Source organism: Gilbertella persicaria (assembly GCF_025201335.1).
Source record: "Gilbertella persicaria strain CBS 190.32 chromosome Unknown B0P05scaffold_71, whole genome shotgun sequence".
NCBI classification, from domain to species: domain Eukaryota; kingdom Fungi; phylum Mucoromycota; class Mucoromycetes; order Mucorales; family Choanephoraceae; genus Gilbertella; species Gilbertella persicaria.
The window spans coordinates 1-106,488 of record NW_026252032.1 but is presented as its reverse complement, the minus strand read 5'-3'; the positions used below and the strand labels follow the sequence as shown (position 1 = coordinate 106,488).

Below are 106,488 nucleotides of genomic sequence, written 5' to 3'. Positions count from 1 at the left end.
TCAAAAACACCTGAGTGTTATACTCCCTAGTCTTGAACTTCGAACCAAAGTGCTTTTTAAATGCTTCTCTTGCTTCAGTCCAGGATCCGCAGCGCTTCAAGTTAGTCTGGGCCCAGGCATCCGCTCCATACGGAAGACACAATGGAATGTATCTTTTCCACACGGCTTCAATATCCTGTGAGGAAGAGTATACCACATTCTCAAAGGTACGTAGAAAGTGCTCATCCGACTCAAAAGCCTCTTCGTTAGGAAAGGGTCTATGTGAGTTGGCTAGTAACTGATATTTGGGCAAATCCCGGCGACTCAAAGAAAGGCCACTCGAAACAGCTCCAACGCTAGCACTAGAGGAAACATTTTGCTTTTGGAAGCCGGTGGGCTCTGCAGCTCCATCAATCTTCAACACCATAGACTTATATTCGTCTAAGCTGCGGATGCTCGATTTAATGCGCTCCACTTCTTGGAGTGCTCTATCGGCTGCGGCACTATCATTTAGGCTCCTAGCAGTGCCAAAAGCTCTCAACGTAGATGCCATTTCGTTTCGCAGCATAGCGAGGTTTTCTTCTACCATTCTGTAGTCTTGGCCAGGACTTGCAGCCGAGCTAACAGTTGATGCTTCACTAAGTATTTGATCAATCGACTCATCCATCTGGGCATCAGTCAATGTTCCAGCAGAAGGTCCAATAGTCAAAGAGGAGACATCAAGGTTGGTAATGTTTTCAAAATTACCAGAGTTACCAGAGTTACCAGAGTTACCAGAGTTGTTCATCTTGTAGGATTTACCAAGCAATTAACGGAAAAAAATGTTGTGAGATGAAGAGAGAGTAGATATTCAATAAGAGAAAAGGTAAGAACACAGAGAAAGTCCGTTAGAACTTGTATAGGTTTTTATTTCTCCAAGAAAAATGTTGTCCTTCAATTGCTATAAAATGTCAAGGTATTTATACTTTTTCTTCTCGGTCAAAATATTGTTTTGGGTTAGCTTCTTGACTACGGATTGATTTGTTAGATCAGGAGTAATTAAGAGAAATGCCTGAACTTGAATAAACTATTACATATTTGTCAAATGCCAATGCTAATGTATTTGTCAGCTCTAACTGTCACTTTATGAGGGCCATTGATAATAACAGAGTCACTAGGTTCATAATATCTGACTATGAGGATGATGTAGTACTTCTAGTAGAATGAGTGAATGTCAGTGACTATAGATCCATTGCAATTGCCATAGATGTGATCTGGTCTTTTGCCATGATCATCATTTATTGATCTACGCATACGAATTCATATATGTTCACAACAGCGTGCTCTCAAGCAAATTGGCTCTGTTGTAGCTTATGCTACTGAGTTTCGTCGCCTCTCTCTTCTGGTCGATTGGAATAACGCCGCCTTGGTATCTCAGTTCAAGCTAAATCTCAAACATATTGTCAAGGATGAACTGGCTCGTCGTGATCCTATTGATACTTTGGACAACCTCATCAAAGCTAGCATCGATATCGATAACCGATTGTCAGACCACTATGGCGAATTAGTTGTTTGACTTTACTAATATTGTTCGCAAATCAAACAAGAAAAAGTAACTTTTTTGCCAATGTTGTTCGAAATGTCAACAACTTTTATTTTATTTTTCTAAAAAGCAAGTCATCATTCAAAATCATTGATTTTTTTGTTTGTGGGGAACAGACTTGTTCGTTTTGTCAACAATAAAAGTTATGAGGCGACAAGTACTGCGACAATAATAGTAGCTTTATGAGCAAAAAAATTCTTTATTTGTTTTTTACAAGTACAATAATACTAATAATGTTTCTTATAAAAAACAAAAAAAAGGGGTTTGCACAATGCAATATGTTGATGCACTCCTAAGAGTTTGACATGAGACTCATCTAGAAAGGGTATATTGAGTTATGTAGAATATTTAGTAATTGTTTGGGGGTTTTCTAACAAAAATAACATTTTGGTTTTTCTTGCAATTGTCTTTCTTACAATATGAACCAAACGACTATTTACAAAATCACTCAAATGCAACAACAAATTTCCCAACTCGAACAAAAAATCGAATCACAGACTCAAATACTTAAGGGATTGATGCATTTATTAGCACCCTCTTTTGCCCAAAGTGATAGTAATGAGATCAACAGTGAAGTTCTTGAAGCAGCTCAACAAGGTAAAAAAAAACAAGCTATTTCTCTAAGATATGTATTAACTTTTATTTCTTCCTGAAAAATGCAGCAAGAGAAGGCGGTGTTGCCAACTCTCTTAATCTAAACTTGATGGGCTTCCAAGACATTCCTAGAGTACTTGAGGAAGCAACAAAAGCATTTGGCTCTCATGGATAACATAGATATGTTACGCCACGGTTGCGTTTGCTTGCCCTGATCAACTTATTCAAGAAAGAAGAAAATATCACTGATCTTTTAATTGATGATAAAGCGAATGAGAATGACTACGGGATCCTCAGAACAATCGCAAAAAATACCCACAATGAAATGGAGTTAGAGCTGCTGAAAGCTTTGAAGAAGAATGACAAAGCAGCTGTGTTGCCTTTATGGTTGTGATGATCTGACATTAAATAAGTCTTCATTTACATACTAAAATACATCATAATCAATTTACATCAGAAATAGACATAAAAGAACCTCTTGTACTGAATAAGACAATGGATCTTTTAATAGATCAAGACTTATAACCGAAATCCATAATTTACATTATTTAATTAATTTAAAGTAGTCTATGATAATAAAGACTCAGTCATTTGCATGAACTCTACTACTACTTACTCCGACATCTCTTCATGTATAAATATGCTAGAATAATTTATAATCAAAAAGAACAACAATAAAATTGTATAGAACAGTCTCAAAGTATCTACCTTTGTCTCTATATCATCTTATTATATAACTCTATTATCAAAACATCACAATGGTCTGAAGTGTCTTCTGCTCTAATCGCAAAATACACATTCAAGCTTGAAGGCAATGCAGCTACTCATGGCTTTCCTCTTCAAAGACGTCAGCATTCCTGGGCAGCCGGTCTATTGCTCTTCGAAACACACAAGCACAGAAGTAATAGAGCAAGAAATAAGGCTTCTGTTGTTGAAAGAGAGAATAACTCTAGGATCAGGTATAATAAACGCAAAACATGCATTCAATGAAACTTTAAGATGCCTAACAAGAATCAAAACTATACAGTGAAAACCAAGTTAGCGATGAATCTCTTCAAAGTGAAAAGCCTTTTTTAGAGTACGCAAACCTATATTGTGGTGATGAATTTGAGGATTCTGAAGATGACATTTTTTCGGAATGGAAAACAACTGTCGTCCTTGTTCTCCTTCTCTACCTCTTTCCTCTTCTCAACGTAAGAAAAGGGGCAAACGCAATGAAGACAAAAGCCAACCAGCTAAGTCTAATCGTACAAGAAGAAGCAACAAAAAATAGTCATGACCTTAAATAATAAAACAATTTTTTTTCCATCACCTTCTCTTGAAACGTTTGTATTATAGATAAAGTCCACAGCTCCTGAATTCAACCTACATTCAGAAGCTTAAACTCTCTGAAACCTTATGATTGCATAACATCGACTCATGGGCTTACTCATCTTAAGAATTAGACAGTACTTCCAGCGCTTTTTTAACAATCTGCGCTTCTCTTTGATTGGTATGGAAGAACGCATTTTCCGCAGTAAAGTTTTTTTTCTCTAACATAGCCATAGACAAAAATTGATATACTACTGGGTCTTTATATAGATAGAAAACAAAAGTCGAAACCAGAGTTAGAGCGCAAGTAAACATATAAGAGCTACTTGTTTCTTTTTGTTCCAAGTTTTGGCATGAAATGTCACATCGCCTGGTCCCGGTACTGGTTGTTGTGAACATATATGAATTCATATGTGTTGTGATGTAAGAGAGAAGATAAAAACAAAGAAGTCGATTAGAACTTGTATAAGTTTATTATTCCCAAAAAATATATATTTCTGTTTTCTAGCTCTTCATTCTCTAGGTATTTATACATGAAGAGATCATTGACTACTTTAAGTTAATTAAATAATATAAATTATGGACTTCGGTTATAAGTCTTGATCTATTAAAAGATACATTGTCTTATTCAGTACAAGAGGTTCTTTTATGTCTATTTCTGATGTAAACTGATTATGATATATTTTAGTATGTAATTGAAGACTTATTTAATGTCAGATCATCATATGCATATAGATTCTATATGTTCACAACAATATGCATAGATCAATAAATGATGATCATGGCAAAAAACCAGATCACATCTATGGCAATTGCAATGGATCTATAGTCACTGACATTCACTCATTCTACTAGAAGTACTACATCATCCTCATAGACAGAGATTATGAACCTAGTGACTCTGTTATTATTAATGGCCCTCATAAAGTGACAGTTAGAGCTGACAAATACATTGGCATTGGCATTTGACGAATATGTAATAGTTTATTCAAGTTCAGGTTAGATCATGCACTATTGGCTGAGCTGACAACTTCCTCTAAAGGCATTTCTCTTAATTGCTCCTGATCTAACAAATCAATCCGTAGTCAAGAAGCTAACCCCAAAACAATATTTTGACCGAGAAGAAAAAGTATAAGTACCTCGACATTTTATAGCAATTGAAAGATAACATTTTCTTGGAGAAATAAAAACCTATATAAGTTCTAACGGACTTTCTCTGTGTTCTTACCTTTTCTCTTATTGAATATCTACTCTCTCTTCATCTCACAACGTCTGTTAGTCTCGCCTGTTGTGATGCAAGAGAGAAGATAAAGACAAAGAAGTCGATTAGAACTTGTATAAGTTTATTATTCCCAAAAAATATATATTTCTGTTTTCTAGCTCTTCATTCTCTAGGTATTTATACATGAAGAGATGTCGGAGTAATAGTAGGGTTCATGCAAATGACTGAGTCTTTATTATCATAGACTACTTTAAATTAATTAAATAATATAAATTATGGACTTCGGTTATAAGTCTTGATCTATTAAAAGATACATTGTCTTATTCAGTACAAGAGGTTCTTTTATGTCTATTTCTGATGTAAACTGATTATGATATATTTTAGTATGTAATTGAAGACTTGTTTAATGTCAGATCATCACATGTGGATCTAAGGACCAACAAGAATACTAGCAAGCAAAACAATAAGCCATCTCTCATTTTATACAAGTCATGTATTTTCTCAACAGTGTTAATTCCCATTATTTTCTTATACTCTTTCTTATGCAAGCAAATCAAGGCCTTTATTATCTTTACTTCCTTTTTTACCCTTTATCTGTCTGTACCTATATATGTTCTTATCGTTGTATCTTAGTACATTATATTTTTACTATCTAATTCCGTTGAATTGTATAAAAGCTGAATTAGCAAAACCTAATAAAATCATCAAACTTTTCTGAAAAGATATTTTTGAAGAAGATACCTGAGGATCTGGTGTTATTACATTCGAAGTAGGTTCTTTACAGTCTTTCCTTGGTGCTCGTGTGTAATAAGTGATTAATCGGTTATCTTACTTCTAGAATATCTGCCTCGATTCTACTATAAACTATCATATTATTACTGTCAATTTGTTTACAAGTTGATAATAATTTTATCTAACGAGAAAAAAATAGAGTCACGTGATCCTTTGGGATCAAACCGCACCGTTCCGGCTAAAAACTCTCAGCTCGGGACTGTTACTGATGAGATATTTAGTAGAGGACTTTTCTTTCTTTTCAGTAACAACTGTAGTGAACCACATACATTAACTCGATAATAAGAGAAAAAAATACTCCCTTGGATTCAATGCGCTTACGCACAGATCACCAATAGACTTTTGATAAAACTTATTGAGAACAATCAATAAGGGTATTTATTACTAAGTAAAGACATAAACCTAATCATGTTAATTCTGCTTGGAGAAACTATCAATCCCAATTAACAATAAAAATTTCTAATAGATATCATTAACAAAAGAGATATTAATATCTTCGCTGATTTAAGACGATTCACATATAAATGCTCATAGTCTCTAATAATGAAGAGGCAACTTTCTCAAGTCAATAAGAGATTAAAGTCCTTTTTAATTGACTCACCCATCGCCCTACAATATTGCTTTATTTTTTGTTTTTGTTTTCTGTGAAACAGATCACTACAATACCAAGATTTTGAAGCACAAACAGCAAACAGATGCAACCATTGAATACGCATTGTAGACTGTATTGCAGAGTATCTCTCTCAATAAGACACTATCTGTGTCTTTGTTGTTGTGATGATCCACATAGAAATGAATACTTTGCATATTGATGATACAAAAATACTTGTGCGAGACTATTTATTTTCTTGATACTTGTATTTCACCTTTACCAATAAACTCTTTATACAAGTACACAAAACCTATCTGCACAAAAACAAAAAATTAAAACATCTTCATACGTATCTCGCCATCAATTCAATCATATTAAAACTTGTTGTGCCTATAATGCATTATTTACTGCTAGCAATATGAATGTGTATTTGACATTGCAAACCACTTGATTGAAAACCCTAATAATTCAATTGATGCTTTGTTTATAGGATGTTTTAATGCAGAAAGAAACTTTTGAATAGAAGTATGTGTTGATTGAAAGTTAATTGTCGCATCAAATACAAACCATTTACAAGTCTAAAATGGGAAACATATATATAATACACTAGATCATTTCACGTTTTACTATTTTTCAAGAGTTCTAAGGCTGTATGACTGCACTACCGCTAGAAAAAAGGGGCATAATGCACTAAGTTACATGTAAGACAAACAACATTTATAGAAGCATATTGTCAAATCATATTGCAAAAATAAATGTGGAAGTTTCTCTTCCGTAACATTATACAATCCATATCGTCTACTCATATTTTACATAGAAATACTGATACATATCACGCATATGAATGGTTTAAATAGTTTATTTCATTTATGGAGATAAATAGATACATAAATAGTTATAGAAAGCATCATCCTATAGACGTGATTAGAGGATTACATCCCGAAAAAGTACAACCACAAACCAAAAATAGATCCAATCCAAATCACACTAATGCCAAGCTTATCCTAGAAGCAAGCGGGTGCTATAATTGCTGAATGGCAAGGTCTATTTGGATTCTAAGCACTTGTGATGAATGAAGAACAGATAAAACTATAAAGAGATAGGGTATTAGCCATTGTGCTCTGATTTATTATTTGCATACCTCAAGAACAAGCCTCTATAGATAACACTATCCAAAATAAATAGCCTTGAGGTCCAAAAGAAAGAAATGTTAGTAGGATTATCACAGAAAGTATAAAGCTTACTTGTCTCATCACTCTTGAACTTGCTCTTATACAACAATATCTCAAGTAGTCGAAATCATTCACTGGTAGCAAAGTGAGACGAGTATGCCTAATTTTATACATGGTTGGTACCTTTTACAAAAGAAAAAGGCAATATAGGTCAGCAGTTTCTTGAATTTGCACACAAGTATTCAAAGGAAGAGCTCTATAAAATACATTTAACAAACAGTAACTAGTGACGAAATTACTTTTAAGTATGAGTGATCAGTAATGAGATACGTCTTGAATGGGTTGAGTGTCAAAAAGAAAAGGTAACAAAAGATATCTAAGACTTTTATTTTTATTTTCTTTTCGCTTCAGTCAATGAAGCCCTCTCTAACTCTGTTGTACTAAACAAAAAAAGAAAAAGCACATGCGAGACATTACAATTTGATTTGCTTTTTGTCCATTTATTTATTTAGTTTATTGTTTCTTCTTCTTGCCATGTTCTTTGACTTCATATCCTTCTAGAATCCACTTTATTGCGCAAATAAATGACAAAATACTCTACATAAGCCTGTCTTTTTTTAGGGAGTAAATGCATTTGTATTGCTCTTTTTTGCTTATTGCTTTCATCTGAATACCAGCTATCATAAAGACTCCTCCCAGATATGTAAAAGATGACACAACTTAGCGTTTACAGACTCCAACGTAGGCGTTCAAACACCAAGCAGCACAAAAAATTACTTGGTACTTTACGCCTATATTGGAGCAATGCATCAAGTGTGCATCGAGATTGAAATCTACTTGGCGTCCTATGCACCATACTTGGAGCATTGCTCCAACTTTATTAGTGTCTATGCACCAGCATTGGAACCATGCTCCAAAAATTTAGCGGTAGTGGTACGTTGAAGTTACTCATAGGCTACACCTTTCAGGAATTGTAAATCTAATTCATACCGATATGTCAAAGATAGTCCTATCGTCCTTACCCGACCATTTGAGAACCAAACTTGACTATATCATCAAAACTTCTGAACTGGATCCTGATACTTTGGAGTATAACGAACGAATTCTTGACTTTCGCTCAGATGTTAATGGTATTCTCGAATATGTTATGGTAACCAAGGTGGCACTGATCCGTGACCGCAAACAAAACACATAGCAATGTACCAGCCCAGCAATTATCAAACAAATGGTGAACAACCTACGACTTTGGTCGGAAAAACGTAATGAAATCGAAGCAACATTCTACTGACGGTTCGCATCAATTCTAGATACCTTGCTGACAGATACTGGTGTGATCCTTGCTGACGGTGAAATAAGTTTGCAGTCATTGAAAATCGCTATCGCAAGGAATAAGGCAGTATTCCACACCAGCGATATGTTCAAAGCTTATAAACGTCCAATAAAACTTTGATCTGTAACTTGGCAGCTGGGATGAAGCTTAAAAAAATCAATCCTTATATTAAGGCACGAAGCGACTTCATATTTATAATGAAGTATTCAAACATGCGTTTTACTTGCTCGTTTTGAGTTTTTCTTTTTGACTCTTGCTTTCTTTTTAATATCGTTATTAAATTGAGTATTAGTAAATGCTTTGATTAATGTATGGCGGACATTGCTGCTTTTGGTTTGCACATAATTCAACTACTCTATTTCGTTGATTTTGTCTTATATTCATTAGCTGAACGGAACATAAACCTAACTGTTTCGATAGAACCCCCACTCAAAGATACTCGTCTTATTTGCTTGAGGTTTTATGCATTATAAATTTTCCAAAAAGATTTTTTTTTATCGATACGACACAGGAAGACATTTCGTATTTTATTTCAACTTTTCTGACTTTTTTTTTTTTTTGTTGAAACGGTAGTTACGTTTGCTAAAAAAGGATACAATACTTCATAAAGACATATATAATATTTAAATAGAGGTAATGCAACTTCCAAAGAATCGACGAATGATTTCACGACCATAAGGAATGTAACTAGCACTTGAAGAACATGATTAAATCAATTTTCAGGCCAATTTACACTTACGAATACCACACTAGAGCACAAAACTGCACAATAACTAACACGATAGTCAAAACAAAGTTTTTTAACTGTATGAACAAGTTAGAACAAATAAATTGCCTATGCTATGTAAACAAACCGTGGTAGCCAAGACCAATGTCAATACCAACAAGCCAATGTATATCACAGTTGCCCAAAAACGAACTTGAATATATTTAGACAAAAGCAAGACCCTTTTTTTTTCACTTACCAGGTGCAAACATAGTTTTGATCTGTTTTGGGATACCAATAATAAATGTCAAACTAGATTTTCTCGTTATCCTGTATAACACGTATACTTATACTTTACCTAAATAAAGAGATAATATTGCCACAGCTATAGATAATGGCGAATGCAGTAATATTGCCTACGAGCAATAATAAAGTACTCTATATGCATAAAATAAGCACAAATGCATTATTCTTCCGATTGACTTACCAAAACAGATAGAATTGCTCCGGCTACAAAGCTGAAGACAATCAGTGAATCCACACTATGCCATATTTCATTTACCATCCACCAAATGCAAATAAGCGTTGGGATTTTTCTAGACCACAAAACTTCCAAGCACCTATCGGAAAAAAAAAGGGTTATTATGAATCACTCAGACTGCTTATTATAGCTACCATTATCCATGGTGCCTTGGTCCTCAAAGTCAGAAGAAAAGAAACCAAACTTCATAATTTCAATAAAGAAAGAAGAAAAAAGAAAGAGGAAAAAAAAAAGAGAAACTTGTCACATGAACATCGGAAGAACCCTATACAGAAAACTCGGGTAAACAAATCTAAAGGAATACCAAAAACACTTTTCTGTTATAGAAAACAGCAAATTAAAAATAAAAAAAAAGACGCAAGTGTCGTTTCTTGCATGCAATTCTTTAGTTTGATTGTTTCTCAAGTAGAACTGGTTTACACGTAACACAACAGTGGTGCACTCTATTTTTGGCATAGACGTATTGCACAATGAACGAAACGAATGTCGCATTTATTCATGGGGATAAGCCTTAAGTGCATTTAGAAAAAAAGGACATCCTTTCTTTCTTCTTTTTATTCATTTCTTTCACAACACTATGTATGTTATCCTAAGTGCTTCTGCCTCAATTCGTATGCTCAAAAAAAGAAAAGAGCACTAGATAACTTCACTTGTCAACAATACAATTCGAAAAAAAGTAATTTTTGCTTTTTGAAGAAATACACACGCACTAGGGGCGATATTTTTTTTTTTTTTGTATAAGCAGTCTTATTTCAATTGATGCTCTTCTCTTCAATATTTAATGCTTAATAAAAAGAGCCTTATTCAAAAATGCAGAGAACAGTTTTTAGCTCAAAATGAATAAAAGTATAATAGCCAAAGCAAACAAGCTAGATTCCCTTAGATTTAGTACACAATGCGTCCATATGTTTCTTTATGATCAAAATGTGCATAAGATCAGAAAGATAGTATCCTACAAATGGTCCATTGTGCCTGTCTTAAATTATTCCAAGTCCGATTGCCTTTTTCATTAATGACGGTGAAGCCATTGTATTGACCTTTTACATAGACTATGCAAAATTGCCGTTGTGGTAGTTCACCTTCTTGTCATGAAGTGAAAAAACCAGGTCCTAATAGGGGCAAATGGTACTGGAAAGTACGTGTTTCTTTTCATGTTCAACATTAACTCCATTGAATCTAGTGTCCTACAGGTACATGCCGTTATTTTAAATGGGACGATTCTGCACTACCTTTTATTCAACATCCTAGAGAGGCTTATGAAGCAGCAGCACCTCTAAGTAACATTATACGCCGCCCCCTCTCTCTTCCATTTGGTTATCTCAGAAACAAATCTCAAGGTCTTAGTCGTACCACGGTCAAGATAGTCTTTAATCTTGTTTCTCCAACACGTATTGGTATCAGGGTACAAAAGAACATGACAATTGAACCGATTATTGCCAGTATCAAAGATATTGTTTGGGACGAGCAGTTGGATCAATGGACTATTCCAGCCACGCTTTCAAATTATAAGGAAGCCATGCAAGCATTACCTACCGGCTTTCCAAATATCTTACTGGAAATTGACGGTATTCCAGACACAATCCTACAGAGCTTGTTTAGTCCAGAGCAACCGATAGATGATCCTAACGAGATGACTGAGGTTGAATCACGCTATCTGGATTTTGTTGAGTCACCCATGCATCGTCAAATCAACCAGTTTCAAAGAGATGCTGTTCGAAAAGGAATTGAACGACATGGACGTATTTTGTATGGTAATGAAAATGGATTAGGTACCAGTAAACAAACCCTAGCGCTTGCTTCTGTGTATCAGGATGAATGGCCTGTTCTTTTGACATGTCCTAGTGTATTATGTGATACTTGGAAGGAACATGTCCAGGAATTTTTTGGTTTGGATGATGGACAAGTGTGTGTATTGGATTATGTATCGAGCGGATTGTTCAAGACGAAAAGTGCTGTTCATAGCAACAAGAGACGAAAAGTGGTTAGAGTCAAATCAGAGCCTGTATTAGAGACAATATCATCATTCAGATCAACACCATCGCCCTCTAAACCCAATGCCAGATTTCGAAAATCTTACAAGCAGAAAATGAAGGAAAGGATAGAAAATGACTACTTTAGTGATAGTGATAGTGAAGCAGAAGAACCTGAGGAAATGGGCGTTGAATATGAACCAAGAAAAAACGTCAAATTCTATATTGCCAGCCATAAGAAAATATCCAACAACAAGTCCAAGATTTATGAACAGCATTTCAAGGTCATGATTTGTGATGGAAGCAATTATTTGAAATTCAAGGATGTAAGCAAATGCAGTCCATAGACATAGATGCTGATATACAGACACTATAGCAAGACCAATGTAAAAATATCTGTAGATTATTAGCAATGTGCAAAAGAGCCATCTTACTTTCAGATACAGCTATGTATTCCTTGCCAGTCGATCTGTATCCTCAAATTACTGCTGTTGACAAAAAATGGTTTCCTGAAATGGATACATATATTCAGCGTTATTGTAATCCTAAAAGCACTGTTTTTGGCTGGACTTGGAATGGTAGTTATTTCAATAGACTAGTGTATTTGATTAACATGGTATGATAGGAAGATCAAATATGGAAGAGCTTCATCACCTTCTAGCTTCACACATTTGGCATTGTCCTAAACTCGTTGAAATAAAGCCAGAACTTAATGATGTTGTCCGTCAAAAGGTCACTATGACACTTGACAAGAAAGCAAGAAATGAGTTCTTGGTTCACTTTGCAGAATTTGGAACTGGAGAACATGAACTCACAAAGTTTATCAGAGAAAATGACTTGGTAAGTGCCATAGTAAGTTTCATGCGCTCCTTAGCTATTTAGATCAAAAAGACGAACCAAGCAAAAAAGAACCTGATTAAGCAATATGTTGAATACGTATTTGATACTTATAAAAGGCCAAAAATAACCATTGCTTACTATGATAATGACACTGCAAAAGAAATAGAAGAGATCCTCAGAAAAAGAAAGGTGAGCTGCGGTGTAGTTGTATTGAAACTTATTGAAATAGATGAAATACATGCATATCAATGATCTACAAGATCCTTCAAATAAAGCCACAGATTATGATCAGAGCAACGCTGTACAAGTCTTATTGTTGAATCTAAACTTGACAGAATTAGACATTTACTTTGAGTCTGTGGATCTACGTAAGTTTCGGTTAGTCTTTCTGCCTGTATCTCATACGATCATAGTCATTGTTGTCGATCTTCCCACCACGCTTCAAAAATTGGAAGAAATAGAATCTTATTTTAAGGTAAATTGTTTATATATGAAGTACCTTTTTTTTTGGCTTACTCTCTATCTATATTTAGCTTCGTGATAGAGCTACATCACTTATTATTCGATACTTGTATTCACCAGACACAATGGGTAAAAAAAAAGAGCTTGTCGTTATAAATATTGACTTTATGATAGACAAATATCTTTGGCCATTATTACAATTACCAGAGGTCTAGATTCAACAACGCATGCATGTATAAACAAAGCAGTACAATATTAATAAAGTATGTTTACCGAACCATCTTGACGATCATGTCGTTGATCTAAAATAAACACTCCTTGTCAATACAGTGGTAACACATAACTGTTGTTGCTATTGGTTCTTGAATGATTTTCAACTCAAGGACCTGCAAGAATTAATTTTAGCCATATTCAGTTTATTGTTGCACACACATCCTTGAGGGAAAAAAAAGTGGGATGAAAAAATCGAACCATGTTTAGATTTGGAAATAAATACTACCATTTATTTCATCGTCACAAAAAAGCCAGAATCTACTTTTGTTGAAAAAAAGAGATCATAGCATTCAATGGTGATCATATACATATATATATATATATGTATTTATAACGATTTTCAGCGTTTATTTCCCTCTATTAACCTGTTTGTCTAGGGCTATTCTCCCCCTCTCTTTACAAGTCCTATGCTAACGAAGAATGTAGAGATATTTTTTTCAATACAATTCTTGGAGTGATACATTGAACAAATGTGCAGGAGAAGTCAATATCTGCAACATAAGCACAGTATGGTTACATAATGATTTTATTTGTCATGTCTTACATGCAGCCAAAAAGAGACCAGTTTTATGGTACAGCCTTATTGTGCAACCATTGTACAATGTACTTCATTTTCCAGGAACTCGTCGGCATCATTTTTTTATATATAGGACTTATTTATACATACAGAACTACCTCAGATAATAAACGTGGGATGCTCTAGAAAGAAGAAAAAAAGAAGAATAATTTAATTGTCAGGTACAGAAAAAAAAGACTTAAACAACTTGGGATTCTGGGTATGGATCTTCAACAGCCAAAGTAACCAAATGATTGCCCATAGAAACAAGGCTATGTAATAAGTCTTGCTTGCTCTCTAATCCGGAGGTTTCTTTGCGTCGAGGATAATCACATTCAAGCCCAACTATTAAAGATGATCAATGGTATGTATATACGTGTGTATTATTATTATTATTATTTACCTGCGCCATCATAACACAAAAGTCCAGGAGAACAATCACGCACTATCCATTTATCGAAATTGCATGTCAACCATTGAGAAGATTTTCCAGAGTCAACACACTTTTGTTCACTAGGAACACTACAACTTTTGCCATGAAGACTTTGAACTACAGGAGTAGGCAACAAGGATGCTCTTGTCTTGGAAAATACTTGCATGTCACTACTCTTGGATTCAGATATAGATCTGCTTTGATAAACACCACTGCTTGGAAGGATAGGAGAAGTAGGAGCAATGAGAGAAAAAGAAGCTTCGTCTTGAGAAAGAGATGAGGAAACAAGAGGACCAGACCAATGGACCATATCTTCTTCTTCTTCTTCAGCTATAGCAGCATCATTATCTGCTTCATCTTCTGTATCGACAGTTGTAGGACATGTAGTATTATGAATCTTATGGATAGTGTCTAAAAGTTCACCATTATCTTGATGGATATCCCAGACCATAACACCTGCCAAATTTTCACATACAGCATGCTCCACTTTCAGAATGAGTGATTGAGGGTCATCATAGGAAATATAATGCTTTGTGGAAGGATTGAATAACCAAGGTGTTTGGGTTGTGTTGTCCCATTGTCTATGCCAACCTTCCCCAGGTGTAACTAAGTCATCTTTCAACAAGCCCTGTTTACGAAAATTAGTCCATTTCCAGATACCTATTTTTAGTCCCCCAAAAAAATAATAAGTAAATCATGCTAATCTTTATCGACTTACCTGAATAACTAGCAGGCTCACTTTCACAATAAGGATCAGCCCAGATACCATCATCAGCATCACCTTGAGGAGCGCCAATTTCAGAGGCTTGGAATTGATTGGTAGGTGCCTGAGTCATGTCTACTTGAGCTTTGATAGAACGGCCATAGAATGCAAGACCGGCTGTAATTTTGTTGCTTGGTACGCCAGCTGCTTTCCAATCTCTGATACTATTCACATAAGAAAACCCTTCTTGTGCCCGGAGAGGCGCATTGGGACCAGTAGTAGAACCCCAAGCACCATTCATATCTATAGAATAACACCAGGTCAGAAAACAAAAAAAAAAACCTATCATGTTGAGAAAACCTTACCATAAGTCATCAAATTAACATGATCAAAATAAGGCACAAATGGACTGAGGTCTGTCATAGGAGTTCCCCACTTTAGAAAAGGTTGAACATAGACAGCCATAGAAATTTCTTTGTGTTCATCAGGAAACTTGGTATCCAAAGCCTGTCTTAATTCTTGCAACAAAAGCAAGTAGTTATCCGTATCGTTTTCAGAGAATTCGTTACAGCCAGCAGCCTGTCTTGCAGGGTATTCCCAGTCTAGATCAACACCGTCTGTGTTGAATTTTTTAATGAAATCCAGATTCCAATCAATAAATTTCTTGCGAGATTCTGGTGTAGCCACCATGGGACTGAATCGCTTGGATCCTGTCCAACCACCAATGGAAAGCAAGACTTTTGTCTGATTTCCATGAGCCATGTTCACCAAATTGGGAAGTGAAGATTCAACAACCTCATTATCAGGAAAAGAAGGTAGGTTATCTTGATTGTTTAAAATAGCAAATGCTAAGCATACTAACTTAGCCATATAGAACAAAAAAGAAACTCATACTTGCCATAATTAATATGTGTGTATTTATTGAAGGAAATACGCTCAACGGGATAATCACTGTACAGCCAATTGGGAAAGTATCTACACAGCAAAGAATTAAAAAAAAAAAAGAAGGTTATTATCCTACCCAATCACCATCCTTGTGGAACCTTCGCACAGAGCAATACCAGATACAAATGCTGCAGCAATAGACGACAATTTCATGATAGGAATAAAGAGGACAAGGAATTCATGAACATTGTCTTGTATTTTATACACTTGGGATATTGGTATGTCAGTATTATTTTAAACTTTGTTTTCATACTTTATACAAAAACCGCAGATCTACAATGAAAGTGTCAATTGATATAAAGTCAGACTAGACTTTTATGGAAAATCAAAATCACACTGTCTTTCTTTTTTTTTTTTATACAAAAAAATAAAATAAAAGAATACGTGGCGTTGATAGTCGTTCAATGTGGTCAAGTGACGATTATCAAAAAAAGTTTAATCTGTTGTTGGTTGGTTCAGTGGTCGGTTATTCAATTTCTTTGATATTTTGTAATTTGAAAGAATAAAGGGCCAGGCCTTTTTTTTGGATTTTTCTTTTTTTTTTTTTCTTGTTAGAAACATACGCATACATTGATATTCCCCTTGTCTCTTTTTCTTTCACCCCTTGTTTTATAAAGACATTTCTTTTTCTCTTTTCTCTTACCTTTTTTTCTTTCTTTTTTTTTAAAAAAAAATCATGAATGTACATCGTAAAAAGAAACCAGTTGAATTTCATTTTGTGGACATGAATGATCCTGAAAGGTACAAAAAACTCAAAGTTGCTCGTGCTTGTGATTTTTGCCGCCGTCGTAAATCAAAGTAAATAAAATATAGTAAATATAATAAAAACTGCCTTGATAAGGAATGGTCGATTTTTGATTTACATGTATTCACTAATATTTGTATGTTTTAATTTTAGATGTGATATCGGTATTCCTGGTTCCGGCACTTGCTCAAATTGCCAAAAGCATCAAATAGTATGCATTTTCTCTCCTGTGTCAACTGGTCGAATAAATGAAATGTCTACTGCAGCTACCGCCAACAATGCTATTATTCCTCAACAAGGCCGACTATTGCATGGATTCCCTTTATTGTTAATTCAAGATGCACAAGTAGGATATGAAAGAGAACCTTTCTATCAAAAACAACAAGTCTCTGTTGGCATGTCTATCCATGAACCTTCATTGTCTTTTGAATCACAATTGTTCAAGATCTATTTTGATTTTATACATCCTGCTTTGCCTCTCTTGTTAAAGCAGTCTATTATGAATATTCACTCTCAAGATAGATTGTTATTATCAAAGGGACTCAGATATGCTATCATGGCAATTGCTTGTCATTTTATGCCTCCTTCTAGTGCAACTTCTATGTCATCTACACTTGGATCTTTTCATGCATTTGACGATTTGCATATGAATACAGCCATTTATTTCTATGAGACAGCTAAAAAAGAAGTCGAACACGCACAAAACACACTACCACCAAGATTAGATACTGTACAGACACTGCTTTTATTGTACAAACATAAAGAGATGATGAATCAATCACACCTTGGTATACATTACCTTGAAGTCGCACAAGACATGCTTGGTAGACTACAAGCTATCATCCCTCAACAACAAGAAATGATTACTCGTGCACGATGGATACTTTTTAGTTGTATAGGCCTCGGCAATCTTTCTGATCAGCATCTCAGCCGCCTATACAACCAATTTCAGCTACCTGACGAACTTCCTCATCCATTGGCTGAAGAAACAGCAGAAAAAGATGCATCGGCCATTTCTGCGGCTCATCAACGTGTAAATCAATTTGCTCAGATTGCAAACCTCAGCCTTCTTTATTCTCATACAGTACACTGCTTAGCAACTGGCTCAACATCCCAGCTCATATGTCTCAAGCAATTCAGAGAGATCAGGCAACATTGGCATGACTCTCTGCATCCCATTACACAAAATCGACTGGTATCTCTGTGTACTTTTGATCAAGAAGAAATTGATATCTTGATTTTATACAGTGCTATACTTTATGATATGCTTTACCTGTTGTTGATTCAATATTATCATTTACCCGAAACCGAATGGGACATTGTTGAAACGGCATATCGATTACAACGAATGATACATACGTGGGTCACACAAACATCATTTAAAAGTGCCATTCAGAGTAGACGCATGGCCTCATTTGGTCTCATGCTTTGTCTAGACATTCATTTGTCAAGAGAAGAAGAACTGATTGATTTTGAAATAGTTGAACAGATCCGACAGATTATTGCACATACACAAGTTGATCCTAGAATCGATCAAGAGCTTATTGAACTGTACATTCAACTCATAGACAAAAAGAGCATGATTATGAGCAGCAACAGTAGTCATAGTAATCATAATCCTAGTAGTAGTAGTGACATGATACAGCAACAACCTATGGATTATTTCAGTCTGATTCCTCAACATGTCATGCATTCTGCAGCATCATCACCTCTAGATCACCCACCGTCATCTACACCTGGCTTATGGGACATGCTTTCAACAACAACCAATGGTGGGCTTAGTACACCAATCAGAGAAGAAGATAACTTGATGCTTGGACAGACAACAGAATGGATTATTGAACAACAAAGACAACAGAATCAACAATTTCAACTGTATCATTCACAACAACAACTTCAACCATTTAGTCACACAGTTGCCAACACAGCTCTCTTTGCACCAAACACGATTACAGAACATACCATTGCTATCACACCATACCATCCTGCTGTTACTACCACAACTGCTCCCTCTACCTCTGTCGCTGCTACTATTCCAGAAGACTGTCTTGATGACTTTTATATAGGCAGTTGGAGCTCGAACAGTAATACAGTCGAGCACTTTAATCAAATGAAGATTTAATTCATATACATTTATACATACATTTATACGCATCATTCTTTTTTATTTTATTTTATTTGCATAAACCATATTATTTTCAACGTTCTTGTCTATTTTCGTCAATAATACCAGCCATTTTTAACAACTCTTTATCTAAATTACCATCTGATTGACGCATATTTAAGCTTGCTCTTCTTTCTGCTTCTTGTTTTTCAAACTTCCATTCTCTTGCTTGTCTTTCTCTGTCTTTTTCACTTCCCAAGCCAAACACTTCAATGTCTTCAGTATCAAATTGAAAGGAGAATTGCAAGTGTTCTTTAGACTTGGTAGCACTTATTAGACTAGGCTGAGAAGGGTATGCTTCATGCTGATACCCACCTTGTTGCAAAGAGTTCCTGAGATAAACAATAAAACCTTGTGGTTGTAATTTTATCGATGTAGCACCGAACCCAATACCAAATTCATGATGATAATAGATATAATGGTCATTTTGGGCTTGGCCAGTGCGTCGATTTAGAACAGAACGATAGATGTCAAATGAAGGATGGAGCTCAAACAAGAAACATTGGTCGTTACCCCAGAAATGTTTAGAGTGTTTCCATGCTTGTGCAATATAAGCGCCTAACATCAATTCTTGACCAGAGGCATTGGCCTTGATGACCAAAAGAGTAGGGCCTGGGTATTTGAACACATGGCTTTCAAATCGATTCATAGAGAAACCGTCTTTATTAGCAGAATAAAGACGCGTCCATTGTTTAGTGACCAAGATGGGTTCTGGAAGTGACCACGATAATAAGGTCGTATGGAGAGGGGAAAGAATGTCGGTGGTATCAGGTTCAGGTGTAGCATCTTCTGGCAGCACTCTTTCTCTTTTTAACAATGACGTGTTTGTGTCATAATAAGCAAACGACCGAATGATGAATGATTGTAATGGTTTAAATAGATGGGGTGAAAATCTATCTTTCCAATAGCAGAATTGTTGATAAGAAATACAAGGCAACTCGTCTGTTGTGGCTGTTGTCTGAATGTTGGATACTATTTTATTTGCTGTTTCACGTATTAAAACTAAATCGATCTCGTCTTGTTTATCTACTTGTCCAAGCCATAATAAAAGTACAAATAATTCCACTAAATCTCTGCATAAAATTTTATCTGATGCATTATTTTCAGTATCACCCTCATTGCTGTTCTTTGTATCAAAGTCTACATCGAAATCAACACCGAGTTCTGCTAATGAAAGCCCTTTTGATCCTGTACTCTTCATTGTGTCTTGATTGATGTCTTCATTAGAAGGTTTATTCACTTGTTTTTCTTCTTCTTCTTGAGGAGAGGGTAATATAGATAAAGATCGAAAAAACATGCTTTCCGATATAGGGTCTCCATCTTTGTCTAATCTGCCAATAAGCACAACAAAAGCAGCAATAAATGCATCAAAAGAAAGAGGTACAGGTCCAGATGCTGTGCATGCAGGATACGATCCTAAATAGGAGAATGCTTTAAACAAAAGTACGCCTGCAGGTTCAATATCACTTGGTAAATGAAGATGCTCCTATGTTTGAAGCATGAGCAATTTAACCATCATTATGTATACTTACCAAGAATTGTTTTGCTTCGATACACTCGAAACTATCTTTAAAAGTCGACTTTAGATCTCGAAAGACATATTGAATAGAAACGAGTTCTACTCGAGACAGGTGCTTTCTGGGTTTAAAGCGAGTTGTGATAGTGCTGGTAGAAGCTGAAGGTGGAAGATTTGTTTCTGGTTTTGTGCTTGTTTGACCCATATCTTTGAAAGAAAAAGAAAAGTATGTTCGGAAAGTATTCGTGCCATAAAAAAAATCGAATCGTACGGACTTGGAAAATGATTTCTAGCAAAAAGCAGAATCAAAAATCCATGCAAAATGCATAAAGTATATTAGGCTGACTTTCTGTTCAAGCTATCCTCAAACGTAGACAAAGAATTTCTTTAGGAGCCTCTCAATTTGTTCAAAATGACATTATTACGAACCCCTGTTATTCTAGAAGTGAGTGTCTCCTCTTCTTAAAAAGTCTTCCTCTTTTGACCTTGTTCTTGTCAACAGCACAGAACTCAATGTTGTTATCTGGCTCTATGTCTCTTCTTGATATTGAATAGCTTGAATTTCATCTAATAGATACAAGGGCTTTAGCAGCCAATGAGCCAGTTGTCAATCTGCCAACCATTATCTTCAACAGTCAAACACGATTTTCAATTTTTATTTGATTTTTCGATTTAGGAACGTAACCAACAAAGGTACAACCCTCTCTTTTAAATCATTTGATATGTTGTTTAAATGATGCTGAATGATTGCAAATGTCATCAATTCTTCCAATTACTAATGATTAAGAGAACCTTGTTGATTTGGGCCAATCTAAGTTTTCCTAGTTTAAAGAGATGATCAACCTTGGGGAAAAAGCATTCGATACTAAAGTGCATTCACCTTTCCCCCCATATACGTCATATTAATCAGATAAGTCCCTCTGTATCTTGCTGAGTAATTTAACATTCAAAGAATTCGTTTTAACAAATGAGTATAATCTTCTATAAGAGAGTTAGCTCATTATCTTCAAAGTAAAGAAAACGTATTTTAAGTCCGGCTGAAGCTAAGATGGGCATTTATCCTATGCAACACACGTTTTCGTTGCTTGACGGCTTGAATGTCACACAAACATGCTTTAAAGAGGATCGCTCAGTTCAATAAAGTTGTTTTTCATGCATTTTGACTCTGTTTTTTGCTTCATTTAAATTTACTCGAGTACACGAATACTTTCCGAATACATTGTACCTATAAAACAAAAAAAAAATCAATGTTTGACGTAAAGTATTTAGTATAGCTTAATTAAGGTATTCATATGCTATTTCTAGTTTTCAAAAAGGAAAGCATGAATTCATTTTAAAGCAGTAATTAACACAGCTTAGAATTTTTTTTTTTTTTAAAAAAAAAAACAATATGCACACTATGTATTATCCGCTAGCAATTGTCCGAACAAGTATGCGAAATGGCCTTATTAAAAGAATTATACACCTAGCTAATGTAAGCATATAATAATTACCTAATAAAGAACCAACTAGGTCATGGTCAAGATCTGCATCAATTATTACATTCCATAGTGCGGTGTTTTCCCTCCATTATTTTAACAAGAAAAAAGTTTAAAAGCTGATTTATATCCGAAAAGAACTCATCAACAGCCAACCATCGAAACTTGTTGTACATATTTCACCTTGGACTCCTTTTTCTTCACTTTTTTCTTTTTTTTTGTTCTTCTTCTTTATTCTTTTTATGACAATAATCAATTCTACTATGGCATCACCTTCACCACAAAGGAGATTGTTAGCCAAATTCCCTCATAATAAACACATCAACTCTCCTATCATGTCTCCTGGTAATCGTCGTCGAAAAGATGTCGGGGATTACTGGTTAGGTAAAACATTAGGCAGAGGTTCTTCAGGTACACGCACACATACACACATACACACACATACACACACACATATATATATATAGACTTGTATACGAATACAGAAAATAGACATATACTCATCATACACCTTGTAGGTCGTGTAAAAGTTGGTATTCATAAAGTCACAGGTGAAAAAGTGGCCATCAAAATCATATCCAAATCCCATCTAGCAGCGAACGCCTCTGTAGAAAAGGCTGTCAAAAGAGAAATAGCTGTCATGAAACTCATTAGCCATCCTAATATCATGAGTTTGCTCGATGTTGTTGACTTATCTGATTCACCTAACCTGTAGAGTATATAACTAGCTTCGCTTTCGTGATCAAACATTAACATATTTTAGGTATTTGGTATTGGAATATGTGCAGGGCGGAGAATTATTCGAATACCTTGTCTCTCAGGGCAGGCTCTCTGAAGCAGAAGCAAGAAAGTACTTTCAGCAAATTATCATAGGTTTAGACTATTGCCATCGTCACTTGATCTGGTAAGAAGCTACTTTTTGGATACACTTTGCCTAAACATAACCTAGTCATCGAGATTTAAAGCCAGAAAACTTATTGTTGGATCGAGAAAAGAACATTAAGATTGCAGATTTCGGTATGGCTTCGTTACAACCAACAGGCTCATTGTTAGAGACGAGTTGCGGGTAAATAGATAAAAAGCAGAGAGAAAATACACAAATGATGACATCTATCAACTTTTACTTATAAGGATATTTTAGATCGCCACATTATGCAAGCCCAGAGATTGTAAATGTAAGTGTTTTATATGGGCAATATGGATTTGTTTATGGTTTTGACTAGGGCATTCCGTATGATGGCTCAGCTTCAGACATTTGGTCTTGTGGTATTATTTTATATGCATTGTTAAGCGGATATTTGCCATTTGATGATGATAACATACGGCAACTATTAAACAAGGTCAAGGTTGGAAAATACAAGATACCAGACCACATCTCAGACGAAGCAAGAGACTTGATTACTAAGATTTTAGTGATCAACCCCTCCAAAAGACTCACTGTAAATCAACCTTTCTTTTTAGTACTTGTGATTTTTGTATTCACTTGTTATTTTAGATGAAACAAGTACAATCACATCCTTGGTTTATCATTGATCCACCACCCAATTTGACAACATTGCCTGATCCACCAACAGCAAAAGAAATTGGCAGACCAGTGGCCAGTGTTTCAGAAATTGATGATCGTATCTTGGAGACACTCAAAGTGTTATGGACTGATTTATCTACTGAACAAGTCGTTCATGCTCTATTAAATTCTGAGTAGGTTTGTAACACGTTTAACTAGTAATTGACTGTCTTTTTAAACGGTACCTTTTAGATACAACATGCAAAAAGTTACTTATGTCTTATTACAACGGCATGCCAATTCATACTGGCAAGAAGAAAGAGACGATGATATTCGTTCTGGTAAAGAAGGCGGAATGATGCATAAAGACTTATATATTCACTATACATTGATTTAGTTTCTTCACCTGCTAAACGACGTCGTCCAGCAACTATATGTGCAGTCTCACAAGGAAAAGAACCATTCCCAGGTCTAAATGAGATGATGGCCAAATTAGCAGAACGTGAAAAAATCTCCAATGCTCCTCAAATCGTGCCTGGAATTCAACCTCAACGTTTAACTTCGCCTTCTTCGAGTGATGCTACTTTAAAGCCAACTATTTCTTCATCAGAATACGATGATTCCCCTCCTCCCCCAGTACCGCCAAAGCCCATTATCATTCGTGCAGATCAAGTACAACCTCAAAATCAATGGCAATTTACGCCTGTTCAACAACGTCGACAGAGTTTATGGTAAATTGGTCTGATAGAGAACGATGGCTTTAACTTTTGTTTTTAGGCATACACCATTGACAAGCAGACCAAACGCAAACCGATTTTCGTCGAATAGACAAGAACAAGCTTATAGTAATTCGCCTGTATCTCCTTTCAACCCATACTACAATGTACTGTCTCAACCACCTCCACAACCACAACAGCATATGAGTGTTAACCATATGTTATCTCCTCGAACACCTGCTAGTAGTGTACTTCATCAGCAAAACCATCATCATTCTTATAAGCAGCAGCAGCATCAATATCTTCCTCAACAAGACTCTAAATTGAATCGATTTATGAACATGTGGCAGCGCAACCATAGAGTCGACCCCACTCCACCACCTTCTCAGCATACATTTCGATTGTCGATGCCTCCATCTCCTCAGCAAAAATCTTTTTGTTTTGATAGGAAAGCACTTGAATCAAGCTCATCTGTTTGGAAAGATCCTTCTGTTCAGACCCCTTTATTATATCATGAACAGTCTTCTACACCTAAGCAAAAGAGATCTTCATTTGTTATGCGTTCACCACAACATCAAGCTCCCTCTCGGGTTCCACATCAAGAGCCCCCAATGGAAAGTCCTAAATTGACATCATGGCTGCCTGGTTTATTTCATTTTAAACAGCCTAAAGTATGTTCATTAGAATGTGAGGCAAGAGACGAACGAGAAGCTATTGGAAAGCTGTCGCAAGTGTTACAAGAAGTAAGTTGTCGTTAGACAAGAACAATTCCTCACTCATACGATGTTAGTATATGGAAGGATATGTTACTGAAAGACAGGATCCAGATGGTAGAATCAGAAGAAAAGGAGAAATGAAGCTACCACATCGTAAATGCCTTTTTTCTATATATTTCTTACTTAAACTTTCTATAGAACTGAAACCAGTATTACTAAAATTTAAGCTTGAGATTTACCAACTTCAAACAAACCAAAAAAGGCGAGTTTATCGCATTAACTTTATTCAACAACAAGGTAAGTTTGAAGCAACCGCATTTCATGGGCTCATTCGACAACAGGTGATGCCATGGCACTTGCAGCAGCTGTTAAACTAGTAGATAAAACACTCCAAACATATGAGCATGAGGCCGAATTGGTCGCTACAGCTAATGGTTGGAACATTCGCAACAACAACATTATCATGTGAAAGTAGATACAAAGTAAATAAAATATACCACATTCTCGTTGAATTACTATAGAAGGCTATAGATCTTTTATGATTTAGCTTTCTAACAGCCATACTGCTTTGTCTCTAAAATTAAAATTAAGCAATTATCGTGCGCATTCTTCAATTACTCGGGTATTATTGTTCTATTTTCTGGAAAGATTGATTATCATTCTCCAGCTTAATACAAGAATGGAATTAGGGAGGTGATTTCTTTGACATGATGCTATTTAAAGGACCTTTATGAAGTTTCTGATTTTAGAAATTCAAGAGTGATTGAAATAGTGATTCAAGGCTGTAAAATGCACTTAACACGTCAGATTTCGAATAGAGAAGCACTTCTTTCACATTAAAAGCAAGACTATTTTTGCTTGAGCATCTTGATCTCAAAAAGTCTGTACCTGTAAGCACTTGTCAAAAAAAAAAAAAAAAAAAAAAAAGAAAAAGAAAAAGAAAAAGAAAAATACTACTAGGAGTGTTTAATCTAAAAAACACTTTTCAAAAAGCATTTTTTAATAAATTAGTATTAAAGCCACAAAATGTCATTTATTTCATACTACAGAAGACATCGGATCTTTTGAAATAGAATTATCTTCTCTGTTAATACAAAGAATTGTATATCAAGATAACAGAAGTATAAATTATGTTTATACATTTTTATATGCACCAAATATCTAAAGGCAATGTTTGCTAACATATGATATATTTGGAGTTGATTTGGACCAAAAAAGGCCACTTGTAAAATTTGGCTAAAATGACCATTCGACCAAAGAGTATTAGTTATGAAGATTGCTCGTTTGACAACATCTGATTTTCTTTTGAACGCTACAGGACGAAAAATGGAGCTATTGACAAGGTTAAATACTCAAAATGCGCGTCAGAAGCTCTAATTTTTGGTGAACGTGTTTGATGAGATATGAGCACAAAACCCTGTAGACATTTTTGCTTATTTACTCAATATTTTGGCAGCAAATTTTTTGTGTTCTCTGTACCAATAGACTCAGAAAGCAAAAATCTACAACTTAACTACACCAAAGCCCAATAACCGCGTCTTTATACAGTTCTCAGCAAAAGCCCAATTTTTATTGTAGCGGGAAGAAATAGAGTCGCCTTCCATTTCAATCTCCGCAGCATAGCTATCTGGTATTACTTTGTTCATTTGCCCTACATTTACATTATAAGATGGATACGTTTCTACTTTTCTATGTTCTTTGACACGCTAGGTAGCATATGATATGTTCTATGAATTCTTATCTAGCAAATGCTATATACTATTTAGAGTAAAAACGCTCAAAACACAGCTTAAGTATGCCAATCTTCGATGAACCATTGCTCGACAACCAGACTACTAAAATGGCCCCTTTTTTCATTTAAAACATGTTTCTTTGAATTAAGAAATCGAACGGTACCATTGGTTTGGAAGTTTTGTGAAATTTATGTTTTTGACTCATGGGGGATCCACGGGGATCCTTGAAGATGAAAAACAAGACTCGATCAAGAATTTTTCGCATGACCCAATGTAGATCTGATTCAGCCAATGTGAGGCTAGATCAGGTCTAGATACTTCTGATGAAAAGAAAACGAGTTTACTAAGAATTGGTTTGAACATTGCCTTCAAATCTGAATTCAGAGGTCATTGCACACTATGAATGGTAGTAAGTAGGTGATTTGCAATATAATGGCACTTGACACTTTTGAGCCCTAAAAAAGCAGGTTTGGATATGGTAAAGAAAACGTCAGATTACCAAATGCATGCGAGTTACATGCAAATGATTTATTCGTGTCAAGAAAGAACATTGTAGGATAAACTGGAAAGAGTCGATATACTTTGGAACTTGTTAAAACACTCAAATTATACTCCCCAAAATCAGTATACATACGTAAAAATGGTCACTTTTTTTTTCGAATGGACGGAGTGTTCCCCCATTCTTAAACACAAAACGCAAATCATTTCCCCTTAAAATAAAGATGATCATTGCACAAAACTTTAGCGGCTTAATAAAAAGCTCCCAAGAGACAATATAAATAAAAACCCTATTTTTCATTTCATTCTGTTTCTTTTTAACAAGCAGCACAATGATACCAAAAAATAAACAAAACGAGAAACAACTTTCTCACTCCTATTCGGCCAATCAATTTTATACGCCCAATCCATCCCCCTTATCCACACCTTCAGAAAGTGGAGCGTCGCTTGTTCAGACTTCATTAATCCAGCCTACACCTTCTGTTTCTTGCAGAAGCGCTATCTCAGTACAGTCATTTCATACAGCATTAGGAGACCAAGAAGACGATAATGACCAACAATTTATGACAGATAATCGACTAGAGACCATAGTTGAAAGAAAACCGTTGGAAACAGCCCCTCATTATTCGCCAACAAACAAGGGCGAAGAATTGATAAGCACAAGAACAAACCAAATCATCAAAAGAATCAGCACAAATGATTTCAGTATGTCCTATCATCCTGGAGTAACAGTGCCAATGACAGCCAGTACTAGCAACCATAGTTTCATGGGGCATCCATTGTCATTTGTTCAGAGTTTTCCTACCAGCATACCTAATAACTTTTACTACTATGGATCGCTTGATAGCGGCTTATTATCCAAATCACCCGCAGGATCGTATTTTCAAGACAACTATAGTGAGGATTATGAAGTAGTCTTGGATGATGGTTCACGGCAAAAACGATCAGTTTCTTTATCCACATTGCCTTTGCTGTCTCCACTTGAATTTGGAAAAAAGAAATACAAAGGAAACTATAACCATTTCTATTATGATCAAGCAACAGCCGATGACCCAAATGAACAACTATCTAGAGAACAAAGTAGAGCACAAGCAGAGGAGTAAGTGAAGTTATTGGTTAGTTTTGTGTATTCACATTGAGTTTATAGGTTCTATCAGTATCTATTAGCGGAAGAAGAAAGGCGAGCATTGTTGGCGTCTACTTCATCATCAGATCCAAACTTGATAATACAAGATCTTCAGCCTGCAGAATCCAGTGAAGATGAGCTCTACCATCGCCACATGCAAAACAAAAAGAAAAAGCCAAGCAATTGTTGTAATATGAGGACCATTATTCAATGGTTTTTACGTCATGTATTTACCTTGTCATACACACAAAAGATGGTATTGAAATGCAGCTTTGCTTATTTGCTTGGCTCACTGTTCACATTTGTACCATTCTTGCACAACTTGCTTGGAACTGCTAAGTTATCCAGTCATGTCATTGCTACTGTTACTGTATTCTTTCTTCCATCTAAAACTGTAGGCGGTATGGTTGAAGCTGCTGGCTGTGGACTCCTCTATACTTTATGTGCCATTTTTGTATCAGTATTAAGCATGTTGGTAGCCATCTATCTGAGATCTGAAGACTATTATGTTACTTCCTGCTGTGTCACTCTGGGTTTTTGGTTAGCTGGTAGCACATTTGTGCTTTCATTCATCAAGGCACATTATAATAAACCCACGATCGGGACAGGTACACAAACACAAAAAAAAAGAGGAGAAAGTTTCATAAATGCTTATATCATTTTTTCTTAATAGGTTGTGGTTTAGGCTTTATGATCATATTTCCTGTGCTTGTTAGAGAAGGTTCTGTCGTACCATCTGAATTTGACCCTACGTATATTGAAGAAATGTTTGCTATTGTTACTATTGGCACAGCTATCTCTGTTTTTGTCTGCTGGTTTATATGGCCAATGACAGCAACTAAGAAATTAAAGTAAGTAGAATTCTCTCTCGCGCGCGCACTATAGATTAACCTTTGTTACACCAATATTTAGATCGGATATCAATGATACTTTAATGGCCGTTCGTATTTTGTTAAAACTCTTGACTAAAACGTTTTTGCTTGATACAGACTTGCCAGAATTCACCGCCAATGAGAACCTACAGAATGCTATTAATTCACATCGCACAAGCTTTACTTCTTTACAATCATCCTTGGAGGACGCTAAAAAGGAATTCTATAACTTGCATATCTGGAAACATGCTAAAAAATACGACACAATTGTTGCAAGTCTGCAAAGATTAGCTCAACATATAGGGGGTCTACGTAGTAGTTGTGGCTTACAATTTGAAGTGATGAAGACAGGAGAAAAGAGTAAAAGGAGCACATATGGCACAGTGTCCCAACAAGAAAGACCCAGCAAACATGACTCTTTCAGAAAGAAGAAAGTCTATCATATAAAAGCAACAAATCAACGAAAAAAGATGGAATACGAACTAAAGAAAGAGCAAACATTGTCTTCGCATTCCATCGCCAATAAAGATGATGCTGATGAAGCACCAGTCGATATTCAACAAACCAAAAAGCCAACGAAACTTGAACGGCCACCAATCAATGGATATTATCATATTGAACAGCCTACAGATGGAAACGACGACGAAGATGGTGCGCTTGTCCAATTTATAAAGACGGTCCGTCGACCTATGAAATCATTAGCATACACTTGCAAACAAACCATTGTTCATCTTCAAAGTCGATTTACAGGCCAAACAACAGAATCAACACCTTCTTTTGGATTACTAAGACAAAACTTGGCTATGGCAATGTCTTTGTTTGAAGAATCTCAACAATTAGCATTGACAAGAATGTATCAACGCAAGATGAAAAGTGCTTCTAGAAAGAAGAAACAATGTACTATTCATCCTGAGGAATTGCAGTCTCATCTAATGAGCCATTTTCCTGCAGAAGATGTGTTTCTGGTATATTTCTTTGTGTTCTGTCTCTTGGAGTTTGCAAAAGAATTGATGGTGCTGGTAGAGTGTGTTCAATCCGTATATGAATGCGATGAAGAACAAAGAAACAAAAACAGTCGCATCTGGTCATGTACGAAAAAATATTTCATTCAGCCATGTAAGTACATATCGTTATTGTCTGACGAGTGTATACTCATATAGATTGATCTAGTCTGGTTTCTTTGTTGCTGCTTTTATTCAAGACATGGCCATAGAAAAAGTAAAGCAGATGAATCCCAAGGCACTAGTACACAAAACAGACCAAGACAAGTTACTAAAAAAAGCTCAATTGACTCACTTGTGCCAAACAATCACAACACATTTAACACACTTCATACGCCAAAGCCAAAGACGAAAGTCCGCAAGCTTTTCTTGAGTCTTTGGGGCTTCTTTTCTTGGTTTCGCAAACATACAGTCAGATATGGTCTCAAATCAACGTTTATTTCACTTGCGATTGCATCCTTGGCATTTATTCCTTACACAAGAGAGTATTTTGTCAACTGGAAGATGGATTGGATGCTTATTACAGTAACAGCTGTTATGTCACCTACAGTAGGAGGCACAATCCAAGTAGCTATACTTCGTGTGTTTGCAACCATGTTAGGTTCAATTATCGCCGTCCTATTTTATTTGTTCTTGCCACACGATGGTCCGGTTTTATTGTTCATGGCTTGGTTATTCTCTATACCTTGCTTTTGGGCTATCCTAAATCATAAACATGGCCGATTTGGCATGTTTTCTCTATTGTCTTACAACTTGGTCGTGCCTTATATGTACAATCACCAAAATGAAGATCCGCCCGTTGATTTGATTGAGTTAGCATTTATGCGATGTGCTACCGTCTCTGCGGGTGTCATTGTTGGTATGCTGTCTGATTCTAAAGAATAATAGGAGAAACTAACACGCGTGTAGGACTTTTTATCACTGCTTATGTTTGGCCTTACGAAGCAAGAAAGGAAATGCGGAAAAATATGTCTGATTTACTAATCCGACTCTCTTGGCTCTATAAACAGCTCGTATCTGAGTACTCTGAAGATAATTGTGCCTCACTTGCTCAAGATATCAATAAAAAGAACTCAGAAACAAGCTACAGCCATCTTGTTCAACAAGCCATCCTAGATAGCCATTCCACTACCACGCAGATTCCTTATTCAAACCGCCTTTTGACTTCACGTGAGGAACTTGAAGCATTGGCCAAAAGAAATGAAGCTCGATCTATCCAATTTCAACACATTGAGCTCTCACTTCAAGTCAGCCTAGTTGAGCTTCAAGGATTGCTTGCTCATGCTCCTAACGAGCCTCGCCTCAAGGGCCCTTTTCCTGTAAAGACATACGAAGCCATGCTTGAATCATGCCAAAACATTCTAGACAAGTTTTTATCTATTCGTATTGTGATAATGAAAGACGTATGGGCCACACAAGTGAGACGTGATCTGATGCTTCCTGCAAGTCAAGAATTGATGGAAATGGCAGGAAGCGTATTGCTTTATTTTTACCTTTTGGCATCTGCCTTACAGTTGAAGACACCCTTACCTCCTTATTTACCGCCTGCAGAAAAAGCAAGAGAAAAGCTCATGCTGAAACTTCAACAATTACCAAAAATCTCTGCAGATTTGAAAAAGAACAATTGCTATAGTGGATCTAACAATGACGCTGTCAAAGACGAATGTTATATGGTATATTACGCTTACGTTATCATGATGGAGAGCATTATTATAGAATTAGACAAGGTAAGAAAAAAAGAGACATTCGCTATAGATTTGACCATTAATTACTCTTTAGTTGGGACAAAAAATGAAGGAATTGTTTGGCTCTCTTGTACCTGATGATCAATGGGCAAGATGTTTTGGTCTGACTGATTTAGAGAATGGCCATAGAAAATAGATTCGAAAATAAAACAAATTTATTTATTGCTTAAGAGAAGCGAGGTATGGCTTAATGTTGGGTCTTTGTTCAAAAGCCTCAACAAATTTAGCAAGGTGAGGAGTATTTTCGAGTTTGTCAAGAGCCATGTCATCATCAATCATATGGTAGACCAAGATATCAGCATAAGTAAACTAAATAAAAAGGTATAAGATGGTTGCATAATGATCGAATGTTCATTACCTTGTCGCCAAGAAGATAGGGACCAGGATAGTCAGAGTAATACTTATCAAACATGGCAAGTTCTTGTGGAGTCTCTACAGTGAAATGGTGTTTTCTTGCTTCCTATTGTAAAGTTATAAGTAATCGCTTATTCCATTTAATTGATAAACTTACTTCAGAAGTGAAAGCTGCCTTCTTGAGTTTTTCGAACCAAACTTCAGTGAGTTCAGTAACGACGTCAACAAATTGAGTTTCTTCAGGAGTTGATCCATGATATTTGTAACCTAACTTGGCAGAAATATAGCGCATGATAGGAACAGTCTTGAAGAATCTCTTCAATTGATCGCCTTGGTCAATTTCAATATAAGGCAATGTACAAGAATAAGCGCCCTTTTCTTCCTTTAGCAACTCCTTCTTTTGCATCCAGCTCTCACCACCTTCTACACGAACATAATCATGCTCTAAGCCTGCATCAACGAGCAATAATTTGACGTTTTCCCCACGCGCCTTTGTGACTACAAAAAACGTGTCAAACCCAATTTCTGCTTACTAATTTTTAACTTACGACTGTTTAAGACAGTGAAGTAATAGAGAGTGATCTTTTCCATTTGCCGTGTATGACTGACAAAATGTACAGAAAAGAAAAAAAAAACTCATTTTTATAGAGCTTTTAAGAGGACTTCAAAAACTGTATTTTGTCTCCCATTACTGCATATTCATCCCCACTCCCCAAAAAAATAAAAAATTATTAATATTCCCCAGAAGAATTGTTGGTAATACGCATTAGAATTGAACACGTATTGGGATGCATAGAAAAATTATGGGGAAGCTCAACTCGAGGTACATATGTCTAATACGTTATGCAAATTCTTTAATTTTCTGATGGATATATAGCAGAATCAGTGCACGGACATGTGGCTGTAGTATAAATACCTCAAACACTTCAAGCAGTAATGAGATCTTATCCTTTTTTATTTTTTTTTCTTAAGAGAATAAAAAGCTTATTCTTTAACGAATATCACAGAACTATTTGAGATTTATATAATTACATGCTTTCTACTAACTTTACAGTCATGTTTTTGTCTCATAATTTTAGGGAATCATTCTGCCCACTCCAAAAAGTAATGATTTTGGACTGAATACCTATTTTTTTTTCTTAAGAAAGAGCGAGTAGTTGTAAGCATTGTATAAAAAAAAGAGTTCATTTATAAAATATATTCTACCAATTGATCATATTTCTTTCATTGCTTATCATATAAAAAAACTTTAATTCATCAAATGCATCATAATATGTACAGATTGAAAACAGAATGATACTGCTGATGCAGAATGATAAACGATGATGAGTATAATATAAATCCAAAGGATGATAAAGTTGAATACGTTACAAACTGCTGTTACTCTAAGATAAATAAAAAGTGATCAATTCTAGAGTATTGCCCAACATTGCTGAAGCAAACAGATTAAAGATGCAAAACAATAATTTATTGCAGCTAATTCAAATCAAACTTATTGGTTACACTTCTATAAACTGAATATGACAAGACCAAAGCTACTTTTCAAGTGCTTATTTAGAGCGAAATAAAACATGAACTTAATTTCATTTGACAGAATAGGCAAGCGAGCAACTTTTGAAAAAAAAAAAAGGCTTTGTATTAAGTTCTCGGCTTTGGAGAATTCTGCCATAATTTCAAAGTAATCAAAGATACATTGACTGGCTTGACTTCGACTTCTATCGAGATACAGGTTGTTTTGTTCACATAGCGTATCATTAGACGCAAGAAATGTTATATACTTAATCATGACATCATTGTCAGCCGGTTTTCAAAGCAATATCCGCGATTGGCCAGCTACGCCACTTCTAACTGGCTACAGCATTGGTTCCAAGTGAAAAAGCCATTTGCAAAATCCTGGGAAATACCACCATTAATTTTCTCACCCAGCTAGGCCTTATATATCAATTATTCTCTTGTTATCAATTAGAGAAAGATATATCAAGCAGCAAACAAGCTGTGCTCCTAACAAAAAAAAATTCTTGTTGATTCTTTACAAGAATTTTGTACCTTATATGGCAAAGTGATTTATACAGCTGCATTGGTATATGAGGCACACGAAAGTATACCCAATGAGGCAAGCGACTAGACTCAATTGTAGTCGTATAGATTTGGTCTTGTTTAAAGGATTTGGTCTTGTTAATGCATGAAGGTGCTACACGATGAGTTTTAAAAAAAAATATAATCATGTTGACGCAAATAATCATGATGCAAATGTGCCGTGAAGTTATTTTTTATATCGTCATTTCTCAAATAAAACAATATAAAAAGACAGGATTTCTCGTCTCAAAAAAAAAAAATTATCAAATAATACTAAATCAAAATGAATCCTTCAAGAACTGATGCTAAGAAAGACCAATTCGTCGGTGGCGCTAAGCAAAACGTAGGCAGTGCTTTCGGTAACGAATCTATGGAAGCCAGAGGCAAGACCCAAAACACTGCTGGCCACGGTCAAGAAACTGCTGCCAATGCTCAAGGCTACGTTAAGGGTGCTATGGACCAAGCTGCTGGTGCCGTCAAGGGTGCTATGAACTCTCTTACTGGTGACACTAGTGGTGAAACCAAGAACAAGATGCAACAACACAAAGGCGAAGCTCAAAAGAACTTCAACTCTTAAAGATACCTTTTTTAATCAATCTTTGTAACTCTACTTTTTTTCTCTTGTAAATAAAAAAGATATTGTTGTGTTTAATTTAAATTGTGTTTATTTACAATATTAAGAAATACCAAGAGATCTTTTACTAAACTCATATACTGCATAACTTATACTCACTGAGGGTACTACTTTAAATAATGTAGGTCCAAGACCTTTATAAAATCCTCTTACACCATCAGCTGTGTAAGTCTTTTTTGCTGCATCCCAAGCAGAGGTATATTTATATGGATGTGCTGGTGTGCCTTGCGCTTGAAGTCTATATATTATGATTTAATATTTTCGTTTTTCTTTTGCTTCTTTGTTCTTACCTTGTTCTAATCATATTTAACGGATATACACTTGTGGCACCAATGGAGCCACTTACCATACCACAAGCCCACAGGATCAGAACATTAGGAGGCTTACTTTTACCCTCATCATCTTTTTGTGAATTCATGTACTGAAGATAAGTCACCTTCAAAGTCTCGTAAATACCCATATCAAGTGCTTGATATGGAAACACACCCATCAGACTCACAGTTAAGCCTGGCCAAAACCCTCTTACACCTGCAGTTCTATACATGTTTTTTGCGGTGTGAAAAATCAAATTCTTTTGCCTTGCTTTCTCTTGTTGTTGTTGTTGTCGTTGTTGTTGAATACCAGAAGAAGACATGATACGTGTTTTCAAAGTCTCGACAGGATAGATACAGAACTGAGCACATAAGCCAGCTATACCACCAGCTACAAACCGTGCACCAACAGGGATAGCATTCTTGTCTTCAGAGTGAGTCAATTCAGCCAATACAGACTTGGCTGTCTCAAACACATAGAATTTGATGGCTGATTCAGGCACAATCTTGATCACATTAAGGCCGTTGCCTACAAAAAAAGCACGTAATCCACCACCTTGTTGATAAATGGTCTTTAAGCCTGTCAAGATAGCAGACTGATTCTTTGCCGAGATAGGAGGAGCAGTTGTGTATGAGGTTTGTGTAATAAGGTATACTTTTAGTCTATCAAATGGAGCCGTACATGTTCTTGAAATTGCGCCTGCAATTCCACCAGCTGCTAAATACTTATAGGCATTGTGGGCTGTTTCGTCTGTATGAGGGATAACTACTTCTGCTTCGTGCGTTAATTGAGTAGATGTTTGATAGTATTGGTAGATTTCTATGATCGTTGTTTCACGGGGCAAAAGCTATTGTATGTGTCAATAAAGATAAAAAAAACCCAAACAACTTACAAGTAAAAAGTCTCGCCAGTCTTGAAAATCAATGTAGCCATTGCCTTCAGTATCAATCACTTGCATAAAGTTCTTGATATCTTCATTAGTGACATGAATGCCTGCATTTTTCAAAGCAATTTCGAGTTCTGCTGGATGAATTCGATAATCCCCTGATTTGTTGATTTCTGAAAATAACTGCCAAAGCTCCTTTTCCTTTTCTAATACATATGTTCTAAATTCTTGATAGTCTATCATACCGTCATGTGCTGTATTGCACTTGGCCAGTAAGTCAGTTGCATAGCGCGTGTGAGCAGGCAAGTGTGTCAATTTTAGAAAGCCTCCGAGAATGGCTTCAGCGTCTAAATAACCTCGTCCTTTAAGGTCCAAGGACTCAAACAAACTCTTGATCCGGGCTTCTCTTTCTGCTGCTTTTTCGTCGAAATAGGGATGAGGTGATCCAGGTAAAGTCGGACTCATGTCTATAGGGTAATATAAGTAAAAGAAGACGCCTATTTTTTTTTTTTACTTGTTTACCATGGATCTGTTCTGAATGACTGTCTTTTTGTATATCGTTTTTACTCAGTATAAAAAAAAGCGTTGGCCTCTTGTGTTGATGTCGAGTGTCCCTTGTTTTCACACTCGAACTAATGTAAGGAAAGACTAGAAAAACTTTGTTGAAGCTGCTGTTGAATTTGCGTGGATACATGGCATGTCCACTCTACATACACACCCTTCAAAGTGACTCAATTCGGGATCTCAAAAAAAAGCAGATCCATCATCATGCCTTTCGTGTTACATGCTTAGCCCTGTTCTTAAATCAGTGTGATAACCATTGGATACTCTTTCTCATTTGGACTTTTTGTTGCATTTGCTCGAAGGAAATAGCAAGAGATTGCATATTTATGAATTGATAAGGCATTTAATCAATGATTTCGGATAAATATCGCTCTTATCTCACACACTCTCTTTTTTTGTTGAGCAACAAGTGGAATGTGCATATTTGTTCGAGTCAAAAAGACAAAAGTTCGTGAATAAACACATGAAGTATAAACCATTTCATTTATGTATGCAAGCCAATAACCAATGAAAATGCTTACATATTTCGCAATCAAATGGCATTATATTGCGTCTTTCTGTTTCTTTTCTTTTATACTCGTAGCTTTGCTTCTAGAAACGATACATTCAAAGAGTCAGCAGTAGTCATAAATGATGTCTTGGCACTACTTTGAATGTTATCCTTCCTTGAAAGAACTTTTTGGGTACTTGAAAGTAAAAAAGCATTGAGCTTCGGAGTCCTAACCATCTCTTTTTCACAGATGATAAAGCTATTCTTTCAAAGCACTAGGTTATTTTCAACTTCTTTTTCATATAAATACTATTCTACTAGACATATGTCCAGTAAGTCAACGATAAAAAGACGCGGGTTATTATTTATACTTTTTCTCTAGACTACGCTCAAGAGAGAAACGTTGCTATTCAAGCTGTGTTGACTGCTAGTAAGGTTTGCCAATCTGTTTTCCAACACTTGGTAGCCAACGAGACCTTAACAAAGAACGACAAGTCACCAGTGACAGGTAATTGAAAGCCAATATACATATGATGTTCATACAATGGATAGTTGCCGATTTTTCCGCTCAAGCTATTGTCAATACATGTCTTGAAAAGCATTTTCCTAATGATCCTATTGTGGGTGAAGAAGACTCTAAAGATTTACAAGGCGATGCTGGAAAAATCTTGAGAGAAAAAGTGTTTTCATTGACAAATGGTGTTTTGGAAGAAAACGAAAAGCTTACTGAACAACAGGTACCACACACAGAAAAAAAGGATGTTGATATCTAATTTTATAATGCAAGATTTTAAATGCCATTGATCGTGGTAACTATGCTGGTGGAGCCAAGGGCCGTCATTGGGCTTTGGATCCTATTGATGGTACTAAAGGATTCTTACGTGGAGGTCAATATGCTGTGTGTTTGGCCTTGATTGTAGACGGCATTGTTCAACTCGGTGTTGTTGGCTGTCCTAATTTGCCTATTGATCACCACAAGCCTGAAAGCGAACGCGGCTCTTTGTTCATTGCTGTTCGAGGACAAGGTGCTTTCCAGGTAAAGTGTATAGGCACATGCAGACAACAGATACTTACTCTCATTAGCGTTCATTTTCAAACACGACTGAAACACCCATTCATTTTGCGGATATTTCAAACACAAATGAAGCAACTTTCTGTGAATCTGTTGAAGCAGGCCACTCTTCTCATGGTGATGCAGAAGAAATTGCCAAGTTGTTGGGTATTACGCGTGAACCTGTTCGTATGGATAGCCAAGCCAAATATTGTTCTATTTCAAGAGGTGATGCTGATATCTATTTACGTCTTCCTACAAGCAAGACTTATATTGAAAAGATTTGGGTAAATAACATAAACTTTACGTATGTAATTAACCTTTTTTTTTCTCACAGGATCATGCATCAGGTAATGTACTTGTTACTGAAGCAGGAGGCAAAGTGACTGATATTCATGGTCAACCACTTGACTTCTCGATTGGCCGTACCTTGGAAAAGAACAAGGGTGTTATTGCCTCTAAAGCATCTATTCATGGCCGCGTCTTAGAGGCTGTTCAACAAGTACTCAAACCTTAAATAAAGATTTACATAATCAAATCAGAATCTCTTATTCTCCATTAGGAAACCCTTTTTATTGGATCGTAAAATTCATACTAATTTCCGAGCATGTCAGTGGAGAAAAAAAAAGATTATAAAAGTCATTAGATCTCCTTTGTTTTCTCTCTTTTCTAATAATAAACAAGATGTCTATTGCTGCTGCTACTGAATACACTGTTCCTACCAAAGATACTATTAATCAAGGTGTTTTATTAAAGAAGAAGGATGATCTTCAACTCGTCGAAATTCCTATTCCTGAGCCACCTGCTAACCATGTTCAGGTCCAAGTGAAATGCACTGGTATTTGTGGTTCTGACATTCATTTGTGGAAACACGGTGAGATTGGTATTTTCCCTGTGACTCAGCCTCAATTGCTCGGGCATGAAAGTGCTGGTATTGTTACTGCTTTAGGTGAAGGTGTTACTTCTCTTCAAGTAGGAGATCGCGTTGCTATTGAAGCGTAAGTCACATTTGATTGTCAATGCATGCTCATATGTTTTTTTTTAAAAAAAAAGTGGTATCCCTTGTTCTTCTTGTGAACAGTGTATGAGTGGTAGATATCATTTGTGTCCTGATGTTATTTTCAAGTCTACTCCACCTTTTGATGGTCAACTTGCAAGATACATTACACATCCCGCTCGCTGGCTACACAAGATTCCTGCCAACATCAGCTATGAAGAAGGTGCTTTGCTCGAACCTCTCTCGGTTGCCATTGCTGCGATTGATCGTGTCAGAGCTAAATTTGGTCGCTCTCTTTTGATTACGGGTAGTGGACCTATTGGCCTTCTGGTTCTTGCTGTAGCCAAGGCAACCGGTATTCATCCTATTGCCATCACGGATGTTCAGCAAAGTCGCTTGGACTATGCTAAAAAGATGGGTGCCACTTTCACTTATTGTATTGATCCCTCCAAACCCGAGCTAGAGACAACCAAAGAAATCCGTGCTCTCTTTGACAACAAAGGTGCTGAATGTGTGCTTGAATGCACTGGTATTGAGAGTTCGTTTAGAACAGCCATTATGGCCACAAGTGATGCAGGTACTTGTTGTCTTGTCGGGGTAGGAAAGAATGACCAGACGATTCCTGTAAACAACTTTGCTATGCGGGAAGTAGATATTCGTGGTCTATTTAGATACCATCATACTTATCCTCGGGCCATTTCTTTATTAGCCAGTGGTATTTTGGATATCAAGCATATGACTACACACAGATTTGACTTTTCTGATGCTCTTAAGGCCTTTGAAACTGTTGCTGATCGTAATTCTGGTGCTTTGAAGGTTCAAATTATGAATTAGAAAATAAAATATACCATGTATTGTATACACTTTGTTTCATAAACCAAGCAGAGCAGTTATATTCTTCAATTCAAACTCAGTGAATAGACTTTTGCAGGAAGGGAGGGTGGCTTTGCTAAAACATAAAATCAAAATTTTTCCTTGTTATTGTCGTTCTCCCCTTCTCATCTTTACACTAAAACCTTAGTCACCGCTGAGAATTCACATTTAAGAATGTCCTACGTCGTAAGTATATCCGTCAAAAAGAAGAAGAGGAGTGACTTATGCTAACATTATATCTCATAGGCTAAGAACACCTCCGAAAAGCCTGGTCTTGAAGAACAAGAACAACCCAAGTAAGTTTCTTTAGATTAAAAGTACGAATTACTTATACCTTTATAGGATCCACCGTATCCGTATCACCTTGACTTCTCGTAACGTCAAGAACTTGGAAAAGGTTTCTTCTGACCTCATCCAACGTGCCAAGGATAAGCAACTCAAGGTTAAGGGTCCCGTTCGTCTCCCTACCAAAGTTCTCAAGATCACTACCCGTAAGTCTCCTTGTGGTAACGGTTCTGAAACCTTTGACCGTTTCGAAATGAGAATCCACAAGCGTTTGATCGACTTGCACTCTCCCTCTGAAATTGTCAAGCAAATCACTTCCATCTCCATTGAACCCGGAGTTGAAGTTGAAGTTACTATTGCTTAAAGAACTTCCTTGTTGCTTTCTTTTTCTTTCAGAAGAGACCAGGCTAAATAAAACCTTTTTTTTTTTCATTTGCTTGACATATTCGTGTGCTATTTATTATAAGCGAAGAACATCTACTAGTTTGATATTGACTTCAGGGATATCATCTTCGTTTTGTTGTGTGTTCATGGTTCGTTCTGAGTGACTAATGTCTTGTTTTATCACCTCTTTTTCATTATCTTTGTCTTCATCTTCATCTTCGTCTTCGTCTTCGTCTTCGTCTTCGTCTTCGTCTTCGTCTTCAGATTCGCTGATAACAACATTGTTTTGATACATTCTGATTTTCTCTTGGGGTATAGCCTGTGTTTGTTCGGGTGAAGGTTGTCTTGTATCATTTTTGAGTGCAATATGAGAAATAAAGTCATCCACAACCCAAGGGAAACTGATGAAGCGTGCCAAAGTCAGGTTATAAATCACATCATTCTTGTATTCAGAAGGATGATACGTGACATAATACCAAGCAGCTGCTTTGGCCTCAATTTCAGTCGTCAATTCTGCTTCTTCAACAGCATGAATTAAAGGCTCTTCAAACATGTGCCTCCAATACTTTCTAAACTGAGCATACGCATCCTTGATGCGCTCTAGAAATGCTGCACGTTGGTCTATACCGAGATACTTTGGCCAGTCTATGATATGACCCGAGATAAATTCAACTTCTGTCTTGACAGAATAACGAGCCAAGAGCATACGAAGACTATGGTCGTATGTAGCCTTTAGTTTACGAGCATCGAGAATGTATTTATACATGTTTTCCACATACATTCGGCGGTCATAATGGCAATGGTTGCGAATTAAGAGTTTTTCTTGACAGCCTTTTGTGTCTTGATAAAGGGCGCCTACAACGGTTTGAGACTTGTATGTACGATAAAAGTTTCTTTCCATATAGTCTGGGTAAGGACACCGACGGAATTCTCGGTTGATAGGAGCGTACACACCAGTTTTTGCAAAATCTATGTCCATGGGTCAATAAGTAGGTCTATGTTGTATTTTTTTTTTACCCAGTGCTCGACATATCTGTTGTGAAAGATAAATACAATCACCATTAAGAATACCGTCTTTTTGTCTATCGGCGATGGCGATAAATGCATTATTCAGTAGATAGCCTGTGTCTTGGGATATATAGGTAGTAAAGAACTTGGCCATTTCTTTAAATGTGATCTTTTTCAATGTCTTGGGCGTCACTTTCGGTGTATAATTTCTAGGCTCTAGATTGACTCTTCTAGGCAATAATCGACGATCCCAAATCACACTAATCATTATGAGTTGACTGAGGATAGGTGTCGAATAACTTACGTGACATTATCATCATCCACATCATCATTAGAACACAGGCTCAACAGGTCTCTTTGATCAAAAGCAGAATAGACCAGCACATTGCAATAATGACGAAGCTTAGAACGACTAGCAATGGCTCTGACCACACGGACATCCCCAGGAGAACAAGAAGCATCACGATAGACCACACAAGGACCCTCTATCACTCTTCTCTTGAGTGTCTTTTCTGAAGGATCAGATAACTGCAAAAAGACTTCACCCGGCTCCAGTGTGCCAGTTTCATCCATAACAGCAAACACGCGCGCACCTTTAAAGATAAACAGACGACAGTCTTCTTTCAACCCCTTTAACAAGTGATTTTGAAATGAAATGGCCAAATTGGAGATAAAAGGATCATGGTATTCCAGGAATTTACTGTCCGAAATACGTTGGAAATCACTCATGCGATCAGAAGAAAAATGTTCATTCAGAATGCTATAATACACATCTTCACTTCGACTCTTGTATTTCTCCCAATAAGCTAATTCTTCGCTCATCAATTGACGAAAAATGTAGTCTTGAACACCTAAAGAAGACAGCAGCAAGATGGAACGTCGGTTTAAATAGACTCGATTGGGTTTGGATACCTTGATGATTTCCAAAGATACATTGGGACTATTGAATCGAATTTGAGATGTACGCAATTGTACTTTACGCTTTGTCAAGTAATTAGAGACGGCAAGGATACCTCTTGCACCAGCCAGATTGAATTTGACCACAGAAGGAGTATAGTTCATGTTCAGTTGACTCGAAATCTCTCTTGCCACTTGAGGTGACATTTTGCCACATTCAGGTGCAAAGTCAAACCCATTGTTATAGTAGTCATCAATTTCTTCAATTTCACTTGGGTTAAGATCCAGATGACATAACCTTGGTTGTAATGTCTAAAAGAAAAAAAAGAGGGTGGGGGATAGTTGAATTTGCATCCTAGTATGTTTGTAACACCTTACCTGGCCTATGCAACTCGAAAATACAGCGACTGTTTCAATCTCTCTCAGGTCTCCCATTGAATTCAATAAGCGTGTTCTTGTAAAATCATGGATAGGAGCAATAAACCAACAACCATGCGATCTCAATTGCTGAACTGAAGAGCCTAAGTACTCGTATGTTCTTCCTCCAATCTGCAATCCTCTTTTGAGTATAGCGTAAATGCGTTCATAAATCCTATCATTCTGAGTCTCGCATGGTTCATCTTCTGCACTCTGTACAGGCACAATAGGCGCAAGATCTTCATCTGTAAACTGTACATATAAAAACCGATCTGCATATGCCTTGAATCGATACTGTAAATGGTTCATGGGTTCCACTGTAGGTTGCAATGGATACATAGATGTCGGTGTGACCAGCAATCGACGTACAGTCGTATAATTCTCGGGCACAGGCTGCTCAAAATTCAGGTTTTCTTTGCTGACCTTGTATGCTTCATTTAATGCTGCTTCAGGATGGTAAATACGTTTTTGAGGTGCAGCCAGCAGTGTCAGCAATGTACAACAGACATGAGTAGGAAGGCTTCTTATCTTATCAAAAAAGTCACCATCTACATTGTATTCACGCAATATCTTTAGGTTAAAAGCATGCTCCATCATGTACATCACTTCAAACGGTAGATTTGAAATAAAGGAGTCGATATGGATCGATTTGGTAGCTGAACGGACATGGATACGATCAGGCAAATAGCGTGGTCGAAGCATTCCTTTGCTTGAAATGGCCAATGCTAATTCTCGCTCCAGAGCTTCATGGGTCACATTGTCAGGTGAAAGTGGCGCATGGATAAATTGTTTGGCTGATTTCAAGGGGATCTCAAACTCAAGGCGATAGACTGTCCACATATTGAGTTTCATTAGGTGGTTTGGGTATTGTCCACCGGGCAAGATAGGTCCCTTGTGGCTGTTAGTTGCCTTGTGTCTTATCAGATCCAGTGAGAATTCATCCAAAGGAATTTCAGTCACTCTTTCCCAATCCTTGAGGTAGTATGTATGGGTTAATTTTTGCATTGGTTTTTTGGATCGCCAATAATAAGCTGGGTAATTACCACTGATGGTTAGCGAAGTCATATTATCGTAACGCTGTAAGACGACATTGTCAGCCAAAGATGTGTCATAAACAATCCGCAGTCGATAATAGCCATCCACATGGTTAAAGAAGATATCCATATAGTTCTCAATCAAGTTAAAGTCAAGTGTAATAAACTGATCTGTTGACCACTCTTCAATAAACACATTGGGAGATTCCAAACCGCCTAATGATAATTTGCTGGCAGGTACAGGACGACTGGCTTCACTGAGATATTTGGATATACTATAAGGCTCTACATTCACCAGTTGATTGTCAATATAGATCATTTGTGTGAATAGCTGATCAGAAGGTTCAGAACTAACTAGGATGAGTTTTGATGTCTTGCTTATATCCAATACCTATAGACAATGATGGCAGCAGCAAGTGCTTGGCCATCTGCTGCATTCAAATGCACATATTGAATTGTGCCAAACCGTCCAAAGTGTTTCCATAAAGTGTCTCTTTTGGAATTACTGCTTAGATTGGTTAACAAGAAACAGTAACTATCTTCAACTGATGATGCTTCTTAGTATGCTTCTTATGATCACGTTTCTCTTACCTAAAGCATCAGTTGGAATATGTACCATATCTGGAATAAAAACCGAAAAGAATGAAACACAAGCCACTTTGCATGGTTCTGATAAAGCGCATTGATGGTTTATTACTATTATTAGCCATTATGCCACACAGAATTAACAGGCTCATAATGAAACATAAGCTGTCGATTTAGACGCGTCTTCACAAGATGCATTCTATAGTAAACAGTATTGTCATCAAGTGTGATTCCCCATCGGTCATAGTAGTATTCAAACAGTCTATTTTCTCGGGCTGTCTTTTGGTTAAATGTGAAATGAAAACTAGAATCTTTATAGTCAGTTTCATAGAGTCCCTTTTCATGCAGAAATTTCAATCCTGCTTCAGCTGAACTAAAGATAGCTATTGTGTTTTGCAGATTTGCATGTTCTACATAAAGATACCAAACATAAATTGCAGGCATAATAGCGTAAAGAGAAAGAGAAAGGTAGCATCTTGGGTTGAGCATGACTTATTATATTGGTTTGATAGATTATGCAATGTGTTACACAACCTACTGTTAAATGAATAGCAGCATAGGAACCTATCTTTTTACTTTTTTTTTTTTTTTTTTTTAGTTATGGACGAACCTATAGTCAAGTTATCTTTAGAAGATTGGAGTTATGAACAACGTGTTGCTATTGCTAGACTAGCAGCACAAGCACTGACAGAAACAGCCCCACTGTTAGGAGAAGCTTGGTGTGAACAGTGGTGGCATGATATGCTTCAATATCTACAAGTCTCTCAGACGGATCTCGAGTCGCGTATCATCACTTGTGCTCAAGCAGTCGAACTATTGACTTGTGAAACGCGTGATATTCGTATCGAAGTCATGATGGACTTGTTGGCACTTGCTTTACATATTACACCTACAGCCATGAAAGAAGACACTCGAAAAAGTCAAGCAAAACATGTGATGCTGTATGACGCGAGATCCAAGCGCTTTTTAGTCCAACTTGAAAAATGCTTGAAACTCACTCGGGGCGATTTAGGCTCCGTAGAGAAAAGTATTGCTCAACAAATGTACTATAGCTTATTGGAACAACAAGGGGAGCAGGGAAACACAAAAGAAAGCATGGACACATCTGCCCGTAAAGCCATGGTAGAGTCCAATAAGAAGAAACAAGCACTGAAATGGTTAGCCACTGGCGCTGGTGTGATTGGTGGTGGTGCCGTCATAGGTATAATTGAATTTACAAAAGCCCTATTGACGCATGATTAGCCTTGACAGGTGGTTTAGCCGCTCCTTTACTTGGTTCACTTTTAGCAGGTGCAGGCATGTCCTTTTTTGCTACAGCAGGAGGAGTAGCACTTGTTACAAGCTTGTTTGGATTGACAGGTGGTGGATTGGCTGGATGGAAAATGCATAAACGAATCAAAGGTGTTGAACAGTTTGAATTTAAGCAGATATTACATGACCCTGACTTGCCTCCTGTACCTGCGCTTCACTGTACCATTTGCATCTCTGGTTTTCTGTTGGACTCAAAAGATGAAACAAGAGTAAATGCCTGAATAGCCCGTGGTATTGTGTGTATTCACTGTTTTATCTAGACACCTTGGGAAACTGCATTTGAAAAGAATAGACTTCATGATGAAATTTTCTGCTTAGAGTATGAAACAGATGAACTGTTAAACTTGGGTTATTCATTCAAGAAGTTTGTAAGGGATTCAGCAGTTCGGTATGCAGGCATGGAAGTAGCAAAACAAACTGTCTTGAAAGCATTTTTTGGTAAGTTATATAATTGTCCTATTTTTTTGGACTTAATATTTTTTTAGCTGCTGTTTCTTTACCTGCCACTATTCTAAAAATGGCAGATGTGATTGATAATCCATGGCAAGTAGTCACTAATCGATCTCGAACAGCAGGTTCATGTAAAGTAAAACAACCAAATAGACATAGACTCATATACATGTCTAGTATTAGCCGATATTTTACAAGAAAGAGTGCAAGGAAGTAGACCTTGTAGTTTGGTAACATGTTATGTTTTATTTCACATAAATCTGACTATGTTATTTTAGGTATCCTATAGTTGCGGTTCACTTGTTATTTGGTACTGTTTGCTTGAACTTAAAAAGAGAGGACTACATGGACTTGTGGATCATGTTGTATTGATGGGAGCACCTATTTCTACTGAAGAAACAGATGAATGGGAAAAGGCGCTTGATGTTGTATCTGGTAGATTTATTAATTGCTATACAGAAAAAGATTGGGTGTTAGCCTTTGTTTATCGACTACATTCATTAGCTACCAATGTTGCTGGTTTGGAACCAGTCGAGATAGGTGATAGAATTGAAAACATAAAAGTTGATATAGATGGCCATACAAAATATCCTGATGCTGTGAAAGAAATCATGGACCAAATCAGACTTGAATAATAATAATAAAAAAATGTGTATTTAATTATGTGCTACAGGTTAAGATTGACTTGAGCTTTCTCCATCCTTTTTTTTTAGAACAATGGTTTTTATGCTTACAGTCTTCTTTGGACAATGTGCCATAGTCTCTTTTCATCGGTGTGGGTTCTTGTGTTGTAGTCAAGTCAATAATGTCACGCTTTTGATGCAGCAAAGGAGGAGCTTCCAACAGTAATGGTTTGCTCTTGTTCTTTTGTTTATCTGCCATTATTTTCTGCCAATCTTCTTCATTCAACAGGATCCAATCAAACATACTATCGTTTGGTTCACCTAAATCTCGAAGGATTTCATAAAACAACTTGCGAAGCCAGTCATAGTCAGGTGTCTCATCAAACCCTAATCTACGAGTATATTGCATGTATTTGATGAGTTGATCTAGGAGTATCATTAGTACCATAGTTAAGCCTCTGATTGTACTTTACTTGGATAACCTTCACACAAGGAACGGATTGGTTCAGATTGCTTTTTTTCACCAATCTTTTCATATTTCAGTTTGTTATTAGCAGCTTTCATACCTTGCCAAGGTAATGAACCTCTTAAGAAGTACAGGAATACATGACCCAATGCTTCCAAGTCATCGCGACGTGATTGTTCTCTTCCTAAATGGGTATGGATGCTCATATATCTTGCTGTTCCAGTAAGGCTCTTTCTCTCTTGATAAGGTATATGTTTCTTTGTAATTCGGTCACGGTATAATTTGGCCATACCGAAATCAACAATGAACACTTGGCCCATTTCTTCAGAATATGGTCTACCCAGAAGAAAGTTATCTGGTTTGATATCACGATACACCAAGTCTCTTTCATGAACAGATTGTATTCGAGAAATCTATCGAGCAATAAATAACCAATATAGATACATTGATTACCATCTGAATGGCCAACATGGCTAATGTCTTGACCGAGAACCTTCTTCCACAAAGATCAAACAATTCTTCCAGGTTGGATCCAAGCAAATCAATGATCAAAATGTAATGTGTTTCACTATGACCAAAATAATAGACGTTCGGTACACCCACTAATCTTTTCCTATTACTATTCTGTTGGTAGGGGGTAGTTGTTACTTGCCTGATCCAGACAAGATTTTATAGGCATTGTATTCATCTTCAAGTTGTGGTGTTTCACTTGTATTAGGCTCAAATTTAATAGCCACTTGTTGGTTTTGTAACAAGTTGGTGCCTTAATTAGAGAGAGAGTGTGTGTGTGTGCGCGTTTTAATATCCAATTTATGCAACCACTTTTTTTTTATTTATTTACCTTGAAAAATAGCACCAAAGCTTCCTTCACCTAATTTCTTACCAACTTTATAATGACCTCCTATAATACTGTTCACTATATTAGGGGGAGCTAAAGGTATATGGGTTGACATAATAATTAGAAAGAAGAAAAAAGAAAGAAAAAGAAAAAAAAAAGAAAAAAGAGGAAATAAATAAAGGTTACAACTGCCTTTATTTGGAATGGTTGTTATTTTTTAAAGATGGATTGAACAGACTGGATGAGCTGATAAGGGTTGACTTCATTTATATCCGTCTCTAAGAAATCATTTCGAATCATTTCAAGTTTTTTGTAGGTTTCTTCTTCATCTGGTGTGTTTATCTTATTCACAGGCTCAGCTTCTGTGTATTTCATGGATAATTGTGTTGCTTTAAAGCATTAACAATTGTATCTGCATAGTTACACTTACCTCGCTTGATAGTACGAGAAGGTAAACCTGCAATACTAGCACACCATGTCCCATAAGATGCATTGTAGCCTTTGCCTGGTACAATGCGATAAAGAAACACGACTTCTTGTGCTTGATAAGAAGATGTCTCTTGTAATGGATGACTAAGGACTTGTGTTTGAGATAAAGTAATACCATCTTCACCAGAAAGGATATTTCTCGTGATCAAATCTATAGAGAAAAAAAAAGTTACGAGGATGATGATGTTGGTTCTGTATATACACTTGCCATGAAAATGAGTACTGGCCACAATTTTTGGGCATTGGTTTGCTTGTGATAAAAAGTATCCAATCACGGAGCAGAATAATGCAGCCCCATCAGCACTGTCAGTTCCCTGCCTACATAAGATAGAATTTGTTCAGGTATTCAGCTTACCTTGCCAAACTCATCCATAACGACTAAGCTACGACAAGTAGCATTCGATAAAGCTCGGTTTAGCTGTTGAAGATCAAAGCCAAATGCACTTTGAGGCTAGATAAAGTGAGTCATGAGACATGCTTCCTTTCTTTTTCTTTTTTTTCTTTCTACCTTGGACACTGTTTCTGAAGTTTGAATTCTTGTAAACATTTTATCTGTGATACCTATGGTTGCTTTTTCAGCTGGGACAAAGCTAGAGATAGTCCTGGATGAGAATAGCATAAATCACATTCACTCATGTACCTTCCAATATGTGCCATGTAAACAATGAGAGCAATTTGTTTTAGATAGACACTCTTTCCAGAGAAATTAGCTCCTGTAACTATCTGTACACTATCGACATTTGCTGCTGAATCACTCTCTGTTGGAGCGATGCTATGGGATTCTCTTCTTTCTGTTGTAGCATGATAGATATTTGATAACTTTTCTTTGTGGTTTAAGCATCCTTTCCCACCTTGGAGATGCGTATCGTTTGGAATAAAGATATTGACACACAGTTCTTGAAGAGGATGTCTAAAGCCATAAGGATGCCTTCTTTTTTTTAGTCAACTTTGTCTTACCTTCCTTGAATAATGTCTAATCTATTGTCGTCTGTCATGGTTGGTCTAACATAATTAAACTTTAATGCTACTAATGCAAGAGAAACTAGGCTAAGAAAAATAAGCGTAAGATATATACTCTATATCTACTTACCAATCTAATTCAGACAATACTTGAACTACATCTGTGCATGTCAAGGTATGTTCAAGGATTTTTTCTGATAAGCTTTGTATGATTTCAATTTCTTTATCAACAATCATAGCATGAATATCACCTAAGGATTCATCCAATTCTAAGCCAAAAGCATAAATAGACAAAAAAAAAAAGAAAGAGAGCCCTGTCACCTTTTGTTCTTTCATTCTTATAATACAGATTATCTGCTGTAGTAAACTTGTGTTGCTCAACAAAAATGAAAAGATTTATTTTGTACTTACTTGTAATTCAAATCCTGCTAGACGTTGTCGATGCAATTCGCTATTGATACTGCTCATACTGCCATTATCATCAACAGCTGAGCTGTGGCGTTGAAGATGGTATTGTGGTAAAGTAATCAAATAACCCAATTGAGGGAAATAAACCACATTTAAGGCTACTCGTAAACTCATAGGTAGCACAGTACTGATCTCTTGAGATACTTGTAACTAAATATACATCATGAGTATCTTTCTTGGTTCATGTAGATTACCAAATAGTCATCCAAGTGCTGATACTTTTCTCGTAAATCATCCAAGGTCTATCAAGACAGTAAGCAACATCATGGATGTTTTTTCTTTTTTCTTTACTGTATCAACGCCTTCTTTTACAATTACCCGAGCTTCTTGTTTGCTTGTCTCAAAATCAATCTATATAAGTTAATAAGAATATTTAAACCAAATACATTTACTTACTACATGGTTGATATACGATCCAACTTGTTCCATGACTGTGTTGATCATAGGTAGCATTTGCTTGATCTTTTGAAATAAGACAATCTCTTTTGAAAGTTCGTTTTTATGCTGTATCCATTGTTGTAACAAGTTGAAGATACAGATAGAATAATAAGCAAACTAAACAAGCATTAAGTATTAGATAGACTATACATATATATATATATACAATCAACCTTCAAAATGTACTGCCAGTCATTCAAAGTAGCTTTAGATTCTCTTACTCTTGATAACAATTGATGTATGTTTTTAATGTGCTTTAGATGCGAGCCCAACTCCACTATCTGCTCACGCATATCAGACTGCATTAGAAACTGAATTACCCTTTGACGTTGTTCAATCACTTTTCTGTTTTGAGTAGGACGAGCAACCCAGTCTTTCAGCATATGTTTTCCTAAAGCACTCTTTGTCTTGTTCAATAGACCTATAGACAAGTCAATAAGAGACAAGATAACGTAGGTCTATACCAAACAATGACAGGCTTTCTTTTTCTCTATGTTGTTGATGCATATTAGGGTGCGTTTCCAAATCAAAGATACAGAGTGATCTATGGACTACTAAACAGACAATACACATAACTGTGCCTTACCTTTGTGTGTCTGAATTGATATGCATACAATCTTGGCTATAGAGACATCAATACAGTATCATTCAACTTGTCTATACCATGTAAATGCTTTGATTGAATTAGGCTGAAATGATTCATCCTGTTGAATGTGCTTAAGAACAACACCTGCACAGGCCACCTAATCATCATAAGGATAAATAAAAGAGTATACAGTGATGAATGGACATACAGACAAGAGACTGTCATCTAGCTGAACAAGTCCTTCTAATTGAAGATAAGCATGCGTCTTGTTTCCTTCTTCTGGGTCTCTTAAGTAAATATTGTCTTGTTGAATATGATGAATAAACCAATTCAATAGCATATATCGACCCTTTTCAAATGCCATGTCTTTTGCGAGTATGGTCTTGATCTCTATTGTATTGCCTAACCATGTTAGATAGACAGAGTATAGATACATACCATAATGATGCTTGATGAACGCTTGAAGGTCTTGTTTATCAGACAAGAATAAAAGACTAGGGGAAATTTGTGCTATCACTGCCCATGTTCAGTACTTTACCCTTTATATATATATATATATATATATATGTATGTATGTGTGTGTGTGTGTGTAACTTACATGTCAATACATTCTCAAACTGGTCTGATTCAGTCATATCTTCCATAAGATATAGCTCCAGTGTTTGATCAGAGTAATACGCACATCCTAGCTTATGACGAGCCCATGAAAGGCACATTGTTGTCTGCATAAGAAAGAGAAAGAGAAAGAGAAATAAATGGGCAATTTAAGCATAGACATATGATTGGACAACGTCAAGACAGTGATCGACAGGTAACGCAATAAAGGAGACTAAAAATATTTTCTTTTTCTTCTTTTTTTTTTTACCCCTCAAAACGATGGTGAACAGAATAGAAGCTCCTTATTGGAGAAGGTTGAATTGGCCACGTATCATACTTTATGGCTTAAGTACAGTGTTGGTGATTCAGTTGATCAAGACTTTCTCCGTCAGACCATCCGTTAAGGACGATACTCACCTTCAACTAGACACAACAAGGCTTGTTCGCGACTTTCCTTGGTACCAAAGACAAGGTCATCCCAACCTGTCTCCTTTACAACAGCATCCTAAATACATTACAACACATCTATCAACACAAGAACGACAGACACTACAGGAAAACATGATAAAAAAAGCCAGGGAGGCAGTGGCTCATGAATTCCAGCACATCAAAGGCATTCCGGGATCATCCGTTTATGCAGGCAAACCTGAAGCAGCCCGCCAATTTCGCTCTTTGGTGGATTGTTGGACAACAGGTGAATGGGTCTCTGTCACAAGCCAGTCAGCGCATTGGACCATGCCTCATTTCCAAGACCCTCTGTATGGTTCTTGTGATCGAAAGTTTAAAAAGACAGGCGGTGTGGGTCGTCGACCAGCCACAAACTATGTATGGAAATCCAAATGCGATGCGTCTATAGACCTCGATCCTGGTAAATGGTGTAGTGTCTTGAACGGTCGTCATTTGATGCTGGTGGGTGATTTAATACAGTATCAATTACACGAATTATTCTTGGACACTTTACGTGATGGACCTGCTACTTGTTTTGGAGAACTGAATTGCAAAGGTAAGATAATCACTCTTATTTGTTACTTATGTTCGTGATAGATCATACAGTGTGTACTAGTCCTTACCGTAATACCCGACTTCGTTATCTCCGGAATGATGTCCTTTCTACACGTCGAAAAATGAACGCCAATCATGGTCACCCAACAGCAGAAGTGATTGAATGGCCATTTACTTCTGCCACTCTGATAAGACATTACCCTGTGTTGATACTGAATCGCGCACCTGTGATTGAATCCGACGAGAGTTTTATCAAAGGTCTGATTGACACATTGCGTCTGATACGCAGTAGTACAGGTGCTAATTCCCTGATTATTTATCGATCGACCGGTATTGGTCACCCCTTTTGTGACGATGCTACAGGGCCACTCCAGGCACCATTGACAGACGATCAACAAAAGAAACTGCCTTTTGGCTGGAGTGAAGTGGCACGTCGTAATGCTATAGCTCGTGTAATTGTTGAAGCTGCAGGTGGTGTGTTTGTTGATCTGGCTGCCCTGACAGACCTTAGACCAGATGGACATGTTGGAGGACAAGACTGTGTACGTTACTGTATTCCTGGTCCCTTGGATAGTTGGGCTCAAATTCTGTACCAAGTCTTTTTGGGCCTCGAAGGTCAACTCGAATAAATGAACTTTTTTTTATTTTATTTAAGCATATATAAAAAAAATTATGATATTATTAAAGTGTAAAATAAATAAAAAAAAGGATGATTAAACCTTCTTTGATTTGACTCTGACTTCTTGCTTTTGTTTGAGAGCAGCAGCCTTCTTCTTGGCTTGGTAAGTCATACGGTAAAAGTTAATGAAGAGCAAGAGGTAAGAAGACAAAAGAGCACAACCAAAGAGAGCAGAAGTTTCAGTACCAGCACAGCTACCCTTGTTAGGCAAGTGTGGCCAGTAAGTGTAAGCAAAGTAAGTATAGGTACAGAAATAGATAACAAAGAGATCAATAATGAATTGAGTGATTTGGAGAGTAGTCAAGTATCTCTTCCACCAGATCTTAGCACCAGCAGCAGTACGGAAGTAGTAATAGTACATCAAGACATGAACAGTCAAGTTAAGAATGATAGGCACCCAAGACTAATATCGAATAAGGATGACGAGAATTTCACATGAAAAATATGTAACTTACCACTGAAGTACGACCATTGAGTTGAGTGAAACAAAGGACCATCGTCAAGGAATGGTGATAATAATGAAGGAATTCTAGGGTTATGTGTTATAAACCAAATTTACGCCTTCTGACACTTACCCAAATTCTTCTTTTTCAAGACCAAAAAGACAGTATCAATCAATTCCCAGTACTTGACAAGGTAATTCAGGTAGTAGAGTAATTCCAAGGGCTGAGTCCAAGTAGATTGTGCGCAAATAGCAGCCAAGAAACCTTGACGATACAAAATGGGAAAGATCTGCTCAACCATCAAGACCAAAAGAATACCAGAGACCAAAGTCAACAAAACGTTGTGGATCATAAAAGGGACTTGAAGCTTAAAGGCAGGCACGTTGGTCATCAAATAGCGACCACCAAAGATAGCGATAAAGTAAGTGATACATGTGACAGTGACTATTGTGTACGTGAGTTGACATGAAGATGATGACAAGATGAGCCATCTCGGACACGAGATTCTCTCCTTTAAACTTACCTTCGTTTACAGTAGACAGAGGGGTCACAGAAGGAACATAACTGAACTGAGAAGCAGGCTGACCAACAACAGCTTCATATGCTCTTTCAAAAAATGGATAGAGAGGTAAACCAAAAGGTGTCTCGGGTGTAAAATGAAGATTCTTCAATGCCTCCATTCTCCTTTTTTTATATTAATGTTGAATAATAATAATAACAAAAAAAAAAGAGAAGTTGTCAAGAAACCAGGTCAAAGTTTATATATGAAAATTTTTCTGATTGGACAAGAAAAAAAAGGGGTGAGCGGAAATTCAATTTATTTCGTCTCAGATCACATTGTGTTTTCTGCCAGTTGTCCCGTTTCAATCTTCATGGTACAATTGACTTTCCAGGTATTCAGTCCAGGAGATCAAGCCACTATATGCCCAGTCAAAACATATCAATGATCTCTCAAGAACTTACTCTCCATTTTTATCATCTTCTTCTAATACATGATCTATCATGGCTGTTACCTCCTTTAAGGTCATCGTTGTATCTGCTTCATGTTGATCAAAATCAGTAAAAGCAATCCTAAGTTCATGTCCATCTAAATATCCATCGCCATTGAGATCATGAATGACAAATAAGTAGTAAATAGTGTCTTGTTCAGACAATTCAATATCTCCGTCTTTCTTCATGGCTTCCAAATGTTCTTGAATGTGTCTATTTTTTTTTTTCAAAAAAAAAAAAAGGAATGGGAGAATGAGATATAAATCGCGTTTTATGCCTGCTTACTCCCTGTTGTGCTTTTCATCACCATAGTTAGATGAATGTGTTGACTGATATCGATGTGTGCCAGGACCAGCATAAACAAGAGATAACAAACATACAATCACAAGGATCCAAAGATGCATTTTTTTTTTGTATATGAACAAGAAAAAAGAATACTTTTTTTTTTATGCTCTCTCAATCAAATCCAATTTAAACTCCAACTGTCGTTTGTTTGCATAAAGAAAACTGCAAAACGATCATCTGTATGGCAACTCCTTCACTTGTATCTGTTCATAAACAAATAAAAAGCACTTTATATGTGCTCGTTGTTTGTGTATCATTCCATGCATCAATAATTAACGTTTTAGCCATAATGAATCTATTTTATCATCATATTAGACAACGTATATAATCAATGAAATTATAAGTTTGCCAATTGACATTGTTAGCTCATTGCATCCACTAAATAAGGCAAATGATGTACAAAGGAAAGAAGAAGAATGTCAAAGCATAAAATCATGATGATGATGCTGTATGTATTATATCATTCAAATAAAGTCTATTTTCTAGACCTTGTGTCACTTTTTTGATAGTCTTCAAGGAAAGCCTAAAATGGTCAAGAATTAAACTATATAGAAAAGACAATCTATTTCATCATATATAAATTAAGTTAATTCCATTGTACACACCACACACACATACACAATTGCCTAAACCCTAACTTTTGTTTCAAAGTCCTATTTTTTACACAAAAAATTCTACTTTTTTCTTCTCTTTCTTTCTTCTTTCCCTTTCTCCCTTTCTCTCTCTCTCCCTCTCTTTTTTTTTCCGGTTGCTTATAAGAAATGATTTGTGATGAATATTCAGAAAAAAAACGACAAAAAAATCTATTGGCCTTTTTACAGAATGGCAAACACCATTTCTTGAATAGTATGGGATATACAAATAGAAAAGGTAATAATAATAATAATAATAAAGAGACAAAACTCTGATTTTATATATATAGGACCTCTAATTACAAAAGGCATTTTTGGTGCACCTCTAAAATCAGCTAGTTTGTGTGGCTCAACAAGCGATGAATACGGATTAACTGTACCCGACCCTGTTTATCGATGCTTTGAAGAAATAATGAAAAGAGGTAAATAACAGAGAAGCATATCATGACACAAAATAAATCACTCATTCCATACAAACAAATACACCAGGATTGCACACAGAAGGCATATTTCGATTATCAGGTGCTGCACCAGAAGTAGAAAATCTTCTGGTAGATTTTGATAAGCCCCCAACTTATGGCAAATACTTGGACCTAAAATCCAATGACATTCATGCTATCACAGGTGTCGTGAAAAAGTTTCTAAGACAACTGCCTGATCCTGCTATTCCAATTGCCTCACATGAAAAATTCATTCAGCTTTATGGTAAACTTGTACATGCTCACGTATACCATGACTAACATACCATTAGACGAGTCATACTCTGATCAATCGACAGTGACTACACTGGCATCCATGATTCAACAACTGCCCAGAGAACACTTTCATCTGATTTACTACATTATCATCTTGGCTTCCAAGATACAAGCCCATTCAGACAGGAACATGATGAACCCTGAGGCACTTGCTGTTGTCCTTGCACCTGTCTGTACTGGACTCGAACAAAACCTGAAAGAAATACCATCCTGGAAAAGACATTCTCGGGCAAAACTGATCAACGATATGGGTCACTTTATTGAGACGAATGCCAAATGGACTCAGATCTGGACATTGTTGATTGAATACAGCGATACGTTACTGGGCATATGGAGAAACTCCATCATCTGGGATAGCGTGATTACACCTCCTGGTCGCAATACTGTACCATGTCACCCACCCATCTATTCCAGCACTCAAGAAATGATCATGTTGCACCCGAATCGGAACCATACACAAGCAGCCAGCCGTCTTCATCAGTCTGAGTTAGTATTGGATGTTGCACCTCCTAAACGACCGAATCCGACTTCCAACAAAAGTAGTGAAGAATTATACAAGGTAGTTGTACTCAGATCAAGACAGAACACTAAATCACTTAAAAATACCAGCAAGAAATATCAGTTTTATGCCAATCATGACGATGATAAGAAAGATGATGAAATCGGCCTTGCTCCGTTACCTCGACATTCAAACTCAACATCATCAACACAGAGACATTCTATGGTGATTCATTCTTCAATATCAAGCATTACACCTAACTATTTCTCTAAATCTTCTATTAATCTCAGTAGTATTACAGCAGATTAAGATCGTGTATACACTCTATAATTTATTAATATCTTTTTTAATAAGATGATACCCTTTTTTTAAAAAAATAGTAAAAATATGACTTTCATTTTTCACTTAGTTACACATACATGTATGTATTTTCTTAGTGTGCTTTAGAAAAAAGGGAGGGAAGATGCTATTTCTTTGTTTATGTATCGAGATAAAAATAAGGCACTTTCTATCATGTATGCAAAAAAAAAAAAAAAAAAGTACGTGAAAACCACATATAGAGGAGAATCTTTAATAGAGTTAACTTTTTGAGACAAAAGTTTTGCAGTAACCAAATTGAGAATATGTCAACAATAAAATTTTAGATACATGTTCGATCAAGCTATTTAGCTGGTACTTGCGCTTGCTTGTCTTGTGACTTGGCCGAACAGTCGTCGTCGTTTGTTGTTGCATGGTCTCACAAATTCATAAAGAACTAAACTTGCCAAACTTTATTCTGTATTGTTAATTGCACGAATTCTTTTTTGTTCAGGCACGGAAATGTAAAAAAGACAAAAGGATTTTGCAATCTATATAAACTTGTTCCTGGTTGCTATGGTTTTTCGGGTTGCTATGGTATCTCTCAAAAAAACATTTGACTATACATGCACTAAAATCCTACAGATAAGCATACCGCGTACAAATCAAACTCGGAGAGACATACACTTCTTCTCTTTCGGCATTGCAATGCCTTGAGGAAAGGCTTTAATACCTTTAGATACATGCATAACAAGCATATCAGTGTCCTTTTTTTTACGCGCAGTGACTGCTCTTTTTTGAAGCCTTCCAAAAATTTTCAACTATGTAATCTTACTTTTTCTTTTTTTTCTTACACTTGTTTGAGCAAAACGATAATACAAAGATGGCAGCTACACAAGACTTGACCATGAGAATGATCCCTTTCTTAGATCGCCACCTTGTCTTTCCTCTTTTGGAATTTTTGGAATTGAAGGAAGTAAGACATCATCTTGACAAAAACAAAAAAAGACTCACGAGAATAGGTTTATGTTCCTCAAGACTTGCTTCAAGCCAAATACGACTTGTTCAAAAACTCCAACATGGTTGATTTTGTTCTCGACTTGTACAAGAAGCTTCACAAGACAGAAGAAGCTCCTAAAGGTATGAAGTCTTTGAGTTACAATACACAATTAACTGTGCTATAGAATTCACTGAAAAGAGAGAAAAAGTGTTGTCTCAAATGGAAGAATTAAGAACCAAGGCACAGAAAGTAATGGATGTTCTTGAAAAGCCCGAAGTTATTGCTGCTCTTCGTCAAGATAAGGCTCAAAACTTACAATACTTAAAAGACAACTACAAGGTAAGCCTTCATTTACAGCAATCATTTTAACTCATTCGATATAGTTTACTGACGATTCGATCAACATCTTGTACGAATTCGGTCAATTTCAATACAATTGTGGTGATTATGGATGTGCTGCTGACTATCTCTATCATTATCGTGTCTTGGTAATTAACAGAAACTGTATGACATGTACTCATTTCAATAGTCCACTGATGCTGAACGCTCTCTTTCTGCCACTTGGGGTAAGATGGCTGCTGAAATCCTTACTGGTAGCTGGGATGCTGCTTTGGAAGAAATGCAAAAGTTAAGAGAAGCCATTGATCAAAAGGTACTTTTATATATAGATAGATGTCTATCTCACATCTTTAGAACTTTACATCACCTCTTCAACAACTTCAACAACGTACCTGGCTTCTTCACTGGTCCTTGTTCATCTTTTTCAACCATCCCAAGGGCCGTGACGGAATTGTCGATATGTTTCTTACACCTCAGTACATCAACACCATTCAAACCTCTTGTCCCTGGATTTTGCGTTATCTTGCCACAGCTGTTGTGACCAACAAACGCAGAAAGAACCAAATGAAGGAATTGGTCAAGATCATTGAACAAGAAGTGTATGAATACCAAGACCCTGTTACTGAATTTGTTGAAGCACTCTTTGTTCGTTTTGATTTTGAAGGTGCCCAAAAGAAGTTGAAGGAATGTGAAGATGTCTTGAGCAATGATTTCTTCTTGGCTGCTACTCATGAAGACTTTATGGAAAGTGCCAGACAATTCATTTCTGAAACATACTGCAGAATTCACCAAAAGATCGATATTGAGTAAGTATGAACAAACCCTATTTATATGTACTTATTTCAATAGACAAATGTCACAGAGATTGAACTTGACTCAAGAAGAAGGTGAAAAGTGGATTGTTAACTTGATCAGAGATACGCGTGTTGATGCAAAGATTGATTTTGAAGAGGTAAGAGGATAGGAAGACCGCTATCTATTAACAATCCTATAGAACACTGTCATCATGAACACACCCATTACATCTGTATATCAACAAGTGATTGAACGCACAAAGGGTCTTTCTTTCCGATCACAAGTACTTGCCACTACTATCAAAAGACGTGAACTTCAACAAAACACTTCAAATGAAGTTGTTGCCTAGACAAACACTTATCACCTTGTATAATTTCAATATGGCCATAAAAATAGCTGCATAAATTTGCTGTTTTAAAATAAACTTGTAGCATTACAATAAAAGGAGAAGGATCGGCTGTTACATAGCAGATGACACAAAATGTCTAATGATTGGTTCCTCTTCATCATCATAATCTGGGGCAATAATTAACTTGAGCCTCCTTATCATATGACATGTTGAAAGAACCTTAAAAATATGTATAAAATAGAGAGCTTTCTTTTTGTTTTTTCTCTTTTTTCTTCATTCATAAAGAATGGCACCTACTGAACATTCTCCATTATTACAAGAACAACAACAAAAACCCCCTGTTTCAAGGCCTAAAAATAGGAGAAGACGTTCCTCATTTGATCCGTCTACGTATAATAGTATTGGCACTATTGTTGAAACACCTTCTGGTCAACATGTCGCAAGAGAAGCAGGTCTTGATTTAATGCAGATCTTGGGTCTGACTGTTTGTATGGCTGGTGTACAGTTTACCTGTAAGTCATTATAAACAAATAAACAAAACAAAACAAGCTAACATTACATATTTAGGGACAGTCGAATTATCGTAAGTGAATGAAATTGACATCATATTCTTATTACTCATTATTAAAGTTATGGTACACCCTATTTATTATCACTTGATTTATCAAAGGAACTGACGGCCTTAGTCTGGTTGGCTGGCCCACTCTCTGGCCTGCTGGTACAACCTGTAAGTAGAATAGAGCATTTTGTATATTGACCCACTGACATGGCCTAGTTGATTGGTGCATTCAGTGACAAGTGTACTTCACGTTTTGGTAAACGTAGACCTTTTATCGTAGTTGCTGGTCTTTTGACTTGTATGTCCATGATTGGTGTTGCTTATGCTAAAGAATTTGGTGCCCTGATTGCTCAACACTTTTTTGAGCAAGAAGAATTTCAAGCCATGGTAAGTAAAATGGATACTTAAGAGACAATGGTCTAAGTTTTTTATGTTAGTCTCATTTGTTTGCCATTATCGTGGCTGTTTCTTCCTTTTACTTTCTCGACTTTACTCTGAATGCAGTGCAAGCTATTTGTCGTGCTTTGATCTTGGATATTCCGCCTCTTTGGCAGCAAGAGTATGCAAATGCTTGGAGTGCTCGTATGAGTAACTCAGCTATGGTCATTGGTTATTTTGTCGGCTTTATGGATTTGGTCAAGTATTTTCCCTGGCTCGGTGATTCTCAGATCAAAGGCTTCTGTATTGTAGCCATGGCTGTTTTTATACTTACTTTGGGTATTACTTGCTTTGCTGTCAAGGAAAAGCAATACATTGAGACAGAAGATCAGGAAAATGTGTAAGTAAACAGAGGCAGTGGAGTGTGCATCTAATTTGACTCGCATAGTCCTTGGTATCATACATTCCAATACATTTGGCGTGCGTTTCGCTTCTTACCCAAACCAATCCAATCACTCTGTAACACTCAGTTCTTTGCTTGGATGGGATGGTTCCCTTATTTGTTCTATAGGTAAATAACGCACTCTGTATGCAATTTTTTCTTCCTCTTCAGCTGACACTTGATAGTACGCAATGGGTCTCAGATCTTTATTTTGCATCACATCCTTCTGACGATGATGATAACTGGGCTGAAGGCACACGCGCCGGCTCTTTTGCCCTCCTATGTAATTCCATTGTTTCTGTCATTGCCGGTATGGCAATTCCGGCCCTTGTCATGCGGTTTGAAAAACGAGGCATATGGTGGCTGTCACTCTTAAATGTCTATACTGGGTCTCAGCTGATGATTGCAGCTGCTCTTTTGTCGGCTTGGTTTATTCGTTCTGTCACGACTGCTACCTGCATCTTGGCTTTTATGGGTATTCCATGGGCCATTGTGCTCTGGATTCCCTTTTCTCTTGTTGGTGAATACGTCAGTTTTGAAGACGAACGTCGTAAAAGAGAACCCATGCCTGCTGAAGACCAACAAAAGGCAGATGATTTTGATGCAGGCATGATTTTGGGTGTGCACAATATGTATATTGTATTTCCTCAGTTTGCTGTAGCGCTTATTTCTTCATTGATTTTCGCAGCTTCTAATAATAACACGGGTCAAGGGGAATCCAATGTGGCTACTGTACTAGCCTTTGGTGGCTTGATGGCTCTTTTGGCTGCGGTGATGAGTCGGTATATTGTGCGTGTAAAGAAATAAGTCATTTATCACAATAAAATCGTCTCAACAATTACTGTTCCCCCTTTATATATCCTGAATCCGATGTAATGACAGTAGAATGAAAGGTAGCTTTTACTTAATCGAGTACTTCTTCTTTGGATTTCATGACTTGACTCTAACCGTTTGATCTACACTTGGATTGCTTTATAGTCTAAGCGAAACGCTTTTCATAAGTGTCTTGGCACCCAGAACTTTGTGACAATGAAACAATCTATAGTATGTTCCAAAATGATATCACTGGACAAGATGCTTTGCCAGACCTGCAGTGCAACATAGAAAGAAGAAAAAAAAACGTGATATCTAGGTAACCTTTTCATTAAACAAATCTTGTGTGCGTGTGGTGATGAATCCTTAGAATAAAAACTGCTTATTGTGTTCTATTGCTGAAAACAAGATGACTTGCTGTTACACAGACTGCATGCATGACAAGATCCCCCAAGACCAAGAAAAAAGCACAAGTGCCTTCCTGAGACAATCAAATCGCGTGATATTCATTAGGAGCGTTTTGGTCTATAGAAGCGTAATAATGATAAATGGAATTAAGGACTGACCCAAAGTTTCGCTCCACCCTCACTCTGGTGCACCCATATCCATTAGAAGCCATGGTTTTTTGTTTTGATAGTACTAACCAAAGCCTTATTGAAGATTTGAAGCGCTTTTCTAAGACAAAACTACTTTATTTGTGAACAACTGGTTTGGTTTTCACTTTCGAAAATTATTAAAGTACACTATGTTTTCCGTTTTTCTAATAAAAAAAACATGAATTTCTAGCAAGCAAATAAACATTTCTACATTTTAAGCCTCCAATTTTGTGCCCTTATCAACACGAAGCAAATTGTGTCAAGATTTGCAAGCCAATAATGTAAAGAGGTAATACAACGTAAAGATATATATATAGCCTATGAAGCTTGAATCTATTTGCTTATCTAACTATGCTTCACATGATTGGTAGCTTTTGCCTCAGTTGTAGCCATTGTCTCTAGAAAAGAAAGAGACATTCCCGTCAATGATAATCCCTCCTCCTGCATGATAGATGTCATGCTTGCCATACATACACCAGTCCATGAGTATTGGCATTCAACAACTCTAGTCATAATTGGCAAGTAACTCTAACATGCATACTAGTATTTGATTTTTCAATTATTCTTTTTCTCACTGATATGTTCGGTAAATGAATCAAACAGGAGTTAGTTTGTTGACTCTTTACTCTGAATTAATCTTTTCTGCCTTTATTCACCTTAACATAGTGTTACCTTACTAAAACAAAAGCGACTCTGTCTTTTTTTTTTTTTTTTTTTTTTTGAAATCCCGTTTTTTCTCTTTTTTTGCTTGGTGTGTAAGAAAGTTGCTATTTTTAGTGCTCATATAAATACATTTTTTTTCCTTTCTTCCCTTTCTCCTCCTCTTCTTCTTTGTTCTTTTATCATGAATTCCGGGTTTAACCATGCAGATTATCCTGTTATTGTCGGGATAGATTTTGGTATGATTTTTTCTAAAAGACAAATAAAATATGCTGATGATGATAGGAACCACGTATTCTGGATGTTGTTATGCGTTTGCTCAAAATGAAGAAGTAATTGATATTGTCAAATGGTAAGCATAATATTTGACAACAAAAAGTAGTAACTTGTACTATAATAGGCCTAAACAAAATAATCAAGTATATCCTAAAGTGAGTATCTTGGTTGATACATTTTGTATGCTTATATTTCTAGACACCCACTCTTTCTCTATACCGTAAAGGCTCAACTCAACTTGTTGAATGGGGTCATGGAGCTAGAAGACTTGCCATGAAACCCAACAATGCTGACTCCATGTTGCTTAGTAAATTCAAGCTCTACTTGGACGAGCACTTGCAACAAACAGAGCTTGGCAACGGGCTTAATATTATTGATGTTATTGCAGACTATCTACGCGCTTTTCATTTACATGTCTGTACTGAACTCTTGAAGGGTTTTGCCGGCAATTATGATCAATCCCGTTTCCGTTATGTGAGTTTAGCAAGAAAGTTGTCAATATTGTACTGATGAAATCAATAGTGTCTTACTGTGCCTGCTATGTGGAGTGATAGAGCAAAGGCAACAATGCGTGAAGCAGCCATTCGAGCTGGTTTGATCAACAACACAGACCATCCTGATCGACTGATGCTCATTTCAGAGCCCGAAGCAGCTGCTCTCTATTGTGAAAAGAAGTCAGAACAGTTCAATTTGAGACACGGTCAACGATTCATGATCTGTGATGCAGGTGGCGGTACTGTTGACTTAATTGTGTTTGAAATTCACGAACCTCCAGGAGAAAGACGCACACTCAAGGAAGTCACGAATGGTCACGGTGGCTCTTGTGGTTCTGGCTTTTTAGACTTGAGAATGCGAGAATACCTCAAACGTAAATTTGCTCATTATCACACTATCAATGACAGTGCAATGGAATTGATCATGGATACGTTTGTAAATGTCATCAAGCCTGATTTTGATGGTGTAGAGGATCATTTTCTTGATTTACCTGCTTCTATGGGACTCGGTGATCTGACGGACAATGAAATAGGTTTAGACAATGGCTCCCTTTGTTTACCAGCCGAAGAATTAAGAGAATATGTATTTGAGCCTGTGATTCGTCAAGTACTTGATCTCATTCGTGGTCAGTTGCAACAATCGCCTCAGTTAGAAGCTATTTTCTTGGTAGGTGGTTTTGGTCAGTCAAACTATCTTTTTCGCCGAGTAGAAGACGAATTTGCAAACCAAGTAGGCATGATTGGTGTTCCTCCTCGTGGTGAATTGGCTGTTGTGCGTGGTGCTGTCTATTTTGGACTTAACCCTCAAATTGTCACAGAGCGTGTTTCTAGACGCACTTATGGTGTAGAGACACGCATGTTGTTCCAAGACGACATTGACCCTCCCGAGTATTCTGTGATGGGCGCAGATCAAAAGCGCTATTGTCGTCAACGCTTTAGTGTCTATGTCCATAAGGGACAGAGTATTAAAGTAGACGAATGTGTTTCCAAAAACTTTGTGATTAGTTACCCTAACGATACTGACTCTGATTTGTTTGCTTTTGATGGTGAAGGACAACCTCCTCGGTTGACTTCTCATCCACTTGTACGCAAAGTAGGCAATTTCCCTATTCGAATGCCTCATTTAGAAGGTGTCAAGGCAGGTGAAAAAGTCAATATGACTATCAAGATGTATTTCGGCTTGACAGAAATTAAGATTGAATGCATCATTCGAGACAAGTCTTTTATGTTTACTTCTGCTTTTGATGCTTCTGATGCTTATCCAGCCAATGCAAGTGCACCTTTATCTTCAGCGACAATACCGCCACCACCAGCACCAGTACCTGTTCAACAAGACTATGGCTATGCCGGTGGATACGAGTATCAAACACCATTGATGGCTTCAGAACAACCTTATGGCATGAATGATTTGACGAATAGCATGAACCATGTTTCTATCAACCAACCTTATCCTTCTACTTCAACAGGTTACCCACCTTCTGCTGGCTATCCTCCTTCTCAACAACAACAACAGCAACAGCAGTATTATCCGCCTACTTCACAACCTGGTTATCGTCCCATGGCTTATAGCACAGACTATTATAATTACCCACCACCACCACAACAACAACAGCAACAACAACAACAACAAGCATATGCTCAGAACAATAATTCATTCTACAGTACCACATCAGGTAATGTAGCTGGTTATTCACCTTCTGCGCAACATGGATACCTTCCTCAACAAACCTATGGAGGAAGTAACTATCGTTAATCTGATAATAAAATATAATATATTGGCCGAGGTGTATATATGCACTCCCTTCTTTCTTTTTCTCACCACAATAAATAATGACTTCTTCAAACTGCTTAGGAGAGTCTTCACGCTCTATTTTAGACTACTTGAGTGATACTGGTACAATAGTTGTTGGTCCTGATGGTGGCCATATATTATGCGATTCACCACTTCCTTCAGAATTACCACCTTATACGGGTCCTGACGAGACACACGAAAAGAAACATACAGTCAACAAGAAAGCACCCGTAGAACGTACAACCAAACCCAGAAGAGTTATTGGTAACTATACATTAATCAATACACTGGGCTCTGGTTCTATGGGTAAAGTACGTTTAGCTGTACATAACATCACTGGTGACAAGGTAATACAAAACAACTGGGCTTGGATTTTTTCTTACATAAATTTGTTTAGCTTGCAGTCAAAATAGTACCTCGGAAACCATCCAAAGATCATAAAAAGAAGGAGAAAGATGAGAATAGAGAAATAAGAACCATAAGAGAAGCAAGTATTATGTTGTTATTACATCACCCATTTATTGTCAGTCTTAAAGAAATGGTTGTTTTGGATCCGTATTACTATCTGTTTATGGAATATGTCAATGGCGGACAATTGCTGGATTATATTATAGCCCATGGGAAGCTCAAGGAAAAGCAAGCGAGAAGATTTGGACGACAAATATTGAGTGCTTTAGGTAATCATGATCTTTTAGATTCTGCTATTCATAAAAAAAAACAATAGACTACTGCCATAGGAATTCAATTGTACACAGAGACCTCAAGATTGAGAACATTTTGATTTCTCAGTCTGGCAATATTAAAATCATTGATTTCGGTCTATCGAATCTATTCTCTCCTCGCTCTTCATTAAGCACTTTTTGTGGATCATTGTATTTTGCTGCACCAGAACTGTTGAATGCAAAAAACTATACTGGTCCAGAAGTGGATATTTGGAGTTTTGGTGTCGTGTTGTATGTATTGGTATGCGGTAAAGTCCCATTTGATGATCAGAATATGGCTGCACTTCACGAAAAGATCAAACGAGGCGTAGTAGAATACCCTTCCCATCTCAGCACAGACTGCAAAAGTGTATTGTCCCGCATGCTTGTTATTAATCCAACACATCGAGCCACTGTATCAGAAGTCATGATTCACCCTTGGATGAACAAAGGATACGATGGACCTGTGGACAATTATTTGCCTGAAAGAGTGCCGCTCTCTTTACCTATCGACATAGAGGTAGTGCGAGGCATGACAGGGTTTGAGTTTGGCACAGAAGCAGAAATCAAACAAAAACTAGAGAAAATTATTACATCAGATGAATACCAAAAGGCAGCCAAGATGTTGGTTGAAAGAACAGCTGAAATCCAACGCCATCATCGCCACCAACATGCTCGCTTTTCACCGCATGCTATAGCGAATAAAAAAGCCTTTGTGCTTTCCAACGATGACCCTCAGTCCATACCTGCTGCCTATCATCCTCTCGTATCCATTTATTATCTTGTCAAAGAACGCATGGAGCGAGAAAAGCGACTTGAGGCAGCAAAACAACAACAACACAAGCCTTGTATACCCGATATTTCTCTTCCCGAGCATGTTCACCCAGCATCCAGTACTGGTTTTGAACAATCACTTTTTGGTGATCCAGACATGTTTACCAACCATGTTTCTATGGGTGTTGCTTATGGAAGAAAAGGAAAGAAACAGCTTCTTGTAGAAGACGAAGGACCCTTAGACAGTCCAGAGAAACTACATGCCATTGAGAACGGACTGAATCGATTGTTTTCCAAAAACTCGCATCATCATATTCGTTCTTTTTCAGGAGAAGAGGAAGGTTTGACAGGCATCAATCGTACAGCAAGTAGAGAATCTACTTCCGATAGTCCAAATGTATTGCGCCGGTTGAGTTTAGCATTAACACGCCCATCCAGTGAGAAGCGAACTCGAAAGCCAAGTATGACAATGGAGCCTGTCGTGTCGCCTGTGTCTTCATCCACATCAACACCTCTTCAAATTCCTTCTTCTCGAAGCCCAAGTCCTCAGCCTCGAAAAGAGGGTCCTTCTGATATTGAGGTAGCCAAAGCTGCTGCCGCTGCTGCCGTAGCTGCTAACCACAACAACTCGAATACTTTTGGAAACAAGTTTAGCAAGATGATACCAAGAAGAATGACACTCGGCCAAAACTCGATGAATATTGAGAATCATGCAAACTTTCTAAACATGGTGCATGGACACCATCATCATCACCAACATCACCAGCCAGAAGAAGCACGCTTAGCATCTTCCAAGGGACCTGTCACATCCTTACCTTCACCCCTAGATCAAAACTTTAGTCCTCCTTCACTCCCTCCTAAACAAGGCACAGCTGATGAAAATATTAAGCCTGTCTTTTTAAAAGGATTGTTCTCTGTCACAACCACAACCACGAAACATCCTTCTGTCATTCGAGCTGACTTGATTCTTGTATTGGAACGAATTGGTGTAAAATGGCGTGAAAGCAAAGGCAGATTTGAGTGTGTTCATATACCGAGTATTGATTTGAATCGTGTGGTGGACCAACATGAAGTAGAAGAAGCGTTGTCTTCTTCTTCTGAAGATACACCTGCTACTGTGCCTGTGCCTGATCTTGTTGTTCGATTTGAAATCTACATTGTCAAAGTACCATGGTTATTAGGTATGCATGGACTTCAGTTCAGAAGAGTGAGTGGAGATCCTTGGCAATATAAGAATATGTGTAGCAAGATTCTAGCTGAACTAAAGTTGTAATGTTGTATATATATTTATACATTTTTCATTGTAAATAGATAGTCTTTTGACTTGACATACTTAGTCTCTGTTGTAAAAAGCAACATTTATATATGTTTAAAGAGTGATATATATTTACATTTGTTTGAAATAAAGTATTCTAAAAAAAGTGGGGCTTATTCTTCTTCTTCTTCCTCTTCTTCATCATCATCATCTTCTAATCTTCTCTTATTTCTTCTGCTTTCCATGAATTTATCAACAAGTAAATTATACATTTCATTATGTAAGGACTTTGATTTCTTATGGTGCTCACTCAAGCGCACTAATTCAGCTTGAAGTGCATTTACTTGGTTCTGTAGACCAGCACTTGAATTATCCGTCTATAGTTCATATGAATAAAACATAGATAAAAGATTATTCCTAGTATTACCTTCATATCACGAATGTTATCAGCAGCCTTTTGAATAGACTTTAATTCGCTTGATAGACTCGAATAAAGAGGTCCTGCCTCGACCAATTGTTGTTGAGCAGCCAAGTCCATCATGGTATGTTGAATAATTTGTTGAGATGCATCACGATGTTCTTCTTCTGATGTAGCTATAGCACGCTTCAGTGGTTTCCATGGCATAGGTGCCCATTGTTGTTGTTGTTGTTGTGCATTAGGGTGTAATTCAACAGGTCTTAAAAAGCAAGCAACATGACTGACATGTCCTTTATGCAATTCAAATTTACGCAAAGGTTGTCTACTTACAACATCCCAAACAATACAGTTACCATCCTCTGCACCAGATATCAAAAGTGTACCATCAAATGATAATGTAAGCGAAGTAATGTTGCCTGTGTGTCCAGTAAAGACAGATCCAGGATTGGACGACTCATCTTTTTGTTCTTGTTGTTGGTTCAAGGACCGAATACCAACTGATTCTACTCGAGCCATACCACCTAGACTTTCTAAAGAGGTTGTGTTGTTATATGTTTGGTCTTGACGACGCTTGTAGAGATCAAAAGAATAGATTTTATCTTCACAAGCAGCAAACATGACAGTTTCAGAAGGATCCATCATCACATTCGAAACAGCTTTAGGAAACAAGAAGGTAGTCAAAAGCTGGCCTGTAGCAAGATCCCATAGCTTGACAGTATGATCTAAGCTGGCTGTGCATACACGAGCACCTGACATTTGGCCATATCCTACATAGATATCAGTCACAGGCAATGTATGATCTGACCAAGAATAAAGAGGAGAAGGGCGCATAGAGATGTCTTCTGTAGGTTCAATCAATTGACTCAAGAGCCATACATTGACTGCTGCATCCTCACTGGCTGTAAGCAGGGTTGTATCATCATGGCTGAATACAAGACGTGTAATTCGACGATAATGAGCTTCGAAAACGCGCAATAAATGACCTGTGGATATTTGCCATACATATACTTTTCCGCCTGTCGTGGCAGCTGCTAAATATTGGCCTTGATGAGACGATGTGACAGTGACCATCTTTTCTGCTGTTGTCATTTTGTAAAGTACTTGGTCGCGATGGAACTGATATACATTTAGGATGGCTCGGTCTGTTTGAGCTGTGACAACAGCGCCCACTTGAAAAGCAGCACCGGGCTTTGGTACAAGTGTAAGACCACCTACAGGTGACATGCTTTGCTTGAAAGAGAACAAACTTGATCCAGAGCGAATGTCCCAGACATGAATAGTACTGTCTGTGCTGGATGCTGACAAAACAACTTCTGTGGCCATTTAGGTTTAATGTATACACACGTGTAGAGAATAAAGAAAAAATAAACGGATTGCATTAAAAGGTCAGCCACTTTAATGATGAAAAGCAGTCCATGGCAATAAGTATCAAAGTACATTGATTTTTCAATCGCCGCTTGTAATTCTTGAATGATGGCATAGCTGTCAGTCTCTTTATGGTTAAAAACAGTCGCTTGGTTTCTCACTTTATCACGATGTCGTCTTTGGCCATTATGAATATGACGTATCGTATTACATAGTTGAAATTTTAAGGCACCTTTTCCTTATTGGCTCAGATCCTATGCAGTTGTAGTATTGTTGATTTGGCTTTTGAGAACATGAATACTCATGAAGTTGTCATTCTATCCATTACAATACGTTTGAGTCTCATCACCAAAAGTAAAACACATAAAATACCAATTGAATTTTGGCTGCATTACACAAACATATATGTCTTAAATCTTTCAGATCAAAAATTAAACATTGTTTTATGGAGTAAAACAATCGAGAATGTTATTTGATTTATAGATTTAGCTAATCAAGTTCTTCTTCTCTTTATTTTCTCTTTATGAAATGCCTTATTTTTTTCGACTTACTCTACATTTACCCAGAAATGGACGAAGTAACTTTTTCTAAAAAAAAAAAAGATGGAGAATTAAAATACGCGTTAGTCTACTTTGGGTGGCTTTCATGTCTACCCACGACCGGCAAATAGAATGAATAGTCACGTTTCTAGTCAATGCGCCAATAATCGTTTAGCATTCAGGGTTCTAATTGTTTTGCTTTTTTCAAGAAAAAAATCTTTTCGTTGATATCCAACAAAGCCATCAAAATTTATACGACAAATATTTTTTTCTTTCTTCTCTTTTTTCTTTCTACCCATTACATTAACTCTGTTTCGTTATTTTTTTTATTTTTGTTTTTTACTGTTTTTCTCTTCTCTCTCTCTCTTTCTGTTAACATATTATACTGGTCGTTTTTTTCCTTATAAAAACGTCACAGTGGAATAGCCCAACATCTCTCTAGAAGCCGTTAAATCAAGACTTTTTTCCTTACTTTTTGTACTTGATCAAGTACAGATACCTTTTCGACCTCCGTAACACACGCACATAAATATACATTACATTTTACAACTTCAATTTCTATGGTAAGCCTCATTCATCCTTCAGCTCCAGCTCCAGCTCCCGGTGAAAACTACTCTGCCCAAGAAGGTGCTTTCGAAGGCCCTGAAAAACTCTTAGAAATCTGGTTCTCGCCCTCACCCGAACTTATTAAGGATCATCAAAACTTGGATTCTTCTTCCTCTGATGAACAAGAAGATGAAGAAGAAAATGATGCCAGAAAGAGAAGAAGCCATGCTCCTCTTGATGGTAAGACCGGTCTTCTTGTAATCCCTAAACCTGTGTTGGATAAAATGTTGGCATTAGTTAAATGTACTGTTCTGAACGTCATTACAAACAAGGACGTTGATGCTTATTTATTGAGGTAAGAGATGAAAGAGAAGAAGAGGAAAAAAAATTTTTTTATACTTATATATATGGACGTGTTTTAGCGAATCATCGATGTTTGTGTACCCTCACAAGATGATCATAAAAACATGTGGTACCACCACACTCCTTTTGGCTTTACCTCGACTTTTAGAACTCGCCAAGAGTTATTGCGGATTTGAAAAGGTTTGGCGAGTATTTTATTCTAGAAAAGCCTTTATGTTCCCTGAGCGTCAAAAGGGCCCCCACCGCTCTTGGGAAGAAGAAGTTGAATTCTTGGACAAGTACTTTGGTAAGACTATACACACACACACACACATACGCATGTAATAACACATCCATTAGACCAAGGTTCCTCTTACAAGATTGGTAAGGAATTGCAAGACCAATGGCATCTCTATTTGACAAAACCCTCTGATGATGTACTCCACCATGCTTCCAGACCTTCACCCTACCCTCCTCACTTACGCAGTGTGATGCAAGAAAAAGAAATTCAAAGCGGAGAATCTACACCTGTTACATCAGATACAGATGAAGATCCTTCTCCTTTTGGCAATGGAGGTCATTCACATCCAGACCAAACAGTGGAAATCCATATGACAGGTTTAAATCCAGAAAACATGAAGTACTTTTATCACGACCCTGCAAAGACAGAGAGTGGTATCCCAGGTGGTGTATGGGTAGACAAGGAAACTGGTATTGATCAACTCTACCCCTCTGCCAAGATTGACTCTTATTTATTTGAACCTTGTGGCTATTCCTCAAACGGTCTCTGGAAGGATAGATACTTTACTTTCCATGTTACACCTGAACCTGAATGCTCTTATGCTTCTTTTGAAAGTAATATACCCGTTGAACAGTCCCACGGTGATGATCACAAAGAAGGCGAAAGTCCTATTGAAGCCTTGATTACTCGTGTTCTTGACATTTTCGATCCCTCTTCTTTTACTGTAACCTACTTTACCTCTCATCACAAGGAACACCACAGCCACAGCCATATGGTTCGTTCTATGTCTGCCTTGAATGGATATAAGCGCACTAACCGTATTTTGTATGAATTTGATGGCTATGACTTGGTTTATGGTCATTATGCCAAGTAGTCTGGACTTACAATAAAAAAGATGTTGGTTAATTACTTTCTATGTGATACAAATAGTAAATTAGTTTTGATTGTATGTACTACCAAGCACGCCAACTCCCTTTTTTTTTTTTTTTGGCTAATATAAAATAACAGATCGGATGCTCTCTTTTCTCTCTTTTTTTTCCTTCCTTTCTTTATCTCCCTGCTGTATAGAGCATCTCTCTCTCTCTCTCTCTCTCTTTGTCTCTTTGTCTCTTTTTTTTTCTCCTTTTTTTTTTTCTGACTCCTTTCCTTTAAGATGCGTTTAGAATCAAACGTAAAAGTGTCTAGACTAGCAAAATATGCTGTCTTTGTTTATATCATGATATCATTGTTCTATACCACCAACCATTACTTTTCTGTACACCATGTAAATACAACTGTCGATGCAACTGAGGATTTCAGTCATAATAAATACAATAATAATAGAAGAGAAGACATTGCACAAATTATCGTTGAAGAACGTCCAACTCAAGTTATAGATGATATTGACCACAATCAAATTATATGGCCAGGCTCTAAGGGTAACTATAAACAAAAATCATAGCATAGTTATCGATACATTGAATAGGCAGTGATACCCACCACAAGATTGCTGAACAACTCGTCAAGTCAAAAATTTTTTCCAGTAGTATGGGTCTAGATAACGTTACGCCCTATTATTTTAAAGCATCCCATATAATGAAAGCACAAGATATCACTCTGGCCACGTTAGTTACTCGTAATCGATTCCATGTGTTAAGTAGATTAGCCACTAACTATCAAGGTAAAAAACAAAAAAAAAACTCAACTCTAGATAAACTGACGAGATGATTAGGTCCTATCTCTGCTGCTATCCATGTTTTGGATGATGACGAAAAACTTATTACCATGAAGGAACTAGGCAAAATTTATATTTCAAACCCAGATATGCAAAAATTTGTTGATGTCCATCTCATTATTGACAAATACGATCGACAATTTAACATGTGGCGAAACATTGCCAAACTATTTACTCGTACAGACTATTTGATGATGCTTGATGTTGATTTCCATCTCTGTACTGATTTCCGTAAGACTATTTTCAATGACCCCAAGTTGACAAACATGTTGGCTTCCGGAAAGACAGCCATTGTTGTGCCTGCCTTTGAATACCTAAACCAAAAAGATGGTATGGACTGGCGTACATTCCCTACTAAAAAGAGCCAAGTGATCAAACAAGTCAAGTCAAACAAACTCGATAGTTTCCATAGCTCCTGGGTCTCCGGTCATGGTGCTACCAACTACACATATTGGTACACCGCTACGGAGATGTATCCTGTCACTCAATACGAATATTCATATGAACCTTATATCATCTACAAGAAAGAAGGAACTCCCTGGTGCGATGAACGGTTTATTGGCTATGGTGCCAACAAGGCTGCTTGTCTTTATGAAATCTTTATTTCTGGCGTTGATTACTGGGTGCTTCCAAATGACTTTTTAATCCACCAATCTCATAAATATGCCAACCATGACCGTACGAGAGAAGTAAGTTAAAAAAAAACTGTGTTATTCCATTTACTCATTGTTCCACATGAATTAGCGTGTTCACAACAAGAGTCTGTACGATAACTTTAGAACTGAAATCTGTCTCCGTTATTCAAGAAAATACGTAATTGAAGACACTTGGTACACACCAGCAGCAGATAACATGAAGAAGGTGTGTACAGATATCCCCAAATGGAAATACTTGTCTGGGATCTCAAAAGAACAAAGACTGAAAGATTTAGCTGAAGAAGAAGCTAGAAAGCGACAACAAGAAATCACTGCTACTATTTAGAAAGGAAATAAAATTGCACTTTGTTTTCACGTGCCAAAGACAACATATTTAAAGACGAAACCAATCATTTCTTTTTTTTTTTTCTTTTTTTTGTTTTTTTTTTTTTTTTTGTTAAATTTGAGATGAATGCAGAATCATTTGGCCTGACTTCATTTTGCCCTACTGTAAAATATACATACATTGAAAATAATGAAATTAAATACATTTAAAGAAAATATACCATAGAATTGTTTCTAGTCAATCAAAATCATACTACGAACATTTACTTAAAACGGCGACCAGTTATGAAGAATGGGCAGAAGCAGCCAACATATTAGATGAAATGGATGGTAAGTGCTTAAAATAACACTTGTTGCTTATCATACAAGGCTTCAATGAATGGAAAAGAGAACTCGAATCACCTGATTATGATTGGGAGTTGGTCAAGGCAAGACTCGATCAATTACGCAAGATTCGACGCTTGAATAAAGGACAAGTAGCCATGATTTTTGCCTTGAGAACAAGCTTGGCTAGAAATTTAGGTGATATGGGCAACCCAAAAGTAAAACTGTGTATCATATGAATATTGTTTATTTATTATTTAATAGCTTTATTCATATTCACGTGTAGGAACAAAAGACCTGACAACTGAGTATATTGAAGAGGTCGTAAGACAGCTCAATTGGATATGTGATGAACCAACAGATCCTGATGAGCATCTAGACCTAAAAGCAAAACATGATTTCTTTATGAATATTCGACAAAGCTTTGGTAGAACTGCTTTATTGTTAAGTGGGGTGGTACATTGGGTCTAAATCATATTGGTGTTGTGAAATGCTTGCATGAAGCTCAGTTATTACCGCGTATTATTTCTGGTGCTTCAAGCGGCAGTATTATGGCTTCCCTTGTTTGTACCAAGACCAATGATGAACTACATACCATATTTGACCCTTCTACATTTCGACTCGTAAGCTTAATGCTGTCTTTATCACAAGCTATTTAACTTTGGTGATAGGATGTGTTTGAGAGAGAAGGTGAACCAGATTCTTCATTTGCTCGTCTGCATCGTCTTTTGACATCAGGGCAAGTATTTAATGTGGACATTTTACGAGAAGCCATAAGAGCCAATTTAGGAGATATGACATTTCAGGTACCAGACACATATAGTAGAAATCATTACTTACTGCTTTTATCAGGAAGCATTTAATCGAACTCGATTTATTTTAAATATCACAGTCAGCTCTTCTACTTTGTATGATATGCCTAGATTAATGAACTATTTGACTGCTCCAGATGTGGTTAGTAATACTCAATCATATATTTTATATAACTTATATGCTTCTTAGTTGATTTGGTCTGCAGTGTGAGTCAGACTTTATTTTTTTTTTAAAAAAAAGGGGGGGTTTATATTTATCTGTTTATTTAGTGCAGCATCATGTGCAGTACCTGTTTTCTATGGATCTACTCCACTTTTCTCCAAAGATAAAAATGGCAAAGTAGCACCATGGAATCCAAGTGGCAAGTATACTATACAGACAAAAATGCTCTCTCTACTAACTAACTGAATCACTCTAGATCAACTTTACATTGATGGTTCTGTTGAAAAGTAAGAAGGACATGCCTGATTTAGTTTACTGAATATATTTATGTATAGTGATTTGCCAATGAACAAACTATCTGAACTATTTAATGTCAATCATTTCATTGTATGTCAAGTGAATCCACATGTGATTCCCTTTCTACAGAAATCAAACACACCTTCTCGCCTAAGACAAGCCGCAAACTTTTGTATGCATATGGCCAAGACAGAAGCACAGCATCGATGCACTCAAGTAAATAGAGGTTGCCTAATACACATTACTTACTTACATACATATATATATATAGTTAACGGAACTAGGTATCATGTCTTCTTTTTTCTACAAGATACAGTCTATCATGTCACAAAAATACTCTGGTGACATTACTATTGTACCTGAAATTGGATATTCTGATTTCTTTAAAGTGCTCTCAAACCCATCACTTGAATACGCTAATGAGTGTGTTCAACGAGGAGAACGAGCCACTTGGCCAAGTAAGTCATCAGTAAGGATGTTGCCCTATTAATACTCAATACAGAAATGTCAATTATTAAAAATCACTTGCAGATTGAGTTGTCTATTGATCAAATCCTTTATCGTTTGCGTCTTCATCGATTGAATGAATTACAGAGTAAAAAGAATAGACCTGTTTTAGAGAATAGATCCAGCTCTCAACTTCATATTAAACACTATCCTATTATGATGACTATGCTGGAAGAACCAGATGAACCAATACCTAAAAAGATAACAGAAATTACAGATCCTAACAAAGAAATGATGCAAGATGACGATGAAGATGATGAAGATGATCTTTTCATTCAAACATCTAAAAGTACACCTATTAGTTGTACAAAAGAAAGACATTCAACCAAAAGAGGATTGTTCATGACTAAACCAGAGTAACGTGTATGCTTGAAAAAAAAAAATAAACTTTCTCTTTATTTGATATGAATCATGGAATATGCATATATGTATATAAATATGGAATAGTGGTATTTACAAGGTTTGTGTATGTATATATATGTGTGTGTGTGTGTGTATATTTTAGTATCGACAAACATTGCCATATATTTTTTCATAGCCACTCATACGTAAAGAAGGCAAAAATTGAGTTGAAGGAGGAGATGTGGTAGTGGTTGTAGCTGGTAAAAGAGGTCGGAAACCTCCTTGGTGATGTGGTTGTATTTGAGCAAATTGTTGTTGAGGCTGAATAGGATGTGCTTGATTGTAATAGGGATAGGAACAAGTAGAAGAAGATGAAGAAGGGGTAGAGACAATAGATGAGTTGTTTGAAGCAGGAGAGCAAGAAACAGACATGGTAGAAAAGACAGTTTGAAGCTGTTGTTGTTGTTGTTGTTGTTGTTGTTGTTGTTGTTGTTGTTGTTGTTGTTGTTGTTGTTGTTGTTGTTGTTGTTGTTGTTGTTGTTGTTGTTGTTGTTGTTGTTGTTGTTGTTGTTGTTGTTGTTGTTGTTGTTGTTGTTGTTGTTGTTGCTGTTGTTGCTGTTGTTGTTGTCGAGCTGGTGGTAAAGAAAGTGGAGGCAAATTAGGTACAAAAGGAGAAACAGCAGTAATATGATGATGAGGAGAAGATGGTACAGACATACTTGTAGGTTGTAGTTGAAAATGATTACTGTTAGTATTACGTAAAAATCTTGGAGAGGTGGGTGCAGACGGAGATTGTTGTGGTGTTTGATTTTTGATCAATGAATCATCTGTGTTATTATTAGAGTTCAAAGGAGGTAATGGAGGAGATGTTTGAGATGTATACTGATATAGGCGTTCTTTAAGGGCCATGTTTTCTGCTTGCAAATCCTAAAGAATGGTAAGTATAAACAGTAAGGCAAGGCATTACCTACTCTAATGTAATCAAGCGAGAGCTTCAAGATGTTGCCTTTATTGGGCTTTTGTCCAGGCTGAATAGCATTTGGAACAACGCTCGATAGTTCAAAAATAGTGTTGTTGATGTTATCTCTTCGACGACGTTCTACGTGGTTATGGTTCTCTCTTCTTCTTTGAATACGCTCAATAGCTGTCTTACTGTCAAGATTATTTCTACAGAATTTATTTAGGACCATGCTGTCTCAGCTGTGTATTCTTTTTTTTTTTTTTTTTTTTTTTTTTTTTTTTTTTTTTTTTTTTTTTTTTTTTTTTTTTTTTTACCTGTTCAATATGTTGACACCATTGACACGATAAGCTGTTTGTTTCTTTGGCTTTGATTTCTTTTTACTCATTTTTTGAGGAGAAAGGTCCGAAGTAAAATTGAGGAAAAGGGCTTGAGTGATAGGACGCTTTGGTTGGGTGGCAGGCGTTGTTGGGGTGGAGCCATCTTGAGAAGAATCTTCTTCTGAGTCAGTGTCTTCTTCCATAAAATCATAAGGCTTTTGATTTTCAGAATTTACGGTGGGGGTCATTTGTAGAATGGCGCTATTGGTGGCGCAAACCATGATAAATCTAAAGAAGAGAAGAAAAATGATTTATTTCACATGATTCACTTTTTATTATTTTGGAATTTCTGCTGAAAACAAACATGTGCCCATCGCAAAGTAGTGACTCTTTTTAATTTACACTCTGGACCCCGCCACTAGTTCTCACGGTCATAGCCAATCAACACTGAGCTGCTCTACTTTGCTAGCTTCTGATTGACTCGTTTTTGGCCGTAGATTCGGCAAAACGTAAATTTTGTGTTTAGGTACTTTGCTGTTAGTAATTTTTTAGCATTGGGTTACACTAGTAAAAGACATGTACAAAATATAGGAAGATCCAATGGTTTCTGATCGGAGTGATAAGATCTATTTCTACCAAGAAAAAAAAATTTATCATGTTGCTCAGAAAATCATCTCATATTTCGTATGTTACAACAATTGCAACAATGCGTTCTGGAATCCCGTTTGAGCAAAACAGGTTATTTTTTGCCAATATGTATAATGCAGTAGAACTGAGTAGAAAAAGGACCCTTATTCACTCCGCCAGAAAGGAAATTATCCTTCCTAGTTTTTCTCACGATAAGATTACTTTGGTAACTGGTTTTTAAATACGCATGTCTGCCGGGAAATCAGATAGACTATTAAACCCATGTTTGTCATTCCATAAGCACATTTATATATATATATATATATATGCGTGTGTGTGTTACAATGCCTTTGAATTAGCCGTGTTGAAACTATAAAAATTTTTTCTTCTTCTTGTACTATTATTGGACAATGCTCAAAATTTGTCTGTGCCTATATCAAGTCTCGGTTGAAATCACACGTGTTGCCATTGAGGCTTACTGAATCTGGACAGTTGCTTAGATAATAGTATTGTCCAAAATATCCTTTATTTAACAATTTAATGGCTTTTTCATACATGTTGGGCGAGTGATCCATAAACATAGTTCTAGAAAAAACAATTTCTGAAAATCGTGCCTGCACATCATCACATTGACTAAGTCGTACCATATGAGCCATTTTATGTTTCGATGCTCGTCTGTCTGCTCCAGACGATACTGTATGTTGAGCCAGTTGAGGAACAGACTCAATCAAATACATTTTGCTCGGAGGAAATAATTTCTCTGCTCGCATATCTGCCCGCATTGTTTTAATCAATGCCCAAAACCATTGTTCGTTTTCTTCTTCTGGAATTTCTTGCTGTTCTTGGTCGTTTTTGTGCTTATGGTAATAACCAATCACTCTGCTTAGAATCTCATCTGCCACATGTCTTTCTTCGTGCAAACTCACGGCAATGTTCTTAAAGTCTTTCAGAAGCCCTAAACTTAAACTGCTAACAATATCGAATGCATGTACTACACTCGTTACCAAACCTTGTCCACAGTACTCGCTAAGCGCCAAAGACATAACACAAGGAGATCCATATGTGTAACAATGAATGGGACGGCCAGCTGGTAAACCTGATAATTCAGAAGTAACAAAAGGACAACTGACTCGCTTGATGGAAGCAGCTGCAAACGAGTCTAGAAAACGGCTTTGAATGTGGTGGTCGCCATCATGCATGGTCATCATACGCCTTGATAGGAAATGAAGCTTTTCTTCACTCCATAGAACACTGAGTAAACTAGCGACACCTGCACCCAGTGAGTGGCCACAGAGCACAAGACCATAAGTAGGATACCGTTCTAAACCCAATTTTATAGCTTCAAACACTTTTCCTTTTTGTGTGGCAAGCAATTGAGCTGCTTCTAACATGCCACCATGTGCAATATACTGTCTTTTTTGGCCTCCATTCGCTTCATCTCCATGAGGTACTTGGTCTGTAGGTAACGTGAACTCCTTGTAGTCACATGTCAAGTCGGTCAAGACATCGCTTAGTCCAAGCGTACCTCGACAAGTGAGCACAATTGCTTCTGCATGATGATCTACAGTCACATAATGAACGAGCGCGTGTAGCTTGGAATGACCAACCGATGAAAGAACGTGTGTGTCTGTGTAACTTGAGAGCAGGATGTCTTCTACTGCTACACCTGTATGGTGAGCAAAAGCATGATGGTTTGGATGATGTGAGTTAGGTAAAACACTCGGTATATCACCAATACCCAAGATGCGCATAAAAGACTCGCCATAGGCAGCACTTGCATATCGAATAAAATGGGCAATATTACTAATGATATGCTTCCGAGGAAAGTTCTGTGGATTGGGCTCCATATCTAAAGGAGATACAGTTTTACATAGCCGAGAAGGGACTGAGGGTGATCGAACCAGAGATTGGTTAGAAGCATTACTAGATACAGAGGGCATTTCTTCGGAATAAGTTGTCGTTTTTAATGTACGTGCGATGCTTGATAAGGAAGTTCGCTGATTACTGTTGTTGTTATGTAAATAAACAGAGGCATTTGATGTGGGTACAGGTGGTATGGGCTCAGATGGTTTAGGAATTTTACGCTTATTACCTCCTTTTTGAAGCAAGTTGGTCATACTCTTCTTTTTAGCGATTGTCTTGATCTTGAGGCCACTCCATGACAATCGTCTTTTAGGCTTGCTTATTTCTGGCTCGGAATACGATGAAGGGTCCTCCATAGGATCATCATCATGATGACTACTCAAATATTGAGAAGTGGAAGATTGGTGTTGTTGATATGTGGTAGAAGTACTGGTTCTTGTTCGAACAGGACCCTCAATTGTTTCTTCACTGCTTTTATCGTCTTGATGGCTCGAATACCTTGTTTGTCGCTCTACTTTTCTACGAGCCAATTTCTTGGAGACAGAAGACAACATGATTTTGAATCCAGTTCTTTTTTCTTCTGTGCTACCTTGAAAAGTGTCATTATAAGCTGTTATTTGACGATACTCGGGGGCCTGGTTACTCATGATAGGTTGAGGATCTTGTACTTGATGATCTACAACAGCAATAAACGACTCCTCTTCTTGTTCATCTGTCCTTTCAATCACTTGTTTTGCACTAATTTCTCGGCTTCCGTTGACATCAATCGGTCTAATCTTAGTGGTTCTGGTAATGGTTCGATTGGTAGTGGTCGTTATTTCATACATATGATAGGGGTTTCTATTTTCGTCTAATGACAAATCAATGGGTTTTCCATTTAGATTAGATGAAGACGAAGACAGGCTAATTAAAGAACTGTTGACTTTGGAGGCATCTCCTGAGCCAGGATGACTGGATGCTGTGTTTGTAAGTATCTCCTCAAGTTCATGAATAATGTCTGTGTGCTGCTCTTGCTGGCGCTGTTCTTGCTTGAGCTGCAATAAGGCTTGTGAGTTCTCTTCTTCTTCAACAACAAGACCCTTCCAAAGAACAGTAATGTTCATATGCTTCATTGTGCGTTTATGTGTGACATTTTGGAGGACAGCAAAGGCGGTCATTGCTTTTGTCAACCCAGACAAAATAGCCACTTTACCGATTTTAGTTAATGCAAATTCGGGATCGTTCATTAACTCGCGATGAACAAGTGTAATAATAGAAGCGATAGCTCGAGAAGATTCATTTGAGCCAAAAATACCATCGATAATACCAACAGATTCTTCAGCAGCCTATAAAAACGAATCAGCTTTTTCTTTTTCTACCTCTTTGTATACGTGTATACCATAAGTCCAGATTTAATCGTTTGTGCAGTAAAGTGTATACCAGACAAGGCAAACAACTCAGCCAATGTAAATGAATGGTGCACAATATAAATACCAAGGCTAGTGTATTTATCGAGTACTTGCAAAAAACCATTCCTAAAATACAATGATAAGCGATGGATGATAATGACAAGGAACTGATAGTACCTTTCAGGATCGACTTCGGTATCCGAGCAAGTGACGAGTGATTTGGATGTTGCTGTCAATTTGTGTAACTTTTTGGCTGTTGATAGCGCATTTATGATAGCTTGTCTTGAAATGCCAAATGAAAAAGAAGTACTGTATTTAATTGATTCCATCAATGCTTCTATGAAAAGTGAAGAGCATCTGAGTGACAATCGGGTTGCCAAGGCAATGGCTGTAATGAAATTCGCAATATTCTCGGGCAATAATGTTGAAGATGCATTGCTATACATCCCTGCTGCATAAGTCGCAATCTCGGTTGATATGGCCATAACAGAAGAAAAAAATAAAAAAAAAGAAGGGGAAAAACAAACATGGTTGTATCAAATATACTATTTTATTCTGTTCGCACCAGTCACATGTATTACTTGATCTACATGTGACAAGCCAAAGATAGTCAATAAACAAAAGAGATCATAGCGAAATTCGAGACATTGTCTAGACAACTTGCTTTTCTCATCTTTTATCGTCAGCTATATGATATGTGCTTGTTTCAGATTCATCAAACAAATCTATACAGAAAGTAGTGTTAAATCATATGCATTCTGATAGATGCAGTTTCAAGTGGCGTGAAATTCTCATCTATTCTTTTCTCTGAAGATAGACCAAAAAAATAATTTTGTGTAAAAAAAAAAAAAAAGTTCTTTTAGTAAATATCTAACTGGGAAAACACTATGAAGAAAAAGAGTTTTTTTTTTTAGAAAACATGAATGCTTCGAAAAGTCCTTTCAGCGTAGATTTAAATTACTTGCATAACAAACGCAAGCAAGAGGGTCAAGTTGGAACTTGAAGGCAGTTCTCAATAAAATTTACATAAGCTTTTCCCCTCGATTTTTTTGGGTTACTAAGCGTGTTTAGAAAATGGCTATTTTTGCCTTCATTTCTTTTTTCTTCTTCTTTTATTGACTGATCTCGGCGATGACCACCAAGAAGGCCTTCTTACCAACCAAAATAGGCCGCTATCAATTGCAGCACCGCATTGTCCTTGCACCTTTAACTCGCTTTAGAGCCACACTCGAGGCAGTCCCTACTCAACTTTTAATTGATTATTACACACAAAGAGCAACTCCTGGAGGCTTATTAGTATCAGAAGCCACATTTATTAGTAGACATGCAGGTGGCTATCGTCAAGCTCCTGGTATCTACACTCGGGATCAAATTGAACAATGGAAAAAAGTGACAGAGTCAGTTCACAAGAAAAGCGGTGTCATCTTTTTGCAGCTATGGCATTTAGGTCGCGCTGGATCTTCCAGTCTGAATTCGAACAGAGAGCAGATCGTGTCTGCCTCAGCCATTCCTATACCTGGTAAAAGGCCAAACGGTAAGCCATATGAGACACCTCGTGCTTTGGAAACGCATGAAGTAAAGGAATTGGTCAAGACTTATCGTCAAGCTGCTATCAACGCTATTGAAGCCGGGTTTGATGGTGTAGAAATACATTCTGCTAATGGGTATCTTTTGGATCAGTTTATTAATTCATCCACAAACAAAAGAACAGATGAATATGGTGGCAATGTTCAAAACAGAACACGCTTATCGCTCGAGATTGCAGATGCAATTGTAGACGCCATTGGAGCTGATCGTACGGCTATTCGTTTCTCGCCTAATGGTTCATTCCAAGGTATGAAAGACGACACACCAGTAGAGACTTGGGGATACTTGACTTCTCAGCTTCAAAACAATTACCCTGACTTAGCCTATCTTCATTTTATTGAGAGTCGTTCAAACTTTAACAGTGACTCCAACATGAATACTGTGGACACATTAGATTCTTACAGAAACATTTGGAAAGGTCCCTTTATTAGTGCAGGCGGTTATAGTAACACAGTTGAACATGCTCTCGAAATTGCTGAAAAGACGGATAATTTGATTGCTTTTGGACGTGCTTTTATTGCTAATCCTGATCTTCCAAACAGAATCAAGCATCAATATGCATTCAACAAGTATGATAGAAAGACGTTTTATACACACGACGCTATCGGATATACTGATTATCCTTCGTATCATGAAAGCCATAGTCGACTTTAGACATATTATACAATAAACATTAGATTAAATCTGGAATAATTTACTAAACTACTGAACTTTATCTTCCCCGCATTAGATTGACCTTGATCTTTTTTAAACACTAAAACAAAATACTGAAATTAGAAGTCGAATAAAAAAAACCTGATAAAGGATGGCGAGACAGAAACGAAAGAAGCGGGGTTTACATCGAACATCATCAGAAAAGAATCCGATAAAGGAGTTAGAGACAGAATAACACAAGCTACAAAAAAGTGGGGGTACATGCGTTTAATTCCCATCTCAGAATCAAAAGGATCTGATAAGAAATTTAACCAAAAAGCATGTTTGTTTATTAGCTCAAGAGTAAAATCAATTCAAATGGGTATATATGCATTGCTGCTTTTCTGGTTCAAAAACGTTTTGTCATATTTGCACCGATTATGTATTCAGAATAAGCAACATTTCCAGTTTGCAAAGAAAAGCTTGGCTACAAGAATGATGTAGAAAGACGAAAAGATAATCAAAGTGACACAAACAATGAGAAAAACCATGTTTTCCGAAGCCTCACAACCAAAAAAAATCTGATGAAGATGATGCAAATGAAGTCAAAAAACAACGAGAGAAAAGATCTGATAAGTTTGTGTCAGTCTGGAAAACACTAGTGGATTATTTATTCATTAAAACAGCGCAAAACTTTATATGAACGTTAGGAAAATAGAATTATCAGATCCTGCGCCATAAATGATTATCATGTGAGCCCATGCGTTACTTTGATCAAAAGATCTGATAAGCATGTTTAAACAATCGCTGAAACAAAGTCTGGGCATTCTTTAATTACACTATTTCTAAAAAAATCTGATAAGCAACTTAGTCGGAATTCTAGGAAAACATAAACATCTTGAACAATAAAGACACAATCGTCTTCTTCTTATTTCAAATTTCATTTAACTAAGCAAAAAGACAATTGCACTGAATTAAGTTTAGCACTATGTTTCTTATGCCCGTGTGAATTTTAAAGAATAAGGGACAAACAGAGAGTCGTTATCATAGTCTATTAATAATCATAGATTATCTATCGTCCAACACCTTTTTACTTAAAAGCCAACTTGAATTACGTTGTACAACCTCTGATTTAAATCTCAAGACAATTGATTCTGGTCTCGGAAAAAAGGATTTATCAGATCTTTTGATGGTGGTGCAATCGCCTGTGATGAGAGCTTTTTGCTCCTTAATTTGTGTTATCCAAGTGCTCTTTGAAATCAGCCATGTTTTTAAAAAGAAAAATACAAGCATCTAAATTGATTGTTAATCACTCTTCTCGCTGTATGCCAAGCTTCTTTGTTTAGACTAAATTTTGGATTAAAGTTTGTAAATCAAGTCTAAAAAAAACCCATTCTCTTTTAAATTAAATTATCTACTGATATTATTTTGTTGTTAGCTTGGAAGATAACGGTCCTGAGTCATTATGATAAAAAAAGCGACTGAATCTTAATCGATATGGTCCCACAACCATTCTCCGAAAATAAGGCCCCCAAATTTTTTATCAGATCTAAAGGAATCTTCTCTGATTAATACGACATAAAAGAAGGTTTGTATCCCGATAAATTATTGTATTGCCGGGGAGATTCGTCATATATCATTCATGTTACATTTAACCATATGGCTTGTCTTAATTGGCTTTTGTTCTACTTATCATTTGGTAACAAGAAGAATCTGATGAAAACAAACCTGCTTATTATCCCCATTTTAGTATATTTTGGGCTGCTCCGAGTTTAATGGAAAATTTTTTCCTCTTACTTTTAATCTGGGAAAATAATCTGCAATGATACGCGCCTCGTTTTCATTTTATCAGATCTTTGTGTATTTGCAACAAAAAAAAAGAGAGAAGCCATGCATTTAACAGAGAAAAAATGCCTTTAAAAAAAGAAGCGATTGACTATCTTTTTTTCTGTTTAGCATCAAACAACACTAAAGAAAAGTAACCTAGAACAGGGGGGAAAGGATTAAAGGGGCGGAGCTCTAGAATCAGATAATCAAACAAGTTATTTAAACCTTAATTCTTTAGAGTCACATATTATGATCAGATATGCGTGGGTCAGATGATTGGCCCAATTTCAAAAAACAAGAGCGCATTTTCTTGTATAAAAGAACAAACTTTTTTTCCTTTCGAATAATTCTCATCCTTTTCACTTGAACTAGTTTTTACTCATATCATTCATCTCTCATTGTATAAATAACATCATTTTAAAATGCAAATCATCGCTTCAACTCCTACATCTAGAGCTACCACTGCTATTCTCACATCATCTCGTCGTTCCAACAAGACTAAACAACAAACACGTCGTAACTCTTCAGACAATAAAAAGATTCAAAACACTAAGGTAGCTACATTTAATCCTCAATATTTGTCCATTCCTGCTCAGCAAAATTGGGAACAACAAAAGCATGACTTGCTTACTAAGGCGACCTCAGCACGATCCCACCATACACCAGACGAGGAAAAAGAAGAGCCTGTGTTCGACATTGTGTACAGTGCAGGTGATATGATTACTCCACCTCCTTCACCCAAGTCTTCTCCTCAAGTTCCTAGCATTACTTCTGCTTCTTTCGAGGCTAATGACCGTATCTTGACTGTGAAACGCCATGGTCAGCTCAAATTGCTCATGTCTGAATATGCCGCTCTCCAAGAGAAAGGTCTTCTTCTCACGGATCATACTTATAATCTCATCTTCGATACATATGCCTCTCTCCGTCGTGATGGCACGCCCTTGGCTCCTATGTTAAAGAGTAAGTAGTTTTTGGAAATATTTGCTTATCAGATGCTTACCGTTTTTTATTAGTGTATGAAGAGATGCTCCTCTCTGGTATCCAGCCCAGCAGTTCTACTTATACTATTCTTATTCGCACCTTGTGTAAGCGCGATGTTGAAGTCCAAAAAGTGATTGCCATGTTGAAGCGTCAAAATGCTCGTTCTTCCAACCATCAAGGCAAATCTAACAATATGGCTGAATTAGAAGCCGAGGAAAATCTCCAAAAGGCTCTTGTAATTTTTGACGCCGCTGTGTCTGAAAATCTTGTGCAATTCTTCGATGCCGAGCTTTATAATCAGATCTTACGTGTCCTGTCTCACTATGGTAACACGGAACAATCCTTGCACGTGTACAACCAACTTGTTATGAACTCTGTACCCACTTCTGCTACCTTTGCTGCTCTGATCAACCTCTTTGGCCGTGTTGGTGACTTGCCTTCCGCCTTGTCTTATTTTGACAAATACTCTGAACTTAAGGATAGTGTTGGTCCTCATGATGCTTCTTATGTCTATAATGCTCTTGTGGATGCTCATCTCAAGTGCCATCAACTTGAAGGTGCTCTCAGAATAGTTCGTCAGGATATGCATTCTGGTGAAGTCAAGATCTCAACTATTCCTTACAACTCTATCATCCGCTACTACTGTATTCAAAACCAATTGGCCGAAGCCAAGAAACTTATCGAGTCCATGAAGACATCTTATCCTCAGCCTGATGCAAGCAGTTACGGTCCTGTCCTCTCTTCATATTGTCAATTGGGTCTGTTCAAGGAAGCTACTGAAATGTACGATGCCCTCATTCAAACCGATATTTCCAAGTCTTATGGTAATTTGGCCAACTATGCTTTGTTGTGTCTTAAGGATAAGACCAACTGTGCCAAGGTTATTCAAGTTATTGATGATATGCGTCGTGCAGGTCTTGAGCCTGATGCTGTGTTGGCTGAACGTATTGTAATTCACTTTGCCAAGCTTGGTCAAATCAGCCAAGCTATTAGTGCTCTTGATTCTATTTTAGATGCTATGAAGGCTCGCTCCCTCTGTAAGGGTATCGCTAAAATCAAGAATGCTGCTGTTGAAATTGCTGCTTACGCTAAGGGCCATTTGGAACAAACTTTGGAGATTGCTCGTATTATGACTCCCCACTGCCCTCACGGTCTGCCTTTACAGTTGGCCAAGATTTTGATTGAAGACTATGAGTTTGATTCTAACCATGATCGCCTTGCTCAATCTGACTATACTATCTTATTTGATGCTTCTATCTCTGTTGCGACTGCTGCTACTGGTCCTTCTGCACGCAAGACTTCTCTTTGTCCTATGCATCATTTTGTCTTTGATATTCAATCTGAAATGGAATCCAAGGGCCTTAAGGTTTGCCCTAGCATCAAGTCTCGTGTGTTATCTCATTTTAACCGTGCTGGTGACAAGAAGAGCGCTCAAAAGTGGGAATCTCTTTTCAATGTCAAAATTGAAGGCTTTGCTGCTGTTGTCACTCAGCCCAGTCCTCTTGTGGGTGAGTCTGAAGAGGCTTCTGCTGCTGTTATGAAGGCTGCTATTCATACTCAATTAGATGAAGCCCTTGATATCTTGCGTACTCGTCTTGTTGATGCTGGTTTGGTGCCTGTTGCTGAACCTCTTCGTGATGCTATTGCTTTTGTAGGCAAGCAAGGTCATCTTGATACTGCTGTCACCATGTACCATCTCTCTGTTAAGTGCTTCAAGAACTCTGGTTTGGACTCTCAACGCGTTGAACGTGCTATTTACATGATGACCAACAGTATCCTTATTGGTTATGCTCAACAAGGTGATATGGTCAATGCCAAGAAGTACTATGAACAAATCAAATTAATGGGTCGTTATCCTGATGGCAATGGTTATGCTAGCCTTTTGCTTGGTTCTGCTAAATGTGCTACTGATGAAGCTACTGATGCTTTGATTATCTATGATGAAGCCAAGCGTCGTGATGTCAAGCCTACTACTTTCTTTTATAATGTTGTGATTTCCAAATTGGCCAAGGCTCGCAAGTTGGATGCTGCCATGAAATTGTTTGAAGAAATGCAAAGCTTCAAGATTATGCCTAATTCTATTACCTATGGTGCTATTATCTCTGCCTGTGTTCGTGCTGGTTCTGAACCCTTGGCTCATAAGCTCTTTGATGAAATGTTGGCTTCTCCTAGCTTTCAACCTCGCATAGGACCCTTTAACAACATGATTCAATTCTATGTTCGTCAACAGCCTGATCGTGAACGTGCCTTGGAATACTTTGCTGAACTTCGTCGTCGCCATATCAAGCCCTCTGCTCATACTTACAAGCTCTTGATGGAAGCTTATTCTTTGATTGCTCCTTATGACATGCCTACTGCTCATTGTATGCTGAGCGATATGGAACGCTGTGATCACATTCGTCCTCAAGGTACTCATTATGCTACTTTGATCTACTCTTATGGTACTCTTCAACATGATGTTCAGAGTGCAGAACGCGTTTTTCAAGACATGGAAACTAATCATGTTACCAAGGATGAAGTTGTCTATCAAGCCATGTTAGATACTCTTGTAAGCAATGATCAATTAGAACGTGCTGAGCAACTGTATACTGAAATGCAAGGTTCAATTCAAAAGAGTTCTTCTCCTTATATCGAAAATGTCTTTATTCGCGGCTATGGACAAAAGGGTCTTTTGGAAAAGGCAAAAGCTATGTTTGATGCTATGACTGATGACAAGATTAATGGTGAAGACGATTGTTCTGTTATCCGTGAACCAAGTACTTATGAAGCCATGGTCCGTGCCTACGTTGTCAACGATAAAATGGCTGAAGCCAAGCATATCTTGAAACTCATGCTTGAACGTGAATTCCCTGAAAAAGTTACTAGCTTAGTTGCTGAACTCATTCCTACTGCTTAAATTCATATATATCTTTTATAATTGCATTGTATATATAATAAACATCTTGTACATATTCTCTTTTATTTTTTAAACTGGCAAACGTTCTGAACCATCTCTTGCTGTGCTTGGATCTTCCATATCCGCATACATAATATTTCTAACTGAACTTCTTAAGCCAATATCCACTACCAAATCATGGTGATAAAATAAATCTTCGGTTGAATCCTCACTGTTTGATCCCTCTCTTGGGGGTAACATGAGCGTCACAGTCTCTGCTCCTAAAGCTGTTGCGAGTGCAGGTGGTACAGTTAATGTAGTGACGACTGTGCCATTAAGTAATAACTGAGAAGAAAGGCTGGATGTAATCAATACACGTATAATCTGTAGAATATATACAACGCAGTCCAACATAAATAATCGAAATATGCTTGGTTTTTGTTCTAAAAGAAAAGTCAGTTGCGTTCATTCCGAGAAGTATACTTGCGATTGCCAATAAAGTCAATGATGATACCAGGTTCTCCTGGTTCAGTTATTGCATGTAGCAATAAACACATTAACCATCCCGATGTCACTATAGCAAGCGCTGTTCTTAAGGATCTGTTTAAAGCTCTTGGCGATAATAGTTGCTATTCTTTATAAGTCTCTTTCTACTGCTGTTGTAAGTTTTCTTTTACCAGCTGTAACAATATACGAAAAAGCAGGACAAGTACACTTGCATCAAGAAAGTAGGTGTAGGCTATATGACAGTACAATAAATAGTCTATTGACCTCAGGACATCTCGTTTTCCATTAGAGCTCATTATACAGAAGAAAAAGAAAAAGAAGTGCAGAAAATTAATCTCTGTTAGGGTTTTAACCCGTTATGCTTCAGAATAACAAACAATTGTAGTAAATTACAAAAGGAAAAAGTACCTGATCAAAGTATTTGTACTAAAAGATATGGATACTCTACCGCTCTATTCTTGGAAGGGGCTCATAAGTAGGTTTTGTAGACGATTGTTTCTTCTCTTACTTAACGCTTTTGATACCATGCAAATGCATGTTTATGTGCTGCTACTTATCGAGAGCTGATATAATGTAAGCTTCTAATAGAAGGCGAGATTGAAATGCGCAAGTCAAAAGATATTTTATGCAACTTGCTATACTTTTTGACGGTATGTATTTAATGGTGTAAAAATGTGGGCTAATTTATTATATAATCGAATCTACTGAAAAGAGCTTATTTTCTGCTACCTACAGTGCCTAATAGAATCCAAATGAGTTTATACGAGACTATGCGGTCCTTCTTGAAGTTTTTTATTTTAATTCTTATAACAAAGGCGCTTCATGCATGTTCACAGAAAGCACTATGATCGGGAATTGAAATCAAGCGTCTCAATTTTTTCAGGAAGCATAAAAAATTAAGCTTTTGCCGAGAACTACATAAAGAAGCTGTTATTAGACTTTGGTGTGGTGAAGAAAGTTGTAGATCTTTGCTTTTTAAGCCTACTTGTACAAAGAACATAATATATTTGATGTTAGAATATTGAGCAAATAGACAAAAATGTCTATGGGGTTTTGTGCTCATATCTTAACATTTTTGTAGTACAACTGTTACGCAAACACATAGTCTCTAAAGCACGTTTAGAGTATTTAAGCTTGTCGATAGCTCTATTTTTTGTCTTGCAGCGTCCAAAAGAAGAGTGAAAGTTGTCAAAGTGAGCTTTTTCCGTGAGTAGACCCTGTGGTCGAATGGTCATTTTGGCCATTTTTTACAAGTCGCTTTTTTTTCCCAAATCAACTCCAAATGTACCCTATATGTTAGTAAACATAGTCTGTAGGTATTTCGAGCATCTCTGCGTGTATAAACAGGCTTTAGAGAATCTTTATACGCCTAAGAGAAAGACAAGGATTTGTATGGATTGTTGAAACCTGTATTTGTCTGGTGTCTCTACCACATGAATGAATACCGGATTGGTTACTCGCATACAGATAACTTATTAAAAAGACACCTGATACCCCCTCCCCTTAGATCAAAGAAAGAGAAAAAAATGTCAAAGTGATGACAAACTCACTTTAACTTTATGATCCATGATGTATGAAAGGTAGCTTTTAGAACATGCACTAAACATAATACAAACTATCTTATATTCACAGCTCCACTTCAGTTACTCACTTTTTGTATAATAAGAGATATATCCAGCTTAGAGCATAATATCATTTGGGCGATTCAAAGAGTTAATGGTCTGTTGTCTAACGAAAGGTTCTCCCAAAAAAAAACAATGCATATCCATGCATGTAATCCAAATCATTTCTTTATACTGAGACATGTCTTTTGGTTTATTTCTTTGAATTATACAAGAACAAACGCTCAGACTGAAAGGGTGTTTCATGTATAAAAAAAAACATCCAGATTGCTTAGAGGACATCTGTTACAAGCGTCTGTCATTCTAGAGCTAAGATTTAGCAACTTCTCTATTTTGATTCTGCTGTTGTATACAACCCTACAATAAAACTATTAGTACACAATTAAGAAGAGTTATACGCAGAAAGTCTTTAAGCCAACAAAATAAGGATTGTTGTTTTTTTTTTGTAACAGATACTTGCTCATGATCAATAAATAGTGCTACAATAAAGATTGGTTACGGAATTTGTGGCCACAGGTTTTGTCTACTGATCTCATAACACCCATTAGAACTATCTTTCGTATTATATAGAAAGTGAAGGACAAAAAAAAAAGAGAAAAATAAAAAATGTTATCATTGCAATTTAGTCTCTATTTTCGGTTACCACTAAATTATCGTTCAAGTAGTGCGGTCATTTCCACAATGTATTATCTCGTCAACTGAAGAACCAATGTTTTTATATTTAAGTTCGAGAAACAATGCGATTCAAACAAGAGCACATGGCTACGATTAAAAGATTACACTCCAAAACATTGTATAACCCAAACTTTTAGATGCCTTTGGGTCCTCCGTGTAATTAGGTTTGAAAGCAAGGCGAGTTATGGTCCTATCAAACTTACGTTGATAACTTTTTCATTTATCTTAAGCCAATTAACTTCATTTTTGTCATTAATAAACTATAAAAGTTCTCAAAGTTTAGCGGACCGGTATTCATTTTAGAAAGTATAACTTAAGTCGTATTGTTTTTTGACATGTTGAGAAATACGGTACCAATAATTCTTTATGAAACCTTCAGTCGTGTCTTCGTCTTGATTTTTGAAACTAGGTCTTAAACAGTAACGTTTTAGTTTATTATTGCTAAACGGGTTGCTTATGTGCCACCTCCTATCGAACATGTTCAAACCGACATTCGCAGAGTACCGGATAAAGAGGGAGTGGCTAAAGAGCACCCCATTCATTACATTATTCACTCCAAAAAGCAACCACCTTTGTATAATTTCTCGAAACTATCTTCAACAGCAATAAACAAGTTTGTTTATCACACATAAAAAAATCAGTAATTTATCAAGCACGCCTAAAGATAAATAGTTTATTTATGTGAAAAAAACATTGCATAATAAAATAAAATGAGAAACACTAAAAAACTAACGCCAGCTATATTGTCAAAATCTATACATTTATGCTTCTTTTTGGAGCAGACGGAGTGTTCACCATTAAAGGAATAGAAATATATTTATGCATTTTCTTCTAAGTTCCTTAGCATAATCATTGGGCGAGGAGGGCGTCAATGTTTTGGTCTGGGTAGTGAGTTTCAAGAATAATAGCATTATTGATTTCAAGTGTACGTATTCGGGAACGAAGTTGGCCTACAGGTACACGAGCTTTGTTTGAGATGTATAGGCACTGAAATCCCTGGTTTTGTGAAGGAGACTGAAAAAGGCAAACGGCAGAAACTTGTTTCTGCAAGACAGCAACAAAAGAAAGCGGTTGGGATGTGATAGTTTGGTGTCAAGATGCAGAGGAATACTTTGTCACTGAAGCATCCTGAGTAAGAGCAGGGAAGTCGGTCGTTGTTTGAATGTCTTGTACAGTTGGAATCACATGTTGTTGTTACAAAGAGTTGATTTTTGCTGTAAGGTGCTTGATTTCCTCTTTGGCTTTGTTGAGCTCAGTGGTGAGGACTTGGATGGTGTTCTGTAGTTGCTGGATGAGGTTAACCTCTGTTGCAGGCGACTGTTAGAAAGATCCAGAAAATTCTTCAGATTTCTTATTAGAAATATGCACAGATTGGGTCGATGAGGTGGCCTGTTGAGAGCTTTTAAAGAGAATATCAATCTCATAAGCCTTAAAGATCTTGTCATAGTAGGAACAAGAGCACATGAGTTAAGCGAGATTATGATGCGAATAACCTCTACAGTAGAAAGTGGTTGTAGTATGACCTACAGGGCATAAAATTTGTTTACGGAACTTCTCAAAAATCGAATAAACGTCGCTCGTTTGATTCGCAGTTAGATATGAATGGGATTTGTTATATGGACCACGTATAATGATAGGTGACATCGGTATGTTCTAAAGTAAAATAAAGATGTTTTTGATGATTATGTGTTGGAAGTGTGTTTAGAAATGTTTATTACTACAGTATTTAACTTGAAATTGAGACGATTTTCAAAAGAATCAAATAACTGTAGTGTGAAAAAAAAAGGACACTGTCCTTAGACGAGTGTGTTTCTTTTTTAAACGAACTTAACTTTTATTTGGATCTTTCACTTTTAATATCTAAATAAAATACAATGGATTTCATTCACTACAACCCATCTGAGTACCCTCTTTTGGCAGACGATGAAAGCACCGATGAAATAGATTTTAGCGACCTAGCCATTCAGTATGGAGAAGTTTAGATGTTGATCGACATGGACACAATTCCCAATCCTGAGCTTCAGTCATCTGAAATGGAGGAAGTGATGGAAAATCTTGCTGAAGCTTTTCAAGAAGTTACTATCAAAACACCTGCGAAGTATAAGAAATGCGGTCAGAATCAAATTGAGCGGTTCATTCGAATGATCCAAGAGGAGGGACTAACAGCACCGAAGGCAGCAGAGCAATGCGGTATACCCCGCAGCAGTGCTTACAAACTGCTAGATGGGTTTAACGCTGGAGACGGTTCTGTACTTCCTGGCAATATTCCTAAGGCACTTAAGCAAGGACCAAAAAAACAGTTTCCACAACATTCAGCCTTCTTGATTGAGTTACTTGGTAACAACCCTTCAATTGTTCTTGCGGAGGCAAAATTAAAGTTGTGTGAGCATTTTAATGGCCTTGGAATATCTATTCCTGGCCTGTATAAACATATCCGAGAGAAGTGTTTAATATCACTCAAGTAAGCTACAAAATACACTGTGGAGCGTGATGCTCCAAGAGCTCTTAAACTTCGCTTCAATATAGTCAGTCAGTGGAAAGCCGCAGATAAGACTGGCTTTCACTCACAATTAATGAGAAGTTGTGCTTAGTGGAAGGTAGAAAATTCAGCAGTTGTAGAAGTTCAGACGCAGAAAGGCGTAAATATCAGCATCGTTGGTAGTATATCTCCCTTTGGCACCGTTTTTTTTTTTTCAAAAGTTGAACCTTTGAAGAAATCGGATACAGCACTAACTGAAAAAGAGTTTCCTGGATCATCTCTTTCAGAGAAAAGAAAAGCTGAGAGCAAAAGCGAATCGAAGCCAATCCAGCTTAAAAAAGGTACAACGGCTTACCACATTGTCAAATTTATGGAATCAGTAATGTATATTTCAGATAAACACAACAAAAAAGGTATGTTTATTGTCATGGACAACTGTAAGATCCATCACTCTCGTTTTGTCGTGTATGCGATCAATTAACGTAGCTACAAACCACTATTCATGCCCCAATACTCACCCTTTTTGAACCCTATCGAAGAATGCTGGTCCAAGATTAAGAAAAACATAAGAAGGAATCCACTCGATAAATCAAACATGCTTACACCTCGTATTGCTGAGGCTTGTAAACAAGTTACTGTTGCCGATTGTCAAGGCTGGATATGACATGCTGAAAGTTACTGGGATCGATTTATACAAAGAGAAGTTGTGTTGAAATAGCTGAAGCAATAGAGTACTTGTCTCCAACATTTAATTAGTAAATGCATCTGAAATAACATCACACGTCTAAATTGGGCTGGGCGAAATTGTTAAATACTGTATAAAAGCAGAAATTTGCGGAAAGTGATCATTTTGAGTTTGAATTGAATATATACCGAATATTACTAATGGATATTGTACTTAGCGCAGTTGTTGTGCAACAGTATATCATCACACGAATACACATACGCTTACACAATAAACCAAAACAGGTATTTGCAGGAAAAAACTATCCAGCGCATATATATATAAAGGATGTGAATTTGAGAGCCTTGATTCACCAACTCAAAATGGCTCCCTTAAATGCCACAATGAAAGCTGTTGTTGCTAAAGACAGCAAACCTACTGTCAAAGAAATTCCTCGTCCTGTTGCTACTGAAAACACAGTTGTCATCAAGAATTACTACAGTGCTATCAATTATTCTGATTCTTTTGAATTGAAAAAGCCTGGTGCAAACACAATTGGATTTGAAAGGTAAGTTGTATGACATATCTCTAAAGAGATATGACTAACACGAAAAAAAAGTGTTGGTGAGGTGATTGAGGTTGGCGAAGGCGTCACTGACTATAAAATCGGTGATCGTATTTTCCAAGCTGAAGGTGGAGCTCATGCAGAATACTCTGTGTTTGACGCATCCAGTGTCAGAGTCGTCAAAATCCCTGATGATATCTCTTATGAAGATGCCATCAAGTTTGGATTGGCGCATGCTACAGCAATTACTCTAGCTGAATATTCATATCAGATCAAGAAAGGAGGTAAGGAGAACTCGTGTTCCGTATTGTTATTAAATGTCATACAATAGATTATGTGTTTGTTACTGCTGCTGCTGGTGGCGTAGGCTCTTTGTTGGTTCAAATAATCAACCAAAGCGGCGGTATTGTTATAGGATCTGTCTCTACTCCTGAAAAGGCTGAGCGCATAAAAGCATTGGGTGCTAAACATGTTATTCAATACAAAGAAGAAGACATTTTAGAAAGAATCATGGAGATTACTCAAGGTCGAGGTGTTGATGCTTTCTATGATAGCGTAGGTGGTACCACTTTTGAAACGGGTCTTAAGGCCACCCGTCGCCTTGGACATTTGATTGCCTTTGGTATTGCTGATACTATGCCTAAGCCTGTAAGTACCTTGGATGAAAAGCATTTTTACTCATTTCTTTTTTTATATATATGTAGGTTAGTATGTCTTATCTTTTCGATAAATCGCTTCGATTGCATACAGATTCGCTTTGGCATTATTATCATGAGAAGGAACTAACCAAAGCTTTATTTAAGCGTCTTATTGAAACAATCCCCAAATATGAAATGGGTGTTCACAAGATTTATTCCTTAGAAGAAACTCCACAAGCTCTTGATGATATCTTGAGCGGAAAGACCACGGGAAGACTTCTTATCAAAATGTAAATTACCTTTCACAATAAAAGCCACAATTTAATGCTCTTCTAAAAATAAGTTGTAGTTTCGTAAGAAATTAGTAATACAATTTATTCTAGAAAGACTATACCTTGTTTACCTAATCAACGTTATCGTATTCTAGATTTCAACAGTACACCAAGGGGGTTTTCTCATCATTCGACAATAAAGATCGTCCACTTAAAAAAGTACAATAGCTTTTGCCATTAATATATATACCTCATGAAGGCCATCTTTTCTTATGGATCCATTCTTTTTTGGAATACTTTTTCTTTGACTGACACTCCTTTTGATGATTGTATCCATTGAGACCTAACTATTTCTTTATGCTTTGAGATTCCTTTTTCTTTCTCTCTTCCTTTATATGTTTCCGTTGTGCCCATTAAGATATTTGCAAACCCGGATTTCGATTTTGAACTTGTTCGTTATCTATCTGAACACGCTTTCGTTACTTATCAGAAATTCCTCGCTTCATTTCGTTTGCACTTGCCTTAGTTTACTCATTATTCTCGTAAGACGAAAGCAATAAGTGAGTCTGGACAGCTTGATCTATCAACTTAGACATAAACTTAGCTCTCTTGATGTGATTCGATGCACAACAAGCAATTTTATAGTGAATCTTAAAAAATCATTTCTCTACATTTTTGAAGAAAACGAAAAATTCTTGTTATCAGACTTTTATTGTTTGTGATATTCAACTGTTCTTTTTGACCTCAAAAGCGTCAAATGTTATAATACAATTTGTTTCTCTGCTAAGAAAAGCACGCATTTACAAAACAGTATCTACTGAAAAGAACTTTTTTTGTACTGATTATAGTGCACAATGAACTTTGAATGCACATTTGAAGCTAATGCTCAAATTGAGTCGCCTTTTTCATCTTAGTAAAGTCGTTTTTACTCAAGTGCCAAACCAATGGTACCATTCGATTCCTTGGCTCGAAAGAACATGTTTCAAATGAAAAAGCGGACTGTTTTGATAGTCTGGTTGTCGAGTAATGGTTCATCAAAGAATAGTGCATTTAAGCCGTGTTTCGCATTTTTGCTCTAAATGGGATATAAAGTACGCTCTCAATTGATCTCTATAAGACATCTCATGCTATTTTAAGTGCTAGAAAACATGGAGAGATAGAAAAATAGGTATTTTATAATGTAAATGTAGGGCAGATGAACAAAGTAATACCAGATGGTTATGTCGCGAAGATTGGAACAGAAGGCAATTCTTCTTCCCACCGCAATAAAAATAGAGCTTTTACTGAGAACTGCATAAAGGCGCGGTCATTGGACTTTGGTGTAGTGACAAAATAAAGATCGTTGCTTGCTGAATCTATTGATAGTAGCTTTGATGCTAAAATATTGAGCAAATGGACAAGGATGTTTACAAGGTTTTTTGCTCACATTTAATGCAAATCATTAGTTATCAAACATCTGCCCATAGATGGTAATATGTTTTGCCTTTCTTCATCAGAAATATGAGCATGCAGAACAAACTTTATCAAAAGGATTTCACTTTACTCACACAGTGAAGATAATTCAGTAGATGTTACATTACTTTTGCTGAAGCTAATAAGCAAAATAACGATTACGCATCGAATAAAACTGGCTTTGAAAGAGGGCTAACAAAACAGATATACAAAACCTGTCTCATCAAGGTCATTACTTTTTACTAATTTTTAAACTATGACAAACAAACTGTAAGCTTTTTTTTTTGTTTTATATATAGACTTTATTTTTTTTAAAAAAAAAAAAAAAAAAAAAAAAAAAAAGAAAAAGAAAAAAACCTATAAAAAAAAGGAAACAAAAAAAAGTGCACTCTTTGCTTCTCATCGCGATACACAAACACTGTTGATTTAAAACCAACGTATGTAAGTGTCTTTGATGATACAACAAGTTGAGAACACCAAAAAAACTGTTAGTAATATAGCCCTGGTACCCTAAGGAACCCGGCCGTATGAAATGGTAAAGCAAGCTCTTGGTAACAGGGACCACCACATCAAGGCAATATGGAACTCATCAAGTCTTACTTATCTAGGGAATAGGAGAAACAAGTTCTTAAACACTTACTGGGCGAGGCCAGTCGAAGCGCCAGAAAAGGATAATAAAAACAAAAAGAGGATGAATAGATACCCAAGGGTATGAGAACTAGCTACAACAACAAGAACACCAAGAGCAACACCAGAAACACCGTTGTAGATAGTACTTAGAAAGAAGCACACCAAAACACCAGAGCAAACAAACTTAGAAAAAAAAAAAAGGAAAAAACAAGAGGCGTGTATACCCCCTTCTATTTTATGCGCATATCACAATTTTCAGATTCAGACGAGTGACGAAACATGTACGATATTATCTCCGAATGAAATTCCTGGCAGGTTTAACTTGCTTTTGACTTGCTTTTGACTTGGAGTCTTTGCTTAGAATTGCATCTTTATGCAGTTATTTGGTTCTAGTACAATAACAAAAGCTGTAGATTTATGTCTTCTGAGTCTACTGATCTAGATAACACAACCACTTTGCTGCTAAAATATTGGGCAAATAGACAAAAGTGTTTATGAGGTTTTTCGTACATATCTCATCTTTTTCATAGTATAATAGGCAAACAAATACATTCATCAAAAAACTAGAGCCTTTAGCGCACATTCTGTGTATCTAGTAGCGTTGGTATCTTTATTTTTCGTCTCGTAGCGTCAAAAATAAGATCAAGAGTTTTCAAAATGATGATTTTCATGAATAGTACCCTTTGGTCAGAAGGCATATTTTGGCCATTTTTCGCAAGTCGCTTTTTTTTTTTTTTTTGCTCAAATCAACACCAAAAATATCCTATATATTAGTAAACATGGCTTATAGGCATTTAGAGTACTTGTGCATATATAAAAAGGTTTTATGACATCTTCATATGCTTGAGAAAAAAATGATGATCTGCATGAATTGTTGTCTCTCACTGTTGAAGAATCTATTTGCCTGGTGTATCTGTTACATAAGTAAGTTACGTGCTACCGAACTGTCCGTTCAGATAAAATATTGTTTTTGAATTCAATTGATCTATTGAACTGGTGAGTCTAGTGAGTCTGTTGAACTGAATATTTGTCAAGCTAATTTGAAAGTGTGCATAAAAGCATGTAAGGCGGGCTGTTAATCCGCTGAAGGCGCTGGCTGAGAAATTTTTGGCCTAAGCAAGCTTCAGTGAGATATTTCGAGCTAGTTCTCTTCAAATAACTGATGTGCTAATAGAGACGAGTGTCTATGATTCTAAGGTAGATATCAGTGAATAATTTGTAACATGCATGATACTGTTTACATTATAAAAAAGAAAGAGAAATAAAAAGAAAGTTAAGATTTAGTAATACTTATGCTATGCTTTAATGATCTGCAATGTTTACAAACAACAACTTGTTTCATGTATGTTATATCGTATTGTATCGTACATAGATGCTTTGCATGATATGCTTAAATCTGTTGGAAAAAAACAGCCAATGATTGGCGTATCTCTAAATTTATGTCTACAGAAAAGACCAGTGATTTTTTCTTTTATTTATCTCCTCCCTTTCTCTTTTCGTTACTTGAGCAAGAAAATGCGAGCAATCTTTTATAGGTTACTAGCTATTGGCAGCTCTTTTCTTTATGTTTCTGCACAAACTGGTATATTTCAAGCCATTTAAGAATTAAGTTAACATTTTATAATAAAGCCCAAGACTATAAAGTTACTTCGTTACCTGGTATTGATCTAAACGCTTTAAACTTTGACCAATATGCGGGGTGAGACTAAGTGATCAAAAAACCACAAGACTAACTTGAGCATGGTAGACACATTGAGATTAATAAAAAGACCAATGCCAACATGTTCTTTTGGATGATTGAAAGAGAACAAAAAACCGAACCTGAAAAACTGGTATGGCTTGACTTTTTTTTTTCTTTAATAGTAACTCGCACTCAATAGATAATTTGGGTCAATGGTGGGCCCGGTTGTTCTAGGTATAAAAAGAGAGAAAGAGATAAAAGAACTAAGCAAATACATAGTATGGATGGTTTGTTTTTAGAAAACGGTCCTTATCGCGTCAACAAGGATCTTTCATTAAGTATTAATGAAGGCGGATGGCAAAACTATGCTACCAATGTCTACTGTTTGTATTGATATCGATTGATGTATTTCGCTTATGCCCTTTTCTTCTACTGTAGTGGATCAACCTGTAGGCACTGGTTTTAGTTTTGCAAACACAGATAGTTATACACACAATATGGATGAAGTAACAACCAACTTTGTTGCTTTTATTGATCAACTGTTCACCATATTTCCTCATCTAAATCAACAAGACATGTATATAGCTGGTGAAAGTTATGCAGGTGTGTTTGTACCTTATTTTGCTTCTCGTCTTTTAGAGCAAAAAAACAAGGTAAGACAGGAAAAGGAAGAATGAAGAATTCATCTATGCTTAGTATAATTTACAAGGTATTGCTATTGGTAATGGCTGGATTTCTCCTAAACATCAATATAATGCTTATTATGATTTCAGTGTGCAGGAAAACTTGATACCTCAAGATCGAATGGTAATATATAGAGAAGAGACATCATGGTTGACCTTGAATATAGGCTATGGTTTCTGCGCATTTGAAGACTTGCCAAGATGATATCAAGCAAAAAGAAAGTATTCATATCAGATCATGCGAAGGCATTATGTCTGATATTGTAGATGCCAGTACTCATGAGTAAGCAAGAATACAATGCAAAAGAAAAAGTTGCTTATTTCAATTGTAGAGATAAAGAAGGAAAACTAAGATGTATCAACATGTATGATATTCGACTTAAAGAAGAAAGTCATCCTGAATGTGGCCTCTCTTGGCCTTATGAATTAGACGATGTGACAAGATATTTAAGAGTAAGTATAATAAAGATTACTTGTATTTTTTTGTTTAAAAACTTATTTTTGATTAGCAAAGTGAAGTCAAGACGGCTATTCATGCAGAAAAGCAGATTTTAGGCTGGAAAGAGTGTACCTCACTTGTCTCGCTTGAATTACATGATGATCAAAGTACGCCTCCTTACTATGTACGTACTATTTTGATGTTTTTTTTTATTTATGCTTTTTTCTATGATAGCTTTTGCCTGATATTTTGAAAGAAATTCCAGTCTTATTGTTCAGCGGTGAGCAGGACTTGATCTGTAATTATGTTGGCACAGAATACCTAATTGGAAACATGACTTGGAATGGTGCCCGAGGATTCAGTAAAAAGACACGAAAACAAGAATGGAGGATTGACAACAAACTTGCTGGTTATTATACCCAAGATCGCAACTTGACCTATGTACTTATTCTAGATGGTAGTCATATGGTGCCTTATGATCGACCTCTTGAATGCTTAGACATGATCAACCGATTTATACATGTAGGCAACAACATTGTCAAGGGCAAACAAAGTCAAGTCATTGGTGATCCGGTAATACCTTCTGCACCTCCTTTAAAGCCCACACCTTCACTTTCAACTTCACCTAGTCCAAGTCAAAGCACATCATCGCCATCATCTTCTGTTGGAAAAGATTATGAAGAAGAATTGCAGGATCCCTATCACAAGTATTATGGTTGGGGAACTACTACTTTGATTGTGGTAATCTTGCTTGGTATTGGATTATGTTATTGTTGGTTAAAGGGCGGCCGAACCATGTCTGCTTCTGCTGCCGATGAATTTGGTGGTGCACCTCAACGTCAGCGTGAAGATCTCAAGCGACCCAACAAGTTCGTTGCTTGGATACAACAAGTGTTGAGTGGAAGATTCAAGCAGAATAAGAAATTTCGCTTAGGAGATCGTGATGAGACAAATGAACTGTAAGCTTTTAGATTCATGGGTATTTTGTTGACCTTATATAGGGATGAATTGGTGATTGAAACGCCCACTTTGTTTGAAGCCGAGCATTCAGACGATGATCATGATCATAGACCAACTCATCGTACAGGAAATAACCAGCATTTTGCTATTAATAATGAAGATGACTCAGACGATGATTTCGATGATTTTGCCGATTTTGATGATGGTGAAGCATTGACACAGAGTAAGAGAAAATAGAATAAAAAACATACTTTTACAGCTTTATTGTCTTGCTTGTAAATATTTATCACGTTCAATTTGAGCTGGTGTCTTTTCTTGTTCTAATGTAGACCAAGGAATATGCGCTCTTGTCTTTTGACCCTTTCGCATAGTACTGAAAAAGGCTCGCTCATCGACTTGGTTGTTGCCAAACTGTTGTACCACAGAGGGTCTTGTAGCCTTATTGGCTCTTCCATTCCATGTCTTATTCGTATGACCATTACTAAGGCGCAATGCTGTTGCTGCACTGTTGCCCCCACTGCTCTTTCGGCTATGATTTCGAGTACTACTCCCGATACTACTGTGGCGTGGTGAAGAGAATAAGATATTGCTATCATTCATAACGGCAGAAGATGTTGATGAGAATCGAAACGAATCATGGTCTTGTTGAATTTTGTTGCTTCCATGTTTAATCGTAATGGCATTTTGACGTGTATTAGCAAGATCTGATGTGTCTACAGCAGGTATAACTGTGCGTACAGTAGAAGAAGAGAAAGAAGCAGATGGTTTAGGACCGCTTATAGCAACACTATCCTCTAAAGGAACTTGAGGATGTTGAGAGGAATACTGTGCTAGTCGAGATGGTAGCTTTGTATTCAACGGTAAGGGTGATGATAGCTCAATTTCTGATAACATGCTATAGGTAGACCCGCTATCCTTGATATTGTTATTCCAAGTTTCTTGTAACATACGTCGAACCACATTCACTTTGCCAGTAGAAATAACTGTGTCTGAGGCAGCTTCTTGAACAGTAGCATCTATATGCTGTAGATGATCATTCAACAATTCATTTGACATGACTTCACTTTCTTCGTCTGATAATGCATACTTTGTAGATGATTCTGAAGAAACTAACTGTGTTTCTTGATGAAGGTAGGAGCGTTTCGATGAATAAGTGTCTTTTCTTTGAATGCGAGAATGAGCTTGTTGAGTGCTGGATACAATACTGTCGTTACTGCTGTCTACATAAGAATCATCATCGATTTCCATTTTTAGACTGTCGTCAGGAACTACTGTGTTTGAAGCAGCATCAAATAATGATTTTAATGAGCGATTAACATTTTGTGCTGCAATATTTCTTAACGTGTTTCTGCCAAGTGTACCCGCGCTTGTCTTTTTAAAGGAGCTATGCCGAGACATAGCAGAAGCCGCTTCTAACATAGATGACTTGGATAATGTACCATGACTAAAAACAGAAGTTGAAAGGGAAGCGCGATATTGAGGAGGTGTACTACTACTTGATGTACTATCTCCACCAGATATGATAGTTTTCAGGGGTTGTTTTTCAACTTGAAAACTTGTACTAGAGCTCTTAGGAGTATCCCACCAACCAGCAATTTCAAGTACACTGGTATTTGTCATAGGCTTTCTAGACGCGTTTGTATTGGATGCAATGGTAGCTGCTGAAGGTAAAGGCAAAGCATGATCATCTTCCACTAGGATACTTTCTCTGACAAGACGTCTCATGGATCCTGATGTGATAGTGAGATGTTCGCTGCTCTTGGGTGCACGGACACTATTGAAACGAACTGAACCAAATTTCGATTTGCGCTTTTCATTGTCGTTCAGTGTAATGAATGACCGATTTTTTCTAGAAGAAGTCGAACGAATAACAACTTTAGAAACAGGTTCAAGAGACTTAAGAGGAACAGGAGAGTCTTGAGCTAATTGATCTGTCTTTTCCTTGATTTCTGGTTTATCTGCTATTGTCTTGGCCGATGACGATGATACATTTTGTGCTTTAGAGAGTGATACTTGATGCTCAAAAACCTTATCAAATACTTTTGGCGAATGTGATTTTGGCACAGGTGATATGGGTGCATCAAGATCAATACTGATAAATTCTTCCTGTTGTCTTGTACTGTCATATAGTTCATTGAGCTCTATTTTGTCAGAAAAGTTCAAGTTTGATTGAGAAGGCGCGAGTAAGGAAGTATCAAGCTCCTTTGCCAATGATTCATTGTCAATTATACTGTCATTGTTATATTGGGTCAATGTCTTAGTTAATGGTGGCATAGGTGGTAGTACTGCTGAAAAATCCATAGAGGGTTTTTGAATTGTTAAAGATGATTTGTGCTTTTGTGTGACCAATGTTTGAAGGGACTCTACTCTAGACAATGTCTCTTTTTCATTATTCATTTCTTCATCATCAAAATGAACAGAGGTTTTGCTTCTTTTTCGCATTTTGATATAGAGGAAAAGTGTTGTGATGAAAACACTGGCAAGAAGAGCAATAAGTACAATTGCCCAAATGGGAAACATCTGTTCTGGCATCTATAAGTAATCGTAAGAATCCAGTTTTTTTTTCTCTTTATGTATAGCATTACTTTTCTTCTTCTTTTTTTTCTTATTAATTATTACAACTAGTACACTGACTTAATTTTTCTATGATCGAATGGCAGAGAAAGAAAGATGTCTATGAATTGAAAAAGAAAAAAGGGTATAAAAGAAAGCTGTTAAAATGCTATCTAGGTCCAGGACGGAGGTAAACCTGACTAAACAAAGAAGGGAGGGGGGCCGTTACATACAAAACTTTTTTCTTTTGCTTATATGAACAGA

The 106,488-nt window shown here is 36.9% G+C and overlaps 43 protein-coding genes across 43 annotated transcripts; 25 read left to right on the top strand and 18 right to left on the bottom strand.

Moving 5' to 3' along the window:
• The first annotated feature begins 2,223 nt into the window (after positions 1-2,223).
• Positions 2,224-3,506, top strand: B0P05DRAFT_641890 (uncharacterized protein). The gene is made up of 4 exons (XM_051583789.1): positions 2,224-2,542; positions 2,917-3,114; positions 3,183-3,348; positions 3,378-3,506. Exons 1-4 carry the CDS (start codon positions 2,481-2,483, stop codon positions 3,426-3,428), a joined length of 477 nt encoding a protein of 158 aa, XP_051429719.1. The 5' UTR covers positions 2,224-2,480; the 3' UTR covers positions 3,429-3,506.
• Positions 3,507-9,061: 5,555 nt separating this feature from the next.
• On the bottom strand, positions 9,062-10,145 carry B0P05DRAFT_563946 (Got1/Sft2-like family-domain-containing protein). The gene is made up of 8 exons (XM_051580773.1): positions 9,956-10,145; positions 9,843-9,900; positions 9,768-9,798; positions 9,639-9,718; positions 9,540-9,592; positions 9,429-9,493; positions 9,314-9,378; positions 9,062-9,267 (listed from the first exon to the last, which is right to left on the bottom strand). The coding sequence occupies exons 1-8, from the start codon at positions 10,008-10,010 to the stop codon at positions 9,198-9,200; spliced, it is 477 nt and encodes a 158-aa protein (XP_051429718.1). The 5' UTR covers positions 10,011-10,145; the 3' UTR covers positions 9,062-9,197.
• A 516-nt stretch (positions 10,146-10,661) lies between these two features.
• Positions 10,662-12,505, top strand: B0P05DRAFT_334925 (uncharacterized protein). The gene is made up of 3 exons (XM_051573566.1): positions 10,662-10,956; positions 11,002-12,369; positions 12,421-12,505. Exons 1-2 carry the CDS (start codon positions 10,873-10,875, stop codon positions 12,136-12,138), a joined length of 1,221 nt encoding a protein of 406 aa, XP_051429717.1. The 5' UTR covers positions 10,662-10,872; the 3' UTR covers positions 12,139-12,369; positions 12,421-12,505.
• Positions 12,506-13,763: 1,258 nt separating this feature from the next.
• On the bottom strand, positions 13,764-16,215 carry B0P05DRAFT_563930 (glycosyl hydrolases family 18-domain-containing protein). The gene is made up of 7 exons (XM_051580772.1): positions 16,080-16,215; positions 15,957-16,033; positions 15,424-15,906; positions 15,074-15,361; positions 14,326-15,015; positions 13,925-14,267; positions 13,764-13,873 (listed from the first exon to the last, which is right to left on the bottom strand). Exons 1-6 carry the CDS (start codon positions 16,154-16,156, stop codon positions 14,122-14,124), a joined length of 1,761 nt encoding a protein of 586 aa, XP_051429716.1. The 5' UTR covers positions 16,157-16,215; the 3' UTR covers positions 13,764-13,873; positions 13,925-14,121.
• A 326-nt stretch (positions 16,216-16,541) lies between these two features.
• On the top strand, positions 16,542-18,995 carry B0P05DRAFT_563926 (uncharacterized protein). Its single transcript, XM_051580771.1, has 2 exons — positions 16,542-16,815; positions 16,902-18,995. Exon 2 carries the CDS (start codon positions 17,002-17,004, stop codon positions 18,868-18,870), a length of 1,869 nt encoding a protein of 622 aa, XP_051429715.1. The 5' UTR covers positions 16,542-16,815; positions 16,902-17,001; the 3' UTR covers positions 18,871-18,995.
• B0P05DRAFT_563924 (TLD-domain-containing protein) lies at positions 18,859-20,654 on the bottom strand. Its single transcript, XM_051580770.1, has 2 exons — positions 20,445-20,654; positions 18,859-20,398 (listed from the first exon to the last, which is right to left on the bottom strand). Exons 1-2 carry the CDS (start codon positions 20,631-20,633, stop codon positions 18,947-18,949), a joined length of 1,641 nt encoding a protein of 546 aa, XP_051429714.1. The 5' UTR covers positions 20,634-20,654; the 3' UTR covers positions 18,859-18,946.
• Positions 20,655-22,040: 1,386 nt separating this feature from the next.
• B0P05DRAFT_563918 (kinase-like domain-containing protein) lies at positions 22,041-25,349 on the top strand. Its single transcript, XM_051580769.1, has 13 exons — positions 22,041-22,317; positions 22,425-22,617; positions 22,670-22,810; positions 22,856-22,972; positions 23,048-23,081; positions 23,130-23,345; positions 23,402-23,604; positions 23,663-23,751; positions 23,808-24,141; positions 24,188-24,869; positions 24,917-24,995; positions 25,041-25,139; positions 25,184-25,349. The coding sequence occupies exons 1-13, from the start codon at positions 22,149-22,151 to the stop codon at positions 25,309-25,311; spliced, it is 2,484 nt and encodes an 827-aa protein (XP_051429713.1). The 5' UTR covers positions 22,041-22,148; the 3' UTR covers positions 25,312-25,349.
• A 1,994-nt stretch (positions 25,350-27,343) lies between these two features.
• Positions 27,344-31,980, top strand: B0P05DRAFT_563912 (uncharacterized protein). The gene is made up of 7 exons (XM_051580768.1): positions 27,344-28,172; positions 28,221-28,807; positions 28,873-29,050; positions 29,112-30,187; positions 30,242-30,931; positions 30,982-31,799; positions 31,852-31,980. The coding sequence occupies exons 1-7, from the start codon at positions 27,406-27,408 to the stop codon at positions 31,951-31,953; spliced, it is 4,218 nt and encodes a 1,405-aa protein (XP_051429712.1). The 5' UTR covers positions 27,344-27,405; the 3' UTR covers positions 31,954-31,980.
• Positions 31,977-32,762, bottom strand: B0P05DRAFT_480643 (glutathione S-transferase; the record flags this gene model as incomplete). Its single annotated transcript, XM_051575135.1, has 4 exons — positions 31,977-32,126; positions 32,176-32,277; positions 32,329-32,669; positions 32,720-32,762. The coding sequence occupies 4 exons, from the start codon at positions 32,760-32,762 to the stop codon at positions 31,977-31,979; spliced, it is 636 nt and encodes a 211-aa protein (XP_051429711.1).
• Positions 32,763-34,447: 1,685 nt separating this feature from the next.
• B0P05DRAFT_563907 (uncharacterized protein) lies at positions 34,448-34,905 on the top strand. Its single transcript, XM_051580767.1, has one exon. It carries the CDS (start codon positions 34,531-34,533, stop codon positions 34,822-34,824), a length of 294 nt encoding a protein of 97 aa, XP_051429710.1. The 5' UTR covers positions 34,448-34,530; the 3' UTR covers positions 34,825-34,905.
• Positions 34,889-36,732, bottom strand: B0P05DRAFT_563904 (mitochondrial carrier domain-containing protein). Its single transcript, XM_051580766.1, has 4 exons — positions 36,602-36,732; positions 36,086-36,546; positions 35,172-36,040; positions 34,889-35,119 (listed from the first exon to the last, which is right to left on the bottom strand). Exons 2-4 carry the CDS (start codon positions 36,542-36,544, stop codon positions 34,924-34,926), a joined length of 1,524 nt encoding a protein of 507 aa, XP_051429709.1. The 5' UTR covers positions 36,545-36,546; positions 36,602-36,732; the 3' UTR covers positions 34,889-34,923.
• A 726-nt stretch (positions 36,733-37,458) lies between these two features.
• B0P05DRAFT_592167 (3',5'-bisphosphate nucleotidase) lies at positions 37,459-38,701 on the top strand (the record flags this gene model as incomplete). The annotated part of the gene is made up of 6 exons (XM_051582968.1): positions 37,459-37,465; positions 37,516-37,641; positions 37,686-37,870; positions 37,921-38,169; positions 38,217-38,471; positions 38,522-38,701. 6 exons carry the CDS (start codon positions 37,459-37,461, stop codon positions 38,699-38,701), a joined length of 1,002 nt encoding a protein of 333 aa, XP_051429708.1.
• Positions 38,702-38,861: 160 nt separating this feature from the next.
• B0P05DRAFT_563893 (chaperonin 10-like protein) lies at positions 38,862-40,174 on the top strand. Its single transcript, XM_051580765.1, has 3 exons — positions 38,862-39,182; positions 39,238-39,989; positions 40,044-40,174. The coding sequence occupies exons 1-3, from the start codon at positions 38,869-38,871 to the stop codon at positions 40,055-40,057; spliced, it is 1,080 nt and encodes a 359-aa protein (XP_051429707.1). The 5' UTR covers positions 38,862-38,868; the 3' UTR covers positions 40,058-40,174.
• B0P05DRAFT_563892 (40S ribosomal protein S20) lies at positions 40,175-40,780 on the top strand. Its single transcript, XM_051580764.1, has 3 exons — positions 40,175-40,240; positions 40,301-40,350; positions 40,397-40,780. The coding sequence occupies exons 1-3, from the start codon at positions 40,229-40,231 to the stop codon at positions 40,701-40,703; spliced, it is 369 nt and encodes a 122-aa protein (XP_051429706.1). The 5' UTR covers positions 40,175-40,228; the 3' UTR covers positions 40,704-40,780.
• A 19-nt stretch (positions 40,781-40,799) lies between these two features.
• On the bottom strand, positions 40,800-44,398 carry B0P05DRAFT_575913 (RNA dependent RNA polymerase-domain-containing protein; the record flags this gene model as incomplete). Its single annotated transcript, XM_051581670.1, has 4 exons — positions 40,800-41,692; positions 41,741-42,009; positions 42,036-42,940; positions 43,007-44,398. The coding sequence occupies 4 exons, from the start codon at positions 44,396-44,398 to the stop codon at positions 40,800-40,802; spliced, it is 3,459 nt and encodes a 1,152-aa protein (XP_051429705.1).
• Positions 44,399-45,264: 866 nt separating this feature from the next.
• B0P05DRAFT_575912 (uncharacterized protein) lies at positions 45,265-47,060 on the top strand (the record flags this gene model as incomplete). Its single annotated transcript, XM_051581669.1, has 6 exons — positions 45,265-45,865; positions 45,907-46,184; positions 46,236-46,413; positions 46,461-46,556; positions 46,603-46,655; positions 46,704-47,060. The coding sequence occupies 6 exons, from the start codon at positions 45,265-45,267 to the stop codon at positions 47,058-47,060; spliced, it is 1,563 nt and encodes a 520-aa protein (XP_051429704.1).
• A 25-nt stretch (positions 47,061-47,085) lies between these two features.
• Positions 47,086-48,467, bottom strand: B0P05DRAFT_592162 (kinase-like domain-containing protein; the record flags this gene model as incomplete). The annotated part of the gene is made up of 5 exons (XM_051582967.1): positions 47,086-47,474; positions 47,522-47,927; positions 47,968-48,127; positions 48,163-48,277; positions 48,356-48,467. The coding sequence occupies 5 exons, from the start codon at positions 48,465-48,467 to the stop codon at positions 47,086-47,088; spliced, it is 1,182 nt and encodes a 393-aa protein (XP_051429703.1).
• A 606-nt stretch (positions 48,468-49,073) lies between these two features.
• B0P05DRAFT_334310 (DNA mismatch repair protein MutS) lies at positions 49,074-52,136 on the bottom strand. Its single transcript, XM_051573562.1, has 17 exons — positions 51,892-52,136; positions 51,732-51,809; positions 51,502-51,695; positions 51,371-51,450; positions 51,294-51,329; positions 51,172-51,251; positions 50,881-51,128; positions 50,666-50,824; positions 50,561-50,620; positions 50,464-50,511; positions 50,213-50,419; positions 50,123-50,168; positions 49,932-50,070; positions 49,799-49,888; positions 49,482-49,751; positions 49,350-49,431; positions 49,074-49,292 (listed from the first exon to the last, which is right to left on the bottom strand). The coding sequence occupies exons 1-17, from the start codon at positions 52,019-52,021 to the stop codon at positions 49,188-49,190; spliced, it is 2,052 nt and encodes a 683-aa protein (XP_051429702.1). The 5' UTR covers positions 52,022-52,136; the 3' UTR covers positions 49,074-49,187.
• Positions 52,137-52,159: 23 nt separating this feature from the next.
• Positions 52,160-53,579, top strand: B0P05DRAFT_641872 (uncharacterized protein). The gene is made up of 2 exons (XM_051583788.1): positions 52,160-52,893; positions 52,935-53,579. Exons 1-2 carry the CDS (start codon positions 52,170-52,172, stop codon positions 53,519-53,521), a joined length of 1,311 nt encoding a protein of 436 aa, XP_051429701.1. The 5' UTR covers positions 52,160-52,169; the 3' UTR covers positions 53,522-53,579.
• On the bottom strand, positions 53,580-54,749 carry B0P05DRAFT_563845 (GNS1/SUR4 family-domain-containing protein). The gene is made up of 4 exons (XM_051580763.1): positions 54,538-54,749; positions 54,147-54,458; positions 54,027-54,100; positions 53,580-53,974 (listed from the first exon to the last, which is right to left on the bottom strand). The coding sequence occupies exons 1-4, from the start codon at positions 54,692-54,694 to the stop codon at positions 53,606-53,608; spliced, it is 912 nt and encodes a 303-aa protein (XP_051429700.1). The 5' UTR covers positions 54,695-54,749; the 3' UTR covers positions 53,580-53,605.
• B0P05DRAFT_563842 (uncharacterized protein) lies at positions 54,689-55,440 on the bottom strand. Its single transcript, XM_051580762.1, has 3 exons — positions 55,290-55,440; positions 54,978-55,217; positions 54,689-54,932 (listed from the first exon to the last, which is right to left on the bottom strand). Exons 1-3 carry the CDS (start codon positions 55,406-55,408, stop codon positions 54,878-54,880), a joined length of 414 nt encoding a protein of 137 aa, XP_051429699.1. The 5' UTR covers positions 55,409-55,440; the 3' UTR covers positions 54,689-54,877.
• An 836-nt stretch (positions 55,441-56,276) lies between these two features.
• B0P05DRAFT_480691 (Rho GTPase activation protein) lies at positions 56,277-57,544 on the top strand (the record flags this gene model as incomplete). Its single annotated transcript, XM_051575138.1, has 3 exons — positions 56,277-56,403; positions 56,537-56,686; positions 56,733-57,544. Coding segments are annotated over 3 exons (1,089 nt in total), but the record flags the coding sequence as incomplete, so codon positions are not given.
• Positions 57,545-58,373: 829 nt separating this feature from the next.
• B0P05DRAFT_563834 (eIF3 subunit 6 N terminal domain-containing protein) lies at positions 58,374-60,148 on the top strand. Its single transcript, XM_051580761.1, has 8 exons — positions 58,374-58,508; positions 58,555-58,672; positions 58,717-58,871; positions 58,916-59,020; positions 59,062-59,184; positions 59,226-59,677; positions 59,721-59,823; positions 59,866-60,148. Exons 1-8 carry the CDS (start codon positions 58,416-58,418, stop codon positions 60,013-60,015), a joined length of 1,299 nt encoding a protein of 432 aa, XP_051429697.1. The 5' UTR covers positions 58,374-58,415; the 3' UTR covers positions 60,016-60,148.
• Positions 60,149-60,301: 153 nt separating this feature from the next.
• Positions 60,302-62,201, top strand: B0P05DRAFT_592155 (major facilitator superfamily domain-containing protein; the record flags this gene model as incomplete). The annotated part of the gene is made up of 7 exons (XM_051582966.1): positions 60,302-60,527; positions 60,583-60,598; positions 60,646-60,742; positions 60,791-60,961; positions 61,012-61,352; positions 61,401-61,523; positions 61,580-62,201. The coding sequence occupies 7 exons, from the start codon at positions 60,302-60,304 to the stop codon at positions 62,199-62,201; spliced, it is 1,596 nt and encodes a 531-aa protein (XP_051429696.1).
• Positions 62,202-63,556: 1,355 nt separating this feature from the next.
• Positions 63,557-66,047, top strand: B0P05DRAFT_500133 (uncharacterized protein). Its single transcript, XM_051575427.1, has 5 exons — positions 63,557-63,702; positions 63,749-63,815; positions 63,864-63,894; positions 63,938-64,213; positions 64,262-66,047. Exons 1-5 carry the CDS (start codon positions 63,648-63,650, stop codon positions 65,984-65,986), a joined length of 2,154 nt encoding a protein of 717 aa, XP_051429695.1. The 5' UTR covers positions 63,557-63,647; the 3' UTR covers positions 65,987-66,047.
• On the top strand, positions 66,048-68,929 carry B0P05DRAFT_563822 (kinase-like domain-containing protein). Its single transcript, XM_051580760.1, has 3 exons — positions 66,048-66,372; positions 66,423-66,702; positions 66,750-68,929. The coding sequence occupies exons 1-3, from the start codon at positions 66,064-66,066 to the stop codon at positions 68,771-68,773; spliced, it is 2,613 nt and encodes an 870-aa protein (XP_051429694.1). The 5' UTR covers positions 66,048-66,063; the 3' UTR covers positions 68,774-68,929.
• B0P05DRAFT_563821 (WD40-repeat-containing domain protein) lies at positions 68,879-70,548 on the bottom strand. The gene is made up of 2 exons (XM_051580759.1): positions 69,183-70,548; positions 68,879-69,132 (listed from the first exon to the last, which is right to left on the bottom strand). Exons 1-2 carry the CDS (start codon positions 70,494-70,496, stop codon positions 68,929-68,931), a joined length of 1,518 nt encoding a protein of 505 aa, XP_051429693.1. The 5' UTR covers positions 70,497-70,548; the 3' UTR covers positions 68,879-68,928.
• A 1,089-nt stretch (positions 70,549-71,637) lies between these two features.
• Positions 71,638-73,080, top strand: B0P05DRAFT_575900 (S-adenosylmethionine decarboxylase; the record flags this gene model as incomplete). Its single annotated transcript, XM_051581668.1, has 3 exons — positions 71,638-71,978; positions 72,046-72,272; positions 72,326-73,080. The coding sequence occupies 3 exons, from the start codon at positions 71,638-71,640 to the stop codon at positions 73,078-73,080; spliced, it is 1,323 nt and encodes a 440-aa protein (XP_051429692.1).
• Positions 73,081-73,733: 653 nt separating this feature from the next.
• On the top strand, positions 73,734-74,901 carry B0P05DRAFT_480698 (glycosyl-transferase for dystroglycan-domain-containing protein; the record flags this gene model as incomplete). Its single annotated transcript, XM_051575139.1, has 3 exons — positions 73,734-73,866; positions 73,918-74,609; positions 74,665-74,901. The coding sequence occupies 3 exons, from the start codon at positions 73,734-73,736 to the stop codon at positions 74,899-74,901; spliced, it is 1,062 nt and encodes a 353-aa protein (XP_051429691.1).
• Positions 74,902-75,001: 100 nt separating this feature from the next.
• Positions 75,002-77,420, top strand: B0P05DRAFT_563807 (putative esterase of the alpha-beta hydrolase superfamily). Its single transcript, XM_051580758.1, has 12 exons — positions 75,002-75,065; positions 75,113-75,230; positions 75,270-75,442; positions 75,489-75,680; positions 75,734-75,847; positions 75,896-76,030; positions 76,077-76,178; positions 76,227-76,243; positions 76,307-76,398; positions 76,456-76,486; positions 76,535-76,712; positions 76,768-77,420. Exons 1-12 carry the CDS (start codon positions 75,024-75,026, stop codon positions 76,984-76,986), a joined length of 1,413 nt encoding a protein of 470 aa, XP_051429690.1. The 5' UTR covers positions 75,002-75,023; the 3' UTR covers positions 76,987-77,420.
• B0P05DRAFT_563798 (uncharacterized protein) lies at positions 77,395-77,876 on the bottom strand. Its single transcript, XM_051580757.1, has one exon. It carries the CDS (start codon positions 77,775-77,777, stop codon positions 77,505-77,507), a length of 273 nt encoding a protein of 90 aa, XP_051429689.1. The 5' UTR covers positions 77,778-77,876; the 3' UTR covers positions 77,395-77,504.
• A 314-nt stretch (positions 77,877-78,190) lies between these two features.
• Positions 78,191-78,826, bottom strand: B0P05DRAFT_480631 (helix-loop-helix DNA-binding domain-containing protein; the record flags this gene model as incomplete). The annotated part of the gene is made up of 2 exons (XM_051575134.1): positions 78,191-78,512; positions 78,621-78,826. The coding sequence occupies 2 exons, from the start codon at positions 78,824-78,826 to the stop codon at positions 78,191-78,193; spliced, it is 528 nt and encodes a 175-aa protein (XP_051429688.1).
• An 855-nt stretch (positions 78,827-79,681) lies between these two features.
• On the bottom strand, positions 79,682-82,438 carry B0P05DRAFT_480652 (uncharacterized protein; the record flags this gene model as incomplete). The annotated part of the gene is made up of 2 exons (XM_051575136.1): positions 79,682-81,963; positions 82,030-82,438. Coding segments are annotated over 2 exons (2,691 nt in total), but the record flags the coding sequence as incomplete, so codon positions are not given.
• A 1,088-nt stretch (positions 82,439-83,526) lies between these two features.
• B0P05DRAFT_563790 (uncharacterized protein) lies at positions 83,527-84,777 on the top strand. The gene has a single exon (XM_051580756.1). The coding sequence runs from the start codon at positions 83,633-83,635 to the stop codon at positions 84,740-84,742; it is 1,110 nt and encodes a 369-aa protein (XP_051429686.1). The 5' UTR covers positions 83,527-83,632; the 3' UTR covers positions 84,743-84,777.
• A 2,123-nt stretch (positions 84,778-86,900) lies between these two features.
• Positions 86,901-90,481, top strand: B0P05DRAFT_563789 (uncharacterized protein). Its single transcript, XM_051580755.1, has 2 exons — positions 86,901-87,508; positions 87,562-90,481. The coding sequence occupies exons 1-2, from the start codon at positions 86,971-86,973 to the stop codon at positions 90,423-90,425; spliced, it is 3,402 nt and encodes a 1,133-aa protein (XP_051429685.1). The 5' UTR covers positions 86,901-86,970; the 3' UTR covers positions 90,426-90,481.
• Positions 90,482-91,469, bottom strand: B0P05DRAFT_563784 (uncharacterized protein). The gene is made up of 4 exons (XM_051580754.1): positions 91,420-91,469; positions 91,082-91,363; positions 90,892-91,033; positions 90,482-90,847 (listed from the first exon to the last, which is right to left on the bottom strand). Exons 2-4 carry the CDS (start codon positions 91,205-91,207, stop codon positions 90,495-90,497), a joined length of 621 nt encoding a protein of 206 aa, XP_051429684.1. The 5' UTR covers positions 91,208-91,363; positions 91,420-91,469; the 3' UTR covers positions 90,482-90,494.
• A 2,588-nt stretch (positions 91,470-94,057) lies between these two features.
• Positions 94,058-94,243, bottom strand: B0P05DRAFT_480654 (uncharacterized protein; the record flags this gene model as incomplete). Its single annotated transcript, XM_051575137.1, has 1 exon — positions 94,058-94,243. A coding segment is annotated over one exon (186 nt), but the record flags the coding sequence as incomplete, so codon positions are not given.
• A 1,112-nt stretch (positions 94,244-95,355) lies between these two features.
• B0P05DRAFT_448761 (uncharacterized protein) lies at positions 95,356-95,604 on the top strand (the record flags this gene model as incomplete). The annotated part of the gene is made up of 1 exon (XM_051573856.1): positions 95,356-95,604. A coding segment is annotated over one exon (249 nt), but the record flags the coding sequence as incomplete, so codon positions are not given.
• A 195-nt stretch (positions 95,605-95,799) lies between these two features.
• Positions 95,800-96,135, top strand: B0P05DRAFT_447842 (uncharacterized protein; the record flags this gene model as incomplete). Its single annotated transcript, XM_051573835.1, has 2 exons — positions 95,800-95,907; positions 95,953-96,135. Coding segments are annotated over 2 exons (291 nt in total), but the record flags the coding sequence as incomplete, so codon positions are not given.
• A 599-nt stretch (positions 96,136-96,734) lies between these two features.
• On the top strand, positions 96,735-97,848 carry B0P05DRAFT_592143 (uncharacterized protein; the record flags this gene model as incomplete). Its single annotated transcript, XM_051582965.1, has 4 exons — positions 96,735-96,919; positions 96,971-97,200; positions 97,248-97,564; positions 97,621-97,848. 4 exons carry the CDS (start codon positions 96,735-96,737, stop codon positions 97,846-97,848), a joined length of 960 nt encoding a protein of 319 aa, XP_051429680.1.
• Positions 97,849-99,682: 1,834 nt separating this feature from the next.
• On the bottom strand, positions 99,683-100,339 carry B0P05DRAFT_563777 (uncharacterized protein). The gene is made up of 3 exons (XM_051580753.1): positions 100,270-100,339; positions 100,142-100,223; positions 99,683-100,085 (listed from the first exon to the last, which is right to left on the bottom strand). The coding sequence occupies exons 1-3, from the start codon at positions 100,275-100,277 to the stop codon at positions 99,915-99,917; spliced, it is 261 nt and encodes an 86-aa protein (XP_051429679.1). The 5' UTR covers positions 100,278-100,339; the 3' UTR covers positions 99,683-99,914.
• Positions 100,340-101,396: 1,057 nt separating this feature from the next.
• B0P05DRAFT_563768 (Alpha/Beta hydrolase protein) lies at positions 101,397-103,937 on the top strand. The gene is made up of 11 exons (XM_051580752.1): positions 101,397-101,490; positions 101,538-101,607; positions 101,656-101,740; positions 101,789-101,823; positions 101,869-101,972; positions 102,028-102,242; positions 102,286-102,396; positions 102,440-102,555; positions 102,605-102,725; positions 102,782-102,895; positions 102,946-103,937. Exons 1-11 carry the CDS (start codon positions 101,424-101,426, stop codon positions 103,672-103,674), a joined length of 1,767 nt encoding a protein of 588 aa, XP_051429678.1. The 5' UTR covers positions 101,397-101,423; the 3' UTR covers positions 103,675-103,937.
• B0P05DRAFT_600701 (uncharacterized protein) lies at positions 103,933-106,488 on the bottom strand (the record flags this gene model as incomplete). Its single annotated transcript, XM_051583241.1, has 2 exons — positions 106,257-106,488; positions 103,933-106,203 (listed from the first exon to the last, which is right to left on the bottom strand). The coding sequence occupies exon 2, from the start codon at positions 106,201-106,203 to the stop codon at positions 103,933-103,935; it is 2,271 nt and encodes a 756-aa protein (XP_051429677.1). The 5' UTR covers positions 106,257-106,488.

Coding starts and splice junctions, on each gene's coding strand:
- B0P05DRAFT_563834 (XM_051580761.1), top strand. CDS start 58,416: ATGGCAGCTACACAAGACTTGACCATGAGAATGATCCCTTTCTTAGAT. Junction 58,509..58,554: donor AATTTTTGGAATTGAAGGAA/GTAAGACATCAT, acceptor TCACGAGAATAG/GTTTATGTTCCTCAAGACTT. Junction 58,673..58,716: donor GACAGAAGAAGCTCCTAAAG/GTATGAAGTCTT, acceptor ACTGTGCTATAG/AATTCACTGAAAAGAGAGAA.
- B0P05DRAFT_563821 (XM_051580759.1), bottom strand. CDS start 70,496: ATGGCCACAGAAGTTGTTTTGTCAGCATCCAGCACAGACAGTACTATT. Junction 69,133..69,182: donor ATAACATTCGTGATATGAAG/GTAATACTAGGA, acceptor TATGAACTATAG/ACGGATAATTCAAGTGCTGG.
- B0P05DRAFT_563918 (XM_051580769.1), top strand. CDS start 22,149: ATGACAATAATCAATTCTACTATGGCATCACCTTCACCACAAAGGAGA. Junction 22,618..22,669: donor TTATCTGATTCACCTAACCT/GTAGAGTATATA, acceptor AACATATTTTAG/GTATTTGGTATTGGAATATG. Junction 23,752..23,807: donor AGACGATGATATTCGTTCTG/GTAAAGAAGGCG, acceptor ACATTGATTTAG/TTTCTTCACCTGCTAAACGA.
- B0P05DRAFT_563892 (XM_051580764.1), top strand. Junction 40,351..40,396: donor GAAGAACAAGAACAACCCAA/GTAAGTTTCTTT, acceptor ATACCTTTATAG/GATCCACCGTATCCGTATCA.
- B0P05DRAFT_500133 (XM_051575427.1), top strand. CDS start 63,648: ATGAATTCCGGGTTTAACCATGCAGATTATCCTGTTATTGTCGGGATA. Junction 63,703..63,748: donor TATTGTCGGGATAGATTTTG/GTATGATTTTTT, acceptor TGATGATGATAG/GAACCACGTATTCTGGATGT. Junction 64,214..64,261: donor ATCAATCCCGTTTCCGTTAT/GTGAGTTTAGCA, acceptor TGAAATCAATAG/TGTCTTACTGTGCCTGCTAT.
- B0P05DRAFT_563768 (XM_051580752.1), top strand. CDS start 101,424: ATGCGAGCAATCTTTTATAGGTTACTAGCTATTGGCAGCTCTTTTCTT. Junction 101,608..101,655: donor AACTTTGACCAATATGCGGG/GTGAGACTAAGT, acceptor TGAGCATGGTAG/ACACATTGAGATTAATAAAA. Junction 102,556..102,604: donor GTAGATGCCAGTACTCATGA/GTAAGCAAGAAT, acceptor TTTCAATTGTAG/AGATAAAGAAGGAAAACTAA.
- B0P05DRAFT_334310 (XM_051573562.1), bottom strand. CDS start 52,021: ATGCAGACAACAATGTGCCTTTCATGGGCTCGTCATAAGCTAGGATGT. Junction 51,252..51,293: donor ATCAATTCAGACACACAAAG/GTAAGGCACAGT, acceptor AGTAGTCCATAG/ATCACTCTGTATCTTTGATT. Junction 50,169..50,212: donor TAGCAGGATTTGAATTACAA/GTAAGTACAAAA, acceptor GAGCAACACAAG/TTTACTACAGCAGATAATCT.
- B0P05DRAFT_563807 (XM_051580758.1), top strand. CDS start 75,024: ATGAATGCAGAATCATTTGGCCTGACTTCATTTTGCCCTACT. Junction 75,443..75,488: donor GTGATATGGGCAACCCAAAA/GTAAAACTGTGT, acceptor ATTATTTAATAG/CTTTATTCATATTCACGTGT. Junction 76,399..76,455: donor AGCACCATGGAATCCAAGTG/GCAAGTATACTA, acceptor GAATCACTCTAG/ATCAACTTTACATTGATGGT.
- B0P05DRAFT_563930 (XM_051580772.1), bottom strand. CDS start 16,156: ATGAAATTGTCGTCTATTGCTGCAGCATTTGTATCTGGTATTGCTCTG. Junction 15,907..15,956: donor ATACACACATATTAATTATG/GCAAGTATGAGT, acceptor TAGTATGCTTAG/CATTTGCTATTTTAAACAAT. Junction 15,362..15,423: donor TGTTAATTTGATGACTTATG/GTAAGGTTTTCT, acceptor GTTATTCTATAG/ATATGAATGGTGCTTGGGGT.
- B0P05DRAFT_563912 (XM_051580768.1), top strand. CDS start 27,406: ATGATACCAAAAAATAAACAAAACGAGAAACAACTTTCTCACTCCTAT. Junction 28,808..28,872: donor TAAACCCACGATCGGGACAG/GTACACAAACAC, acceptor TTTTCTTAATAG/GTTGTGGTTTAGGCTTTATG. Junction 30,932..30,981: donor CTCTGCGGGTGTCATTGTTG/GTATGCTGTCTG, acceptor ACACGCGTGTAG/GACTTTTTATCACTGCTTAT.
- B0P05DRAFT_563907 (XM_051580767.1), top strand. CDS start 34,531: ATGAATCCTTCAAGAACTGATGCTAAGAAAGACCAATTCGTCGGTGGC.
- B0P05DRAFT_563842 (XM_051580762.1), bottom strand. CDS start 55,408: ATGCATCTTTGGATCCTTGTGATTGTATGTTTGTTATCTCTTGTTTAT. Junction 55,218..55,289: donor GATGAAAAGCACAACAGGGA/GTAAGCAGGCAT, acceptor AAAAAAAAATAG/ACACATTCAAGAACATTTGG. Junction 54,933..54,977: donor GAAGATGATAAAAATGGAGA/GTAAGTTCTTGA, acceptor CTGGGCATATAG/TGGCTTGATCTCCTGGACTG.
- B0P05DRAFT_563822 (XM_051580760.1), top strand. CDS start 66,064: ATGACTTCTTCAAACTGCTTAGGAGAGTCTTCACGCTCTATTTTAGAC. Junction 66,373..66,422: donor ATAACATCACTGGTGACAAG/GTAATACAAAAC, acceptor AAATTTGTTTAG/CTTGCAGTCAAAATAGTACC. Junction 66,703..66,749: donor ACAAATATTGAGTGCTTTAG/GTAATCATGATC, acceptor AAAAAACAATAG/ACTACTGCCATAGGAATTCA.
- B0P05DRAFT_641890 (XM_051583789.1), top strand. CDS start 2,481: ATGGAGTTAGAGCTGCTGAAAGCTTTGAAGAAGAATGACAAAGCAGCT. Junction 2,543..2,916: donor GCAGCTGTGTTGCCTTTATG/GTTGTGATGATC, acceptor AACATCACAATG/GTCTGAAGTGTCTTCTGCTC. Junction 3,349..3,377: donor ACCTCTTTCCTCTTCTCAAC/GTAAGAAAAGGG, acceptor CGCAATGAAGAC/AAAAGCCAACCAGCTAAGTC.
- B0P05DRAFT_563926 (XM_051580771.1), top strand. CDS start 17,002: ATGTCTACTGCAGCTACCGCCAACAATGCTATTATTCCTCAACAAGGC.
- B0P05DRAFT_563789 (XM_051580755.1), top strand. CDS start 86,971: ATGCAAATCATCGCTTCAACTCCTACATCTAGAGCTACCACTGCTATT. Junction 87,509..87,561: donor CTTGGCTCCTATGTTAAAGA/GTAAGTAGTTTT, acceptor GTTTTTTATTAG/TGTATGAAGAGATGCTCCTC.
- B0P05DRAFT_563845 (XM_051580763.1), bottom strand. CDS start 54,694: ATGGAGGCATTGAAGAATCTTCATTTTACACCCGAGACACCTTTTGGT. Junction 54,459..54,537: donor TCTGTCTACTGTAAACGAAG/GTAAGTTTAAAG, acceptor CGTACACAATAG/TCACTGTCACATGTATCACT. Junction 53,975..54,026: donor TCAATGGTCGTACTTCAGTG/GTAAGTTACATA, acceptor ATTCGATATTAG/TCTTGGGTGCCTATCATTCT.
- B0P05DRAFT_563924 (XM_051580770.1), bottom strand. CDS start 20,633: ATGGGTCAAACAAGCACAAAACCAGAAACAAATCTTCCACCTTCAGCT. Junction 20,399..20,444: donor TCGAAGCAAAACAATTCTTG/GTAAGTATACAT, acceptor CTTCAAACATAG/GAGCATCTTCATTTACCAAG.
- B0P05DRAFT_563777 (XM_051580753.1), bottom strand. Junction 100,086..100,141: donor ATTGTGATATGCGCATAAAA/TAGAAGGGGGTA, acceptor TCTAAGTTTGTT/TGCTCTGGTGTTTTGGTGTG.
- B0P05DRAFT_334925 (XM_051573566.1), top strand. CDS start 10,873: ATGCAAAATTGCCGTTGTGGTAGTTCACCTTCTTGTCATGAAGTGAAA. Junction 10,957..11,001: donor GGGGCAAATGGTACTGGAAA/GTACGTGTTTCT, acceptor CATTGAATCTAG/TGTCCTACAGGTACATGCCG.
- B0P05DRAFT_641872 (XM_051583788.1), top strand. CDS start 52,170: ATGGTGAACAGAATAGAAGCTCCTTATTGGAGAAGGTTGAATTGGCCA. Junction 52,894..52,934: donor TGGAGAACTGAATTGCAAAG/GTAAGATAATCA, acceptor TGTTCGTGATAG/ATCATACAGTGTGTACTAGT.
- B0P05DRAFT_563790 (XM_051580756.1), top strand. CDS start 83,633: ATGACCACCAAGAAGGCCTTCTTACCAACCAAAATAGGCCGCTATCAA.
- B0P05DRAFT_563784 (XM_051580754.1), bottom strand. CDS start 91,207: ATGAGCTCTAATGGAAAACGAGATGTCCTGAGGTCAATAGACTATTTA. Junction 91,034..91,081: donor TTCGTATATTGTTACAGCTG/GTAAAAGAAAAC, acceptor TATAAAGAATAG/CAACTATTATCGCCAAGAGC. Junction 90,848..90,891: donor CATTGACTTTATTGGCAATC/GCAAGTATACTT, acceptor CTTTTCTTTTAG/AACAAAAACCAAGCATATTT.
- B0P05DRAFT_563946 (XM_051580773.1), bottom strand. CDS start 10,010: ATGAAGTTTGGTTTCTTTTCTTCTGACTTTGAGGACCAAGGCACCATG. Junction 9,799..9,842: donor TTATTTGCATTTGGTGGATG/GTAAATGAAATA, acceptor GATTGTCTTCAG/CTTTGTAGCCGGAGCAATTC. Junction 9,268..9,313: donor TGTGCTCTAGTGTGGTATTC/GTAAGTGTAAAT, acceptor ATGTTCTTCAAG/TGCTAGTTACATTCCTTATG.
- B0P05DRAFT_563893 (XM_051580765.1), top strand. CDS start 38,869: ATGTCTATTGCTGCTGCTACTGAATACACTGTTCCTACCAAAGATACT. Junction 39,183..39,237: donor GATCGCGTTGCTATTGAAGC/GTAAGTCACATT, acceptor TTAAAAAAAAAG/TGGTATCCCTTGTTCTTCTT.
- B0P05DRAFT_563798 (XM_051580757.1), bottom strand. CDS start 77,777: ATGTCTGTTTCTTGCTCTCCTGCTTCAAACAACTCATCTATTGTCTCT.
- B0P05DRAFT_563904 (XM_051580766.1), bottom strand. CDS start 36,544: ATGAGTCCGACTTTACCTGGATCACCTCATCCCTATTTCGACGAAAAA. Junction 36,041..36,085: donor ACTGGCGAGACTTTTTACTT/GTAAGTTGTTTG, acceptor CACATACAATAG/CTTTTGCCCCGTGAAACAAC. Junction 35,120..35,171: donor TTAAATATGATTAGAACAAG/GTAAGAACAAAG, acceptor CATAATATATAG/ACTTCAAGCGCAAGGCACAC.